The sequence below is a fragment of the Anastrepha obliqua genome, chromosome 1, assembly GCF_027943255.1.
Source record: "Anastrepha obliqua isolate idAnaObli1 chromosome 1, idAnaObli1_1.0, whole genome shotgun sequence".
NCBI lineage: Eukaryota > Metazoa > Arthropoda > Insecta > Diptera > Tephritidae > Anastrepha > Anastrepha obliqua.
In genome coordinates, this window is record NC_072892.1 from 174,058,195 (window position 1) to 174,202,373 (window position 144,179).

A 144,179-nucleotide genomic window follows, 5' to 3' on the forward strand; every position below is an offset into this window, starting at 1 on the left:
TACTTATCAGTGTGAGATTATTGTAGACATTCTTACGACTGATTGACATAAATTTTGTCTTATTGACATTGATTTTCAAACCATATATTTGGCTTTGTCTTGTCACACTATCGACCAATCGTTGGAGTCCTTCCATGCTTTCCGATATTAAAGTTGTGTCATCAGCGTATCTTATGTTGTTTATATATACGCCATTAACTTTAATACCGTCCTCAGTGTTTTTTAAGGCTTCTAGGAAAATTGCTCTGAATAGATGTTAAATAGAAGTGGAGAAAGAATACATCCTTGCCGTACTCCTTTGGAAATGGGTACACCATTCGTATTTTCACCGTCAATAACAATGTGTGCAGTTTGATTCCAATATACGTTTTGTATCACTTGTATGTCCTTTTCTTTAAGATGTAATGCCCTCAAAATGTTGAAGAGCTTTTCATGCTACACATTATCAAATGCCTTTTCGTAATCAATAAAACATTGTGACTTCTGCCGATTCGAAAAATTGCAATTGGCCATGAAAGGGAAACGTTTTGCGTCCGTAGAGGCCATCCAAAAGGCTTATACCGACATCCTGAAGGACATTCCGAATTCCGGTCAATGACCTAAAACACTCTTTCGCAAAGCTTTTAGATCGCGCGAAATAGCGTATCGAGGCCAGAGGTGACTATTTTAAATAAATAAGCTCTAAGTTATCAGAACAAAACTCCTTTTATTTCTACTTTAGCTCAGTCTTGTTTATTTTGGACTTCATCTTGTATAACGGTGGCCATCAGTGGCGTACTCGCAAGAATTCTGCCTAACATAGGTGGCCCGCAAAGGAAAAGTAGGTGGACTCTATCGTGTCATACGCAGCGGCAATATGAGCTGAAGCCAACATAACTACATATATGCGTGAGGTGGTTCATATCCACAGACGCAGCCCACTACGGTCTGCATGCGCTTATAAACGACGCAAGATGCGTTGTTGCAAAAAGGATACCTCCATGCGATGGAGCTGTATCCATGCGATGCTACAGAAACAACGACCGAATAGCAAAAAAGATGGAATAAGTCAACCAAAGGCTGGTGAATATTTAAACTCATACCAAATCTTGAAGGGTGGGTGAGTAGGAAGCATTGCGATATCGACTACTACCTAACTCAGATACTCACCAGACACGACTGCTTCTTGGAATACCTACACCGTTTCCAGCTGGCTGAGAACCCTTCTTGGCCCTAGTTTCTCGAATGTAGTGGAAGCGCAGAACACGTGGCCTTTCTCTGCAAACGTTTCATTGACGAACGAGCAATGCTGGGGAAGGCATTCGAACGTCTGCCGTCCCGCACAAGATTTGTCCTGGATATGTGCTCGTTCATGGCTAAATGGCACGCCGTTAAAACGTTCGCAGCTACAAACGTTATGAGATTCAACTACATTAACTGTAGAAGGAAAGCCCAGAAACGACAGCAGGAGTTGCAACTCCAACAGCAATAACAACGGCAGCAGAAGCTATGTCCGTTTAGGTTTAATTTTTTAGCTTTTATAAGCACCTTTGATAACAGCTTCCCAGTAGAGATTGATTGTGTTAGACAAACCGACGACAAACGCCTGAGTCAAACACCCACTACAGTATCAAACAAAAGACAAGACAATCGTTTTTAAGTATCGGACTATTGCACATTCTCCAATATTTAATTTCCTCCACAATCACTTATGAACGCAGTGGAAAGAGTGGATACTAGCGATGGCGTAAAGTCTCCATATGCCCACAGCAGTAGAACTTGGATGCAGTAACTTGTTGTGTCATAAACATAAAAGCGCCACCACCTTGAAGAAGGGCTATCGTGGTTCCAGATTGGAAATCAGCCGAAGGGAGCAATATGTAGTTGGACTATGCCCAACTTGACCGCACTATCTTTGAAACCTAAATAAGGGGTTTTCCAATAAGAGGTGTTACTTTGATATTCAAAGAAAAATGTTTTTTTTTAATATAAATGATCGGACGTTTATTTCATTATAAAGAGGAAGGTATGCCGTTAATAGTGGAAAATAACTTCAGGCAAATGAACACCACGACCTCGCCTACAGGACAATATCCTTTTCATGAAATTTTCCATAAGCGAATTGCAAAGTTGCTGACCTATGTCCTGGATAGCCTCACGAATTCCATCTTACAGCTCTTGAATCGACCCTAGGCTGTTGGCGTAGACCTTCTCTTTCACGTGGCCCCAAAGAAAAAAGTCACAAGGTATTAAATCACAAGATCTCGGTGGCCAATTGTGATCACCTCTTCGAGAGATAACACGATCCCGAAACTTTTCCCGTAAAAGATCAATGGTTGCGTTGTTTGTGTGGCACGTAGCACCGTCTTATTGAAAATAAACGTTGTCCAGATCAATACCATCCGATTCCGGCCATAAAAAATCGTTAATCATCTCTCGATAGCGATAGATAACGACAGTTATTGGAAAACCCTTTAGTACTATTTTGGCTTCATATAAAGAAGGTTCTGGTCCACTGAATGAAGAGCTTAAAAGAAATAATAAGTAAACGAAAAAGTGTTAAGTCGCCACTGTGAAAAATAAATCGAATATGGTCCAATATTTTTATCATTGCTGCAGCCGAATTAAATTAGTTTCTAAGCACTTTAGTAGTTATGTCACCCTGTGAGCAGAATTTAATATTTGCTATGTAATAAAATTCGTATATCAAAGCGTTGACTTCTGTTCTAATTTTAGTATTATTCAAGAGGAGCCCACATTTTCGAGAGTTTGTATTTGCTTTCACATTTTGAAATTCATCTGCTTCACTTTGAAGGCAATGCGCAATCTTTAATCCGAAATAATTCGCATAATTTATGGTGATTAAGAACTCATTATTCGCGCCAGTGACAGTTGTTTCATTTTCGAAATGTATGCAATCCATCAAAGTCAGCTGAAGAGTAAATAGCTATAAATAACTGCACGCACATACCTACACACCTACATTCCTATATGGACAGTAGCGACTGGATTAGTGCGACTTGTGCGATCTGTGCGACTCCTAAATTTTTAACATAATTTGCAATAGAAAAACAAATAAAAAAAAAAATGTCCATTTGTATAACTTTTAGAATGTACAGTTTAAATCTCTCTTTTTTGCAAGAGAAGAAATTAGAAATAATATTTGCAAAAAAATGGTTTTTAAGAATAAAGAGAATGAAACAAATAATATTTATAAAAAAATGTTTTTTTAGGCCTTGGTTGCTAGCACTCCTGTTAGTTATTAAGTATAATAATTGTATTATTGTACCTAATCATAATAAATAAAAAAATTTTTAATATTTTTTTTTTTTGTACACATTATATTTATTTTTTTAATAAAATAATAAGACTAAAAGAAGTAACATTTATAATAGAAAATTGAGTTACAAAAAAAATAAAAAAAAAGTTTGTTTTAAATATTATTTCTATTTTTTAATAACATTTATAATAAAATAATACTTACAAAACAAATTATGAAATAATATTCTATCTCCAAAAAAATTGTTGCTTAAATATTATATTATTTATATATTTTTAATAAAATAATAAAAACAAAAAAATAACATTTCTAATAGAAATAAGTTTTACCAAAAAAAAAAAATAGAAGTAAAAAAGTTAAAAAAAAAACAAATCAAAAAAGTTTGTTTTAAATTTTTTTCTAATTTTTAAATAAAAAAAATAAGAATAAAAGAATAACATTTATAATAAAGTAATACTTACAAAAAAAACACAAATAAAACAATAAAAAAAAAAAACAAATTAAAAAAAAGTGTTTTAAATTTATTTCTAATTTTTTAATAAAATAATAAGAATAAAAGAAATAACATTTATAATAAAGTAATACTTACAAAAAAAAAAATACAAATAAAAAAATTAAGAAAAAATATTCTATTTCCAAACATACAAAAAAAAAATTTGTTAAATATTATTTCCATTTTTTTAATAATTTTTGTTTTTCGACTAAAAGAAATAACAATTTTAATAGAAATAATATTTACCAAAAACAAAAATTTAGAAATAATATTTACAAAACACAAAAATAAAAGTAATTTTGTTTGCAAATATTATTTCCATTTTTTTATTTTTTTTAGACTAGGTTAGGTTAGGTTAAATGGCTGCCCTAGCTAAGGGCTCACTTGGACAAATATTAAGAAATTCGTCCGTTGTGGTGCCATACATGGGAGAGGAGAAAGGAGTTGGGAAGGAAGAAGGAGCCTTGGGATTAGAGACGATGATGACCATACATTTTACGACGACGCCGACGGGGGCTAATTTGCGTTCGTAGTTAGCTGTAACAAGCTACTAATGAACTTCACCAAATTTATGATACTTACGCCGGCTATATCCGCAGGCGTAGCGAAAAAGTGAGAGCCCAGATGTCTAAGTCTTTGCCAGACGAGAGCAGGGCAACTGAGAAGAAGGTGTTGAGATGATTCCACCTCGTCCTCCAGACAGTTTCTGTAGAACGGACTTGAGGCAATCCCAAGTCTCACGGCGTGAACACCTAACGGACACTGTCCGGTAAGGATGCCCACCAAATTTGAGAGCTGGGGCTTTGTTAGCCTTAGGAGTTCCCTTGAGCGTCCCCGATCTACCCGTAGCCAGAAGGATCTCGTGACCTTGCACTTTTGCGCACTAGCCCAGCGCTCGCTGAGTTCGAGTCAACTCATCTTTCCAGGAGCAGACCACAGGTTCTCAGGGGAACCCCTATTCTCTCATTTCGTGACGAAACCGTCTCCAAAGTTCCATGTCTAGCCAGCTCATCAGCCCAGCAGTTTCCATCTATGCCGCTGTGCCCGGGACCCCAAATGAGCCTAATGATGAAGTATTCGGATGCAATCGAGAGAGAAGCCAGACATTCTCCGACCAATCTCGAATGCACAAACAGCGAGCCCAAGGCCCTAATTGCCGATTGGCTATCGGAGTAAATATTTACTTCTTTAACGATAATTACCGAATTAAGCAGCCAGTCCACCGCTTCCTTAATTGCGGATACCTCCGCTTGGAAAACACACATACAGTGGTCCGGGAGCCTAAATTTAAGTTTGATGGGAGGCTCCTTACAGAATACTCCCCCACCAACCCTTCCGACCAACTTCGAGCCATCCGTGAACATGTTTACCATGCCTTGCTGCCGAATGTTGCACCCCGCCTACTCATCCCTTGAGGGAATGTGAGTAGAAAAAGGTCCGCTCGGACCTAGCGTGGGTGTACAGTGATCCAGCACCATAGGGATGAACTCAAAGTTTTTAAGAACGCTACAGTGTCCGTAACTTAAGTCTAGCCTATGGCCCGAATCAAATCTCTGTATTCGTGCGTTTAAGGATCGGCCACTCGAAACTAACCCATGAACACCTTCTTCTTCTTTTTGTAAGAATTTTGTTTTTTACTTTTTATTGTCTATTTTATTTACAGCTAAGCTGTAAAATATAATAAGCTTCTGGCTGTGGCTACTGCTTTATACCAAAAAAAAATTTGAATCCCCCTAAAAACCGCCAGCACGAATTTTTGTCATAGAAAAACTGTATTAACAAAGTTTTCAGATACAAAGTTGTAACTACATACATAATATATAGTTGAATTTGCCGTTGAGTCCATCAATCGCTCACATCGCTGTTTGGAAATCTTCTTTAACAATTTCCCAAAATGTTTGATTCTTACTCGGTCTGGCATTGTGTATGTTTAACCTCTCCGTTTAATCCCTTTCACAGATCTTCTATAGAATTGAGGTCGTGAGACTGAGCTGGCCATTCCAGTGTCAATTTTATTTGCTCTAAATCAATCCTTGGCCTTGCGAGTCGTATGTTTCGGTTCATTATTCTGCTATTATTATTATTATACTCCTTTAGGACCTTAAGGATTCAACAAAAGTTTTCCACAAATTTCTATTTCTGAACATAAGTCTCAGTTCATTAGACATATTTCCAGTTTAGTTGCGGATAGACCTTTGCCAAGTCATCAATGGTCTGCCTCTTCTGCGGTATTTCCTCATATTTTCTTTTCTTTATTTCACTGTTCACGCTATTTTGGTGTGTAATTCTCCAGAGCTCTTCGTTCGTTATAAATCTTGGCGACCATATCTTAAGTATATTACGCAGACACCTGTTTATAAACGCTTGCACCTTTGCGTTCATTGTCGAAGTTACCAACCAAGTTTGGGATCCGTACAGCAACACGGACTTAACGCAAGCGCTAAAAATGTTAACCTTTGTGCAAGTAGTGATGTTGTTGGAGCGCCACATATATTTCGAAGCCTAGCGAATGCATTATGTTCCTTATTTACCTATTCGGTTGTAAATGTCACTTTTTGCACCACCGTCTATGGATCTCGTCATACTTCTTACTATGGGGTGTAAAGAACATTGATGCATCATATAAAGCCGCTCATGTTTAACCGACAACCTTTACCTTCCCGTGGTGCACCCTGTTTCTACTAAGAAGGCAATGTCGACCGAGTGCGAATATCTTGCTGTATTAGGAAATGACTACAACGCGAGCAAACTGCGAAGCAGACTTGGGGGCTTCACATCCAACTACACAACGCCCGAGGTAGCAGCTCTGCACCAAGCTTTGGAGTTAAAGGTTGATAGCTTATGAGATAGCTTCCGAGAATTTATTATCATAATTTCAACAAGATTCTGCAGTTAGGCCCATTTTATTTGAATTTTCTCTTTGCAATGCGGCAACATAAAATTCTGCATTATTTCCACATAAATATTGGTGTGAATTATGCCATCAATTTTGTGTATTGGACTCTGCGATAATATGAGAAACATTCCCATTATTTTTGAGTCCCCCTGTTTGATGCTTCTAAGAGCGTATTGTGGCGGATTTTCTGCGACGGATGGGCGTCTAACCGGGCCGCTATACAAAACTATCTACTTTCCTACTAGCATGTTTTCTTGCGGAAGTTTGGCCTTATGATTGGGCCTTATGCTTGGGCCTTCTTCAGGAGTAGCTTTTTTCGTGCCCTACGGGCTGCTAATCCAGCTTTCAGTAGTCTTCTACGTACAGTCATGTCAGAAACATTTAAATTCAACTTTTTCGAATTTGCATGGCTTATTTTATGGGACTCTCTTTGGAGCACCATAGAATACTACTATCGTCTTAGAGGGAAGTTTTTCGTTTTCCACCTCTTTTTTCCGTCTTTTCCCCAAATTTGATTTCATTTGAAATCATTTTTAATGAACTTGGAACAATTTTTTATATTTCTGTGTAAGATCTTTCATCTGCTCTCAATTTCAGAATCTTTCGTTGTTCTGTGGTTCATATTTCGCTCGACTCATTTATTCAGAATAGTTCTACACATCTTGAATCCCTTAATCCTTCGTAAATATTTGGTATTGAACTTTTTTATAATTTATAGAAAAGATTGAATCGCTTCAAAATACGAGTAATATAAACGCTTTTTAAGGGCACTGCTATTTTCATATTCACAGCTGTACATTTTCTTCTGAAGTGTTATGTACCGATGGCATATTTCAATAGTGAAGACTTGTACTCAAAGTTATACCCTCTTAAAAAAATTAAGTAGCACTTAATTTCTTGTTTATATATTTAATTGAAAATTCTTAGGCCCAGGATACAACGACTTTTGGAAAGCCTAAATTTTTGGCAAAAAAATAAAAATTTATTTAGGGGGTTTCCCCTCATAGTCAACTCCAATCAAAACAGTCTTACGCCTTAAATGATTTTTTTTTAATTCGATTCGCCCTCAATCCCGATTTCTATTAGTTCCACTAATCCAACAACAACGACAGCCACATCGTACATTTACCCCACTAAAAGGTGCGCGATATGGAAATTACAGATTTTGTGAATTTTAATGCAATCTCAAGTTGCGAGAGAGCTAAAAGCTAATGAGGTCTAAACGATTGCCGCACCCCGCTATTTTACATAATGAGGCAATAAAAAAGTTCCCACACATCTACAGAAGTATTTGCTCCTAAGTATTTGTGTATGTACTCACACAGATGTCTGCGCCCACACTTTTGTCTGTGGCTGACAAGCGCGGCAACGAACTTCAATTACTTAATGCCGTTGCTACTCAATTTGCGACACTGTCATTTTTACAATAAATTAAAGAAATGCGAAAACAACAAACGGAATGTGGTGGATGAATGAACCGCAGTGCTAACGCTTGTAGTTTATTGAATGTTACTTTGTGCCACACCTCAAAAAACGAAAAAAAAAACAACGTGGTTAGAAGCAAATGAACATATATGGTACATATTCACAAACACACACATACATACAAATAAGGCTCATTAAATAATGGCGTTGGTGTATGATGGCAATTTTGTTTGCTTAATTTCAACTAAATGCGAGTAACTGAGTGAAATTTCAATTAATTTCGAGCGAACAAAAAGTGAACTTACAAATTTATATGCAAACTTAAATTTAACAAAGTATCTGGAATATATACAAGGTGGCACAAAATTAATCATCTAATTTCGTGTTTGAATAACTTTTTTATTGAATAAAAAAAATTTGTTTTGGGTGATGGAAATCTTTATTTTGACCTCTTTAGGCGCTCCATTGCTTGTACATTAAGCAGAGGGAAGTGCAGACGGCTGGTTGGACTGATGACGGGCCACTTTCTGTGGGCGAAGCACATGGAAAGGTTGGGCATCTCAGACAATGTACTCTGCCCAGCTTGTGAAAAGGAGGATGAGACGGCGGACAACTTCTTCCTGTGCGTCTGCCCTGCCTTCGCTCGAATCAGGTTTGAAATCTTTGGCACTGATGTGTTAAGAAAAAAAAGAATTTTTTACGAATGTCTCCGCACCTTTTTAGTAATGAAACTTTCTTATATTAATTTCTTTGTTCATACTTTTTTTAAATCAAGGGTATATTTATTTTTATTATATAATCTATTAATATAAATATTTTTATTATTTATATAATATTTGATTTTTAAGTATATATTTGTATATTTTCAGGGTGAGGTTCTAAAAGTAAATAACTAATTTATATTTTTGCATCGAAATGTTTCCCAATTACATTCCAATTACCTAATTTCCGGTATCTTTCAATTGCTACCCATTTCTTAATATGCATTTAAAATTTTCAAATAGATAATTAATTGTAGTAGATAATAAGGGTTTGTTAGGAACTAGAGGGCAACCCTATTGGAACATATTCATGAATTAGAGCTATATAACATGTTTCTCTTCTATTGACATATTCACTATATTATATTAGGTGGGTATTTTTATTTTCAATTATTAATATTTTTTATATTTATAGTACTCTCAGAGGTTACTCCTAGCCAGTTAAAGTTTTTAACATCTTTTATTTGCTGTCCAACTCCCTAGTATCGAATTTTAACATTTTAAATGCTTAACTAGTGAAATAAAAATTCTATATAAAAATGTTAGGGGCAACCCTAACAAATATTTATTATTCGGAACTAACTAAAATAGTTAAATAAAAATACTACATACAAACTATGAAATAAAATTTTTATATAAAAATTAGGTGACAACCCTAAAAAATATTTTTTATTTGGAACTGTCTAAAATAATTAAATAAAAATGTTATATGAAAATTAGGTGGCAGCCCTAAAAAAATATTTATTGTTTCAACTGTCTAAAATAATGATATAAACATGTTATATAAATATTAGGTGGCAACCCTAAAAATTATTTACTGCTTGGAACTGTCTGAAATAATTAAATAAAAATGTTATACAAAACTAAGCTGACAACCCTAAAATATATTTATTGTTTTGTCTAAAATAAATAAAAATAAATAAATAATAATGAAATAAAAATGATTATTAATTTTATGTGGCAACCCTAAAAGTTTATTGTTTGGAACTGTCTAAAATAATGAAATAAAAATTGTATATAAAAATTAGGTGGCAACCCTAAAAATATTTATTGTTTGGAACTAAATCAAATAATGAAATGCAAATTGTATATAAAAAATAGGTGGCAAGCCTGAAAAATATTTATTGTTTGGAACTGGAATAAAAATGTTATATAAAAAATTTGGTGGCAACCCTAAAAATATTTATTGTTTGGAAGTGTCTAAAATAATGAAAAACTTGTATATAAAAAATTAGGAGGCAACCCTAAAAAATATTTATTGCTTGGAACTGTCAAAATTCCTCTTTGATATACATATTTGCATCCTTTTTTATTTGTAAATAACTTAAAAGGATCTTAACCTAATACGAATATTCTAAGAAATGATCTCCTAATCTTTAGAATAATAATCTAGATAATTCCTTTTTATCAACTTTTGCTTATTTAATCACTTAATCTTAATGTAAGTACATATTTCATGATTTAAGCAAACTCGTGAGACTCACTGATGGCACAACTGGGCACGCTCATTTCACATGTATTCACAGTTTTTATCGACTTTTGTTGTAAACAAACCGCTTTCATAATGGTAATGGCAATGATTGTGCGGGTTAGACCAAGGCCTTTATGCACTGCGACCAAAAAGATCTATTGCGCGCCCCTAATTACTTAATTATAATTATTTAGTATACCGAGGAATTGAATTAACGCCTTAGGAGAGAGTAATTGTAGGTCTTCCTCCTCTAGTAGGTACGAGCCCAAGATTCTGTGTCTCCAGTAGCCTAATGCCTCACAGTTGGTGATTAAGTGTTCCATAGCCTCCTCTTCATCACAGCAGAACTTGTGTTTATTACAGGCAAAGCGACCTGTAAGTGCTCCACAGAGTAATCTGAGGCCCTTTTTATCTAGGGTTAGAGCAGATTTTGTCATGTTGGCATTGAAGTTCAACAACTTTTTTCCATCGCTCCCTGATTTTAGTTTGGATCCATTTTTTGGTTTCCTGTTTTATATTATTTTTGTTAAAGCCGAAAAATGGGGTTGGACCAATAAATAGCCATTCCGACCGTTTTTTGACATAAAAGTCTGCCTTCTCGCTTTCATATTACGTCTGAAAATCAGCTGATTCCAGCCGGTTAAGGGTTTGATATTGTTCACACCTTTACATTTTGTACATCGTGTGACAAAGCGACTCTATTAAAGGTGATTGCAGTAGAACAGCTGATTTTTACCCTTGTACATTAGGATATCAGTATAAAAAGAACAGGCGAAAGATTCAAATCTTATTATCAAAGTGAGAATTGGGCAAGTAAATATATTAGTTGACACCCCGAACAAATTACCAACAACATGCGCACACACCCGCAAACAACCCGAAAAACTAGTCGAAAAAAAGAACTTAAGCTATAACATTTTTCAAATAAATTCTGAAAATAAATTTAGAAAAATTCAGAAAAATTTAAGTAGTGAACAAAAAGTTTGAGTAAAATGTGAATTAAAAAATTAAAAAAGTGGTTTTATTTAATAACTTAAAAATCAAGACACAAACATAAGAAGATCAAGGATTTGGCTTGATATTGACTTGCATGAAATTGAGTTTTTGACGAAATTTTGTAAGAAGTTTAAATTCAAAGGACTTTTAATGAATAAATAAAGAAAATGGGAATGCGTGGGTTTGGTTTAAAAAACGGCGAGGGTATAAAAGTACAATTTTTAAAACTTCCAACCAAGTAATCAGAATGGTTTTGAGGTCCAGATACTTTGCATATAACACCTACCAACACACATCAGTTTAAACCTTATCAACGGATAACTGCATATTTGAATATTTACAAATTTCTCAAGAACATTTTAAAATATTTCGAACACGGGAAATAAATGGAATCCTCTTTTTCTATTTTTTATTCTTCTTCACAAAATCTTGCGATTGACCTACTACCACCACCTTTAATGAATTGGACTTGGCTGTGGGTGTGACACCAGTACACTACTATGTTACACTTTGATCCTAGCCCAAAGCGAAGAGATGCCACATTAGGGCAATTTATTCGTGTGTGGTTTGCGTGCACGAGTGTGCTGTCAGTGCACCTCTCTGATAGGCCCAATCTTCGATTCTATCATTCCTGCCCACCTTCTGCATTCGCTCCCCCGTGACTTACACACTACATTCGACATTATCGAGTAATGTGATAAGAGCAACACAAATGCGATTTATTTGTGGTCAGGTATACAAAGTTCGGTATGGCACGAAATTACTTGTATGGTACATTCCTCTATTGTTACTTGTTTGTCCATTTGTATTTAGGTTTGAAGATTTTCATTTGCGAATTTATTATCTGTAAATATTTCATAGCTATTGCTAAATAATTCCAAACATTCGAATCTTTAAGCTGCCTAAACGCCCACATCAAGAGGCAAAGTACCGAAAATTCAAACAAACAGACATTTCGCATTATTCGTACTTTACTCAAACTTCAGTAGAACAAGGGCGCGCAGACAAAGCAGGAATAAAACCCTCGGCGGTAATTCACTTAGCCTTGTACGGTAGCTGAATGAATTTACCATAAGAAGCGCGAAAATTTAGATTACGCACACTACGACGAGATGTTGTGCATCTGCTTGCCAGAGAGCCATTTGTCTGCTACTTTCAGCGGAAATTCGCAATGCTTTTAACCCTTCGACAACTCTTTAGGGCATATGTAGGTGTATATTTCTGTTCTAAGCGCTTCCCAGAAGTGCGTCTTAACTTGTGACGTCTTTGGATTAGTGCAAGGTAACTAAATGTAAATATTTTAAAACTCATTGCAGCTAAAGTGAAGAACACCAAAGAAATATAAATATAATTTTTAATACGTTGATTTACAGTTATTTATAATAGCAATATGGCCATAGTAAAATTATGATTATTTCTAAGAAAAAAATATGACGTATTGAAGATTTTGGGTGCACAGCGGGACGACTGGTGGTAAACTATGATATTCAAGTGGAAATTTAATTTTCTGAAACTCCATTTGGCAGGTTCTTAAGGCATTCTTTCGATGTCAGGTTTTCGATATCATAAATTTTTATTTGAAAAAACAACAAAGCACTCCAATTTGTTAGCTTCTAATTTTTAACCACTTAAATTTTCTGTTCACGTATTTAACTTTAAAAAAAGGTCCATAGTTAAAGTTTTTGAAACCTGCAAGTCCGCTGTAAGAATTTCTATTTCAATCCAACTTTTTCTTTTCTAAGATAATGAAAATATTTTTTTTGTGTCTTATTCAATCGTAAACCACATTGAAGTCATAGAATAACTTTTGTGGTAATTGAGGTTTGCATATTTTACGGGAAATTTTGTCGGTTTTCCGGCGTGAGGATTAAACCAACTCTGCACTTCAAAAGAACCACAAAATGGTTTTACGAAGAAAAATAAGTGAGTAAATATTAATTACAGGTATGGTAAACTCCATCTACAGTAGGTACGAGTAAATATCAGTTGGAAATCGACCATCCCGCGTTGACAAAAGCTCCGCAAAGGTTTTTACGCGCCTTGCAAAGTGCTGCAGAGCAGTGCCATTATTTCTACCTGCCAGTATAGAGAGAGAGTTGAGAGAGAATGCCTGCACTAAATCTCGCGCTTAGACTCAAAAGTATGGCGCTATGGAAAGAACGGCGGTTTGGTCACGCCTGTATTTTGCACACTCTGAGCAGTCACAAACAAGAAATAGACTATTCTACTCCTAGACTTACCTTCGAAAAGCTCTTCAAGACAAGTATACCGTCAAGAAGGGATTGGCAAACACCAAGGCCATGGAGAAGAGGGGAATTAAATTTTTATACCGATGGTTCCAAGCTGGACGATAAAGTTGAGTATTTTCGAAAGAATTAGGACTAGAACTATCCGTTCGACTACCAGACTACTGCAGCATCTATCAGGTAGAGGTTCTAGCCATAAAAGAAGTGGCTACATACCTAAATATGCATGCCGTAACAAAAACGACTATAAATATATTCCCGGGTAGCCAGGCGGCCATTAAATCAATGAAAACGGCTATATTCAGATCGAAGGTTGCACAGGAATGCCGAGCAGCTCTAAATGATATTAGCGTCGTATTCAAGGCCAACCTTATTTGGGTTCCGGGACACAGAAATATTGGGGGAAACTGTAGAGCTGATCAGCTAGCCAGAAAAGGTACTGCTCTTCAACTGTTCCGTGATAAAAGTACCATAGGAATACCTTTGGCCACGAGTAAATTAATAATAAAAAACCCTATTATCCAAGTGGCCAATAGGTCATGGGAAGATGAAGATAAATGCGTAACAGCCAGGCTACTATGGCCGCAAATAAACACGAAAGGACAAAGAAATTGCTTAGCCTCTCAAGAGAAGATATCTCGAAGGTCGTGGCTTGTGTCACCGGCCACTGGCTATTTGGCAGGCATTCCTTGAGACTAAAAGTATTCTCCCATGAATATTGTAGCAGCTGTAGAGATGAGGAGGAGGAAGAAACAGTAGAGCACTTCCTTTGCAATTGTCCAGCCTTAGCTAAGATCAGAGCAGGTTGTCTAGGTAAACACTTTTCCAATTCTCTTACAGAACTATCCGACGCGGGGATTATACCAATCCTGCGCTTCATAAGAGCCTCAAAATGGTTTCATGAAAGTAAATAAACAAGGTTCCCGTGTCGCACAGTGGTATCACAACGAACCTGTGAGGTCTAAGTGAGTTGGTCATACGGACCGACTACCACCATAACCTCACCTAATCATAGCTTTCCTAATGTCTGCATTGCATTTCCTTTCTCTGCCCTACCATTCTTAGGCATTTTTGCACTGTCTGCCATTTTAGCCGCCTTTCCTATGCATACCAAGAAGTATCAAGAGTGATAGAATACAAGATTTGTTCAGCCGAAGCAAAATTGTAGGCAAATACTCACAGCGCACAATAAAAGTCAACTAGGCAATGCACCCTTTTCTTACAATTGACACAATGCATGGACCGTAAGAAACAAAACTAAACATGATTTCTTAATATTCTGAGAACGCCAAACTGGCTGGCTTCATTTTCTTATTTCAGTGTGTGTAGTTTTCGAAATTGTAGTACACTGTACTCGGACATTCCTATGGCACAATACCTGCGATTACTCTCCCTGTAAATTCTCATTTCTGACTAAAAGATATTATTTTAACACATTGCGTCAAATTTTTTGAAATCTCTGGTTGAATGGAAATTCATCCAATGCAACTGATCACTTCGCCGTGATATCTAAAAAGTATTTTTTTTTTGATAGTACTTACTATGTATTTACATCCGTTGAACTTAAGAACGATACCAGTTCGCTGTACTCGTATGTAAGACTTTTTTCAATAAAATCACTTAAATGTTTTGCATATTAAGTTTTATTTTATATATTCCAAATATTTTCCCTTTGTATGTCTTCTTATTTATCCAAGAAATATATAAATTCTTTTACCACAATAGGAATGGACTCCCTCGGCATTTCAAATAGCTGATCCAACTTTGTGATACTCTGCATTTTTTAGGTCGTTCCAAAGATGTTCTATTGGACGACTAAAAGGGTTAGGGGTAGGCAGAGGCCCGAAAAAATGATGATTTTCAATAATTTATTTTTTTGCTAGTCAATTACTTTATTTTACAAAAATAAAAACATAGCATTAATACATCATACATATTTCGACTTGTCTTTAGCAAAATATCAAAAAAAAAAAAAAAAAATTACTAATTGTAAAAATTATCGCTGTTTGTGTGGAACCCGTTTCTCCACAAGCCCCTTACGGTGATCATCACAATTGGATTAATCTAAAATCAATCGGACAAGAGAAATTAGTTTTATTAATAAATAATAATAAAATATGGTCCAAATTGGAAAATGGTAGAACAGGGGCAAGAATCAATGGGCCTAAATTCAAAAAATCGATTCCGATGGGATTCTACCCAACAACATTCCAGGCAGAAATACATGCCATCGAAATATGTGTGAGAGAATGCCTTAGCAGGAAAATGAGAGGTACTCACATCTACATACTTTCAGATAGCCAAGCGGCTCTAAAAGCTCTTCTATCAACAACTATCACCTCTAAATTGGTAAATGATTGCCTAAACCTTCTCAACACGTTAGGGAACCTCAACATAGTAACACTCGGCTGGATTCCGGGACATGAAGGACGTGAGGGAAATAAAATGGCTGATGACCCTGCAAAACAAGGAACAAATATGCAACTTAGTCGTCCTGAGCCTTTCTGTGGCCTGACAAAAGGCCACATTAATGAATTCCTTAGGAAATAGGAAGAAAGAAAATTTGCTGCACACTAGCTAAACTGTGCCGGTCAGCGTCAAGCCAAACTATTTCTAAGTCCCAACAAAGGAATATATGACAAGATTCTCTCACTAAGCAGAGTAGATCTGCGTCTTTTAACAGGATAACTTGCAGGTCGCTGCAGCCTGAGATATCATCTAAATAATCTTGGTCTATCTGAGACCAATGTCTGTCGCTTTTGCGAAATGGACATAGAAAGCTCAGAACATGTGCTTTGTGAATGTCCTGCGTTGGGCAGACAGAGACTTCACCACCTCGGTGGTATCGTAGTATCTCCATGCAGTCTTTGGAACAACAAACCCAAAATTGTGCTAAAATTTTTAAAAAGCCTAAAACTCTAGGGTTACAAAATTGGTCTTTCGCAATAGATCAGCTCTGGTCGCAGTGCGTAATGGCCCTCTAATAATAATAATAATAACTATATACTATACTATAACTGTAGATTATAAGTAAGTAAATGAAGTAAACTACATTAAAATTGTGCTGAAAAACTGCAGGCGGAATTCAAACGACAATCAAAGTTCAACTAGCATTGGAAAACTGGTACTGGAACTAGTATGCGCTTGCTGTGTACTAAAGCACAGTCATTTGTTTCTTTCTTTTCAGCAATGCAAGTCATTCTGTAATTTCTGTGGTCACCAGTGGAAACCGCATGTTTCGACTTTAGAACTAATTGACTTATCTATGCTGGCGTATTAGAAGTACTAACGAAAATAAGTAAATGGAATAAATAGCACAGATATATTTTCCTTCTATCAGTTGGAACTAAATACCTATAGAATCTGTGGATACGCTCGACTTGTCTGATTTAAACTCCATTTCCGATTTTTCAACTTAGTCACGGCGATCAACTGACACATGCCAATACCAGCCTGCAGCCTGCGCAAGGATAAGGCACGACAAAACTGTGTTCGAGCTCTTTCAAAAAAAGCGCAAAACCGCATTTGACTATTTTATGCCATGCCAGCCGCACTGCGTCGAATGATAATTGCGGTGATGTCAATTAAGCGCAGACTACCTAAAAACTATTTGGGTAAATGTGTGCATGCGTCTATTCAGAGCTCAAAGGTTATTGGGTGGATCATTTGTCACGCCCTTGAACGCGTGCAGGTACCGTTCTGACGGTAGCAACAGTTTTTGGTCGGCTACAAAACAAATGAATGCAAATCCATTTACACGCCCACCATTCGCTGTTTGGCGGTCATTGCCGTGGTTATCGCCTTTAAGTACGCATATAAGTGTGTGCGCTTCAGGATATGGAAATATGTGTGTGTGTGTGTATTTGAAATATTGATTAGCATGCAAGCGTATCTTGTGCGCTAGCGCACGTTTCTATGTTTAACAATATTTTGCTACGGCAAACGAAAGGATTAACTCGTACTTAGCGCGATCGCAGTGCTAAGCGGCGCGGACAATGGGGTTATATTGGTAAAATCCAGAATTTCTGCTCGCAATTTAATGGAAAACCTCATCAGGCGCGTTGATGGCGCGTGAATCCCTTCTTCAATTGTTTTAGGGTCACTTTGACTACGCTCGGGCTTTTGTTGTTTTTAATGTAGTTTCTTTGCTTTATTTGTTTAATGCGAATTGCAGGCTAATGCCTGATGAATTGTAAAATATTTTCAACTGAAATCCTTTATGCGACAACAACTTCAATGTTTATTAACAGCTAACAAGGCTGCTTAGCGGCGGAATGCGGAGAGGTTGCCGGTGGGTTCTGGCAAACGCTGCTCAAGGTGCTATAGAATTTTTGAATTTTATTTCATTTCTTTGTTTTTGTTATTGTTGCTTTATTTGGGCTTCAGCAATCGATTGAGCGCTGCTCGTCGATTTGCCATTTCAGCACGGTCGCAGCGTAAATACAGTAAAAACTCAATTATTGTACACCTCGATATTTGCGACACAATTTTTTTTTTTCATTGCGTACTCAGTACTTGCCACATTAGAAAATTTTTACATCTACACTTGCGACATTTTTTGTTTTGTTTTTCTCTTTTGCTCTTTTTACACTGTATTTTTGAAAATAAAGCTCGGGGAAGTGCCATCGATGTGATTTTGGTAGTGACATTTTTGAATGGAATCAGCTGAATGAATTTAGGAGAAGTACTGTTAATTTATTTCCCGACAGTTTTGGGTTAACTTTGGCATGTTGTGGTCGCCTAATGGCAAATTGAAATTTTACGCTACTTGCAATAAAAGAAAAAGCTGACATTTTGAACAAATTAAATGCGGTAATTTCCATTAATGTACACTCTGCCAAAAAAATGGGGATTGTCCATTTAAAAAGCGCGCGTTACACATACGAGGTGTGTTCAAAAAGTATCGCGAATTTTGAATTTTCGCAGGTTACGTATATTCGAATTTAGATTTTTTTGTGGCGATATGTTGGTACTCATCTCTCTCACTCATGCCGACGAGTTCGGCCATTTTGAATGTTCAGTTAATTGTTGACAGCTGCTTTGCTTGCATGTGTTTCGGCTCGTCTTGGATTTTTACCAATTCAAAGAGATGGATGAAAGAACCTGCATAAAATTTTGTGTGAAAAACGAAATTAAGTGCGCGGATGCATTCCGAATGTTGACTGTGTCATACAGAGAAGCTACTTTGAACCAAAGCAACGTTTATCCGTGGTACAAAATTTTCTCAGAAGGCCGAGAAGATGTAAACGACGAAAAGCGTCGCCGAAAGCCCGACGCCCACGCACTTCAAGAACAGACGAAAAAATTGATGAAGTGAAGAAAATGGTCTTGGCCAATCGTCGGCCATCGAATCATCGTTAGAGAAGTTGATGAGGATCTTTAGATTTTTTTCAATGATTTGGGCATGAGACGGGTCGCCGCAAAATTCGTACCAAAACTGCTCAATTTCGACCAAAAGCAGCATCGCATGAACATTGCTGATGAGATGTTGGACTCTGTCCGCGCTGACCCAAACTTGCTCTAGAGGGTCATAACTGGTGACGAATCGTGGGTTTATGGTTATGACGTGGAAACCAAAGCTCAATAATCTCAATGGAAGCTGCCGCACGAACCAAGACCGAAAAAAGCGCGTGGAGTTCGGTCGAATGTAAAACTTTTGCCTACCGTTTTCTTCGATTGCAGGAGCGTTGTGCATCATGAGTTCTTGCCACAGGGTAAAGCGGTCAATAAGGAATATTACCTGCAAGTTATGTGCAATTTGCGCGAAGCAATCCACCAGAACGCCCGGATTTGTGGAAGAACAAAAAGCGATTCTTGCATCACGATAACGCTTCTGCTCACACATCGTTGCTCGTGCGCGACTTTTTGGCCAAAAACAACACACTAATGATGCCACAGTCAGCGTATTCCCCAGAGCTGGCCCCCTGTGACTTTTTCTTGCTCCCGAAACTGAAGAGGCCCATGAAAGGACGACGCTACGCTACGATTGACGAGATAAAGTCGGCATCGAAGGAGGAGCTGAACGAGAAAAAAAATGATTTTTTGAAGTGCTTCGAAGATTGGAAAAAACGTTGGCACAAATGCATAATATCTCATGGGTATTACTTTGAAGGGGACAAAATAGATATTAATGAATAAATAAATAATTTTTGAAAAAACACAAAATTCGCGATATTTTTTGAACGCACCTCGTATGTCTACATTTTCTTTGCTGGAATGTTGGTACAACTGTCCGCTATAGTCTCGCAGAGTTTGAGCGTCTGATTTGTCAATTAGCTTGTTTTTAGCATTTAATTATATCAGTCAACCGCAGGAGTGTTCTGCGATTTTCACTATGGATAAAAATATCGAACAAAGAATTTGTCTTAAATTTTGTGTTTTCAACGGGATTTCATGTGCCGAATCGTTGAAAATGTTGCAGAAAGCCTATGGCGAGTGTGCTTTATCAAAAACACGGGTTTACGAGTGGTATAAGGCTTTTGCAGAGGGCCGAGAAGTCGTAGAAGAATTGCACCGATCTGGGCGCCCAACAATGTCTTCAACGGATGAAAACGTCGGTTACGTGGTTATATGAGTTCAACCCGCAAACCAGTCAACAGCCACATGAGCCGAAACCCAAAGAACCACGTCAAAGTCATTCAAAAATGAAAGTCATGTAACTCGTTTTCTTTGATTATGATGGAGTTGTGCACTCGGAATTCGTTCCAAATGGTTTCACGGTAAATAAAGAATATTATTTGGACGGTAACGGCCCAATTTGTGGAAAGAAGACTCAAGGATCTTGCATCATGATAGCGCACCGTCTCGCAAGGCTCATATTATGAACACTGTTTTGACCAAAAACTCCACAAATATCATCGAACAGTCACTGTATTCACCGGATTTAGCCCCTATGACTTTTTCATTTTCCCAAAACTTAAATTGCCACTCCGCGTGCGCCGCTTTGCGTCGATAGAGGCCATTAAGGAGCTGAAGAAGATCTCTTCATACGCGTTTAAAAGGTGCTTTCATGGCTGGACTAAACGTTGGCGTTGGTGTATTGCCTCGAATGGAGCCTATTTTGAAGGCGACAAAATAAATTTTGATGATTAAACAATTATTTCGCGTTTTATTGAACGATTCCCGGTACTTTTTTGACAGAATGTATTAACTAAAAACTTGCACGTGCACAAAGCAATAATAACTCGTACTAAAAAAGTCCATAAAGAAGTTTATTACGCGATCTGAATCCGGTTCAGGTAAAAGGAAAACTCTTAAGATTTCCGAGTTTCAAAAACTGGAAAAGGCATTGTTCGATTGGCTTGCAGATCAAAGGGCCAAAAACTTGCGAATTACGAGTGGTAGTTAAAAAGAAAGAAAGCCAAGTTATTACACGCCAAAATTCTGGAAAAGCCTGGAGACTTCCACGCTAGCAATGGTTGGGTTGCAAACTTTGAAAAGAAGCATGGAATACGATGGCTAAAAAGTGGCGAAGAAAAATTATCAAATAACAGTGCACCAAGACGTTGAATACTTTCCATAGGTGTTTTGTGTGTAGTTTTTCTCAATGCAGTGAACCAGTGTTTCATTCACAATTTTCCACCGCCGCACGTTTAGCTTTCTGAAACGTCCCTTTCTTCGGCCTCCAAAAGAGCGTAATTCAACTGCGTTTCGAGTTGTTCTCTCCTTGGGCATTCTAAACACGTGACCGAGCCATCTTATCCTCTGAGATTTTATAAATTTTATCACAGCTTGGTTTTTTGCTAATAGTTCCAGCTCATGATTATATCTAATTCGATAGGTACCATCTGGCAGTCTACAGGTCCATATATTTTACGCAATTTTTTCTTTCCAATACCCTTAAGCTGAATAATGCCAGTAGTTTTTAGCGTCCTTAGTTCGCAAGATAGACTTAAGCAGCTTCAAATTAGAAAAGTAAGACTTATTTGCTGCTAAAACTCTATAATTTATTGTCAATGATGTATCCTTATTGGCTGATAGTTTGATATCCAGATATATAAATTTTTGAACACTCTCGAATTCATAGTCTCCGATCACTAGGTCATCATGCCTTAAACCGGCGCTGGATCGGACCAGCACTCTCCGTGTGGTGCGAGAAGTGCACCAGTAGAACCATTGCAGCAATTCCCCCAATCTTAAATCGAGCAATGGATTGTTGAACCTCATGCGGAACCCACAGCTTGAAATGAAGAATACTGTAATGAGGACGACAAAGTAGTTGGTGAAGGAACTAACGTCGTGATGCTAAATACGAATTACATCGGAGGATACAATATCAGCATTCAATATTTGCTTGGATTGGGCAGGGCAAACAAAGCAAAGCCCATTATATTTAAAGCTCTGGAAAGTAAAAAAGTAGATAGTCAAGAAGGAAAGAAGAGAAGTAACAGAAGGAAAAAAGATAGGATAGAATAAAGAAATAGAGGTGGTTAGATCTGTGCAAATTTTCCAGATTCCTTGATAAATCTGAAAATATCCTCCAATTTGGAAGAACGAATTTTACTTGTTCTAAAGGCATCGGAAACCAAAATACGCAGCCTCGTGTTCACTACACACACAGAGAAAATCCTCTGAGCAAGACAGGCAATTCAGGTCCTCAATGATGCCAATGGTGGTCATATGCTGACCCCATGGATTGTGTCCTCTAATAATATCGACCATCAACAGAACGTCTTACCTTCCAAGTATTAGAAGCAAGTTCAACAGTTTTTTGTGTGGATTTGTCACGAATACTTTGCAGCGATCTAGATTGGACCATCGCTCTTAATGTAAATTGCATATATAATAGCTGATCCACTTCGTGATCCGCAGAACTGATTGCGATTATTGGTTATGGTCCCTGTGGGGTAACTGCTGATCTTCAGCTGGCCAATTAAGCTTCTTTTTACATTCTTGAACAATCATTGAGGTTTTTCTTTTTATTCTGAAGGGAATTCAGTGCAGCCTGACTGTCACTAAAGACTCCAATCTGTTTCCCGCTCCGTCTTTTCTCAATTATCCATTCTGCTACTTTCATAAAGGCAAAAATTTCCGTTTGAAAAACAGTTGCCATTCCTTCTATAGCGTAAAGATACTTATTACTATCGTTTAAGTACCATCCGACTCCAGAATAAAATTCTTGGACTCAGTGGTAAAAAAAATATTCGTCAAACCTCTTTGAATGCACTCTGGACTACTCCATTTGACATCAAATTTCCTTCCAATGGATTGCTATCAGTAAAAAAACTAATTTAACTTGTATGGAAAAAATACAACCTTGAAGCTTGCACCGAGCCCGCCTTTCATTATGCGCAGAAATCGAGTTGCTACTGTAACAGCAATTTTACGCGTCCGCTTCCACGTCCTTGCGCAGCGACGCACGGTCATATCGTTTATCAGCATAGCTGCGTGCAAACAAATTTTAATTAAATCAGCGCAACTACCCACCAAAATGCACAATTTGATAAAACAAATAATGCCAATTAGTTGGGTCAACAGTTGGGGTAACGAACTTGAGCGAAGGGTAAGGCCATTGGAGAGCGAGGCTAACGCACTAGCCAACGTTGGTAGGTGGGATGTAGATGGCGCTCATTATGACAATGTGAGGGTGTCTGTTACTTTTAATTTGCAACCCTTTTGTGTGGGTAGCCCAACTCCATTCCCTCCGTCGCCACTAGTAGTCACTACTACGTCTGATGCACATTCACTATCTTCCTCTCTGTCGCTCGCTCCTTCTCCACACTCAACTCCTACTTCCTCTCTCTCTCACTCTCACCTTATTTAATCGCCCATCCTTTATGTTAACGCGCTACATCAGCCAATTATTTTGCGAAACGTTCAATGATTCGATGAGACGCGTTGTAATGTGTTGTCAACCGCTCGACTTAGCGTCTGGCTGGTGATGCGTTGTCGACAAAATCGCACTTAATTGACGCTCACCAACAGCGACAACCACCATCAGCTACACCAATGAAAGCTGCTGTCGTCGCTGTCATCATCATCATTCTCGCTGCCAACATCAGCCGCCATCAACATCAACATCGCCAGCAAATGCAACATCAACACCAGCGGCGGCACTATCGCTTTAACAACTCGCACACGCACACACACACACATACATGGAAGTGTATGTATTCTTAAAAGTAGGCACATAGATAAGTTTACCAACATTGGCCCATCTGCCCAGCACTGCCATCATCACATGTTAGCACGTCCGCGTCAGCTACGCGTCGTCTGGCGGCGGCACACATCAACACCACCAATCAAAGAAATCACTTGCAGTTTTGGTATTTTTGCTCTTATTGTAGGATTTTAAATTGATGCCAACAAAGTGTTGGCGGTAGCCAGCACACTTGCTTCATTAAATCTACAGTCAAACATAAAGCAAAACTTTGACACAGGAAGCGTCAGATGCGGATGATGATGGCAATGCCAATATGTATGGTGGGCTGTCGTTTATGTTGAAATGTTGTATATGAAAATGAAAATGATTCAGTTAAAGAAATAAATATTTTTTAATAGTTATTAAAAAGCTATAGTAGTGATGAACATAATAGCAGCAAGTAAATTTGTTGTCTCACAAATGGAGCGCCTCACAGGTTTTGGCGCCTTGAGCGTCACTTCTTCTACTGAAGCACCAACGTATTGGCCAACAGATCCATAAAAGATTGCTGCTCTTTCATAACCAGAACTTTTTCTTTAGCATATATGCGCGCATAGAAAGCAAACTAGATTTAATCTCCGATCATTCCCCAAAATACCAAAAGGGACCACAATTTACACTATCGAATAAATTCACTGTCCAGGATTGCTTTGGAGAGACGTTGTCGGATGATACACACAGATGTAATGAGCTAAAACCGCTAACAAATGAGCCCAGCACCGATTACTCACTTTGGAAACGCGCGAAAAGATATTCACAACCAGTTACACAACATCCTTCTTCTTCTTAATTGCCGCGATAACCGCTTTCGCGATTTTGGACGAGTTTAACAAAGCCAGTCGTCTCTTTCTTGTGCTAACCGGCACCAGTTGGACACACCAAGTGAAGTCAAGTCCTTTTCCACCTGATCGTTCCAACGCAAAGGAGGCCTTCCTCTCCCTCTGCTACCACCACCTGGTACCGCATCGATTACTTTCGGAGCCGGAGCATTTGTATTCATTCGGACGACATGACCCAGCCAACGTAGCCGCTGGATCTTTATTCGCTGCGCTATGTCTATGTCGTCGTAAAGCTCATACAGCTCATCGTTCCACCGCCTGCGATATTCGCCGTTGCCAACGTGCAAAGGTCCAAAAATCTTACGCACTTCTCTTCCTCTCAAACACTCCAAGCGTCGCTTCATCGGATCGTTAAGGACGATCTAAGATGGTAGCGGATCGGGATGGCACTAAGGCGAAGACACTAAGTACTCCTAAGCTACAGGACAGAACTTTTTTGAATTTTATTTTTGCGTGCTATAGTTTTCGCGAACACTGTATGTGCATGCATATATAAGTCAAGTGGCGTTCACATACCGAAAGCTATTGCTGCGGCAAACTAATGTGCGTGACAGACGATTGAAATGTGCCAGACAAGGCGAATTAGCGAAGATTTTCGTAGCGAACCTATAAATTGATTTGCAATTAAAATTATTACAATTACAAGGTCGCTCATGCCAACGTCTATTTATTCACTAATTTTTATTGTTTGAGATGTCAAAAGCGTCGGAATATGTTTTTAATTTATGCACAACCATTTTCGCTGGAATAGCGCAAAATATGTATGTAAAGACGGAGAAATTTTATTTTTAAAAGTTTATCGATACTGCTTAATGAACTACTTATGAAGCGGCTTGCATATCTCATTTACGCAAAAAATTTTGAAACAAAAACAATTTTTTTTTTTGTAAATAGCGCTTAGTTTGTGCGTTAACATCGTGTAAACTGTTGGAAAAGTTTGCATAATTCGCTTGAATGTATTGCACTTGAGGAACTCAAAAATTTAGGTCTTAGCAGAGATTAAAACATACTTAGTCCTGCCATAAGTTCTGTTACAAGTCAAGTGCGTTATAGATAAACAACTAGAATACCTTTTTTAATGAAGCTAGTTCTGTTTAATCATGTAAATATTAAAACAAAACAATGTTTAATTTTCATGCGAATGGTCACCAGGGGTAGTCAGAATTTTCAAAAAACTAGATTTTTTTACATTTTCTTAAAGTAAAATATCTTGAAAATATGTAGGTTATTTGTGTGTCTAAAACGCTTCTTGTGTGTTAGTCTAAAAAACGCTTCTTGGTCGAGGACCATTTTTGGTGCAAACTAGTGTAATTTATAAAAAAAAATTATAAAAAAAAAATTAAAAAAAAAAAAATAAATATATTTTTAAACTAAAAATTTTTAGCGAAAATTTCATCTGCAAGCGAATTCAAAATTTATTAAGTAGTAACGTGAAAAGCACAAGTGTAAAAATAAATATTTTAATTTATATACTAATATATGAGACTTTTAAAGCTGCACAAAAATCGATTAATAAATTAATTCAAAACGAGCGTGAAAATTAAGTACCAGCATATTTTTTCTCCAATTGGGAACTTTTAATAATGCAGTTATTAATAATAAATCAAATTCTTGCAAGTTTTGTTTTATTGTTTGATTTGGCGCTTTAGTGCTACTTGAGAAGTGCCAAACTGGCACTTCAACCATTTCTCCTACCTTGATTTGGAAATAAACACACACAAAAATTGCGCTTATAACGATTTTTTTCTAAAATTTTGCATTTTTCGTTTTATTGCGGCGTGGATTTTCCATAAATATTACAAAATTCGCTAGCATCAAACGGTCCAACTGTTGGCGGTAGAAATCTAAATTTAGTGTTTGGCCATAAGGCAGCAACTCATAATAAAAGATTCCTTTCCAGTCCCACCAAATACATATAATAGTATATCCTTCCTGGTTGTTGTTGTTGTCGTTGTAGCAGCATAAGCATTCCCCATATCTGTACGGATAATGCTGCTGGAGTGGCAGTCCTTGGCCGGTTGTAAATCCGGATCGTTTCGGTGGCGTAGAACTGACTGCCGTGAGAACGAACCTTCCTGGTCGTTAGTACTGATTAGACCACCGTTTGAGCTGCTTCATCACGCTTGGACCACGATCGTTTTCGCAAAATATTCTCGTATGTGACCCCCATTTCTCATTCCCAGTCACCATCCGTTTAAGAAATGGGTCGATTTCATGCCGTGCGGCCAAGGCTGCGCAGTTGGAAATTCAATTCATCATATTTTTTGGTGTTAATTGGTGTGGCACCCAAACATCGAGCTTCTTTTTGAATCCAGATTTGCGCAAATGGTTTAAGGTCTAAGTGAGTTGGCTACTCTTAACCGATTGCTACAGATACCTAACCTAAGTTAAATGGTTTACAACCGTTTTATGGTAGATCTTTAGCTACTGGGCGATGCTACGACTACTAACATGCCGGGCACCTTCGATTATTTCTGTGATTTTAGCGATGTTTTCAAAATTTTCGGCATTATGGACATATTCTTTAAAATCAAAAATGCCTGAACAGAATCGACGAAACCAAGACTACAGGTAATTAGCTGTTAAAGTATCGGCACCATTCACAATTTCAGCGGCCTTGCTTGCATTCTCGCCTTTATCAAAGAATGGGATAAAAAGTATCCTATGTCCGTCTCCTAGTTCTAGGCTACCTTTCCACCAATTTTCAGCCAAATCGGTTCAGCCGTTCTAACATGACTTTCTTTTATATATATAGATATAATAATATAATAGAAAAAAAAACACAAACAAATTAATTTGCAATTAGAGTTGCCACGCGCCCTTCACTAAGAAAATTTCATCGAACTAAATCTGTGCACGCGGCATTTGCTTTTATCTTGCAGCGCAAATTAATTTAATTTGTATTTATTTAATTGTTCCGCCTTAAAAACTCCTAAAAATGCTTACTTCTCTGCCGCTACAGTGGCTTAATCCCTCAATGCCATTGCTGCACAATCGAACTTACTTTGCAACTGCGAAACCACTGTCTCAAAAGTGGAAAAAGAGCATGCGTTTGCTTATGACGCTTAAAATTATATTTATCAAAAATTTATTTATGCATTAACGCTACATATGACCTTTAACAACAAACTTGAAGCAAACTCAAACAAAACGCAAATTATCACTTCCTAATTTTCCTCCCTATAAACTACTTAAAATACGCCACCCCAGATATTTACTTTTTGAAAAACAAATTTTCTCACATAGCTACAATATTTCCTGCTTACACTTTCCCCCACATACATATGTATGTATATGAGTACTTTATTAGAATTCTTAGCAAACGTTTAACAAACTCACACAAGAATAGCTATTGCACTCCATCTAATTTTTCTCCTACTTCGTCCTCTTTCACCTAGCACCCACACTTGCCTCGGCAAACTAATTTAAACTGCGTGCACACACATACATGCATACATACAAAATACAAATACATAAAATTTTATAAAGCTTTACATGACTGCCTGTGTATATATATACATATATATATATATATATATATATATATATGTATGTGTGTATGTCTGTAAATAAGATATGTGTGCACATATTCCCTATTTCAACTCCATGCTTGCATACAGCATATCACGCCTCTTCCTCCCCCGCCTAAGCGCTTAAGTGCGCAAAAACAACAACATTTCCATCAACTCTAATGAGCCTCCATCTCGTTGGCAATTATTAAATGAATTGGATTTATATGCTGCTCCAAGCATTTTGCCATTTAATTGTGTTGTTCTGTTGTCTCTCACCCAACCACCACTACCACCTATAATTGTTGTTGCATGCTGCGCTCTGCTTTGTTATGGCACTCTCATGGCTCTTTTTTCCCATTTTCACAACCTTGTATGTACTCAAATTTGTTAATACGCTCGCGCCATCTCTTTTTCTTTCATTCACAGCGCTATGCTACCATTCACACTGCAGTCGACTTGCTAGTGAATGAAAATGTATCTCTCTAGTAGGCATACACAGAGTGGCGCATATTGTTGTTGCGTTGTTATGCAGCGCACCTAGAGGTATTTCCTTCTCGCTCGCATTTGTTGAATTGAGTACATGTGTTGAAAGGGTGTCTCTAGCCAATGGGTGTGCTTTCCGTTTAGATGGCGCAGAAATTTATCTTTTGTGGATCGTGGAAGTGTGCTCGTATTAAATGGTGGGCTTGTGGAATACAATTTGAAAGTCGTGTGCTATGTGTGAGTGTAGGTAAATAGTAGATTGTATGGCAATTGTGGAGGCACCACCCTTTTGCTTTAGCTGCGTGTAGACATACATACATGCATAAGTAAATGGGTATATATAGGGGTTTGTATTAAGTTTTTTCAGTTTTTTGTTGTTGTTGTAATTTTGAAGCATTTAATAATGTAATTAAACAGTTGGTATTAATGTTGAATAAAAATGATTGTCTACCTACGTGTGAGCGCAGTTTTACGCTTGTATTTGTACAAAATGCTGTTAATATTGACAAATGATGAAATTACCTACTTAATTCGCAACACACTGGGCTTAGTTTCCGACGGCATTGATTAGGCCGAAGATTTTTTCGAACTGAAATTTAATCTTAAGTACCAGTAGGTTAAGTAATACCATCTACATAAAAATAATACTGATGTAAATCGTACAGTCGGAAAATCCATTTGAAACGAAGCTGAGACAAATTCGTTAACTTCTGAGTCTACCTCCGCACTTTGACTCTTGGAAATAATCTGCGAGTCGAACAAAAACTACCATATCTAATACCGATAGCATTAGGAATTAGGCAAGATGACAGCCTGAATCCAAAATTATTTAACATTATAATGGACGAAATAATAGAACAAATCAAAATGGCTGTACCTGAATTCCGAATGATAACTGGCGAATTCAAAATAATTAGTTACGTAAACGACGCAGTTCTTATTGCTGTGAATGAAGACGACCTACAGAGACTGCTCTTCAAATTGGATCAAGTTTCCGAAGTATACAGTATGCAAATTTCTGTTGAAAAACCAAAATGCTTGGTTGTATCCAAAATACCCAGAACATGCAAATTTGCAGTCAACATCCAAGCCGATAGAGCGGGTTCTTGAATCTATTTATCTCGAATCAAGAATCACCAGCATAGAGACCTAAGAATAGAAACAAAACAAGCGGTAAACAAAGCAGCATCGCTATCTGGCTGACTGAGAACTGCTGATGGAGGGACTAGCATATGAGGACGGAAAGCAAAGCGAATCTATAAGACATGCATTCGACCAATTCTCACGAACGCTGCGGAGACAAGGGCGGACAAGGCTGTAACGCAAAAAGACATGGCAATAGTTGAAATGAAAGCACTGCACGCAATAGCTGGATACACCATGTACGACCCAAAGCCAAACGAAGAAATAAGTAAATTTTTAACATAGCTGAAATTAAGAGAAAGGCATAGAGAGATCACGTCCGATGAATACTGAATGGATGCTTGGTGAAGATAGCAATAGACGGCAAAGTTAATAGACGCATACCACCCAGACGACCGCATGAGTGCTGGGCGTCGGGATCTGCTGAGGTCGAAATTAAACAGTAATCGGACGCATGAGTATTTCAAGGCGAGCCCAATCGCCTAAAAGTTGACTGACAGTGAGTGTCCGCTCAAGGGAAATTTCACTGTACGAGGTGTGTTCAAAGAGTATTACGAATTTAGAATTTTTGCAGGTTACGTATATTCGAATTTCGATTTTTTTGTGGCGATATTTTGGTACTCATCTCTCTCACTCATGCCGACGAGTTCGGCCATATTGAATGTTCAGTTAATTGTTGACAGCTGCTTTGCTTGCACTTGTTTCGGCTCGTCTTCGATTTTTACCTATTCTAAAAGATGGATCAAAGAACCTGTGTCAAATTTTTTGTGAAAAACGAAATTAAGTGCGCGGATGCATTCCGAATGTTGACTGTGTCATACGGTGAAGCTACTTTGGACCAAAGCAAAGTTTATCGGTGGTACAAAATGTTCTCCGAAGACCGAGAAGATGTGAACGATGAAAAGCTTGCCGGCGTGCCGGACGCCCGAGCACTTCAACAGCAGACGAAAAAATTGTTGAAGTGAAGAAAATGGTATTGGCCAATCGTCGGCCATCGAATCATCGTTAGAGAAGTTGCTGAGGACCTAGACATATCGATTGGCTCGTGCCATTCGATTTTTTCAATGATTTGGGCATGAGACGGGTCGCCGCAAAATTCGTACCAAAACTGCTGAATTTCGACCAAAAGCAGCATCGCGTGAACATTGCTGATGAGATGTTGGACTCTGTCCGCGACGACCCAAATTTGCTCCAGAGGGTCATAACTGGTGACGTATCCTGAGTTTATGGTTATGACATGGAAACCAAAGCTCAATCATCTCAATGGAAGCTGCCGCACGAACGAAGACCGAAAAAAGCGCGTCGAGTTCGGTCGAATGTAAAAGTTTTGCTTACCGTTTTCTTCGATTGCAGGAGCGTTGTGCATCATGAGTTCTGGCCACAGGGTAAAACGGTCAATAAGGAATATTACCTGCAGGATATGCGCAATTTGCGCGAAGTAATCCGCCAGAAACGCCCGGATTTGTGGAAGAACAAAAATTTGCTCTTACATCACGATAACGCCCCTCCTCACACATCGTTGCTTGTGCGCGACTTTTTGGCCAAAAACAACACACTAAAGATGCCACAGTCACCGTATTCCTCAGATCTGGCCCCTTGTGACTTTTTCTTATTCCCGAAACTGAAAGCTGAACAAAATAAAAAAAATGATTTTTGAAGTGCTTCGAATTGGAAAAAACGTTGGCGCAAATGCATAATATCTCATGGGTATTACTTTGAAGGGAACAAAATAGATATTAATGAATAAATAAATAATTTTTGAAAAAACACAAAACTCGCGATACTTTTTGAACACACCTCATATATGCATTTATTAGTAAAAAGGCCCAAATTATAGGGCCTTGGTTAGTTCGGACAACTTCATACAAATTCCTTTCCTTTTCTCTAAAGTCAATAAAACTATTTGTTCCTCTTGATGGATGTGCAGCGAGTAGAAAAATCCTCATTCTGAAGTAACTGCACCAATTTTTTAAATAAAAATATATGAGCGCATGCACACACAAACATACATGTATGTATGTGTGTATGTTTGCCCTCCGTCACCTTTTGAACCGCATAGCGCACAGAGAAAATTTCGCATTCACACTCGGCTAATTGAATAATTTATGCCTAACAAAAAGAAATGGCCAAAGCTGAAGAAGGTGTGGAATCAACTATCACCTATCCTTGGAGTCATGAAGCATGCGACGTGCAACACTACAAGATCACATCTACCGCACCCGCAAAGGTGCCGTGAACAACAAAATCAGTTAAGTGTGCACGGAACAGCAGCAGCATTTCGCACAAGTTTGTAATACATACATGGAGAAATGAAAGAATAATTAAAATATTTGCAAATCAAAAATAAATGGGGAATGAATTGGAGAGAGAGATGAAGAGAGCATTGCTATTTACTGATAGTAAATCAGATTGCATATATTAGGGCGGGTAAATTTTTTTGCTTCGTTTCTGGCATATAAGGATTGTATAAGTACTATACAAGAATGATAGAAAGAAGATTGCGTCCATCAGAGAGTGTGTGACGTCACATTAGCTGAGTTGTGCAGTGTTGCCAACCATTTGCTCTTCCCAATAAAGCTAGTGTTTTTTATACCCAAAATACGAAAATTTTTAATTTTGGTGATTGTTTCTTTTTTTTAGTTTAAAGTTACCGAAACTGTAGGTTAAGAAAATGTATAATATTATTAAAGAAAAGAATGTTAAAAGGTCTGAGAAGATTTTAGTGTTAATGAAAAATGTTGGTTCTTATAAAATTTGACATTTTGCAAGTTTAAATTTAATTTTTTGCTCCTTTATGCAAGAATATTAAATCTTCTTCTCTCATTTTTAAAAGCGTTTGAATTTACTGAGTGCGAACTAAACCCTCATTCTTTAGTGGGACATAGGGAATCAAGAGGTGTATTCATAGTAATAAATAACACCAGAAAATACTGAAGAAACCATAACGACATTTTTACAAAAAGATTACCTTACCTCATAAAGTAAATTGCACATAACCATCACACATTTTTTAAAAAACAAAGCGCACATTTTGAAGGCAATTTGTCACGCATACAAAGTTCTTTAAGTAATTCAATAAAAATTTGGTATTTCATTTTCTTTAAATGGGCATTTTAGTGCATTTTTGTATCCAAAGTTAGGCAACACTGCAGCAGCGAGAGAGAGATTTGACTGCTGAAAGCAGAAGAACACCAACTGCAATCGCGGGCAATGCTGCCAGATGTTAAAAAAAGTAAAGCTAAATAAAACTGAGTGAATTATTGAGCTAATTTTTAAATAATGTATATTTGACTACCGCCTTAGCCGAAAGGGTTGGTGTGCGACTACCATTCGGAATTCACAGAGAGAACGTCGGTTCGAATCTCGGCGAAAACACCAAAATTAAGAAAAACATTTTTCTAATAGCGGTCGCCCCTCGGCAGGCAATGGCAAACCTCCGAGTGTATTTCTGTCATGAAAAAGCTCCTCCATTTGTGGAACAACATCAAAGCGCACACCACAAATAGGAGGAGGAGCTCGGCCAAACAACCAAAAATGGTTTACGCGCCAATTATATATATATATTACAAATATATATATATTACAAAATTATAAACATTACTTTTAATTATATTAGAACAAGCTAGAAAAATATTATGGAAAAAGAACTAAAACTCCGAGACTAAATAACAAAAAAAAAATGCCAAATCAAGTTACGAAAATGGTAATCTGGCCACACTGGTGCTAATTCGACGTCACGCATTGTAAAGTTTGCTAAGAGCAAAGTAGCGGTACCACGGTAGGCGCCATCTCGTTATTCTTTCCGTCATGAAAGCATTTAAAAATCGTTTCACTATGCACGCGACTTAGCATTAGGTACAACTTGGCTTAAAAAATGGAACTTATTCAAAGATAGAAAAAAATTAATTACCAAATTACCTATCCCAAAATGTAAAATACTACACGTATGTAAAAAGAAGAATTGTAACGTTTCTCAAATAATTTTTGATAATAATATTATAAAAAGGGTAAATTATTTAAACATTTTATGTGTTTACTTTGATAAAAACTTCACTTTTTGGGATCAATGTATTAATTTAAGAAGACAGCTTTTGTCAAGATTAAATATAATTAAGTATCTCTCATGTATGCATTCTTTTATTCATACCAACACGCTAGTTAAGGTTACAAAAGCCTTTGGTTGGTTTAAGTGGTGATTCTTCCAGAATCCAACTAGCGCTTCCGCACCATTTTGTTGCACAAAAGCCTTAATTCTCTCAAAAATTCTCACCCTGTCCGTTTTTGGTTGGTGTCCAAACTCCAATATTAAACTACTGGAAGCTCCATATCATGCAGCAGTTCGTCGCAGCATTAATGCGATTCCAATATCTCCAATATTATGCATCCTGGGTGAAAGCGGATTCCCTGCAATAAAAGAGAGGATATACGAATCTACTATGCAGTTCATTCCAAAATTATTTATATTAATTCAACCAAGAGGGATATTCACAAAAACCTGGCTGCAGCTTCTCGCCACAAACGTTCTTTTAAACTCAACTCTACTCTGCGACGATGTGTGGCATACGCAAAAAAGCTTAGAATTTTTCCTCCTAAAAGAAGTACCTCATAAATAAATACAAATTCCTTAATTACACAGCGATATATACAGACGGCTCAAAATAAAATAGCCGATCAGATTAGTATGAGCGGAGCATTTCCTCAATGAATGTTTAATTTTTGAGTGATTAAAAAACAAACACAAACAGCGTCTACTCTAAAATCTGTAACATCACGAAATGTAAGTAATGTATGTAATTTATATTATGTTTAATAAATAATAATAATAAAAAAATTACCGAAGAATAGTGAGCACCCTAATATTCTTATTTAGTACGCATGTACATGCCTATGCATGTGTGCACATTGCCAATTGCATATTTTTCAGGATGTACGGGAAGCTCGCAAGAGAACGATCTGCTGTTGAAGGATTGAGTGAAAAAATTTGAACTGCGACTGAGGTGGAAAACATTGCTGGGAGAGGTTAAAGATGTTGCGCTGAAAAAGTGAATAAGTAAAACGTGAAAGAATGCAGGAAACAGGCAACTAATAAGCGGCCGAAGTCTTCGCAATGCATAAAATAAGGGCAAAGAGATGCGTAGGGAAAAGCTTAAAAACGAATTTTTTCAGCGAAAACGTTGCTTAATTTTATAAATAAATTGCATTACACTTCCAACAACAAATACAGCAACATTCACATACTTCCTTTTGCTACCACTCTCGCGCACTTAATCCTCTACATCTGCTGCTGCAAATAATCGTGAGCAATTGGAGTCTGTGATGTGCCACCAGCATAAGCTGCCGCGCCACTCTTAACGCAAAAGATTTCACATCTCCACGTAGCATACACCCATACACCTATAGGTTCATATATACATATATACATATATAGGTACAAGCAAAATGACGACAACGGCGGTGGAAAACTGTTGCCGCCCATTTTTACACACCAATTCAGTGATGCCTTAGCAGTGGAGCTGATTTGGAGCTTTGCAGCGCGCAGTAATCGCGTTGGGGTGGTGGATGAGGAAAAAACCACAAACACTTTTAATGATGCTGTTTGCCACTCAATGGCCTACACCAGACTTGCAGTTGGTGTTGCTACTTTTCTTGTTGTAGAAAAAATTGCGCCACCACCGCTTTTGTGCAGCTACTCAGCCGCTTCGGCGCTGCTTTTAAGCCTTGAAATGTTTTCTCATTTTTTTCTTTTCTCTCTTAATCTACCTCACGTTTATTGTTGCTTTGGTGTTGTTTTGTATTTGCTATTGCACTTTCATGTTTGCTGCTGTTGCCTAGCTGCTATTAAGCAAATTGTTCGTGCTGCTATTGTTACAGCTGTTGTTGCTGCACCTCGCCTACAGTTACAGTGTAATGGTGATTGGTGGGCAGCCGCTCTCTCTCGCGCGTTCTCACCGCACTTTGAATTTTGGCATGTATTTGGTTTGGGCGTGTATGCATGTATGCATGGGAATGAATCTTATTGCCTTTGGAAATGTCGATTGTATGTCAGATCTGACGAATTTTTGAGTAAAAAATATAGAGTTGGTAGCTTTTTTATTATTAAAAAATTTCTATAATTTCATGACTTTGAAACAATCTGTGTTAAAGTTATTTAAAGTTATTTCCTATTAACGTAGATGGCCGACTCGACTTATACCCATAGAAACTCATCCATGTAGATGAAAGGAAAAGATCTACGCATTAGTGTTCAAGGCAAATATATTTCTAAAAACAAAAGGACTGAATATGAGAAGAGAATAGAAAAAAAAAGAAAACTATTTTTTTCCTATTCAAAATTAATTAAAGAGTCCTGAAAATATATATGCAGATTTGTAAGTTTAATAGATAAAAACATACAGTCTGTCTAATAGAAGCGTGACCGCCATAACATGGAAACTGTTTGACCAATTCGATTCCAATAAACTACATTTTATGGACTTAGGAGGCAAAAATCAACATTTTCGATATCTGCTCTTCTTTGCTTTTCATTGAGCTACCGAAAGCAACCCGGGACATTTGCAATGTGTATGGAGAAGGTGTCATAGGCGAGTCTACAGTACGGAAACGGTTTTCAAAGTTCAAAAATAGTGACTCTGACATCGATGACACATCCCGAAGCGGAAGCCCTTCTGAATTCGATGAAGAACGTCTCAAATCACTTTTGAAGGAAAACGGTCGTCAAACCAGTCGTGAATTGGCGGAAAAAATGAGCTGCGATCATTAAACGATTCTCAATCACCTTCATTCAATCTGATTCACCGAAAAATTGGGAGCCTGGGTGCCTCACGAGCTCAACGAAAAAAACAATGAAAGTCACCTTCAAATTGCTCCTCGGCATCTCGTCCGTCATCGAGCAACACGCGGTCATAAACAACGCTTTTTGTGCCGAATCGTCACGGGAGATGAGAAGTGGTGCCTCTACATCAATTTGAAGCAAAGAAAGGTGTAGGTGGCTCCAGGACATGCTTCAAACACAGAGAGTCAAGTCGGATCTTCAACCAAAGAATATCATGATATGTGTTTGGTGGGACTGGGAGGGCATGGTGCACTGGGAAATGCTCGAAAAGCATGTAACGGTCAAGAAGGATCTCTACATTGCCCAGCTACACCGCGTGAATGAGGCTATTCGACTGAAGAGGCCTGATTGTCTTGGTCGAACCCATTCCCATGGCAGCCGGTTTTACGTTACCGGAATGACTCGGGGTTTTCCCCGACCGAGGGCTGCCGCCCAGTAATCTAGCCCTGTCTAGTGAACAGTTCATCGCATGGTCGAACCATACTCCTGCACGACAACGCCCCATGTTGCACAAGTCGTCAAAGCCGCACTCCAAGAGCTCGAATAAGATATCCTTTAACAGCTGACCAATTACCATCTTTTCCGCTCCCTGTCGAACCATATGAAGGGCGTTACCGTCTATAACAAAGAGATGCTTAAAAACTGGCTCAACAACTTCTTTGACACCAGACCAGGCAATTTTTTGCGGAACGGCATCAACAAATTAGTCGAGAGCTGGAAAGAGGTTGTGAACAGCAACGGCGAATATATAATTGATTAGCTTATGGATATAATTATTGTGTTTAAATAAAAGGTCTTCGGTAAAAACGCTACGAACTTATTCCCCAGCGATTGTTAAGGGCAGTCCAACATTTCAATCCCTTTTTGCTGTTTCCACTCTACACACCTTCGGCTTCCATGCTTGGAATCTCTGCCTTCTTGTAAAATGCAAGGGTAAATCAAACGTCCATCCAGCTCGAAGGACCAGATGTTCTACATTACCGAAATGATTCGGATTTATATCCGGTCAGGGATTTGTCATTCCCGCATAGTCGGTTCAACGTTTCTGAAGTGACTCAGATTTATATCCGTCCAGGGACTTCTCACTTCAGTACTATTCCACTATTTCTCGTGTATGGGGAATGCTTATGCTGCTACAATAACCACACCACCAACAACAGCAACAAGCAGATGTTGTCCTTCCTTATAAATAAAACCCCGCTTGGGTATGTTCGGTTAAAGTTTTATTTATTATTAACTTGAACTCTTTTTACTATACGACCGTTTCCTTCGACTCTTCAATCGCTACTCACTCAACTCGCTCGAACACCAAGGTTGGCTAGTTCCTCCAAACATCCCCGCAACTGACGATAATAATGCTTTTTGGTAAATTGTATGCATTAAAACTGTATTCAAATTGGTAGTCAACACAAATAAACTGCCAAATTATTTTTCGAAGAAGCAGCTCCAAACATGAACCATAACTGGATTAACTGGATAGTTCGTTGAAATTATTGATTATCAGCAGTAAGCTAGAAGCGACATATGCAACTATTCGCCCAAAGGAAAGATTCATCCGTGAATATTATTTTTGCCCAATACCATTCTGAATTTGCCTTAACCTATGCAAATCTTTTTTCAATGTGTGCTAATGAGAGTAGCGGTTTTTTTCAATATGCTACGGAGTTTTAATTTGAAGTCTTCTGCACGCAAACGTCCTCGAATCGTGTCTTTGCATACATTAACACGGCTTTTTCCCTAAAACTGTTTCAGTTTCACGCGACAATAAGTTCGGGGTTGGCATAAACAAATCAATCATCTTCTGGTCTGGGAGCGGTATCTTTTTGGGGCCGGGAAGTCGCCAGCGTTTAAATTTTCGGTATACCATTGCACCCACTTATTTATGAAGATTCGTGTAGAAAAAGGTGGGTGGAGTTGTGGAAGAAAACTGGGTAGAAGGTGTACAATAGCGAACTTTGTAAATTAAAATTAAAAGCAGGTTAAATTAATGTAAACAAGGATAATATCGATAGAAAAGGATTTTTTTGATAATAAAACTTTAATACAAGATAACAGTTATTTTTTTGGAAATTTTATTACATATAAATTTACATATAGTACATATTCTTCTATATTATGCCTTTTTGATTTCGAATTATAAGCGATCATACAAATTCTACTTTTTAAGGGGGGAAAAAGTGAATTTTCCAGATTTTTTTTCCGAGAAAACTTTTAAATTTATTGACCTAAACATTTGTACACATATTATGTTATATTTTAACTGTATTTTAAGACTTAGTATTAGTAAAAATATTTATTTGGAAAGGAGCTACAGCTGATCTCCGGGAGCTCCCATGTTCCCACGACAGTCGGTTCTACGTTACCGGAACGACCCGGATTATTTCCGGCCAAGGACTGTCACTTCAGCAGCATTCCCCATATATGTATGGGGAATGTTTATGCTGCTACAACAACAACAACAACAGCTCCTCTCAAAAACGACGTTTTGCGGTGACCACTATATCTTTGAACTGGATCCTCTAAAATTAAAAAAAAACCAAACAGATTACGTTAAGGCAATTTTAATCTAGTAATTAATCGCAGGAATAAGCAAAATAAATTTTTTGAGAAAATCGCGGTTTCTCAAAAAAAGAAATCGATTTTTGACCAAAATTTCGGCCTTAATTGTTTATAAAAAAAATATTTATCGATAAGAAAAAATCTTAGATTAATTACTAAAAAGAACTAGACTAGAACAGCAAAAAAAGTGATATCAAGCCATCAATTCGGATTTAGACGGCAACACTCAACAGTCCAACAAATCCACATGGTGACTAACAAAATACTTAACGATATGAATGGCATAAAATATTGTGTAGCTGTATAGCTGGACATTGCAAAAGCCTTTGATAAAGTTTGGCATAAAGGACTTTTGCATAAGTCCACAAAACTACTTTGAACTTTTGAAGAGCTACATAACTGATCGAAAATTTTATATAAGATATGAAGACGAATATTCCGATATCCTACCAATGACAGCTGGAGTACCGCAAGGCAGTATATTAGGTCCTCTTTTATATCTAATATACACCGCAGATGTGCCAACTCCGACAACAGATAATGCAATGATAGCAACGTTCGCGGATGATACTGTATTAATGGCATCAAACAATGACGAAAAACTGGCGACCTTTACACTTCAAAAATTGATAAACAATACAGTTAACTGGTTTGACAAATGGGGTATAGAAGTTAACAAAGACAAAACTATAAAAGTTATATATACAAACAAAAAGACATCAAAATATAATCTTCCTGAAAAAACAACAAAATAAAAATCTGCCCAGCAGCAAAATATCTTGGAATAACTATTGACGAAAAACTAACATGGAAACGGCATATCATTAATAAAAGAAATCAAATTAAGAATAAGTACCGGCAATTAAGTTAGCTAATCGGACGAGCATCAAAACTATCACTGTATAATAAGGTGACTGAATACAAAACAATTATTACTCCTATCTGGAAATACGGAATAGAAATATGGGGAGCGGCTAAAAACACAAATATTCAGCTCATACAGCGAACACAATCCAAAATATTACGAAATACAACAAATGCTGGTTGGTTTATTTCCAATGAAGTCATACATCGTGACTTAAACATAGACACTATCCAAGATATAATCACAAAATGTAGCACTAAGCATATACAGCGACTGTCAGTCCACCAAAACGAACAAATGCGTAAAATAGTACCGGCAGAAAATATCAAACGAAGATTAAAGCGACTCACACCGACTGATCTAACTATAAGATTTACAGTGTAATTACAAAAAACAAACAAAAAAAAATAATAATAATAATAATAACAGATTCTTCTTACATTGGTAAAAGAACATAAGTCAAATTGCACAAAAATTACATATTGTTAATATATAACAGACTGTAATAAATAAAGGGGATATAAAATAAAAAAAATTACTAAACCATATATTTAAGAAGCTCGTATTAAAATTAGAGACTAAGGGTTTAGCCGTTTCCGAGTAATGTTGGTCACCGACTTTGAGAGCAACATTTTAAGAAAAACGCGTTTAAAGTTTGAAAAGCACTTTAATTCACTCTGAAACGCCTTTTCAAATTTGCGTGTAACTTCGAAAATATTCACCAGAACAACATAACATTTTCTGCGTGCATTTTTAAATACATGTATATTAAGAAAAAATATTAAAAAAAATTTTTTTTTGGAAATTCTAACTGCATATAACCCCTTAAATATATAAATATAAATTTCAGCTTAGAAGACATAACCTATTCTATATTATTTACAAAGATTTTATGTATACACATCTCTTTGACTTGCAGCATTGTATGGCTCTCCAAATCCTCCGATACCAGTCCAAGGCATTTTTTTTTTCTCCAATGCCACGTTTACCTTCTATTTTTCCTTCTAAAATACATAAGTTGCATTACAGGCTTGCCCATATTCGACGGACCCATCTGGCAATCCAAGCAGATTTTTACCATGGAACAGTACACGCCACGCGAGCGCTCCCAAATTGTTGAAATTTACATTCGACAAAAGAAGTCAAATCAAGAAGAAGAATCAGGAGCGTTATCGCGATATGATAACCACTTTTGTGATGCCAATTATTCGTCGAAAGCGTATGACGCAGTTCTGGTTTCAATAAGACGGCGCTCCACCACACACAGCTCGCACCACAATCGATTTTTTCAAGAAATTGATTTCTCGTCGTTTGATGTCGAAAAATGGCGATTTTGACTGGCCACCGCGTTCGCCCGATTTAACGCCACCTGACTTCTTCTTGTGGGGATATTTAAAATCAAAGGTTTATATTAATAAGCCAAAGGCCATAGAAGAGCTCAAGAACAACATCCGTGAGGAAATAGCCGCTATTCCAGCCGAAATGTTAGCTAAAACTATGGAAAATGCTGCAAAACAGGCACAATACGCCGTACAGGCTCAAGGCGGCCATTTGAGAGATATCATATTCAAAAAGTGATGTCAACAAATCTACTTGAACCAAATAAAATTATTATTATCGTCAACATCAAAACAATTGTGTTTTTCTTTGATTTAAAAAAAAACACATGGGTCCGTCGAATATGGGCAACCCAGTAGGTGATATTTCGGATTTCTCATAATATAGCCGAGTTATGCTCTCTTTCTCTGTTTAATAGTTTTTAAAAGTTCTCATTGTTAGAAGCTTAATCAGTCCAGTGAATTTTCAATATTCCTCTGACAAAACCCGTTTTAAGTCATGACTGATGAAGACTTTTTTGTACTTGCAAAACGATTGCCCGTCTATTTCTATCCTCATTTTTAACCTCTGAGGAGAAATTCTAGTATTATATATAATATTTCAGTATTAAATGAATTTATTTTACTAATACAGGCAATTGAAAATTAACAATTATTTACGGTAATTGCATCTGGAAGAATCAGGTCCGTTATACAGGTTCAAAGAAATTAATCTAATTAATGTAAAGTAAATAGCATCGCAGAACTATGGGTAATATGTAGTAGTTATTTTATATTTTTGGATTTTGCAGTGACGTCACTCAATTTTAAAATTTGCCATAAACAAAATAACGGTGTGGGGATGCCGCCACCTTCTGAGTTATCTAACTGCAACTGATGAAGCCTTTACCATACACACATCACACATATAAATGTAGGTTAACGGAATAGCCATAGATTTCGAACTCATTTACAATAAAAATCTTCGTTGTGCTTTACCATAAACACTGGAAATTATGAATTCCGAAAGTACACATTTGATTCCACCTTCCATAACTAGAACAAGAATAAGTAATTATCTGCTCGCGAATCTACATACATTCACATCTAATAGTCGCTAATAATGACAACAAACTGCTTTCTACGTTGACTTTTGCTAGGCCAGATTTACCTACATATTTTAATTATTGTTTTTATTATATTAATATTTTTTCTTTGTTCACTCCTCTTATATAGGGTCCCGACAACACTCAGTCTTGCGTTGGTTTCGTTAATCTATTTTGATTTATGACAGGGTAGGTGATTAGCCCGCTGCTACAAATAATATTATCAAATATACTTATATTAAAATAAATCTAAATATATAATAAACACCTTTAGTATAACGCCAATCAAACGATCATTAACTACAAAAAAACCCAGCATTTAAAAACAATCACACAGCTAAAAATGTACTACTGAGCACCGTCTACTTGCTGTATACTATTTACTCACTACATTTATGTTTGCTCCTGTATATAGTGTAATAACAACTAACACACAGACATGACCAGCAGAGAAGGAGAGAACACCTACACAGTATGCTATCCTAGCATCGGCGCAAAAAGAACACCAACACCACTGAGAAAAGTTTAGTGTATGCTCTGAAAAAGCTACACTCTAATAAAACGCTGCCCCTACCCCAATCTCTCTCTTCAACACATTTTCACACAAAGTAGAATTGCAAGTTTTGCCGCGTGCGCACGAATGATGTTGGACTCCATTAGCACGGCATGCCGCCTTTTGGCAGGCAAGAGAGTGAGACAACTATTTCACACAATTAAACGGCCACTCAGCGAGCGCTGCTTCACCTTCTTTGTTTTGCTACGTTATGAGAAGCACTGGCGCTGGTGGTGGTGGTGGTGGTAGTGGCGGCAGCTTATGTGTGGCGACAAGCTCTCGCACTGCAGCGTCATTACAGTACGACGCGACACGACCGAAGGCGGGCGTTTACGTTTTATTAAATCGCAATCTCGAAAGTTTCAAGCGTACGCGTGTTTCGCACAAATTGCCGTCGCGATATTTGCAAAGTAAAACAACAAATGCCATACTTGCAAACGCACTAACTGTGAGTAATAATTTGATGTTTAAATGAAAAAAGGCCGCCTTTGAGTGTTTGAGCGCGTAAATTATCGAACGCGTCTAATTAAAATTAGCACTAATTACTGCAAGCGCGCTTAGCGTTGTGTGTGTGCGTGTGTGTGATATTTAATGGTGTTGTCGCGTGGGCTGTAACGCAACAAAAGCGCGCGTCCGCTGCACAACGTCATTTACTGGTATGTTTATATTGAGCGCTGCTGCTGTGCGTCTGTGTATGCGTGTGCGTGCAATTAAACGCTTTTAACCACATTATGGCGTTGACAGCTTGTCAATTCAAGCGCAACCGTTACGCTACACCGATGCTCATATCGCCAGCGCTGCTGCTGCTACTGTTACAACTTTCCCAATTACAATTGCGGTCTCGTTTGTCAATGTCACTACTCAACTGAATCGCTGAATCGCAGTACAACGGATGTATTGTGCTTGTACTCCAACGGTAAGCGCCGGCAATCGTAGGGTGTGTGTTAGTGCAAATGTACGCTACATCGCCACTGAAGCGTTGTAACTTGTTCATTGTGTTGTTGTTATTATTGTGCTCGTTGTAGTTAGTGCTCTAAGCACTTTGTCAATTCGTCGAGTTTTCAATTAACCAACAATCCGTGGAGCGCATTTGTGCCATTTGCCATTTGCCGTTTGTTTTCCAAACAATTGTGGTGCACTTTTCATTTTGAAAGTGGCGTCGCCGCTCTATGAACGATCGAATAATTGCTATTAAGTGGCAGCAGTTGAATTCTACCAATTTCCCGTCAGCCGTCCGGTCGAATTTCGCCATTGTGTCGCGCGCGCGCCTTGTCCATCAGTTTGTGATATATTGTGTTGACCACAATTTCGCAAATGGTCACGTGCGGCCGTCAACCGTTCAATATGCTGCCCATGGCGCCGATTAATCCTTTTGTCGTCGGTCTAACAACATCATCGGTGGCAGCAGCTGCAGCGGCGGCGGCTGCCGTTGTAGACACAACGACGCGGACCATAGGCCAAACAACAACAGCAACAACAACTACAACTGTGGCAACTGCTACGGTGACGACTGCATCCATTAAACCAAAGTTGGCGTTCAGCATCGATTCGATTGTTGGTAGCAACAATAAAAACCGTGATGATGGCGGTCCAGCGCATCCACCGGATTGTCGACCTATGCGTCCGTTGACACTCATCTCACCACCACTCGCCTCCCCGCAACGCAGCGAAAGTCCCGATGAACGCGCCAATGGCGAACGGGACCGCGACCGCGACCAACGCTTAATGCTCGCCTACGAACGTCCGCCCAGCCGTGTTAGCCTCAGTTTTAGCGAGGACTCTCATCATTGCCAACAACCATTAGAATTAAGGAATAGCTTTACTGTGAATTATCGGTCAGTTGGTGCGGCGGCCGACTTGCACCCTACTGCACCTATCGCACGTCCGCCAATGGGCCTCATCTACTGTCGGCGTCGTTCGATATTGGATCACTCGCCTGAACGTGATTGCATCAGTCCGCCGTTGGTTGGTAGGTGCCGATCGCGTTCACGTTCACGCTCACCCGCTCGCCATTTAGTAAAATCTACCCGTGAACACAATGTTACTGTGAATCGCAGTCGAACACCTTCGCTCTCACCTACAACGGCGCACAGCCGCACCACACCACAATCGCCTCAAACACCTGGTAGCGCCAGTGGTAGCATTGGTGAACTCAACAAGCGACCTATTCACGTGCCCGGCATACCGGCCGGCTTGATACGTCCACTACCACTCCAAGCACCACAAAGTTTATCGATACTACAATCTGGCAGCGGTAGCGGTGGCATAGGTCCGGCTGGAGCCCCCAATCCACTAGATGGTGGAAATGCACCTACGAATCCCACTGCTGTGCACGCATTAGCGCCAACGATACAAGGTTCGGTGCCGCCAGGACCACCACCACCGCCATCTGCATCGGGTGTTGTGGCGCCCCCTCCTCCGCCACCCAATCCACACTTTTTGGCGGCGCAATTTCAAATGGCTGCCGCTTTGGCGCATCATCACCATCAGCAGCAACAACAACAGCAGCATCATCATCCAGCGGCGCATTTACCACCCGGCCATCCAATGGCGTTATTTCCTCCCGGACCGCATCATGCTCACTTCGGTGGGCCACATTTGATACGCGATAGTTATCCGCTCTACCCGTGGCTGCTAAGTCGACATGGACGGATATTCCCACATCGATTCCCCGGTAGTAAGTTTAGAAAGATTTTAATACTTTGATAAAATAGTACATAAGCAGCTAAGTTAAAAGCAATGAGTTTAGGTTCTAAATTTTTAGAGATAAGTAAATGTAATAATCCGCTATTTCGAAGTTAGCTTTAGAAATGATTCCAAGTTTACATAATTCTCCCAACTAAGTTAACTAATATGAGCTTAAAAACTAATAAAGAGAGACAAAATGAAAATTGTTGTTGTTATGTAAGAAAGAGAAATAGATTGGTTTAGATAATGTCATTAAAGAAAAGATCAGTTAGTAAGGGGGCAAATTGAGAAACGTGAAGAAGAGTTGTGGGAATATATGTAAGTAGGTGAGGTGAGGAGAGAATAAGTAAGGAAGTATGTGTTGTTGGTAGTGGGAGCTTGGTTATGTGACTATATCGTATTGATTCTAGCCGAGCAAGGAAACACTGCGATTTAAAATATGTACTCTTAGTATTCCAGAAAAACCTCACTAATCTGATCAGTTAATTTGGCTTTCGTTTTCATATCATCTGCGCTTTATTTAGTGCCGCTTGTACGATTTTTTAGCTGAATAAAGTGCTAAAAGGTGTAACGCTTAAAACGTGGAGCATGGAGCTCTTACAATCTTATTTACTTTTGCCAACTCAATGCTTTTATTTAAATGTTTGTTCATGTAAAAATCATCCAGTAACTTAATTTTCGAGAATTAGCTCTCAAAAAGAAAAAGATGAACAAAAAGTGCATGAACGCAAAACCAGTAATAATTTTAAGTTTTACGAACAGCTGATTAAATTGTTGATGGGTAAAATCACAAAAATTAGAACATTTTTTGGTTGAGCTACCTTGTATTAACCCTTAACGCCCGAGAGCTTTTTTTTGTAATACTCGCCCATAAGATGACGAAAAATTAGGTGAAATTCTAAAACGTTTGTAAGGATGACAACTTAATCTAGGCATTTAAATTGATTTATTTAGATATGAATTCAATATATTTACTTGATTTATAATTTTATATGATTAACAAAGCAGGGATGTACAAGGTTGCAATATTTGTTAAAGAAAACTTCAGCGATGATAAATAAATGAAATGAAAACTGAATTATTTTTATGTCCCCTTATTGGAGTCTTTCGTTTTCTATCGCATAAGTCCTATGACCCCGTAGCGGGGCCTTTCGGCCGTTAAAGGTTATATTAAAAAAAAAGCAAATAAAATGCAAAATAATTCCTTACATCACATCATTTTATTTTGTCCACGATAATTTGTTTCATTTCATCATCGCTCTCAGATAAAGAACATTCCATTAGCAATTGTATTGTGGCAATCACAAATCACAGCTTTCTTCATATTTTCGTTGCTAAATTAGTTAATAACCAAGAAGTACCAGCATAAAATACAAAATATTCAATGCTTGCGATTTTTATTTTGGAGACTGCAGCAACGATGACTTTGAGGCCGTGGTTCAGCAGTACATACCCCCATATCATTGACCGATTTAACACTAAACTTACCGATACTTTATGTATTCCGATTCCTACCAAAGTGGGTCAAATGACCCGTCTTTATAATTTTATATATGTATATTAATAGGTTAGGTTATGGTGGTAGTCGGTCCGTATGACCAACTCACTTAGACCTCACAGGTCCATTGTGATACCACTATGTGACACGGGAACCTTGTTTATTTACTTTCATAAAACCGTTTTGAGGCTCTTATGAAGCGCAGGTCCAATCCCCGCGCCAGATAGTTCTGTAAAAGAATTGAAATTGTTTACCTAAACAACCTGCTCTGATCTTAGCTAAGGCTGGACAATTGCAAAGGAAGTGCTCTACTGTTTCTTCCTCCTCCTCATTTCTACAGCTTCTACAATATTCATGGGAGAATACTCCTAGTCTCAAGGGATGCCTTCCAAATAGCCAGTGGCCGGTGACACAAGCCACGACCTTCGAGATATCTTCTCTTGAGAGGCTAAGCAGTTCCTTTGTCATTTTCTTGTTTATTTGCGGCCATAGTAGTCTGGCTGTTACGCATTTATCTTCTTGTTCCCATGACCTATTGGCCACTTGGATAATAGGGTTTTTTATTATTAATTTACTCGTGGCCAAAGGTATTCCAATGGTACTTTTATCACGGAACAGTTGAAGAGCAGTACCTTTTCTGGCTAGCTGATCAGCTCTACAGTTTCCCTCAATATCTCTGTGACCCGGAACCTAAATAAGGCTGACCTTGAATACGACGCTAATATCATTTAGAGCTGCTCGGCATTCCTGCAGCCTTTGATCTTAGTATAGCCGCATTCATTGATGGCCGCTTGGCTATCCGAGAATATATTTATAGACGTTTTTGTTACGGCATGCAGCCACTTCTTTTATAGCTAGAACCTCTGCCTGATAGACGCTGCAGTAGTCTGGTAGTCGAAGGGATAGTTCCAGTCCTAATTCCTTCTAGAAAACTCGAGAAAAATGTAAAAATAAAAAATAATAATACTAGAAATAAAAAAGAAATAAAATAATAATAGAAAAAAAAAATAGAAAAAATAATAATAAAAAAAAATAATGATAGAAAAAAAATAATAGAAAAAAATAATAATAAAAAAAAAATAATGATAGAAAAAAATAATAATAGCAAAAAATAACAATAAAAAAATAATAAAAAAAATGTATATTCTTGAAGTCACACATCCATTTCGTATTGAAGAACAGGTGTGAAAAATTTTCAAAAATCACTTTAAGCTTGAAAGCTGAAAGTTTTGATAAAATTTAGATATTTGTTAAAAGTTGTATACAAAAAACTGTATATTTATTAGAATAATAGTCCTGCGTTTATCATTTTCCAACGCAATAGACCATGAATTAATAGAATTAATGATTATAATATTTAGTTAAGGAACGTATCAGGTGCTTTTGCAAGACCTTGAGCACTTAAAGGGGTAATAGGGAACAAAAATATTGTTGGAATGAATTTTTTTTTATTATAATCTGGTAGATAATTTCATGGCATTTATTTTACTTTTTTGAATATGAAAATGGTCCATATGAGTTACATGGTCCATTCGATCAGTCCAATTTTTGACTGCTTTTTCCAATAAATCTGAATAATAAATCTAAATAAGGGCAATCAGTAAACATGGGTCATTTGGCTTGAATTCTTGCAAGAGGAGTGCCTTTTATATGTCGGGATTAGAGAACAAAAACAAATTTTAATCATCGAAAATCACTTTATTGTTTTTCAAAATATTCTCCATGCAGATCTATACACTTTTGCATGCGTTTGAACCAATTGTCGAAGCACTTTTGCCACTCTGAATGAGGTACCTCCAAAACATGCATTCTGAATGGCGCAACCGCTTCTTCAGGTGTCGAAAAACGTTGACCTCTCGGTTTGTTTTTTACGTACGGGAATAAAAAGAAGTCATTCGGTGCCAAGGCAGGACTATACGGCGGTTGACACATTAATTCGATGTTTTGGGTGCTCAAAAATGCAGTTGTTTGAGCCGATGTGTGAGAGCTCGCATTGTCCTGGTGAAGAGTGATCCGTCTTTGGCGATTGGTTTTCCTAATTTCTTGGAAGACAACTGGCAAACAAATGGTTGTGTACCACTCAGAATTTACTGTTCTGCGTTGTTCTAGTGGTAAGGTTGCGACATGCCCAGTTTTTCCGAAAAAACAGGCGACCATTTGCTTGGAAGTGCTTCGTGCGTGAACAACTTTTGTTGGATTTGGCTCATCTCGAAACACCCATACAGTCGACTGCTGTTTGCTTTAGGGCTCATATGCGTAAATCCATGATTCATCACCTGTTACGTTGTCATAGACGTGTTTCGAAGCCTCGCGATCGTATTTTTTGAGCATTTCCTTCGACCAATCGACACGAGCCTTTTTTTGAGCGATTGACAAATTGTGTGGGATCCAACGCGAACAAATTGTTTTGACAGTCAAATGTTTATGCAATATTGAATGTATGCTGGTCCCACTAATGCCTAAGATTGTCTCAATCTCACGATAGGTCACATGACGATCTTGCAATATCAGTTCGCGCACAGCATCAATGGTTTTCGGAACAACAACTGATTTTGGACGACCTTCACGAAATTCGTCTTGGAATGAACTTCCACCACGATTGAGTTCACCATGCCATCGATAAATACTGGTCCTTGATGGAACTTCATCGCTAAAAAATGAATTAAGTTCATCCATGCAATGTTGCTGAGTTAATCCACGTCGAAAGTTGTAAAAAATAATCGCACGAAAATGTTTACGATTTAATTCCATTTTTGGACCGAAATTAATCTTTTAAGTTACTGTAAACAACACAAATAGCGCTGGTATTTCAAAACGTTCTGAGTACGTAATAGCCAAAACATGTCAAACTTTGCGATACAGCTGTCAGTTGCCAGATTGCAACACCAGGGTTGCCAAATCCCGACATATAAAAGGCACCCCGTACTACATTCCAGCGTCTTCTTCCACACTTCGCTCTACAGACTTCGCGAAAATGTTCCTTTTTTTCTTTGTTTCAAAGTAAATTTCCACCAAATTGAAGAATACGTAGAAGATACTAAATGTGAATACGCCACATTAATAATGGCAAACCAAACATTATGAAAATGGAAAAATATTTTTTTATTTACAGTTAATTTTACGCAAGTGATGAGTAAACACAATCGACTAGTTTTTTTCGTGTCCTTTGTTTATTTTAAAAATATATTAAAATCATCGAATTTAGGAAATTTTCGGGAATTGGTTTGCGAAACCAAAGGTTGGCATATATAATAATTTTTATGTTTTATTTTTAAGCAAATACTTATTTCGAAGTAAATAATAATAACTTAATATCTTATACCGTTTCTTAAATTTATGGGCTCTCAAAAAATATGACAGACAAAACAATTTGTTCCTTCCAGTGGCATAGGAATTGGGGCGCACAAAATCCGCCAAATAACTTAGCGCACACAAGCTGCATTTCATGTTTCCCAAGAACCCAAATATTCGTATAATAACAGCTTTTTCTCGCATATTCATCATCTTCATTAGAAACATTATAATTATACGAAATGTTTGAAAACGCCCACTCCACCACAAAAAACCAAAAAAAAAAGGTTAACTGCTCCATTTATTACAAGTTAATTAGTGCGCACTTCGCTACGGTACGGACTTGGCTTACAACGTTGCAAACACAACTTGAGAACAACGAGCATTGCAAGCAACATAAAAACAACAATTCAGCCAACATAGAAACAACAATTCAACCAAAGGACTAAATGCCAGCCAATCCCCAAAAATGTATTTTTCTTCTTCTACATTTGTGTGTTTGTATGTATGTGTGTGTGTATAACAATTTGAAATAAATTACATTTTAATTAAATTGTTTGAACAACATTGCACACATCGTTAATTTGAGTGGAAACATGTTAATGCCGTGCAAAACAGAAAAGAAAAAAAAACAAACAAAAAATCGAAAATTAAAAGGCAAGCCTAGTGTGCAGGTATGCGTGTTTCCATAAATTTATGTGCGTGTATGTGTACATATCTAAATACGTGCAACATTGCCCCAAATAATGGCGTTTGTTGCAGCAACAATCGGATCGTTGTCCGGCGTACGGCGCACGGCGCCCGCTCTAAAATGCGGCCGTTGCTTTTTCCACGTTGTTATTTTATGCTTTCTTTGTTTTCTAGTTATTTTTTTAACTTTCAACAACCAACACACACACACACACAAGTATGCTTTATGTGTGTGTGTGTGTGCAGCTGCGCGCTTGATATCAATGTGTGAATGCGTAGCTGAAACGCTGAAGTTAATGCGTTTTTAATTGAGGTTTTTTGGACATTCAAATGTTCAACATTTGTTCGCTTGTTTCTGCCACACAAACGTTGCCCGTTGCCGTTTAACTCTGCTCATTTTCAAATTAAAGTTTTTGCGTATATTTTCTACCTTTTCATCTCCCTAAAATGCATGCGACTGTCATCTGAGTTCTCACAAAATACTTCATTTATTATCGTCCAATTACTTTATTTGAAGCGCCTTTCACTCCATATACAAAAACCTGCACCAAAGTATGAGTAAATTTTAGCGTTTATTTACTTGCGTTCACATTGTTTGTGCTTTTGTTGTTTTGTTGTTATTTTTTGTAATATTTGTTTTTGGTCTTGTTCGCATAATTAAATTGTAAATTGCTGTTAGTATCTGTGGCATGTTGTTGATTTATGATCGTTAAACGACAACAATCTAAGTATGTACATGCGTGTGTATGTATGTATGTATATGTGTATGTGTATGTATATATATATGTATGCGTATGTTTGTATGTTTGGATGTATGCGTTTGTGTAACTGCACTTATTTGTACGGTAAATTTTTGGTAGTGACAACAACTTAATTTGGCATTGAGTGTCGCACACACAAATAAACACACACATAAGCGCATAGCTCGCATAGCCAGTGCACTTTAAATTCTCCTGATGAAGTGACAATGCGAGTGGATGGAAGTCCATATTTGTAAAAATTGTGATTGTATTTATCCTGACTTTTTGGCCGAAAATATGAGAAATTTCCAAAGCTCATTGGCGTAATGTGTGTATGTATGTATGTATGTTATTGGGGGGTGTATAGGATAACCGTTAGTTTTACGGTTTAGGAATTTCACGAAATCAAACTAAAATTCAATGATTTTCGGTAAGGAAAAATGAAAGGATCAGAAAGTCACGCGCAGACTTAAAATCAGCACAATTTAGTATGACACGAAATGTACGAAGGCGAAAAATGTTGGTGACTGCGTTTTAAGCTGCAATTAGTGGTGCCGTATCATAGCCATAACCAGCAGTCAGCTGTTCAAATCAAACATATGGGCATCACTGTAAACGATAATAGGTGCCGTTACCATAACCGCAGCCGTATGTATTATTATTATTATTAGAAGGCCATTACGCACTGCAACCAGAGCTGATCTATTGTGAAAGGCCTATTTTTGTAACCCTAGAGTTTTAGGCTTTTTAAAAATTTTAGCACAATTTTGGGTTTGTTGTTCCAAAGATTGCATGGAGATACTACGATACCACCAAGGTGATGAAGTTTCTGTCTGCCCAACGCAGGACATTCACAAAGCACATGTTCTGAGTTTTCTATGTCCACTTCGCATAAGCGGCAGACATCAGTCTCAGGTAGACCAATATTATTTAGATGATAGCTCAGGCTGCAGTGACCTGTAAGATATCCTGTTAAAAGACGCAGATCTACTCTGCTTAGTGAGAGAAGCTTGCCAGATATTCCTTTGTTGGGACTTAGGAATAGTTTCGCTTGACGCTGACCGGCACAGTTTAGCCAGTGTGCAGCAAGTTTTCTTTCTTCCCATTTCCTAAGGAATTCATTAATGTGGCCTTTTGTGAGTTCACAGAGAGGCTCAGGACTAGTAAGTTGCATATTTGCTCCTTGTTTTGCAAGGTCATCAGCCATTTCATTTCCCTTATGTCCTTCATGTCCCGGAATCCAACCTAGTGTTACTATGTTGAGGTTTCCTAACATGTTGAGAAGGTTTAGGCAATCATTTACCAATTTAGAGGTGATAGTTGTTGATAGAAGGGCTATCTGGCTCTCATTTTCCTGCTAAGGCATTCTCTCACACATATTTCAATGGCATGTTTTCTGCCTGGAATATTGTTGGGTAGAGTCCCATCGGAATCGATTTTTTGAATTTAGGCCCATTGATTCCTGCCCCTGTTCTACCATTTTCCAATTTGGACCCATCACTAAACCAAACTTGAGAGCCAGGTTTGAAAGTGATAGAATTAGTTCTCCAGTCTGTGCGTTCTTTAATTATAACTTGGAAGTTCCTGAAGAGTATTGGTTTGGGTGATGGTATATCATCCCTATGAAGAATGGGACTATGTAGGAAGCCTTCTAAGACCTTTAAATGTCCTTTCATATCCCCACTTTTAAGTTCAGATATACCTTTTAATCTTAAGGCACTCGAGCGAGCTTCCCTTTCAATCAAGATTGGAAGCGGTGGTATGTTCAGGAGCACACCCAATGCATCCGTGGGACATGTTTTCATAGCCCCTGTAATACCAACACATACCAGGCGATGCAGTTTACTTAATTCGTTTGACCTTGGGCCACCATGCTAAGGATGCATAAGTGACTATGGGTTTTACAACTGTGGTGAATGTCCAGAAGGTCATTCTAGGGCTTAGTCCCCATGTCTTACCAAAAAGCCTTGTACAGGCAAAGAATGCCCTTGTGGCTTTTGAAGTAACTCTCTCAATATGGGAGTTCCACGTAAGCGTTTTGTCAAGACTGACGCCAAGATAGTTCGCTTCTGTCGAGAGTTGAAGTGTTGTTCCATTAAGGGTCGGACATTTGAGATTTATGTTCCTTCTCCTAGTAAACGGTACAAGTGCTGTTTTGGATTGGTTAATGGAAAGCCCTTTTTCCGTGCACCATTTGTTTATTATTGCTTGCTGCATGCGCTCCGAAATGGTTTCCTCATGCCAGCCTAATCATCTATGACTAGAGTCCACAAAAGAGGAGAAAGTACGCCACATTGAGGGCAACCTCTTGTGGCTTTAATAAATTTGATTGTTCCTCCTAGTTCGGTGCTAATCGTCCTAGATTTCAGCATAAATATTATCCATCTAGTGATGCGTTCAGGTACCTCCTTTAGATATAGGGCATTATAGATTGCCTCATAGGAAGTGTTGTCAAAAGCCCCTGATATGTCAATAAATGCATATAGAGCTATCTGTGTGGACTCAATAGCCTTTTCAATAACTGTTACCAGGCTGAGTATTGCAGTCTCAGTGGATTTTCCCTGTTGATAGGCAAATTGAAGTCGATGCAGTGGGAAGTTAGCTAGATTGTTTTCCCTAATATAGTAATCAACTATCTTTTCCATTGTTTTAAGGAAAAATGAGCTGAGACTAATTGGTCTGTATGATTTAGGCAATTGTTCGGGGTTTTTCCCTACCTTTGGAATAAATATAACCTTAACCTCAGCCCATTTTGTAGGTAAATATCCTAGCAGTAAGCTTGCTTTGTATAGTCTGGTCAAATTAGGGATAATATGATGTGCACCCTGCTATAAAAGACAGGGGAATATCCTATCCGGACCAGGAGATTTGTATGGGCTGAATGTTGATATCGCCCATTGTACCCGCTTTTCATGGAATAACTTGTTTGCTAGTTTTAAGTTCTCAGCACTCGCAGATGTAGTAGTTTCACAGAGATCTCGTCTAGCACAAGTGATCCAGGGAAGTGTCCAGCAGAAGTTGACTGATTTCCTCTGGATTCTTTGTGTAGTTTCCATCTGGCTTTTTCAGGGTACTAATGCCGTTTGACCGATCTTTTAGTAGGGCTTTTTGGATACGAATAGCATTCGGAAGACTACAAATCTTTTCAAGTTTCCAAGTAGACCTTTTAGATTTCCTCAATTCTTTATTGTAGTTGGTTAGGGCTGTTGAGTAGGAAGACCAGTCCCCCGTTGCTTTAGCTCTATTCCATAAGGTTCTTGTTTCTTTACGTAGGTCGGAAAGTGTACTATTCCACCAAGGAACATTTCTTTGTGGCTTTTTCACTTTTACTGGACAACTTTCGTGAAACGCAGATGTTATATTTGAATGTAGTTGGTTCAATTCGAACTAAACCTCAGAGCCGTATGTATCTATTGAAGTTAAGTTTTTCTCGTAACCGTAAGAAGCTGTGAACGACTTTGCATTTATTTTGAACTTTGCGATAAAAAATCGAATACTAGAAATGAACGAGGAAAAATTAAATGACTTAGTGGGAAAGTATCCGTGTTTTTATTGCAAAATGCAAATGTGGGGTATATTCAGAAACGCATTCGAATGCGCAGTAAATGCAGTGTTGGCAGCACCGCCAATATGACAATTCATGCAATTGATAGATTTGCTGATGTTTTGCAAATAAATTTGCTGCATTTAAGAACGCGCTCTACAGTAAAATGGAATTACTACTAAGTTTAGTAGCTGACGATGCATGTGAGTCAAAAACTGATAACTTTTTATTAAATTTAAGAAAAAAAACCGCGTAAAGCTTAAAAGAAGGACATATTTTGTAAGAAGTTTAATATTAAAACGAAAAATACCGAAAAACAAATATTTTTTTGAAACCATAAAATCATTTCCCGAGGATATATATTTTTCTCAGTTTCGAATGAATTGGTCCACTTTTGAGGTAAGTTTTCGATATCCAGTGGAATCGATTTTTAATAAAATCATTTTATGAAGTTTTTAAAAGCCGCCCCAACTCCATTTTGCTTAACTGCAAGGACCGTTCATTAGAAAAATGTTTATACATTACATTATGGAAGTTATGTAATAGCAGGGCCACTTTCCGGCGGCTTACGGATCGCTTTGATATTGCTTAGGCAACTGCGCATTATCTTTTCAGCAAAGAAATTTCACTTCGGAAGTACTAAAATAATCGTTCAAACAAAAAAAAAATAAAGGATGGTTAAGTTTCAAGGGCCGGTGTTGATTTTGAATAAAATACAATTTTTGTAGGAAATTATTGTCATTTCTCTTCATTATGATAATATTGGTATGGCTCAATTATGTGTGGAACAAAATATCGGCCAAATGGACGCCGCGGCCTCGGCGGCACACCTCCATCTGGTGGTCCAAATTTTCGATGACGCTGAGGCATAATTGAGGTTCTATGCCGTTAATGTGCCGAATAATCTCATCCCTTAGCTCTTGAATTGTTGCTGGCTTATCGACGTACACCTTTTCTTTCAAATAACCCCAAAGAAAGAAGTCCAATGGTGTCGTTGACGTTTAGGTGTGGTTGACACTCAACATCGGCCCTTGAAATTGAAGCACCCTTTATAATGAAATGTAGTTTGACTATCGTGTTTTCAATATATTTTTTCATAAAAAGCTAAAAAAATTACTATAATACTTACTTTTCATCAGACATCGTTAAATGCAGTCTTAATTTTTTTCCTTCAAATTGCGCGACTTTTTGTGCAGAAATGACATTTAAGAACACGTTGCATTTGCAGTGCTGCCATATTTGCGTTTTTGAACGCTACTGCAAAAGTATGTTGCGCATAAAAATGCGTTTCTGAATATAGCCGTTGTCACTAATTCTACTGCAGTATCAGCTGTTTACGGTTACGGCATGACTAATCGACAAATGCTGTAATGTTGCAGCTATGGTTATGGCTACGGCTATGCCGTTATTGCTACGGCATCACTAACTGCAGCTTTAGAGTCCATTACTGTATAGCGTCTTTGTAGTTCGAGCTTATCTTTTTAGCTGTCACAATTGGAGGGTGTTAAGATATGAAGTGGAAAATCTGCAATTCAAGATGTTAGGTTAGGTTGGTTTCACCCCCTGGGAGAGAGCGCTCGTTTGGTCCAGAATTAAATTCGCCCATTGTGTTCCTCTTCGAAATTATGTATTGATGTTGATTTCTTTGGGAATCATGCCATGTCTATTAGCACTAGATTTACGGATTGAGCCTATTTGACTCATAAAATAATTTAAATGTTAATTGCTTTAAGGAAATGAAAATTATGGCCTACGTAAAGAAAATTCTTATCAGAATTCTAAAGAAATCTAATATCTATACTAAATATAATATAAAGGTGAATGTCTGTACGTTGTGCGCGCATCACTACGAAACGACAACACCAAATGACGTAAAACTTTTTATACATTCATATTTTCACCCAATGAAGGTTATAGGCATGTTTTTATGATAGAACTCTCTTCCCACAGCCCCCAGGCCGCGCCCGCACTCTCATTCGTCACTAATAATCGAATATTTGCTTAAATTTAATCTAAAAAATCCTAGTTTTTCCTATCCCCCACTATTTATAGCACACTCTAGACTTCATAATCCGCATAAGCTGTTCAACTATGACCCAAATGCAAAGTTCAAAAACGGTTTGAGATAGAAAATTATTAAAAATAATTTTGCTTGATATTTTTCTGATTGGTTGTTTCGATTTTATTGAAAAGGTATTTCATTGATATATATTTTACATCTAATGAATTAGATGCTATTGATACATCCTGCAATAAAGAAATTTCCACCGAAAAAGTTGCTGATGGGACTTTATAGAAAACATTGAAAGAAGGTCGAGATGTAAGTAGATTACCAGGTTATAACGTATTCAAAAAGATCTCGGGTGCAACTGCGTATGCCATATTACGCTTGGTTCGGTAAGTACAGGGTGTGGCACTCGAAGGGTAACCTATTAAAAAGGCCATACATTTAGTTCGGAAAATTGTTTTTATTCAATTCAAAGAAAAAAATAGGGGAAAATAATACAAAACTAAGCATCAATTTACTTTTGCTCGATATGACCACAGTTTGCCTTGACTATGAGCTTGAGACGGACCAGACACGAATCGCAAGCTGCCCGAATGTGACTTGCAGGTATTTTGGCCCAATCGCGGAAAATGGCTTTTTTCAGCGTCTCGAGACTGGTAAATCTTTTAGTTCGGACCTTGCCCTCGAAAATAAAGCCAAAAGATATTAATCCTTCGGATTTGCGTCTGGTGAATTTGAAAGCGATTGTGCGGACTTAATGAAGTTCGGAACGTTGTTTTTTAGCCATCCTGTTGAAAGGTCCATAGCTTGCCACCGAAATATTTGTCTGTCCACGGTTTTAAAGCAACCTCAAGAATACTTTGCCGTTAATATTTCGCATTTACCCTGACACCAGACTTGAAGAAATCGATTTGAGAGCGCCCATATGTGGTTACAGCGGCCCAACACATTACCTGTGGCGGGTGCTGTCTTCTGGTAGCCAATCGATGACTCAAATTCTCGTATGAACGTTCGGTCAATTAAACCCTGTCGTTTTGGGAGTTTACGAATTGCTCAATTTGAAAAATTGTATCGTCAGAAAATACAATGTTCGGAAATTTCAAGCTTTCGGCCAAGGGAAACAACTCTTTCGCTCTCTCATGTCTGACTTTTTCCCGCTTTAGTGTGAGATAATGCGCATGACTTTGAGATAATTTTTCAGTATGCGGCGGATGCTACCGACAGATATTTTCAGTTCTTGATTGGCACTTCGTCGGGGGACGGGGACTTCGTTCAAGTCGATTCTTCACTTTTTGAACTATTTCACGTGACGTTGCAGCCTTTTGATGACCACCTCAATGACGTTTCGCGATGCTACCAGTATCATTGTAATGAGTAATGGTGCGATACCGAAAAACTTTATTTACTTTAAGGTGATCGGGCTCACGAACAATCGCTGGTTGTGATTTTCGAGCCAAATATAATGCAATCACAGAATTACGTTTGAAATCCATTACTGAGTTTCTTTTTTCGCATTTACTCTCGGAAAAATGTTTCGCGCGCTTATAAACAATACTCTGGACTGCCATTTAGCCAACTAACAGACAGCCCATGCATCAGCTGCGCGATCGGTCTGAAGTTGGTTACACTTCGAGTGCCGGACCTTGTAGAAAATAAACTCTCATTTCACTTCCACTCACTAATGGAGTGCGACTACAAGTTTTAAGCGTGCGGCTCCATACAAAAAGTGGGCAAAAATCGGAAAATGGATGTTTTTTATTGCTAAAAATACCTTCCTTAATAAATTCGAGTGCGCAGAGGCCGAAAATCAAATTTGGTTTTGCTTGTTTTTATATTTAAAGATTCCCTTTAAACTTTAGTATTTTTTTATTTTCAAGGAAACAAATTTGCATTTAAAATATAGCGCATCTAAACTATAAGTAAATTTTCTGAGGTTGTAAGGAACCATAAATAAAAAAAAATGGAAAATCTCAACCAATTTCGCATAAGTTGTATTTTTGATAATTTATTCCGTAAGGCTTAAAACTGATGAGGCTCTGACTAAAATATTTGGCTTGAAATGTGTCACCTTCAAGGGCTATTTTGCTGCTTATTATTAATTTTATAAAAGAATTAAGACTTTAGCCTAATGAATAAATCGGATAAATCAGCTTTAAAACAATATCAGATACCTCTATACTATATTCCAGACAACCAAATTTTTGATTTTTACCCGCAATGCGCACCGCCGCCAAAACTTAGTGTGCAGTTCCACTGCAGTTTTTCATAGAACTAGATAATTTCTATCTTATTTTTCACAAATATTTTATCTAACCTTGGAGCTGTTCCTATCAAAGGCGAAAAATTCGAATGTCGGAAGGTTTTTTTAAACTGTCAAAAATCAATTTACGGAAATATTAATCTTGCCAATGAAATACCGCTGGTGATACCAAGCCTTTATACTGTTAGTAGACGATGACGATCGGTGACCACACCGTACTGAAAGATCCTAGTGAACATTGAATGTGAATGCGATTAATAGGGCTACAAAGAAAACTTTAACAATAAAAATGTGAAAAAAAACGAACACGAAAGTGTTCTTATGATAGTACTTAACCCCACTTGGAAAAATTATTGTACAAAAAAATTTTGCAATATATGTACAGAAATGCACATATAAGTACATGCATACATACACACATACGTAAATAAAAATAAAACACATATTTGATTGTATTAATAAAAAATCCCCCTATCTCCTTACCAATAGGGGTAGGGGTGTCACGAGAACACAAAACATGCTACTACAACAATTCGCAATTAATAAAAAAAAGAAATTGTTTTGCAGCACAAATGGCAAGCAGTTCCCAAAAACTGTCATTCAAGTGTAGTTAGCCATTCTCACCTTTTGGTCTGTTCATTGTTTGGTTGTTTGGCTTGCAGCTCAGCTTGTCAGTTTGACACTTTAAATGGTATTGTGCACATGTGCGGAAACATCCAAGTGCACGCCGTGTGTGTGTGCGTGTGTAGCCCACAGTTGACTGTGATCGCTCGCGAAGCGTTAAACAAAGTTGGATTAATGTACACTCCTCATTTTTCGTTCTAATTTGTTGATGTTTATTTTTTATGCTTCCTTTTTTGGCGCAAAAAATTCGAAAGCGAGTTTATTATGTTAAAAATATTAATAGACTGCGAAGTGGCAACTGTTGTTTGTATGGATAAAAATGAATTATCCGACAGATGCGTTTTGTGTCGGATGATTTGATTTCTATTTTTTTATAAAAAAATGTACGAATGCTTAAGGGTGTTTTAATTCAGGGCAACATTTGTTATGAACATCTTTGTATGTATGTTGTTATGTAATTTCTCTGATTAGAGGATTCAATTTTCGCATGTCTTTTTAGAGTTAGAGTAAAGATGAGTAAGTGAGCCTTTGAGCGTGAACTGAAGCAAAGTTGAACTATTTTATTCAGAAAAATTACTAAAATTTTAATAAATTTGTATTTGTATTTGTATTTTTGTTATTTTTTTATTTAAATTTATTTTATTAATATTTTTTACTTACTTTATTTTAATTTTTATCTTTTCTTTATTTTACTTTTATTTTACTTTTATTTTTATTTTTGTTATTTTTATTATGGTTATTTTTTAATTTAGTTTATTTATTTTTGTTTTATCTTAATTTTCTTTGAATTTTAATTTTTAAGTTTGTTTTCTTTAATTTTTGTTTTTAAACTCCTTTTTATTGTAATTTTGGTTTTTTCTTTATTTTCCTTTTTTTTTAATTTTATTGTTTTTTATTTAAATTTTTTTTATTTTTTATAAAACGTAATTGTAATTTTAGTTTTAATTTTTTTACAACTTTTATCATTTATTTTAATTAAAACTGTTTTATCTAAATTTGTTTGTTTAAATTTTTTTTATTTTTGTTTTTATTATATTTATTTATTATAGTTTTTTTAATTTTTGGTTTTATTGTAATTTTAATTTTATTTTTTTTATAATTTTTATTTTTTATTATAATTAAAACTTTTTATTTAAATTTTTTTGTTTACATTTTTTTATTTTTGTTTTTAATTAATATATTATTATTTTTTTTTTTTTAATTTTAATTGTTTTTACACATTTTGTTTTTTTAATATTTGTATTCTAGTTTTTTATTAAAATTTAAAAATTTTTTTGTTTTATATTTATTTTTATTTATATTTTTAAATATTTTTTTTTTTAATATTTGTTTTTTTTAATATTGGTTTAAATTTTTTTGTTTACATTTTTTTATTTTTGTTTTTTATTATTATTATTATTTTTTTGAATTTTAATTGTTTTTACACATTTTGCTTTTTTAATTTTAATATTTGTATTTTAGTTTTTTATTTAAATTTAAAAAAATTTTTTTATATATTTATATTTTTAAATTGTTTTTTTTTTTTAATATATATTGTTTTTTTATTTTGATTTTTATTTATTTTATTTATTTTATTTATATTTTTTATTTAATATATTTTAATTTTTGGTTTTTCTTAATTTTAATTTTTTTTAATTAAAATTTTTTAATTTTTAATTTTTTTTATGGTTTTAATTTCTTTTATTTATATTTTAATGTAATTTTAGTTCTTTTTTTATTTTTGTTAATTTTAGTTTTTTTTAACTTCATTTTTTTTAATTTTAATTTTAATTTTTTTATTAGTATTTGTTTTTTTTAATTTTAATATTTTTTAATTTTCAACTCTTTGCACTCGATGCCGTTTCCGCGCAGTCTAACCAGTCACTATTCTATTTTATTGAATACTTTTTTTGTAATTTTTGTTCTTTTGTTTTTGTTGTTTTCTTGTTAGTCTTGCGTCGGTTTTATCGCTATGACCCAAAAAACTGTCAAAAAAAGCCCCTATTTTTTGGAAGAGTTTTTAAAGTTGTCGTTGTTATTGTTATGAATATTGTTGTTGGTGTTTTTGTTGTTGTTGTGTTTTGTGGTTGTTGTTATTTTTTCTTGCCTTTGCTTTTGTTGTTGTTTGATTTGTTGTTGTTTGTGTTTTTGATGCAGCATCATAAACATTCCCTTTACATGTGCGTGGAATGCCGCGGAGTGCGGTTTGGCAATATACTTATAAAGACGGGTCCTTTCGGTAACGTAGAACCGACAGTCGTGGGAGCGTATACATACATCTTATTTTTTTCCAATTTTTTTACAGGCCTTAGGGGAGAGGCTTCACCACATGTCTCCAACTTTAAGGTGTTTTTTATGTTTTCAGATCGGATGTTCAGGAAAAAGTTTAGATATCTACGGATTAACCGATTTTTGCTTCTACTTGATTTTGGCCACCAACGGTCGTAAGAAAAAGAAGAAACTAACTATGCTTCTTTCCATATCGTCAGTGATATTATAAACAAAAAGAATTATTTATAAAATCCTACCAGAGAGAAAAAATTGTTTGTGTCAAAACGTTTTTACTGCTTACAACCTAAATTGAATATTTCTCATTTTAAATAATAATTGGATTACATAGTTATTTGTAATTAGCCATTGCGGAAGGAAATGTAAAAGCAGGTTGTTTTTTTTGAAACAAAAAATTGTAACAGAAAGGCAAGTCTTAACAACTGGAAGCCCGCTTAATTAGTCAAAGAATGCCAGTAAATACATCTATAAATAACAGACATTTGTGAATGCACAAAAACTTGTGTCCATAAACATGCAAATATTCGCATAAAAGTGTGAATGATTGAGCCAGCAAATAACCTGTTTAATTGATCGAGTCCAAAGCAGAAAGCAGCCATTGGCGAGCAAAAGCAATGGCACGCATGCGCGAAACAGACAAACCCACCACCAAGAGCAGCAGACTTAGGTACAACGCAATGCAATGTTGGTACTACAAACACACACACACACACACATGTATACAAAAACAGCTATGTGAAAAAGTGACCAGCAGCAGTTAACTTAACTGTACTCATGGCAGGCTGATAGCTTTGATGATGATGATGACGATTTCTGTAATGGCGGCTACGTCAAAAGGAAGTGGTGTATGTAAGTGGGAATGTGTGTGTGCGTGAAATAGATTGTAATGCAATTGCACCCTCCTCACTTACAAACATACATACATCGAATGGTTATACCAGTAATAAGTAGAGTGGCGCATAAATTCTAGTTTCACTCCCCTCAAAGCGAATCTCTTTGTGCGTATGTAAGTGTGAGAATACACAACGCAGCTTGACAAAACTTGTCAAAAAGTAGTTGACTTTTCAAGAAACTTCGCGGAGCCTCTGAAGTGAAGTGAATTTTGAGTTCCAAGAACAAGGTGAAATTTCCATACAAAGGTACTTAAAAGTTAATTAAAAATCTACATATATGAATACCAAATTACAACAACGTTTCACCCTTTCTTTCCACCGCAACACGATCACTTAATCCACTACTACTAGCGCGCGCCTCTTATGCATTTGTTGGAATGCGTGTAAGCGCTGCCCAATTTCTTAGAAATTTATGCATGCGTCTACAACTTATTAAAATCATATTAACAGGCCTTCCAATCATTCAACGCACATTTATTATGAAAAGAAAAAATCTATATTAATTAAAATTTCAAGAAATACGGAGCAAAAATATTTCATCCCTCGAGGTTGCCAGTTGATTAACAAAACAAAAAAAGGTATTTACCTAAAGAAAACAAAGTCAAGAGAGGGAACCCCTTCTGATTGCATTTCTTCGAAAAGCCATACTCCAGCTCAGGCTCAGACTCAGCCTCAGCAGACAGGCAAACGTTTATTGCGGAACGCGCACGCATGCACGCACAGCAGCGCCTTTCTAATATCCTCTTTAGTGCTGTTACCGCCGCCACGCCTTCTTTTGCCATACAACACAGTTTGCTTTCGTACCTTCATTGTATTGTTGTACCTTTGCTGCCTTTTCTCTATGTATGCATGTATTAGCCGTGCACGAGTGTGTCGAGTAGAAGAAGGCTAACTTGCCCATTGGATTTGTACTTACTTGCCACGACGCGGGGTATCGCCACAAAGTCCCTGGTGTAAATCGTCCAGCGATCGTCCATCAAACATGCTAGACGCAGGGATGCGTATTATCATTTCTCTCCTTCACATATATGTTCATGTGTACATACATGTGTGTGCGTGTGTGTGTGTGTGTGTTTGAGGATGGTATACTATTAGTGCCACCTTAATAATACACTGTTAAATTATGAATTTTTAATATGTTGCAGGTAATTCATCAAAGTAACACTTGACTTGCGTTGAACCTTTTCCGTTGGCTTTATTGTTGCTAACACTTCGTAATTAAGATAAAAATATTATCAAAATGCCTTTGATCTTTCTTTATCACAAAGCAAGTAGAAATTGTTTCTAGTTAATATTAATATTCAAATATTCTGAAGGTACCAACGGTTGGGACGACCGAGCTTTGCTTGACGTTTGGTATTCAAATTACTTAGAAATTACAATATGAGAGTCAAATGAGCTGTGTTTTATACAGCATGAACCAAGAAATATTTTAGAGTAAACTTGAAAACTATTTTCGATGTAAAATATTTTATTATAGGTTTTTAAATTCAAATTAAAGTTGTTTAATTTCAAACAAAATTTTTAAAAGCAAATTGAAGTCCATATATTTCAAATTGACTTTTTTTTTTAATTCAAATTTTAATTTCAAATTAAAGTTTATTAATGTAATACTAAAATCTTGGAAAAGACCCATGAAAGGAGAATCGACACCCATCATTTTTTCGTCGATTTCAAAGCTGCATTCGACAGTAGGAAAGGAGTTTCTTGTATGCCGCGATGTCTGAATTTGGTATCCCCACAAAACTAATACGGCTATGTAAGATGACGTTGCTCAACACCAGCAGCGCCGTCAGAGTTGCGAAGGACCGCTCCGAGCCGTTTGATACCAAACGAGGCTTCAGACAGGGTGACTCGCTGTCGTGTGACTTCTTTAACCTGATGTTGGAGAGGATCGTGCGAGCCGCAGAACTTAATCGCTCAGGCACAATATTTTATAAGAGCGTATAATTGTTGGCGTATGCCGATGATATTGACATCATCGGCCTTAACAAGCGCGCTGTTAGTTCTGCCTTTTTCAAACTGGATAAAGAGGCAAATCGAATGGGTCTGGTGGTGAACGAGGACAAAACGAAGTACCTCCTGCCATCAAACAAACAGTCGGCGCACTCGCGTATCGGCACCCACGTCACTGTTGACAGTTATAATTTCGAGGTTGTAAAAGACTCCGTGTATTTAGGAACCAGCATTAACACCGATAACAATGTCAGCCTTGAAATCCAACGTAGTTTGGACTAAGTAGGCAATTGAGTAGTAAAGTCCTCTCTCGATGAATAAAACGAACACTCTATAAGACTCTTATCATGGCCGTCCTAACGTATGGCGCAGAAGCTTGGACGATGACAACATCCGATGAAGCGACGCTTGGAGTATTTGAGAGAAAGATTATGCGTAAAATTTTTGGACCTTTGCACGTTGGCAACGGCGTATATCGCAGACGATGGAACGATGAGCTGTATGAGCCTTACGACGACATAGACATAGCCCAGCCAATAAAGATCCAGCGGCGACGTTGGCTGGGTCATGTCGTTCGAATGGATAAAAACCCTCCGGCTCTGAAAGTGTTCGATGCGGTACCAGCAGGTGGTAGCAGAGGAAGAGGAAGGACTCCTCTGCGTTGGAAAAATCAGGTGCGGAAGGACTTGGCTTCACTTGCTGTGTCCAATTGGCGCCGGTTAGCACGAGAAAGAAATGACTGGCGCGCTTTGTTAAACTCGGCCAAAATCGCGTAAGCGGTTATTGCGCCAATTAAGAAGAAGAAGAGATTGTAATATTGAATATTTACAATAAAAAATGAATACTAACAAGAATATGCTTCAAAAAAAGTTAAATAAAGCAATTTGGATAAAGCATTTAATGGAACGGTTGCTCTGCTACAGCCAGCGGTAGTTTCCTGGACATGTCAACGTAATAATTGTTGCAATCAGTAGAAATAACAGTGGTCATTCATTCTTCAATAATTTGTACCAAATTTTGATTATTTTGTGGATCGACCAGCAATTTTCGGGAAATATGGTGATAGAAAAATTAACGTATGATTAGTCTTACTAATCTTTTCGCGTGCTTACTTAAATTCATGGCTAAAATTAACGAAACCTTTCTTCCTCTTGCTGTTGAAACTATTACATGGGCTGAAGTATTTATCCTCGATCGAGCTTTATTTCAGTGAAGATGGTAGTTGAAACCGGATTCATCAATAAAAATTATTTTCTCATTGGTTTGTGAAGCATTTTGTGAATAATTTAGTGCATAATGCAAAAGTTTATTTATATGATACCATCATTAACAAATGGTTAGTTTCCAGTCATTCAGAATATTCAGAAATCGTAGACTTTACTTCGTCATTAAATGTAAATGTTTTTCTCGAAGTTCTTTTATCATTTTTGAAAGTAAATAATAACTCGAAGAGGCTAAATCTCAACTATAAAAAGGGTAGGTACGAGTTTCAGAATGAGTTCATCAAGCCGGTACTGCGTTTCACGCCACCTTTTAAAACTGGATAATGTTTTTAGTGCCAGGAAGCAAACGTAGTAGAATAAAGCATAGTCAAGCATATTGACCAACGAGCCTTTCGTGATGAAAGTTAAGATCTTGTGGTCTCTCTCTTCCCCTTTTTCTTTCTTGTTGGTATTTGTAGCACTTCGATCTCTTCCTGTTCATAAGTGACTCACTTTGCTCTTCCTTTTCTCGAAATAGACACCACCGAGAGCAGGTAATTTATAGGCCTTTCGGCGCTGCAAACGGAGTTGGCGAGTATTTGGTTGCTTGCTCCATTTGCTTTTGAGTGAAACGTACTACATTTTTAAGGCGGCCATAAGATTTATTTTTTAACTCATAAACAAGGTAATGAGCATTTTCAGTAGTTTTAGTCTTTGTTGAAGACTGATCCATAATTATCAAGAAGTCAGACCTGAGGTAATGCGCCCTTTCTGTATTTTTGTTTTTGACGTGATAAAGTCTTATAATTCGAATTAACAGGCTGCACGCACGAAAAAATGTGTCGTTACCTTGCTCATTAGTGTTACCTTGCTCATTTGTCGTTACCTTGTTCATCGCCGTTACCTTGAATGAACTGCAAGCGAAAGCGCGGAACGAACGACAAAGCAAAGAAAGCAAACGAACGGCAACGTTCGACATCTTGCTCTCTCCTACTTAAGTGAGCGTATATATGTATGTATATGCGCATATGTACATATATAAATTCACGTATTTGTATTTGCATATGCTTTCTTATTGATTATTATTAATTTGATTTACTTGAAGAATTTCAAATAAAACCAAGTTTGTTAATAATACCTGTTGTTTTAATGTTATTATTATTAATTTTTTTATTATATATGAAGGAAAAAATGTATGGTAATATTTACCATATACCTTATAAGATATGTTGTATACTAATATATGTATATAAACATGCTTATACATATACAATTTCGCGCAATTTTCAAAAAGAACAAATCTATATGTAAAGATGCATACAAATCATATGGACATATCAAATATACGAATCTATTCCGTACGCAAGCAAATGGAAGCTAATGTGCTTGAACTGCAAGCGAGAGCGCGGAACGAACGAGAAAGAGCACAATCGGCCCCCGCGTTCGGCAACGTTCGACATCTGGCTCTGTCCTACTTGAGTGAGCATATATATGTATGTATATGTATGTATATGCGCATTTATATATAAATTCACATACTTGTATTTGCATATGCCTCCTTCCTGTGTGCATGGTAATGAACCATTTCTCTGTTGAGAATAGGACGATGATAGAAAAAGTAGGAAATGAAAGGGAGTGTTTCGTGTGTAAAGTGTCTTGAAAAAGGCAAATCGATGATGGTGCCTCTTAGTGTTGTTGACTTATTAACGTCTGATGCACAATCGAAATTGAAGATATCTTTCATGAATTTGATAAGTGTTTCGTCATTTTTCACGTTTGTGTAAATGTAACTTGACCTATTCCATTGCAATTCCATTTACCTCCTCCTCTATATCAATACAAAATATCTATCAAACAAATAAAATTAAAATTTTCTTTTGCAAATTGCTACCATTCCATCAATATTTTCTAATGACGTTGTCACGTTAAACTATCGTCAGTAAACCGACTCTACAGACAACCTCTTTTTTTTAATTCAAAAAGTAAGTCTCCAGCTAGTTTTTCGAGGAGGTATAGGAGTAACAAATTCCATAATCTATTGAAATGCCAGTTGGTTAATATGGTGACCGCAAAATGGCAGGAGAAAACTACCGACCCCGACATACTAAACAAATGTCCGGCATGTAAAGACACCCCGCACGACACTAACCACCTTTTCATTTGCCCCATCAAACCCACTCATCTAACACCCCTCTCCCTCTGTACCCAACCTGTCGAAACAACAAGATTCCTGGGCCTACCTTTAGATGAGCTAGACGAAGACGACCGGTAAGTTACACTACACTGACGGGGCTTGTATTGCTGTTACAACAACAACAACAAGAAAAAACTATCCTATTTATTGCATCATGGATTTCACTATTACTCCGAGAGTGTACCTAAATAATTTTCACTTGGCTTAAAGAGGTATCGTAACCTTTATGGCTAATTTTGTATAGTTAAATAAAAATATTTGAATCTTATAGTTCAAAAGCATATTTTGCATTATAGTACATCGAAAATTGTTCTGAAAATGAAACTTACAAAGTTTGAATTATTTTAGTTTACTTCCGAGAATTTTCTTAAACGGCGTACAATTTAAACTTAATAGCGCAGCAAAAATTCAAAGCGTTCACAATCCACACACAACCGCACTAAGCTGCCACAAAAGTGTGATCATTAAAAAACAATAAACAAATTTTCGAACACATTTCACACACGCCAACAGAAAGAACAATCGGCCCCGATGCATGTGGGATTGCGCAGGCGAAATAAAAATAATACCTTCCAACAGCTGCACGGACGAAAGCCACACCGTTTAACAAGACAGTAAACAAATTTCCCAACGGTCGCCACCGCCGCCCCGGCAGTGCCGCAAAGTTGGCAGTGGCCACGGTGGAGTGACGGTGTTGCATTGATGCTGCCTGCCACCTTTACATGTTGCAGCAATCAGTGATAACATGCAGGTCAGCAGCAATGTATGTATTTCTTTACTTTGTGCCAGATCGCAGTTGAACGCAAAATAAGCAAATAGAGTCTTAAGCTGATTTTTGCAGGCCCTTTGTGTGTTGCGGCGCGTCTGGACGACGCTATTGTGGTTGCGCATGCGCAGATGGTGCGCTATTGTTTCGGTGTCTGCAAACAATCGCTTCATTTGCTTTCAATTGACGGTACGTTGTAATGTTTGCAGTTGTTTGTTGTTTTTTCATGCGCTTAGTTTAACGTGATACGCTCCTGTTGGTACGGCGCGAGGAGCCCAATTTGCATGATCGCTTCGAAAATCCGGTGGTTACGTGCAGTATTATTTTGCATACATACATACATACATACATATATATGTATATTAATTTCTGTGTGCACAAATTTATATGTAAAATTCGAAATTGCATTGAGCTACCGTGTGTTTTTGTGTTAAGGAATTACGCCACCACAGAAATTTCAACAAATCGATTTTCTTTTTATTAAAATATACCGCAATAATTTAAAAATTACATATTTTATGAATGGAAAAAGCGGAAAAATATATAAATAGTACCGTAAACTAAATAACTTGGGTAATTTTCCATGCATCTTTCATTTGTCTATGTGCAGAGATTCACTTAGACAAGTACTTCTGGAATGAGCGAATTGCCTTCCTGAGTAGCAGTCAGGCGGCACTCAAGGCTCTGTTATCCTCTGAGATTAATTTCCCACTGGTTCTTGAGTGTGTTGAAGAACTGAATCTGTTTGAAACGCACAATCGCATCCGGTTAATTTGGGTCCCAGCCATAACTGGGAACGAAGTAGCGGACGGATCGGCTAAAGAGGCTGCGACTTCGTTAGTAATAGAACATCATCCTTGCTATTTGACAATACACCATCAAGGAAGAGCGTAGGAGTGAAGAGCTAAGGGCAAGCTGGCACCAAGCGAAATTCTTTCTAGAGAGAGTGCAACCAAAAGAGGTTTAGAGAACTCGTAACACTCCCCAATGATAATCTAAGAATGCTCTCGGGCATTCTCAAAGGCCATTGCAGACTGCGCAGTCCACTGACTCATGCCGTTTCTGCGACCAATCCCCGGAGACTTCAACGCACCTTCTTCTTGAATGCCGCGCCATAGAGCGGAGAAGATTGAGAAATCTCGGGCAATTTCAGCCAGAAGAATGCACTTCCGCTCAGTCAAACCCTGCTCTATTTTAAGTTTAACCCATTGCCGTGCTTGTGGCTCGTGATGAAAATTTTGGTCCAAACATGAATGTGACGAGCCAGGCTCGGGAATGGATAATTGAGCCAAACGTAAATATCACGAGCCTTGGTCGTGTACAGATAGTCAGATCAAACATAAACATGACGACCCTGGGTCGTGATTGATTGTTAATTTCTATCTGTACGCCACCAGAGTTAATCACGAGTCTCGTAATTGCTGTTACAAAGTAGTTTATATTATTCTGATCTGTTTACCATGCGTTGATGCGTAACACTTGGCCCCGAGTTTCGTCGAGCTAATTAAATGACACATCAAGGGGTTAATAGTGGATCTGAGTTTTAATGAGGTGCTGTGATAAGTAGAGGGCACAACAGACCATGAGGTCGAAGTGCAAACCTCAAATCTATCAAATCTAATTTAAATAATAACGAAATCTGTAAAACAATTTTTTTCGACACTACATTTTTCAGGTCAAAACTTGACTGATTGACTGGAATTTGTAATTATATTTATATTCAGTAACATATGAATAAATTTCGAACATTTTTTTTTGTTAATTTTTTTCCCAAAATCGTATAGTATATCCCCAATCGTATAAGTATATTCCCATATTTAATCGAAATCAAATTTGTTGTTAATCGTCCCCTGTGCCCAGTTACTGTGTCTAAAAAGAACATGTTGTTGTTGTGGTTGGTGGTGTTATTCTTTTTGGCTTGTGGTTTTGTCATTGTTGTTGTTGTATTATTATTGGTGTTGTTGTATTGTATTGTCGATGTCGTTGTATTGTTGTTTTGTCATTGTTGTTGTTGTTGCTGTTGTATTGTTGTTGTTGTTGTTGCCATTGTATTGTTTTTGTATTGCTGTTGTTGTTGTTATTGTTGTTGTATTGTTTTTGTTTCATTGTTTTATTGTTGTTATTGTTTTTGTTGTTTTACTATTGTTTTGGTTTTGTTGTAACAGCTCACTACGTCCTGCCAGTGCGGTGTAGTCACCGATCGTCATCGTCCAACGATAGGCCCAGAAAACGTGCTGTTTCGACAGGTTCGGGTCATAGGGCATGTGAATAGGTGGATAGTATCGTGCGGGATACCTTCACAAGCCGGACATAAATGGAGTAGGTATGTCGCTGTGGATCCTGGGCAAGTAGGAGTTTAACGTGCTGCAATATCCTAAACGCATCCTCGCGGGTCTTACGAAGCAGCTGAAGCCCTTCGGCAGCGATGGGTGGTGATTGGTCTCCGCCTACGCCATTCAGGGATCAAGAGCTTAGAAAGGTGGTGGGCGTCTCGCGACGCATGTCGTTTAATGCCTGTCTATATACTGTCCGGTCCAGTAGTTGCAATCCTGTTTGTCCCTGGATCTGGTTCGGTGTAGTCGAAGAGATACCACCTGATTCGCCTGGGAGGTGGCTCAGGCGTATAAGAAGCGCGTGTTGCTGTTTTTGTAGCAGCATAAACATTCTCCATTCCCCATCTTGGGCGGGTATATATCCGGGTCAGTCCCTACTGTCGTGGGAACGCATCGTTCAAGAGAATTACCAGGAAAGTCGTCTTAGATTCTTAAAGACGTTATTATTCATGCCAGTTGTGATTAATTTCGTTACACGACGTAATGTGCAAAACTTAACCGCTTTTGAGATATTCAATTTTGAAAATCATTTGAAAAGAATATTTTTTTTTTTTGCGTACGCCCACTTGTTTTTATGTTCGGGTCCGATTTTTGTTCTATTTTTCAGGGGTATGTTGAAGGTTATGTTAGTAAATTAAAATCATCAATAAAATTTGAACCAAGCCCTGACAATTAAAATAATAAAATTTTGCATTTCCGATTTTCCACGTACCTATGTGAAAAAAATATATTATAATTATTATATAGGTATATTTTACTAACTAACGAGTTTAGAATTTAGAAAATAAGGTATATACAACAATTAGCGCTAAGGTGTGGTTAGTACATTAAGTCCTTGGGCTTTTTGCGTTTCAGTTTTCTTCTCCAATTAGCTGGACTAGCAAGAATAGAGGCCTTCGTATTAACGTGGTTTTTTAATCTTTCATCGTGGGCTTTTGCTATCTTTTATATTGTGTCTGGCACCGAGTCAATATTTAGGTCGCGTTCAAGATCGGAGCTACGGATATACCACGGAGCACCGACTGCACATTTAATAATTTTATTTTGGAGCCTTTGTATAGATTGAATGTTACTTTGGCTGGAGAAGCCCCGTAACTGTGCGCCGTAGGACCATACAGGCTTCAGAATTTGTTTGTATACAATCATTTTATTATTGGTGGACAGTGCTGATTCCTTTCCCATAAGCCAATACACATTTATGTATTTTAATTCCATTTATTCTTTCTTTTTCTTACATGGGCTTTCCATCTTAGCTTGGCGTCTAGAGTCATGCCCAGATACTTTGCAGTATTTGAGTATGGAACCTGTCTACCATTTAAATATATTGGAACATATTTGATTTGATATTTGTTTTGGGTGAAATTTATATGCACAGACTTGCATTCATTTAATTTAATATGTCATTTATTGGCCCAGTCATATATTTCATTTATGGCTAATTGTAATTGTGATGTCGATGTGTTTTCCGTGTTTCCTATCGAAAGAATAGCTGTATCGTCGGCAAAAGTAGCTGTTACGCAGTTTGAATTGCATGGCAGATCGCATGTAAAGAGCAAATACAATAAAGGGCCAAGTACGCTTCCCTGGGGAACCCCTGATTTGATTGGTTTGAGATATGAATATGAATATTCTTGTTTTACTCTGAAGTAACGGTCGGATAAATACGAATGTAGGATGGGGAAGTACTGCTTGGGTAGCAACACATTTATTTTCTTCGGTAGCCCATAGTGGCATATTTTGTCGAACGCCTTGGATATATCAAGGAATACCGTAGAGCAGGTTTTTAATTCTTCAAAAGCATTTTCTATTATTTGCACTATCCTATGTACTTGATCGATAGTCGAATGCTTCGTGCGGAATCCAAATTGGTGCGTCGGTATAAGTTTCTTGTTTTCTATTATTATGTTGATCCTTTTGATTAAAATTTTACCACCATTTTCGATAGTATTGGAAGCAGCGAGATAGGCCTGTATGATGTTACATCGTGAGTATCTTTACCTGGCTTATTGAACATAACGACTTTCGCTGTTTTCCAATATATTGGAAAATATTTTAGCTTAAATGTGGTGTTGACGATATGCTGTTTCAATATTTCAGCAGTAATAAGGTCGTAGCCTGGCGATTTTTATATCTTTAGATATGAAAATTCTTGTATTATTTCGTTCTATTATTTCGTCGCCGGAGGGATCTCATTTATAGCATTGCTATCGCCGTCGTGATCCATATCATCAGCCATTACCGATCCTTATGGTGTGAACATCTCCTCGAGGTAGTTTGCGAATGTATCTGCTTTTTGTTTATTTGTTTTGGCCCACTTATTGCCATGTATCTTGATGGGTGCGTTCTGAGATAACGGTTGTTTTAATTTTTTGGTACACTTCCACAGTGAATAATTTGTCTTCCGTTCATTTGTTAATTCTTGCAGGTATTTTGTGAATCAACTGTTTTTGTACGCTTTAATTTCGTCGCTAAGTTTTTTACTGATTTTATTTAGCTGAGCTTTGTCAAGAGGTGTTTGTTTGATGCCATCTTCTTCGTATGTTCCGTTTCTTCAATACCATTTCCTTTATTTCTTTGGTATACTTGTGACCTGAGATAGTTTTCCTTATAGTTGGTGTACTCTGCCAAGCTGCGCGTTGGATGTTATTTGTCAATCGAAGTACTTCGTCATCGAGTTGATCCTAATTACATTATCCCGCTAAAAAAATTCTCCCAAACTATGCCTACTTTTCCACCGCTTCAGTGCGCTAACCCTTTATGGTGCAACAGGAAGTATTTTTACACAAAAATTGTTAAACTTTTGCAGCAATGGTTTAATGATTTTTACCAATTTAAATACTCGGGCTCCATAAAACAATTTAATGAACGGTTGTACAAATTATAGTACTAAATATATTAAAAAAAACAAAAAAAAAAAGAATACCACTCATTCATAGCTCCACACGGTTTGGCATAAGCTTTCTCCCAATTAACAGTATATACACAGATATTTTGGCAATGTTCAATTTTCGCATTTCCACATTTACTGCCAATTTTTTCAATTATCACGAAAATTACTTCGTTAGTATAATCAAGTGGAAAGTACACACACACACATACATATGCACCCAACAACAGTCTTCCATACCACAATCATTTCCACGCCTTGCCATATTTGTGCAGCAAATTTTCACTAATGACAAGCGCGATTGCATAGCGCCAAAATGAAGATACTTTTCCATACAAGTACTTTCATGTAATCACCGAAGTTAGGTTTTTTGCAATTTTCCACTTTTCAAACTCCTCAAAATTAGGTACGAAAGACACCATAAGACACAGTCCATGCTTCTTCAGGCACAAATTTGGAAGTTATTGTACTTTGTGGCTGGGAAAACATGTGATTAACTCGCTCCACATGCATCTGCGCTAACACATACATACAAGTGTTTATATGTATTCCGCAGCTACCTCGTTAAATTGCTTTGTATTTGACGTTGGCAGAGGAAAATTAGCTACCAAAAATACAAATTTATTTATATAAGGATATCTGCATTTATTTATTTATGTACACTTGAAGCGTTGATAGCGGTAAATGGGCATTGATGAAGATGCCACAACGGCCATCAGTCAATTGTCAACGGGGCTTACATTGACATTAGATGCCGGTGCGTGGCCCAATGGCAGCGGAAAAGTGCATGAAGAAGCGGCGCTCATATGGGAGCTTGAAGCATTAGCGATACTTCTCTTGTAATTACGACTAGTATTCCCATTTGTGCCACAAAATCTGTAAAATACTGCTGAATTGTGAGAAAATATTTTTTTTTATAAAGGGTGGTTAAATTTTAAGGGCCGATGTTGAATGTGAATCACACCTAAACGTCAAGTTTTTTCTGCATTTCATTTGACACTTTTCAATTTCAGACTAACTCAATTTGAACCATGGAAAGATACATAATAGAGCAACGCGTTAAAGTTATTCAGGCTTATTATGAAAACGGCCGTTCAAATCAAAATGATTATCGCGCACTTCGTGATTTTTTCGGTCAATTTAATCGTCCAAATGTGCGTACAATGGGAAAAATTGTGTAAAAGTTTGAGTAAACCGGGTCTCTAGGAGATGTGAAAACACCAGTGCATGCTCGTACAGCTCATACTGCAGAAAATATTGCTGCTGTTCCCGATAGTGTGGTTGAAGAGCCGTCCACCTCAACTCGTCGTCGTGCCCAACAGTTGCACCTCTCACACTCATCGTTGCTGAGCACTATGCATAAAGACTTGCATTTACACGCTTACAAGGTGCAATTGACTCAAGAACTAAAGCCTCTTGACCATTTCAAGCGTCGTCAATGGTCAGGATGGAGGCAGGAAATGGCAGCAGTGAATGACCAATTTTCGAAGAAAATCATCTTCAGTGATTCGTCAATAAACTGAATTGCCGCATTTGGGCGAATGATAATCCAAGAGTGATTGTGGAAAAACCAATGGACCCACAAAGAGTGACTGTTTGGGGCGATTTATGGGCCGGCGGCATCATTGGGCCGTTTTATTTCCAAAATGAGGCCGGTCAGGCAGTTACTGTGAGTAGCGTTCGCTATCGTCAGATGATAACGAACTTTTTATGGCCCAAATTAGAAGATATGGATGTGGACGATATGTGGTTTGAACAGGACGGTGCCACTTGTCACACAGCTAACGAAGCAAGGGCTTTTTTGCGCGAAAAATTTGATGACCGAATAATATCACAACGCGGCGATGTCAATTGGCCGCCAAGATCATGTGATTTGACACGATTGTACTTCTTTCTTTGGAGTTATTTGAAAGAAAAGGTATACGTCGATAAGTCAGCAACAATTCAAGAGCTAAACGATGAGATAATTCGGTACATTAACGGCATAGAACCTCAGTTATGCCTCAGCGTCATCGAAAATTTGGACCATTGGATGGATGGACTGGATAGATGGAAATGTGCTACCGAGGCCGCGGCGGTCATTTGGCTGATATTTTGTTCCACACTTAATTGAGCCATACCAATATTATTATAATAAAGAGAAATGATAATAATTTTCTAAGAAAATGGTATTTTATTCAAAATCAACACCGGCTCTTAAAACTTAACCACCCTTTACTTAGCAGTTTTCCCCGTCAAGCCTAAAATTGTTAGGCGCTAATGCCAGCTGTAGCTTAAAAACCTATTGAATAAAAATTTGAATACAAAATGTTTTTCTTAAATTATGAAAAATCAGTATTTATTAATAAACAACTAGGACTATGAATAAGTTCGTGCGGTTTTACAACAGATGGCGTAACTTGATTATTATTCCATCGATCCACATTTCCAAACATTCATTGGAGAGCTACTGTCGTAAGGCACAAACGTCAGTATAAGTTTTTTATTTGAAGCGTAAACAACAATATTTTTACCACACTTGAAAATGTCGAATTTCGTGCCAAATAATGTGTTTTTGCGGGGAATTCTTCTTCATTATTTTAATATGAAGAAAAAAGCAGCCGAAAGTCATCGTATCTTGGTGGAAGTTTATGGTGAGCATGCTCTAGCTGAGCGAACGTGCCAGAAGTGGTTTGCACGCTTTAAAAGTGGTGATTTTGGCTTGGAAGACGAAGAACGCGAGGGTGCGCCGCCAAAGTTCATGGATACCGAATTGGAGGAATTGCTCGATCAAGATCCGGCTCAAACGCAAGAAGAGATTGCAAAAACTTTGGGAGTTGATCAATCAACCATTTCCAAACGTTTAAAAGCCATGGGAATGATCCGAAAGGTAGGCCATTGGGTGCCGTATGAATTGAAGCCAAGAGACGTTGAACGCCGTTTTATGGCATGCGAACAACTGCTTCAACGGCACAAAAGAAAGGGTTTTTTGCATCGAATTGTGACTGGCGATGAAAAGTGGGTCCATTACGACAATCCAAAACGTCGGGCAACGTATGGATACCCTGGCCATGCTTCAACATCGACGTCGGCGCAGAATATTCATGGCCTGAAGGTTATGCTGTGTATCTGGTGGGACCGGCTGGGTGTTGTGTATTATGAGCTACTAAAACCGAATGAAACGATTACGGGGGATGTCTACCGACGACAATTGATGCGTTTGAGCCGAGCACTGCGAGAAAAACGGCCGCAATACGCCGATAGACACGACAAAGTTATTTTGCAACATGACAATGCTCGGCCACATGTTGCACAAGTGGTCAAAACATACTTAGAAACGCTCAAATGGGATGTCCTACCCCACCCGCCGTATAGTCCAGACCTTGCGCCATCCGATTACTATCTCTTCCGATCGATGCAACATGGCCTGGCTGACCAGCACTTCCGTAATTACGATGAAGTCAAAAAATGGATCGATTCGTGGATTGCGGCAAAACCGACCGAATTTTTCACAAAGGGAATCCGTGAATTGCCAGAAAGATGGGAAAAAGTAGTAGTAAGCGATGGACAATACTTTGAATATTAAATTTGTAACCATTTTACGTCAATAAAGTTTCAAATTTCGAAAAAAAACCGCACGAACTTATTCATAGTCCTATTAAAACAACAAAAACTGCTAAAGCCAAATCATTTTATTGTAAAAAAATTATATTAGATATACGAGGCATTCTGTAATTCACTTTCGAATGAATTTCATTGAATTCATTTCCGAGTGAATTTCATTGAAATTTCATTTTCGAGTGAATTTTATTGAAATTTTCTGGCAATCGCATTGAAATTTCACTTTCGAGTGAATTTCATTGAAATTTTCTGGCAATCGCATTGAAATTCATTTCGGACTGAATTTCATTGAAATTTCACTTTCGAGTGAATTTCATTGAAATTTTCTGGCAATCGCATTGAAATTCATTTCGGACTGAATTTCATTGAAATTTAACTTTCGAGTGAATTTCATTGAAATTTACTGGCAATCGCATTGAAATTCATTTCGGACTAAATTTCATTGAAATTTAACTTTCGAGTGAATTTCATTGCAATTTTCTGGCAATCGCATTGAAATTCATTTCGGACTGAATTTCATTGAAATTTAACTTTCGAGTGAATTTCATTGAAATTTTCTGGCAATCGCATTGAAATTCATTTCGGACTGAATTTCATTGAAATTTAACTTTCGAGTGAATTTCATTGAAATTTCACTTTTGAGTGAATTTCATTCAAATTTTCTGGCAATCGCATTGAAATTTCCTCAAAAGTGAATTACATAATCCGTTTAACTATTCATGAAACTATCATTTAATTATTGCCATTCCTAAAATCACTGCTATTCGATAATTCTAAATCTCTTTCATTTTCAGATTTCCTGCTACAACCATTTCGCAAGCCGAAACGTGTGCGCACCGCTTTTTCGCCCACGCAGCTGTTGAAGCTAGAGCACGCGTTCGAGAGTAACCACTATGTGGTGGGTGCCGAACGGAAGCAACTGGCGCAAGGACTGAGTCTCACGGAAACACAGGTAAATATTTTTTTCTTTTTTCTTGTTATTTTTCTATTGTTGAAATAAACAGTAACCAGGTGTGGGCATTTCGACTCATTGCGGACGTATAGAAAATCATGAACATTTTTTAGTAAGAAATTTTACTTTGAGTGTAGTCGCAATATTTGTCGATCAAATCTGTTGAATGATAACCGAAAAAAATCATTTATGAAGAAATACAGTGCTATGTAATTAAAAGCAATAACCGACTAATTCAGCTTAATATAGCATTGAGTTACATCTGCTAATCTGTAAGTCAGTTCAAATTTTTAAAGTTATTAAATAAAATCACTGTTTTTAATTCACATTTTATTCAAACCGGATATACAGCCGGATCGTTACGGTTATGCGTGTTTTTGGTGGTTTATTAGGGATGTCACCACCTACTTAGTCCTGCTATAAATTCTGTTACAAGTTAAGTTCGTTATGGATATGAAATTATAATGTTTTTTTTTTAATGCAGTTAGTTTTATTTAGTTATGCAAATATTAAATAAAAAACTCTCAATTTTCATTCGAAACGATCACCATTTGCTTTCACAAAAGCCTTCATACGATTAGACCATTCAGCTATTGCAGCACGCACGATTTCCAAGGATACTGACGTCGGTACTCGAACCAAAGATTGTTTGAGACTCTCTAAATTTCTATGAGGCCTTCGACAGGCCATGTTCTCCAATTTTTACCACACAAAATGTAGTCCAATGGATTCAGAAATGGACTTAAAGATCTTGACCAATCTTCTGCAGCTGTGAACCTAGGAATATTGTTTTTCAGTCTCTGCTGGGTGGTTTTTGCCTTATGGGCTGGATCAGAATCTTTCTGGGTGATCCAACGCTGTCCATTGAAGAGAGTACTGCCCAACTGCTGGATTGCTGAGGCTGAACACGCTGAACATTTGAAACAACATTTTTTGTGTCTTTAGAAATTTTAGCATAGATTTTGTCGTTTGGCTTATTAAAAACATTTTTTCATCTGTGAAGAGAATATTTTTATTGCCTCGTGCCACCAAAAAAGCTGCTTGCATCTGTCGCGTTTAATTTTCTTCATGCGCATTGTCCAAAGATGACCAGTTCAGTTGAGCGACGGAAGGATTTCATGTGGAGTTCATCTCTAATTAGTCTTGACATGAATCTGGTCGATACATCCATTTCCCTGAACATATTTTCTGCTCTTTAGAGGGGTTTCTGAGATTTTTTTCACGAACGGCTTCTATAGCTACACTGGTTCGAAGCTTGCGAAAACGACCACTTCTTTTTCTGTCTGTCACTTCAGACGTTTGGGAAAAAGGATTGATCGTGCGGTAAACAAATGTTCTCGAAATTTTAAATTTTTTTCAGCAATTCGTAAATCTCACTCGCACCTTTACCACACTTTTGTAACGCAATCACTACAATGTGATTTTCCTTAGCTCTCCACTCCATTGTTAAGAAGCGAAATTTGCCACGAAAGTGAGTATAGTTTATGAGTAGACAATGCATACGAACAAAAGCAAAAATACCGAACTTTTTCTGCGAATTCGTTCACGCCGGCAGCGATTTTTCTTTTAGTTGTTGTTTCTTTGATTTCAAACTTCCAGAACATGGGTACTTAAAACACTTTCAGAAAAGCCAACTGCAGGATAAACTGCGTCGACCAGGTTCGCTAACTATGAAAACGAAATATCAAATGGTAGAGCAAATTTCTTCCGCCTTGCAGGTAGTAGCAAGCCTCCGAATGAATTTTTCAGCAGGGTATCCTAAGGTAGAAAATTTAAAAATCTACTAAGGAGAATGTAATATCAAATGTTAGTGATTCGGGCGAAAATTTCTTATCAAATGAAAGGTCGTCCAAAACACGAATTTATCGATATATGCAGCTTGAACCTTTGAGATATTTGTTATTTTTCTTACTTTTCCACAAAAAAAAAATAGTAGAACAGAAACATTTAAAATTACATTTAGGCTGATAGCCCCAGATACTAGCTGCCTGTAATTATGATTATATTTCATATAAGCAAATAAATTTAGCAACATCTAATTAATCACCGAAAGCTGCTGAAAGGTTGGAAAGACAAGTGTCAGCTTCAAATTGAAGAACTGTCAACCATTCGATATGCAGAGTAGTTGATTGAACTGCTTGAAGATCTTTTTAATTTTGGTGCCTATCGAAATTCTATTCTGTTTTCTTTTTGCTTAAAGATATGTATCTAATATAAAATATTTCAAGTTCATAGAGACTGTCGTACTAAGCAAATTTTTTGAAGTGAGGCATTAAGGACGCAACATATGCATGAATTTCAGTGGGAGTCTTCAACCGTTTACACTCTTTCAAAGTCAAATAAAAAATCAAGCACGTGTCACCACTTGCAAGTCTCGAAGGGCACAAAAGTGCTGTAAAGGAGCGGTTCAGCGAATTCTAACCTCGACAGCTCCACCTACGAACAAATGCGATACTTATCGCAAAATATTTATTGGGTTAAATAAAGGGCATCAAATTCAATAAATGGTTTCATATATTAATCACGCCTACACCACCTCCAAACATAGCTGAAACGATTGTACGAAAGCCGTAACCCCTTTTTTCGAATAAAGCAATCCGAGAAGTAAGAGCAACCCCTGCGGCTTAATATTCAACAGCAACAATTTACTTAACATTTGTGTGCATTGCTTTAAAAACACTCCAACACATCCACACATTCGTACTGTGTGTGTGTGAGCACACCGACCGTTAAGTGATTGCATGTCAACTGATCGTTAACAGCCTAACTACTTGAGTTATTAGCTGTAAAACAACCCCATATGATAAGTATTGCCATTGTGGCGGATAAAGCGTAAATACCAGCCAGCTACACCACTCGCAGTCAATAAATTCAGGCAGTTGGTGAAGCAGCACGGCATTTGCCGTTTGGTCAGTAATTGTAAGAAGTGAGGGTTGGAAAATTATAGGAAGGGGTGGGAAAATTGCGCACAACCCAATTGACTTTCTGACACCCTTTTGTGTTGTGTGCCTGGCGGGTAAATAACGGTCCTAGCAATAAGGTGGCTAATAGCAACTGTTGTAGTTAACGGCATATCAGGAAGAATGTGCTGAAAATCAAGGAGTACAATTAAAATGTTGGCTAAATTTATTTATTGGGTCATGCAAAGCAAAGTTGTTTGGGAATTTTCGCTGTGAGGGCGGATAGCGAAGTAAGGGAGTTTCGCAAAAACAAAAAAAAGAACAAACAAAAAAAAAACAAAAAATAAAGGTTAGTAATTTCAAGGAGTATAAATTCGAAATTGTTAAAATTGGTTAGGGCAGATAGGCAAGTAATTTCTTTTAGATTATTTTTATAAAAGGGCATAACTCGAATTTCATTTCTTTAATATTTATGTATCAAATTTGTAATCTAGAAAATAAAAACTTCTTGCAGATTATTCTGATAAAACTAAGGCAAGAATTGAAGTTACTTAAACTAATTTAAATCTAGTTTCTCGTATATTGAAATTAAGTAAATTAAGATTTTATTATAATCTTTCAAAGTTCTAAAATAGGTCAATTAAAGTCATGTATTGTTTTAGCTGGCACCAAATTATGGGGCTACGCCAGGCGAGGTCCTTACTGGGGGGTGTATAATCAAAGGAGGTTCAGGCAACTCATAGCCCTACCTAAGGACAAACTGAGAAAGCTCGCGAGAAGTCTCCTAGGTTGTTGTTGCGGTTGTTGTTGGTGTTACTGTGGTTGTTGATGGTGTTACTGTTGTTGTTGATGGTGTTACTGTTGTTGTTGATGGTGTTGCTGTTGTTGTTGATGCTCTTACTGTTGTTGTTGTTGCTGCTGTTGGTATTACTGTTGTTGATGGTGCTACTGTTGTTGTTGATGGTGTTACTTATGGTGTTGCTGTTGTTGATGTTACTGTTGTTGTTGATGGTGTTACTGTTGTTGTTGATGGTGTTACTGTTGTTGTTGATTCTCTTACTGTTGTTGTTGTTGCTGCTGTTGGTATTACTGTTGTTGATGGTGCTACTGTTGTTGTTGATGGTGTTGCTGTTGTTGATGTTACTGTTGTTGTTGATGGTGTTACTGTTGTTGTTGATGGTGTTACGGCTGTTATTGGCGTTGTTGTTGTTGTTGTTGTTGTAGTTGGTGTTGCGGCTGGTATTGGTGTTGTTGCTGTTCTTGTTAGTGGTGTTACTGTTGTTGTTGTTCGCGTTACTGTTGTTGTGGTTGTTTGTGTTGCTTTTGTTGTCTTGTATTTGTTGCTGTTGTTTTTGTAGCCGCATAAGCATTCCTCATACATAATTTATTTTTTGTTTCAATATCCTGCCATCTAGATTGTTATTGAAAGTATAAGGACTAGTCAGTCCTCTTAGAATCTGAGACATCACAACATTTTTGAACATTGAGATCTAAATTATTCACTGTGCACTAGGCGTGCAAAGTCTCAAGGTCAATTTGAAGATTACTGCATTTACGACTTCTCAAAAACAACTTCACGTTTTAAGCAAACATTAAGCATTTCACTTTAAGAAAATGAATTTGCAAATCATTAATAAAAATGAGAAACCGCAGTGAACCTCAGTGTATTCCGTAAGGTATGTCAGACCACGCGTTTACTATTAAGGACGATTTCACGGCATCTATTTTTACAAAAAGCTTCCTCCCTGTTAAAAAACTGCTGAACATTTTTGAAAGTGTTCCTTTAATTCCAAAGACAGAGAGTTTATTCATAACAATAGTGTGATCAACCTTGTTGCTATTGTTGTAGCAGTAACTTTGCCCTGTCAGTGTAGTGTAATCACCAGTCGTCTCCGTCTAGCTCCTCTAACGGTAGGCCCAGGAAACTAGCTGTTTCGACGGGTTGGGTTCAGAGGGGGAGGGGCGTTAAATGAGTGGGTTTGATGGGGCAATTGGAAAGGTGGTTAGTGTCGTGCGGGGTGCCTTCACATGCCGGACATATCGCACCCTAAATACAAAAGGGTCACAACTCAAAATTTTCCACACTCGAGCTTGACTTGTTTACAGTAGCACAGAATACAAACTATGTGACATATCACGCTGAAATTTGCCACGTAAGCTTATAACAGTCCTACCAAAAAACAAAAAATTTATTTTTGCCATATGTCATCCATGGACCGTTTTATTGATAACGTCTCGTTCATATTTGAGCAGAAGGGACATTTTGAGTTGTGACCTTTTTGTATTTAGGGTACGATATGTTTAGTATGTCGGGGTTGATTCTGAATAAGTAGGAACTTAACCTGCTACAGTATCCAGAACGTAATTGTGCCAAGTTTACGCGGGACTCTTGGAGAAGTTGGAGCTTTTCGTCTGCGATTGGTGGTGGTTGGACTCCGATAACGGCATTCGGGGGTCGGGAGCTTAAGAAGGTGGTAAGGGTCTCCCGATGAATGTCGTTTATGGCCCGTCTGTACACTGTCCGATCCAGTAGCTGTCTGTCTGTTTTGTCTTGGATCTCGTCCGCGTAGTTGAGGAAATGCCTTCTGATGTGTCTGGGAGGTGGCTCAGGCTTAAGCAGGTGTCTGCATGGGAGAGGCCTGCGGTAACACCCTAACAGAAACTGCTTGCTGAGCATTTTGTTATGCTCCTTCTCAGGTAGCATATGGGCCTCATCGTGTAGGTGTTGTATCGGGGACATCATAAGACATCCTGTCGCGGTCCTAATTGCAGCGTTTTGGCAGGTCTAGAGCTTCGTCCACTGCGAATCTCTGGTTCCAGGCGACCAGGCAGGCGCAGCATAGTTTAGAACCGGCCGGCCTATTGCCTTGAAAGTCGACAGCAGCATTTCCTTGTTTTTGCCCCAAGTGCTGCCGGCAAGTGACTTGAGGACCTTGTTGCGATTCTGTACTTTAGTTGCAATAGCGGTTGCATGCGCTGAGAAGGAGAGCAAGCTGTCAAAGGTAACTCCCAGTATTTTGGGGTTGTTAACCGTCGGAATTGGTGTGCCATCGACTTTTACCTTAAGTTGTAGCTTGACCTCGTTGGGATACGATACACTAGACAGGGCTAGTTTACTGGGGCGGCAGCCCTTGGGAAAAACACGAGTCATTCCGGTAACGTAGAACCGGCTGCCATGGGAATGTTTGACCAACCTTATCGAAGGCTATTGAAAAATCTTTATAAATAACACCAAGTTGAGCTTGATCTTCAAATACATTGACAATTTTATTTGAAATTAAGATAAGATTGGTGTGGGTAGATTTTAGTGGCACAAAAGCCATGCTGGCATTTCGATATTGAGGAATATACCTGATTAAAAAGTTTTGTCACTTGGCTATACTTAAAAGGAGGAATTCAATTTTAGCTTCATGGGTTGCCAAGAAAGAAGTGATCAAACATACAAAAGAAAACAGCAGATTTGCTACACAAACCAAGAGCAGTCGTTTCTAGAATTGTAACGACTGTTACCGGACACTGGTCACAAGAAAAGTACTAATGCTTCAGCAGTGGGGCCTTCTTTTAAGAGAACCTGGCGCAGCTGCCACCTGAATGACTGCGAGCAGACTTACTTAAGTAAATTTATTCTTCTACTTTATTTGCAATTCGGGACTGTATCAGATCCTATGCTTGAAATTTTTTAGAGAGTCGATATATGAGTCGCTCGAGAAAGCACCTCTGTAGTCGCGTGGGAAGCATTGCCACCAACCAACCACCCAAACAAACCCAAGATTAAATAAGCAGTTTTCCATTTAATCTAAGTGAAATGGTATTTCAGCTTTCGCTAATTTCACTTTTTTCTCGTTTTAGGTTAAAGTCTGGTTTCAAAACCGGCGCACCAAACACAAACGTATGCAGCAGGAGGGCGACAGTGACTCGAAAAGTCAGAAAGGCGGCAGTCAGGCGGGCGACAACGATGCGAACAAAAACGACAGCTCTGAAAATAGCTTCGAAGATCAGGAAGAGGATGATGAGGAGGATCTCATCGAAGAGGAAGAGGATGAAGTGATCGATATGGATGATTATGGGAGCGAAATGGATGCAGAAGAACACCAGCGATTGCGCGAGCAATTTCAACAACAACTACAACAGCATCACGAGCAATTGCAACAACATATGCAGCAACAGCAGCAGCAGCAGCAGCAACAACAGCAAGCACAAGCGCAAGTGCAGCAGCTGCAGCGCGAACAGCGAGAGCTTAGAGATCAGCAGCAGCAGCAACAACAGCAGCACCAACAATTCATGCAACATCAGCTGTATTTGCATCAGCAGGCACAACAGCAGAAGCAGCTGCAGTTGCAACAACAGCAAATACAACAACAACAACAGCCACAGCAATCGCAGCAGCAGCAGCAGCAACAGCCATAATTGCAGCCGCCCAAGCGTGGAGCGCTTACAATGACGGCCACTGTTCGGTTTATCTGCGGCTAATTGCCGCCACTGGGCGTGGTCGTGATCGCTGTTGTTGGCAAACTTCCATATACTCGCTGCCCCCCACTACTCTTTTCCCGCGTACTTGAGTTCCTTCGGCGTTGGCTGGCGCAATTTTCCATTCGTTCAACTCGTTTTTTCCCTTACTGTTTTTTTTTCTTTTTGTTTTTGTAAATTATTCAACAAAATTGAATTGTATTAATTAATTTGTAAATTAGACGCTTAGAAATGTAATCATACATTTACGATTAACAAATACCGTGTAATAATTAATGCACAAAGCAAATGTTATAGATAATAATTACGATAAATAAACGAAAGAATACAATTCATTTGAAAATTTTATAGCGAAGCAGAAACATTTCATTGTGAGCGCCATTGAATGTGGGCCACCAAGTCGAAAACAAAAGCCAAGCGGCGGCGGCAGCAAACGTCTTCTTTTTTTCCACTGGGCTGCGCAGAAAGGCGAATAGAAATAATAAAAAAAACAACAACAACATATGCAAAAAGGGTAAAAATAAAGGTGCCATAAATTTGCCGCTTGGCTGCTATTAGGTAATTCACACGCGCGTTGCAAGCAGCAAGCGATAAGTTTAACATACTTGCTCATATGCATTAGGCTGTGTGTGTATGTGTGTGTGTGCGGCAGTAGTCACCTCCTTCCTGCCACAATCGGCACAGCCATCGTAGCGCGCATGCAACTTCAACACCCTTTCGTGATTTTTAAGCAACTCGCATGCCATTACTGCGCTGTTCTTCTAAGCGATGTTTATGCCTCTGTGTCTGAGGCATAAAAATGCAATAAATTTAACGAATTACCGCCATCAACATCAGCGCACCACACCCACTATGCGCCATAATTATACCTTGAACTTTCATGCCACAATCGCTTCATTTATATGCAACTGCATTGTTTTTCTTATATTTTTGCTATTTTCATACCTTATTTTTCGGGCTGCATGTCAACAAATGGCGAGTAGTATTGATTCAGCGATCTGCTACCAAAACAAATGAAACCCTCCTAGCAAATCGCTTCATATGTGGGTATGTGCACAAATACATGCAAAAATAAATTTGGTAATTAACATCCCAGTAAACCTTGCAGTTAGGTGAATCTTAATGTTTGGAATACTTGTATGGTGGCCATCTAATCTAAAGGCGAGTTACGCTAAAATCATGAGTAAGGTCGAAAGAACAGCTCTTTGATGCATCCCTGATGATTTAAGGACTACCTAAACAAAGCGCTGGAAGTGCTAATCAATTTGCCTGCACTAAATCTCGTAGGGAAAAACGTGGCCGCCGCATCGGCTCTCAGACTCAAAAGTATGGCGCTATGGAAAGAACGACGGTTTGGCCAAGCCTGTATTTTGCACACTCTGAACAGCCACAAACAAGAAATAGACTATTCTACTCCTAGACTTATCTTCGACAAGCTCTTCAAGACAAGTAAACCGTCAAGAAGGGAGTGGCAGACACCAAGGCCATGAAGAAGGGGAGAATTAAACTTTTATACATATGGTGCCAAGCTAGACGATAAGGTTAGCTATGGAGTATTTTCGAAATCAGGACTGGAACTATTCGTTCGACTACCAGACTACTGCAGCGTCTATCAGGCAGAGGTTCTAGCTGTAAAAGAAGTGGCTACATACCTAAATATGCATGCCGTAACAAAAACGACTATAAATATATTCCCGGGTAGCCAGGCGGCCATTAAATCAATGAATGCGGCTATATTAAGATCGACAGTTGCACAGGAATGCCGAGCAGCTCTAAATAATATTACCGTCGTATTCCAGGTCAGCTATATTTGGGTTCCGGGACAAAGAGATATTGAGGGAAACTGTAGAGCTGATGAGAAAAGGTACTGCTCTTCAACTGTTCCCTGATAAAAGTACCATTAGAATACCGATGGCCACGAATAAACTAATAATAAATAACAACATTACCCAAGAGGCCAATAGGTCATGGAGAAATGAAGATTCGCGTCTAACAGCTAGGCTACTATGGCCGCAAATAAACAAGAAAAGAACAAAGGAATTGCTTAGCCTCTCAAGAGACAATATCTCGAAGGTCGTGGCTTGTGTCACCGGCTATTGGTTATTTGGCAGACATTCCTCGAGACTAGGAGTTTTCTCCCATGGATATTGCAGAAGTTGCAGAGATGAGGAAGAGGAAGAAACAGTCGAGCACTTCCTTTGCAATTGTCCAGCCCTAGCTATAATCAGAGCAGGTGGTCTAGGTAAATACTATTTTAATTCTCTTACAGAACTGTCTGGCGTGGGGTCTCAATACTACGCTTCATAAGAGCCACGAAAAGGTTCCACGAAGGAAGATAAATGAGGTTCCCGTGAAGCACAGTGGTATCACAATGGACCTGTAAGGTCTAAGTGAGTTGGTCGTGCAGACCGACTACCACCATAAACCTTGAAGTTTGAGATCAGTTTGAGGTTAACTTGAATATTGGAAGTATTTCAAACCACCATTTGAGAATCGAAGCATTCTTAATAAAAAGTACAAAGTTTTTTTAAAAACAGCTTGAGAAAAAGCTAGAAAAATGCAGACACTGTCAGCAGTTACAATGTCGGACAACGAAGACGATCTTCAGCGGATGCCGAATGCCTTCGGGAAAGTTGCTTCTGCACTTTATATGCAGATATCGGTAGCCAAGACGAAGAGCATGACAATATAAAAATAGCCACTCAGGTGTAAGCTAATATTTGGAAAGAGTATCGAACAGGTTATGGAATTCTGATACTTGGGCACCATATTTACACCATCGAAAGAATTGTCAGCTGAAGTAAACAACAACATGAATAAAGCGGCACGAATCTCTGGATGCTTACGCGATGTAATATGGCGAAATAAGCCTCTAAACTTAAAAAGCAAAGTCCGAATTTATAAAACATGCGTTCGACCTATGCCGTTGAAGCCCGAGCAGATACAACTGTAACACAAGATGCAGTGAACAAGGTTCAGATGCAGAGATCTTATGCGAAACGCAGAGATTAGAGAGATATGCGACAAGATGCACACCAAAGGTGGCTATAAAGAGGTTTGGCATATTATTTTTAATTACAGCATAGGAATATCTGTTGGAAAGGTACAAGCTAATCCGCATACGAATACTTCGTCAACAAAAAAAGTATCACACAAATTTGTGGCGGAGTCACTTGCACGGTCCAAAAAATGTAAGCCCAAAAAACCACAGCACGACTTGGTGGCAAAGAGAAAACGACTTTTACTACTGATAATTTAATTGTTGCCCATGCCAAGAGGGATCCTTTTAAGTCATAAAAGGCCATTGCAGCTGAAATCAACAACTTAGTATCAGCGAGAATTGTACGACGTCGATTCGACAACATGAACCTACCAGGGGAGGATAGCTCGTAAAGTTCGTTCCCATGACAGTCGGTTCTACGTAACCGGAACGACCCGGATTTATGTATATCCGGCCAAGGACTGTCACTCCAGCAGCATGTATGGGGGATGTTTATGCTGCTACAACAACAACAAGAACAGCTCGTAAAGTTCCTCTATTGAAACAAGCAAATTTAAGGAAGAGAACAAGTTTTGCTCAATATCACAATGGAATAAAAATAAATTTATTTAAAAATGATGCTGGGCGAAATGTCAGACGTCCTAAGGTACAAGAGTTCTCACCCCAATTCACAAGCAGTCAACAACACGGCAACATAATGATTTGCGGATGCTTCTCTTGGTATGGAGTAGGTCCTTTTTCTTTTTTTTTTCTTGTTCACTCCTCTCGGGAGCATAGGGCCTCGACAAGACTTGTTAATCTATTTGATTTCTGACAGGGTAGGTGATTAGCCTGCCGCTACCAGTTCTAAATAGTGTGAATGCCCCCTTGTCGTTGCTTAGGAACAACGCCTTCTTACTGCTTGGAGCGCCATCAGTAGGACCTATTCACACATTTATTTACGAAGACATATTTCACGAAGTGCTGGTACCATTTGCTGAAGAGAATATACCATTTCCGTGGCTTTTTATGTAAGGTAATGACCCAAAACACTCCTCAATGTAAGAAAGTTAATGGTTTTTACAAAATAAAATTAAAATTATGGCTTGGCCAAGCCACTCTACCCGACCTAAGCCTATGGGGAGATTTAAAGAAGCGATTCGGGATGGATATATTCAAATATTAAAAGGATTTGTGACAAAATATCAAACAACTATAGTAAGAAACCACAGAAACCTGCCGTACAATAATCTGTGAAATAAAAATCACCATAATATTGTATTATTAATTTAAAACACTTACATTTTTTATATGAACGTGAGGGGTAATTATTTTAATGACCAGAGGTTAGGTTAGGTTGGTATGGTTGCCCAAGGAATGAGCAGACTTGGACGAAGAAAAATGGACTCGTCCTTTGTGATACCATTATGAAGGGGGTGAGGTGAGAGAGAAAGACCGATGGGATGCAGGGAGAGGGCGGGGAGAGGTGGTTTTGGGATGGTTAGGAGCGTGTGGATTACGAACGATGACTATGCTGCGTTTGCGCCAACCGCTTTGTGGTGCTGATGAAATTCATAAGATTTTTAATGTCAGCGCCAGCTATATTAGCAGGCGTAGCAAAGAAGTAAGAGCCAAGATGCCTGAATCTTAGCCACGCCAGAGCAGGGCAGCTAAGGAGAAGGTGTTGAGATGATTCCACCTAATCCTCCATACATCCATCGCAAAAAGGACTTGAGGTAATTCCAAGTCTCACAGCATGCATTCCTCGCTCATAGTGACCTGTGAGAAAACCCACGAGATCCGAGAGCTGATATTTTTGTCAACCTCAACACGTGGCCAGAAGATTTCGCGACCTTACAAGTTTGTGTACTTACCCAACGCTCGCTGAGTTGGCGCGATGCCTATCATTCCAGGAGCAGACCGCATGTAATCAGGGGGATCCCAATTCTCTCCCTTTGCGGGGAGATCACCTCATATGTCCCTTGTCTGGCCAGCTTATCCGCCTCGCAGTTTCCCGCAATGTCGCTGTGACCAGGAACCCAGATGAGGCTGATGTCAAAGAATTCGGACGCAGTCGAAAGTGAGGTCAAGCATTCCTTGACCAGTTTCGAATGCACCGTCACTGACTCGAGGGCCTTTATTGCCGCTTGGCTGTCGGAGTAAATATTTTCTTTCCTGACTGTTAGTACGCATGTGAGCAGCCAATCAGCTGCCTCCTTGATTGCGGCTACCTCTGCCTGGAACACACTGCAGCGGTCCGGTAACCTGAATTTGAGTCTGATAGGGAGCTTATCTCAAAAGACTCCTCCGCCAACCTTCCTTCCGACTTCGATCCATCCATGAACAAGTTCACCAGGCCCTGTCCTCTAGTGTAGCCCCCCGTCCACTCGTTCCTTGATGGAATGACCATAAATTTAAATTTAAAAAATTCAAATTTAAAAAAATTAAAAAATTAAATTTTAAAAATTAAAATTGAAAAAATTTCTAAAATCCTAATCATAAAATAATTAAAAACTTTAAATAAAAATAAAAAACTTTAAATTAAAAAACAAAACAAATTATAATAAAATAATAAAACGAAAAAATAAATAAAAATTAAGAAAATGAATTATATTATAATAAAAAAAAATATTTTCGACCAAAAAAATGACTTAATTAACCCTTTACGGTCGTATTAAATTTATGTACATATGGATGTGCTTTGAACGGATCAAAAGTTGAAGATACATTGGAGTTTATTGTTTGACATTTGAATGAATGAGTAAATAAATAAACTTGAGAATCGTAAATTTCATAAGGATTTGTGAATACAGTTTTTAGTGTTTGTTGGGTATGTGAATTATTCAGTAATCATCGCCTTATACTGTGTTGATTTTGGGCATAGACGTATCATTGGCATTCTTGGCTTTCAACATGCAATCTATTTATGCCATTTCATATTTGTGATAGCCTAGCAGCCAAAATAATCAATATATCATAGTTTCTTCGCTTTAAGTGTGAATTGACGTTTGATTGCTTTTATGAGACCCATAAATGTATGCATTTTGGCTGAATTATTGGTTTCAATAGTGAAGGACAACTAAATGGCAGGCTTTTATTTAGGTTGATATGCAGTTGTGTTCAAATTAATAGGAATACGTTCTCCAAAGTAGGAAAGCACGACTTCTTCCAAAATAAACCAAATAAAATTTTATGAATGCAAATATACCTACTTAGAACAGAAGATTTTTTTTCTTTGAACTCACTTCAAATAAATCAAGCAAAATTCACAAGTAGCCGAAAAATCCTCCTTACAAAAATATCAGTAAAAACGAAATGAAATGAAGAAATTCAACATGACCCAAAATAATAAGTCTTTACGCAACGAACAATAAAGGCCCAGCTAATACTTAATCCTTAAACCCTTACTAAGAAAGACGGCGGCACATCTACGCTGCAGAGAGTCCACTAAACGCCTGCATCTTTCGACTGGGATATCTGAGAGGTTTAGCGCACTAGGCAGGGCTAGTTTACTGGGCTGTAGCCCTCAGTCGGGAAAAGCCGGAGTGATTCCGGCACGTAGAATCGGCTGCCATGGGATTGGGGATATCTGCCCAATCAGAGTGTACAATTTGCAACAACGCGTTTGCATTGGTGGGTTTCTATCGAAAACACTGTGTTTTATATACTTCCAGAAGAGTTTGAAGGGGTTCGGGTCAGGTGATTGCTCTGGCAACTCCATGACGTTGATGTTGTTATCGCGAAAGAAGTTCTTTGCTGTTATTGTTGTTATAGCAGCATAAACATTCTCCATACTTGTACGGGGAATGGCTCTGGAATGACAAGTCCTTGCGGCTTTCCGGTAACTTAGAGCCGACTATCGAGGGAATGAAGTTCTTTGCTCGGTTGCTCGTAGGTTTGGCGCCGTTATCGCCTCATTTCATTGACATTTCCTCTTTTGCTGATCCACGATACCATCAATTCCATATATAATGTATCTTAATTCCCCTATTAACCCCTTACTATTACTTTGGCTGCGATATTTAACGGTCCTACGCTGTATTGTGGTTGATTATTTATGACTTCCTATGTACTGATGTCGATCTTTCACCATTTTGAGAGTGGCCACTTCAAGTACTGATTCGTTAAAAGTTTTTCAGTCTTCGCACAGTCACTGCACTCACATAGAATTTTAGCTTTTTCTTAACCTTTTAGGATCTAACACTTCGCTGCTGTTTTACTAAATTATTATAAAGGGTGGTTAAATTTGAAGGGCCGATGTTGAATGTAACCCACACCTAAACGTCAAGTTTTTTTCTGCACTTCATTCCACTTTTTTCAATTTCAGACTAACTCAATTTGAACCATGGAAAGATACACAATCCAGCAACGCGATAAAGTTATTCAGGCTTATTATGAAAACGGGCGTTGAAATCAAAATGCATATCGCGCACTTCGTGAAGAAAATCATCTTCAGTCAATAAGCAGAATTGCCGCATTTGGGCGAATGATAATCCAAGAGTTGTTGCCGAAAAACCAATGCACCCACAAAGAGTGACTGTTTGGTGTGCGGTTTATGGGCCGGCGTCATCATTGGGCCGTATTTTTTCCAAACTGAGACCGGTCAGGCAGTTACTGTGAATAGTGTTCGCTGTCGTGAGATGATAACGAACTTTTATGGCCCGAATTGGAAGATATGGATGTGGACAATATGTGGTTTCAACAGGATGGTGCCACTTGTCACACAGCTAACGAAACAATGGCTCTTTTGCGCGAAAAATTTGATGACCGAATAATTTCACGTCGCGGCGATGTCAATTGGCAGCCAAGATCACATGATTTGACACCGTTGGACTTCTTTCTTTGAGGTTATTTGAAAAAAAAGGTGTACGTCGATAAGCCAGCAACAATTCAAGAGCTAAAGGATGAGATAATTCGGAACATTAACAGCTTAGAACCTCAATTATGCCCCAGCGTCATCGAAAATTTGGACCATCGGATGGAGGTGTGCCGCTGAGGCCAGGGCGGCCATTTGGCCGATATTTTGTTCCATACGTAATTGATGATCATAATTTCCTAAAAAGATTGTATTTCATTCAAAATCAACACCGGCCCTTGAAACTTAACCACCCTTTATTTCGGTCGGTGTTTCAATATGACAATCGGTTATAATAGAACCGTGATTTTCTGGACGAATCTGCAAAGCAGTGGAAAAGCAATGGACCCCATTTTCCCTAAACATCCAATTATTTTCTGTATTTTTTTATATGTATGTTTTGTTTTTCTTCAGCAATCTTTTATTTCACTGGGACAATGTTCGGAACGTCCCATATTTTTTTTTAACTTCAAAGATTTTCTTTATCTTTATCACAACTATTAAGCCCTCATCCATTGAAAGGTGAGCTAATGGCAGTAGCTCTGTATGACAAATTTTACTAGTATTTTCGAAATCACTTTGCCAAAACTAGATGGGATAACTTGAGTCTCACTTTCGAGGCGAACTACTTGGTTATTTTTCTTGATTGCAAGGTAAGTTGTAGTGAGAACGCCAGAGTGAGGGTAAAAAACGTCAAGCAGCCTACCTGCACCAAGCAAAAAGCTTTAAGAAAACTGGAAACTGTGAGCATACGTCGCACATACAAATTAATTATCATATTGATTATAATTGTTAGAGCGCAAGTCTGAAAGAATGCACTAAATATGTAGACAAGAAGCAGTCAAAGAGTAGTGACATTTGCTTCGATATGGCTGTAAGTATAGGGTGGGCCTTGTAAAATTTGCTTTTTGAATCGGTTATAAAAAAACTAATCAATATTTTTTCAAACTTTTTTTTTATTTTGAAGATTGAACATTGTCATTTATGAATGAAAAATAATATCGTTCAACTGACTGCCCCGACTGGCTTTACAGTAGGCCATTCGATCAACCCTATTTTTAAGCACATTTTCGATTGTTTGCGCTCCAATTTCATGAATGGCAACTTCGATTTCGTATTTTAAAACATCAATCGTCTCTGGATGGTTCGCATAGCATTTGTCCTTAACCCCTGCACACAAAAAATAGTCCAACGGGCTTAAATCACAGCTCCGAGGCGGCCAATTGATATCGGAATTTCGGCTGATTATTCGGTTTTCAAAAACGGTAGCCAAAAGTTCGAGTGTAACTTTGGCAGTGGGACAAGTTGCACCGTCCTGTTAAAACCAAATGTCGTCCATGTCATCCTCTTCAATTTTTGAAAACATAAACTCGTTGCGCATGTCACGGTAACGCTCGCCATTTACCGTAACCTAGGCTCCTCGCCCGATGATGCCGCCAGACCAAAAACCGCACCAAACAGTGACTCGTTGTGGATGCCTTTGCTTCTCTACCGTAACGTGTGGATTTTCTGAGCCCCAAATCTAATAATTTTGCTTATTGACGTAGCCACCGATGTGAAAATGAGCTTCATCAGAAAAGATGATTTTTCGATAAAAATGCTCATCTTCGGTCAAAATATTTTCTGCCCATTTTCCCAATTTTGTTCAAGCATTAGCGTCCCATTTTGTAAATGTCAAACCTTTAAGTAAATTATAAACACATTTGACATGTCATTTGTGCTACCATTCTCAAAAAATAGGTGGTTCAAAAAGCAAACGCTATATGGCCCACCCTGCTGAGGAAAATAGTTGCGTATATTTTTTTTTCTTTATCAAAAAAAAATCCTTTATTACATACTGAAGCTAGTGCTTGTGCGATTTTTTTGAAATTTCTCTTCTTCTTCTTAATCGGCGTATCCATGCTGGTTGTTCGCGATTACATACAAACGTCATTATGATCTTAGTCGTACGGTTGCCAGGTTATATTATTAATGATGTCATTATGTTTTTGTCTGATTCCCGCTGCCGCTGTTAGTTCGCCGATTGTTTTGAAACCTGTCCACTCTTTGATGTTGTCTAGCCATGTCATTTTCTTCCTACCAATTCCTCTTTGTCCTTCAATTTTTCCTTGCATCAGCAGGAATTAAAATATAATACTTGTCCCCTCTTGTTATGTTATGTGTCCGAAATAAGCGACTTTTCTCCGTTTTATGTTCGTAAGCATGTTCCTAGGGGTTTGCATTCTATTTAGCACTACGTCATTTGATATTTTGTCATTCCAGCTTATTCTCAACATTTTTCTATAGCACCACATTTCGAAAGATTCTAGTCGGTGTATGCTTACGGTTTTCAGTGTCCAGGCCTCGCATCCATATAAGAGTTTTGACCACACATAACATTTTAAAAATATTGTCTTTAACCCGATTGGTATGTCCCGGCGTGTCAGTATCTTTTTGATCTTCATGAAGGAAGCTCTAGCCATTTCTATTATGCCTCTTATCTCCTGATCATGGTCCTATTGGTCATTCAGGCATACACCCAGATACCTGAAACTTTTTACTCTCTCTATTGTTTTGCCCCCTATGGTTAGTCTCGCATAGGAATAGTCTCTGCTGCTTTTATTTACCATAATAAACTTGGTTTTATCAATATTTATATTTAGCCCGAAGTCTTTGCTGAGTTCTTCCACTTTGTTTACAATAGTTTGGAGATCTTGGAAATTGTTTGTTACTAACGTTGTATCGTCTGCGTAGCGAATGTTATTCATATACATATATCCCATTAACTTTAATACCTAATTCTGCGTCATTTATTGCTTCTTCAAATATTTTTTCGGCGTACACATTAAGGGGTAACACCACTGTAGAAATTTCAAAAAATTTATTTTTTTTTTATAAGCTTAAAAAATTCTTTGAACCTTTTAAAATACAGAACAAAAAGTTTTATACGTTACCGAAGTTTATTTCATAAATATTTTAAGCTTTTAACCAAGCGTTAGTGACTGCTACCTAACGATTTCTCCAAATTTCCAAACTTTAAACGCGTTTTTCTCAAAACACGTTTTCTGAAATTTGCACGCAGCATAACTCAAACAATTTTAAATATTTTTAATCAGGTTTTTCACTACGTCTGTATAATAACCTTCTTAAGAGAAGAGCGTAGGGGATTTTCGATAGATTAATTTAAACGATTGTTATAATTATTTAAGTGCCGTTTTTTTAGTCCAAAATAGAGTTTCTTCCTTCAAATGCTTGCTAATTCCATAAAAATAAATATTTTTTAAATCCCCTACGTGTTTCTCTAGCTATTCTTATATAGATTAAGAAAAAAAAATTCCTTGTTGCAGATTAAAATTTGCACCCTCTGTGCTGCGTGCCGCGGAGCTCCTTCAAGAGAAACCACATTACAAAAATGTCTCCAATGCCGCCATTTTGTAAAATTTTTCGATCAAACTTTGTAGTTTTGTATTTTAGTATATAAGTAATAACTTCCCAAATCAGAGTGATTGTTTTCCCTTTGTTTCTATACAAAAAAATTCTTTAAAAATCGTGTTTATTTTACGCGTGTAGAGTGGTGTTACCCCTTAAATAATAGTAGCGATAGAATGCAACCTTGTCTCACTCCTCTGTAGATTTTTGTCTCTCTTGTGGTGCTGTCTCCGAATCTAATTTCTGCAGTCTGATTCCAATACAAGTTTTGTATACATTTGACGTCATATTTGCTTATGTTCAAATCTTTCATTACTTTAAATAGATTGTTATGTTGTATTTTGTCAAAGGCTTTCTCGTAGTCTATAAAACACATACAGATATCTTGATTAACGTCCTGTGATTTTTGTGTAAGCATTTGAAGGCTAAATATTGCTTCTCTGGTCCTAAACACTTTCTTAAAGCCAAATTGTGTTGTTCCTATTGCGATGAAGGAAAAGAAGTAGTGATCAAATGGAGATAAGTCTATCGAATAAGCCCAAAACTTAAAGTTTGGTAACTAAACGCCTCTAATATCTATTTCCTTTACTCACTATTTCTCACTCGCGATCCGCAAGGCACTTCACGGGGGCTTTAAGACCTTTTTAGCATTTCGATCGTTACAAAACAATATTCGTGTAAAATAGTTTCGCGGAAGTACCCGAACTACTAATAAATAAACTGTCCTTTGGACTGATAAAAGATATGATGGTTTCTTTTCAAATCGCACCAGTTCGGACCAAAAAAGAACTGATAGGTGATTTTCAGGACCTTAGCTAAAATATAATATTTTTTTTTGTCCCCTCTATCAGAATCCGTTGCCCGAGCACGTGGTTTCTTATATCGATTTAACATATGAATGTGCAAGCAGAGAAACGGAGAAAACGGAAACCTGGTAACGGACGTCAAGAGCAGGCTGATGTTATGGAGGCGTCACTTTTCAAAGCTGCTAAACGGTGATGACATGGACACCCACATCCATGGAAAAATTGATCCAAGCAGTGCCGTTTCTGATGACGATGTCGACGATCTACCGCCCGACTATTACGAGGTCTGTAGAGTTATTATATATGCTCTAGGTGTTTAGTGTATCCATTTAACCTGTTTAACCGAGCTCCTCCTCTTATTTGTGGTGTGCGTCTTGTTCCACAAGTGCAGGGACTTACAGTTTTAAGCCGACTCCCAGCGGTAGATATTTTTTATGAGAAGCTTTTTCATGGCTGAAATACACTCGGAGGTTTGCCATGGCCTGCCGAGGGGCGACCGCTATAAGAAAAAACTTTTTCTTCATTTTGGTGCTTCACCGAGATTCGAACCTACGTTCTCTCCGATTTCTGAATAGTAGACACGCACCAACCCATTCGACTACGGCGGCAAGAGCTATTGCCTGGTTTAAAAACAACAGAGCTGCGGGTGCGAAGGCGAAATTAGGAGGTGATGAGCTAACCAAAAGAAGCAAATACTCATAGGCAAAATATGGTCAACGACTGGCATCTCAGCGTTCCCATGACAGTTGGTTCTACGTAACCGGAACGCCCAAGGACTGTCACTTCAGCAGCACTTAAGAACACAATAAATATGCCACCGTGAATTGTGCCAACTAACGTGGCATAAGCCTTCTCGCATGCAAGGTCCTATCAAGCGTACTTTGTGAAAGGCTGAAACCCCTCGTCAACAAATTGATTGGACCTTATAAGTGTAGTTTCAGGCGTGGTAAATCTACCATCGACCAAATCCTGGAGAAGAGCCAAGGGAAGCAGTTCGACACCCACCATCTTTTCGTCGATTACAAAGCTGCATTGGCAATATGACAAGGAATAATCTCTATGTCGCCATCTCTGAATTTGGGATTCCCGCAAAGTTCATGCGGCTGACCCTAACAAACACCACCAGCGCAGTGAGAATTGGTAAAGATCTCTCTGAGCCATTTGAAGCGAAGCTGGATTTCAGACAAGGCGATTCCATATTACGCGACTTTTTCAGCAACGTATTTTTTTACATATTAACGAAACTAAGAAGGAATTTTTTTTTCTACAACAATTAAATAATTGTCTTGCCCAACGTGTCATTCAACGCCTAAAAGCTTACTAAAAATAGCATTTGAACTTGCGAAAAAAATAAAGAGTTTTAACGAAACATGTAAATGTATTTGTATGTATAATTCACATGTGCCATTCACAACTAATAAAGATAGAATCACAATTGGCAATTAAAACATTACAAACAAGTAGCTGTGTGGTGTGGCACAGTCGAAGCAAAAAAAACAAACTACCATCGACTAGGCAAAGGTGGCAACCATCAGACAGTAGTGTCTCGCACGCCAACTGTCATTCAAAAGTGCAAAACTTAGCCAAGAATGAAGTGTGTGAATCGACTGTTAGGCCGTGTTTTGAATACCAACGACGTAGGCGCTGACAATGCCAGCGACGATGAATCGCCGGAAATAAACAGAAAATAACAAAGAGATAAACAATTTTACATACTTAAATACATAAGTGCTCGTGTATACATACACACACATGTACATACACATGTACATACTTGGGTATTTATATCTATAGCCAGTATATATGGCGTAGACACTACAATGGCTGTGATTTGCAAGTGTGCAGGAAACAATTTTACGATCCAACTCCGATTAACAGCGGAAGGCGAGTGTAGACAGCGGCTGGCAAGTGGAGGTTGGCGTTGCTGGCTGGCAGGTCGGTGACGTGCACCGAAAGGTATTGCACACACGCGCACACGGCTTGATTTGTCAGTCAATTCAATAGTTTACAAACTTTCATATTTAGGCATATTAAGGGTGTCATTAGCGCGGCAATAAATTGATAGGCGTCAACACATACGGCAATAGAGATGGCGTTGGCGATGGCGACGGCAACAGCAAACGTTGAGTATGGCGGCCAAGGCGCTGACGACCGAAGGGCGGTAACATTATAAGTCAAGTGCTTTCAGCAAAGCAAAAACAAAAAAAAAGCTCATTCGCCTGTCAGTCAGTTATTGAGTTAGTTGGCCACCAACTACAAAGTGGCGGAAGTGCGAGTAATTCGGTCTTTATGCCACGCTCGAAGCCAACAACCTTCGAATAAATTGACTATAATTCGTAGAGCAAATTCGCTCATCGCGTGCGGTAGGGCTGCACTAAATACCTACTTACTTAGACGCATACAAATGTACAAATATGTAGGCATGTATTTGTGTATGCTAGCGTACAGGCATGCATTGTTGCTGTTGCTGGGTGGTCTTCAATTGAATTATTGAATGGAAAAGATTCGCGATTAATTTCAGTTCGATTTTCTTGAGTTCTTTTGCAGCAGTACAGCAAACATCTTTCACGCACGCGTCTCATTTGTTAGCGTTTAACTGGCGGAGGCAATAATTTAATAATGTTTTTATAATTGCATTTTTATCTCTTTATTTTAGTTTATTTTTACTTTGCAAGCGGCGATGTTAACATCAAGCGGATTATTCTAAACTGTAACGCCTCCTTAGAAAGCACCAGAGTCTCTTGCCAAGAGGTGAACATGTTCATGGGCGTTAATACAGTAACTGAGCAAATTATTCTCATTCCAGGCTTGGTTGTAGGAGGAATTTTTACGTGGTGGGTGCTAAGGCCAGCGCACAACCAGATTACCTGGGTTGTTTCGCTTTCTTGCATACGCTCACTTTCGAAAGGATGTTTGGAAGCTGCCTAGCTACTTGGACCGTATACAGAAGAATCGTCCTGACCACTGCCAAATGAATGACGACCAGAGACTTTCCCCACTTGCGAAAGAATCATCCTTATGGAACCATCTTCCAACGAGGAAAAAACGAAGGCATCCACGTCACTGCTGATAGTTATGATTTAGAGTTTGCAAGATACTTTGTTTATCTAGGAACCAGCATTAACACCGATAACAATATCAGCCCAAAACCCAACAGAGAATCTCTCTTGCCAACAAGTGCTACTTTAGACTAAGTAGGCAACTGAGCAGTAAAGTCCCCTCCCGACGCACAAAACTAACACTCTACAAGGCTCTCATTATGCCCGCCCTATCGTATGGCTTAGAAACTGGGACGATGACAACATCAGATGAGAAATGCAATATTCGAGAGAAATTCCTAACCTTAATTCCAGTCAGATCAGTCAGATTGCTTGTTTATCACAAGGCACTCGCTTGCCCTAAGAGCCATTGTAATACCTGCATTTGTTTTCCTTCCCCTAACTAAGTTGCTTAAACCACGTAGATCTTTTTACGAAGGTTACTAGTCCCTCAAGTTAGACATTTTGCAAAATTTCCCAGGTCTTCAAAGAAATAATCGCCAAGATATTTTGCACGACTTCTTTGAAGTGCAGCACATTTACAAAGGAAGTGTTGTACCGACTCAATTTCTTCTCCACGGCTCCTGCAGAAGTCATTGTGAGGTACACCCATTCTGCTGGCTAGGGTGCCAATAGTGCAGTGACCCTGTGAGTAACAACTGTGAGGCTGCTGGTAGTTGTTTTGTTGAATCCAAGCAGATATTTTTTTTTCCTTTTGAGTTTTCGCCAGAGTGCTTTGATAGTTAGCCTGCAGTTGGTAGTTAGAGATCCGCTTCAATTGGTTTCTGCGATTACGCTTAAGAATTTGTATAGTTATTTCAGAGCAATGCTTATGACCTCTACCACTGGTCAAGCTCAGACCCTTTCCTTGCACACTCATTCACTCTTTCATTTCCCTCCACTCCAGTGTGGCAGATAACCCAACAAAGTGTGATGTTGTGTTGTTAGATGAGCGAGAGCGACTTGCTACATTCTTTAACGAGAGGAAAGTTCTTTGCTCGTTGGCGACGCCGAGTATCGCAGGTGATGGAACAATGAGCTGCATGAGCTATACGACGACATGGACATAGCCCAGCAAATAAAGATCCACCGGCTTCGTTGGCTGCGTCATGTCTTTCAAATGAACACAAACGCTCCGGTTCTCAAAGTATTCGATGCGGTATATTGGGCAGATCAGCGGCCTTGGCTTTACTTGATGTGACCAACTGAGAGAAAAAGATATTTGAGGTTTATGGGAAGGCCGAGCTACTTACGGCTGTTTTAGCCGCTTCATACTACTAATGGAGGTTATCAGGTGAGTGATATCTAAACCTACCAAATCCGCAAGCGAGCAAAAAATTTAGAGCCACAGCTATGGACACAGCGCTACAACTAAGCAGATGCTTCTGAGATGGTTCCATCTCACCCTACAGAACTCAAAGCAATATCAAGTTTTACCGCGCAGATACCTAGAAAACAATGTGCAGAAATGACACCCATAAAATTTGATAGCTGCGGTTTTGTTAGCCTTAGAAGTTCCCTCGAGCGTATTCGATCCCAGATGACCACAGACCAAAATGAGCATTACATCGAAATATTTGGATACCTCCGTGGAAGAATTCAGGTATTCCCAGGCTGGTTTCGAGCGCACCAATAAAGAACCCACGACTCTTATTATGGCTCTAATTACATTCAAAAAAATAAAGAAAAACCAGGCAGGTTTTACTTTAATTTGAAAAAGTTTTGCTGGAAATCGAAATAAATAAAACTCGTTATTCCGATTGCGGTAAATTTTTTTGTCGAAAAAAGTGTAGCATATGAGTACTCGGAATACAAATAATTTTTTCGAATCTTACATTGAAAGAATAACAAGAAAAAGGAGCGATGTTTCTTTATATTAGATCTTCTTTCTTGTTTGAACGAATACTTGAGAGTTCGCATTGCTCCGGTGAAGGATAATTTGTCTTTGGCGGTTGGTGTACATCGGCAAAAACAAAGCTGTGCCCTACTCAGAACTGACTGATTTAAGTTTCTATAATGGTACAGTTGCGACATGACCAGATACCAAATTTTTCGAAAAAACAGGTGACTATTTGCTTTGACCTTCGTCTTCAGCGAACAACCTTTGTTGGATTAAGCTCGTCTTCGAACACCCATACTGTCAATTGCTGTTTTATTTTCGATTTATATGCAGAAATCCAAAAATGGTCACTTGTTACTATGTCACAGACGTGCTTTGAAGTACCGCGGCTGAATTTCTGCAACATTTTTTTTATACCAATCGACACATGACCGTTTTTGGGCAACTCTCAAATTATGCGGTATCCAATGAGAACAAATATTCTTGACGACCAAATGCTCTTGCAATATTTTATGCATGATGAATGTCCCACCAGTACCCAAGGGTATCTCTATCTCGCGATATGTCATAGGACAACCTTGTGTTATCAATTAATGCACAGCATCGATTATTTTTTGCAGAACAACCGTTTTGGATGGCCTTCAAGAAATTCATCCTGCAAGGTTTGACAGACACGTTAGAACTCGTTGTATCAGCGTTCCGCAGTGACTAAGTGTGGTGCTTCAATGCCATCAAAGGTCTCCATAACTCACATCGAAAACCGTAATAAATCATTGCACGAAAATTTTCACGAATTAGTTCAATCTTTTGGGTGAGATGAAATTTTCAACTCACTGAAAAAAGAACAAATAAAGCTCGTAAGTGAAACATTTTTATATGAAGGTTTATGTCGAAGAATTCAAGTTTTCGATAAAAAAGCTCATTGCTCGGTCCGAAATGTAAAAAGCAGCTCTCGTGTAATGTTATAGAGGATTGCAGATTTTCCTGAACTTGTTTTTGAAAAGTTTTCGATTTAAGAAAATACTCTCACAAGCAGTCGACCACCTGCAAGGTAGCCATGAAATGCCGCACATCTCTTAACAAGATGTCTGAGTCATTTCACACAAAGTTAACATGGGTTCTTGGTCATTGCGACATTCAGGGCAACTGCAAAGCCGATGAACTAGCAAGACTCGGCACCAAATTGACCGATGAGTACATACACAATGATATAGGCGTACCTTTTTTTTTTTTGTTTTTTTTTTTGGTGTGTGTGGTAGGGTTCAAAATGCCTTCGCACTTACAGCTACCGTCGTCAACTGCGCCATTAAAACCATCCCTCCTCCTCTTCTGGGGAGATTACCTTCCTGGAACTACCTTGCATTACATCGGGAAGGCCCAGAACGGTGTCCATTAAATGGACCAATACTATTCACGCACGTCTGGGTCCACCATATTTGTAGCCAGCTTCATGCTGTAGGCTTGTCTTCAAATGTCTCTGTGCCGTCATATCAGTGGTATGTGTGGCATGCTCCCAGGTTCCTCTCACATGGACGTAAGGATGTTAAACGCTGTCGAGGTATCTTTTGCATATGAGGCAAAACAGAAACACCAGAAGATGTTGCGATAATATTATACCGTGAGCTCATGACTCGACAGTCCACCTCCTATCGAGGGCTGATTTGCTTTTCTCTGCGTTTGATGCTGCCACTCCGCGCGTTGCATGTGCAGCACTATCCTCTTTGCAAAACTTTTAACTGCATTCCAACAGCAACTCGATGCACACATGTTACTGATTAAGCTGCCTGGACTCAGCTTTGCACCCAAGACTAACTCAAGCGGCGTTCTTCGTGGAAACGATCACAGAAGAAGATCAACTGCTCCGCGCTTTCTATTATATTGTTGCAACTTGGACAGAACGGAGTGTACTCGGATGTACTCCAAGAAATATCCGTGACCACTCAATGCTTGGGTTAAATAGTGGTCTACGTCTCCGTGTCTTCTGGTCACCCATTGGCTAATTTTGGAGACTTATCTTATTATTGGTCCAACGTCCGTTAACAGGCGAGTCCCATCTGCATTGTCACTTTTCTAATGAATGCAGAAGTTCTGCAGCTTTCGCTTCAGTTGTCGGCTTTACTTCTTGTCTGTCATAAAGTTGTTCCATTTCTTGCACAAGTATGTATATCTATTGGGATCATTCCAGCGATGACGCAAACTGCGTCGTCTGAAACAGTCCTGTATGCGCACGCGACTCTTAGTGCATTTCGTAGGTGCACTTGAGCTACGGATCTAACAATCGAGGGCTTAACTCCTGCCCATATAGGAGCAGCATATAAGATGACTGCATCCACTCAACTTACCAGGAGCTGCCTTCTGGCGACTTGCGGTCCATCGATGTTTGGCATACCCTTACAAACATATTCTTGAGGAAATCGTAAGTACGTGAACGAAAGATGGCGCAATGAAATCACCTGGAGAATCGCTCACCAATTCTTGCCGGCTGTCAATGCTAAACACACAGAATCTCTGCGGAGTCAAAATAAGTAGTTATAACGGGACACTGCCTAATAGGCAGGTACACCCAGAGGTTGAGTGTGCAAACACATGAATTCTGCAGAAGCTGTCTGAATGAGGAAGAGGAAGAGACGATCTCGCACCATCTGTGCCATTGTCCTACTATATCCAGACATCTTCTTCTTCTTAATTGGCGCGATAACCGTTTACGCGATTTTGGCCGAGTTTAACAAAGCGCCCCAGTCGTTTCTTTCTCGTGCTAACCGGCGCCAATTAGACACACCAAGTGAAACCAAGTCCTTCTCCACCTGATCTTTCCAACGCAAAGAAGGCCGCCCTCTTCCTCTGCTACCACCAGCTGGTACCGCATCGAATACTTTCAGAGCCGGCGGGATTGTATCCATTGGGACGACATGACCTAGCCAGCGTAGCCGCTGGATCTTTATTCGGTGCGCTATGTCTATGTCGTCGTAAAGCTCATACAGCTCATCGTGCCATCGTCTGCGATATTCGCCGTTGCCAACGTGCAAAGGTCGAAAAATCTTACGCAGAATCTTTCTCTCGAACACTCCAAGCGTCGCTTCATCGGATGTTGTCATCGTCCAAGCTTCTGCGCCATACGTTAGGACGGGCATGATGAGAGCCTTGTAGAGTGTTAGTTTTGTTCGTCGAGAGAGGGCTTTACTGCTCAGTTGCCTACTTAGTCCAAAGTAGAACTTGACGGTGTGCTTCAGCCTTTCACACAATACGCTTGCTAGAACCTTATAAGTGATATTTAGAAGAGTAATCCCGCGGTAATTGGCACAAATTGCAGGATCACCCTTCTTATGGATTGGGCAGAGCACACTTAAATTCCAATCGGCAGGCATGCTTCATCCGACCATATTTTGCAAAGAAGCTGATGCATGCATCTTACCAGCTCCTCGCCGCCATGTTTGAATAGCTCAGCCGGCAGTCCATCGGCGCCCGCGGCTTTGTTGTTCTTTAGCCGCGTTATCGTTATTATCACCTCGTCATGGTCGGGTAGCGGAACGACAATTCCGTCGTCGACGATTGGGATATCGGGATCTTCACATTCTCTGTGACCTGCGCAGCTATCACTATCACATATCCAAACATAGATTCATCATTTTAGGTAGACAGTTTTTTAATGAATTGGAAATCAGTGCTGCAGAAATCAAGGATATTCTAAAATTTTTGAAGAGCACACATTGGTTTTAGGGGAGATAAGGACAAATTCCCCACGCGGCATCACAATGGGCTAAAAGACTGAGTGTGTCCTACAAGAGAATTGCTTCAACCTAACCTAACTCTTACATATCTTTCCCATAACTCAAGAAAATAGCGGGAAATGAGAGAGTTGACGAGCTTGCTAAGATAGGCACCCGCATGTCGAACACGTCGAACATATATCCCTCACTTTCAGTTTTGCAGACGAAACTAGACGAAGAACTAATTCTTGTAGCACAGTCTATATGGGAAGCCTCAACCTCCCACAGGATTGCCAATATAATACTACGAACTTGCAACACCAAAATAACCAACTTTATTTTATAACTGCCAAAGAAGGAATGTAAAATAATCATTGGAGTATTGACGGGACATTGTCGCACTCCATACGAGTATTACGCAGCATAAAATGCGATTGGTCCAGATGAGGTACGTTAGAACACCTCCTTCGCCACTGCACTGCTGTAAGCAGGACTCGTTACAACTGCCTGGAATCGATATACTTTTCTTTTCTGAAGGATATTACTGACAAAAGTTTAAACTGTTTATTAAAACGTGCCAAGACTACGGACCCTTGTGGTCTGTGGGAGATCTATTCGGATCAGTCAGATGTACCTAACCTCAACTCACCTTTCCTACAACTCATTCGCAACGCAAAAAATGTATATTTTTGTAATTACAATTCATGTAAGTAATTTTGAAGGACACCTCAGCGATTAATTTTCTAAATCATTTTATTTTTTCACTTCATCTTAGTTTTTTGCTTATTCTTTCAAGATTGAGTAAAATGAAAATGTAATTTACTCCCATCGCATGCTGGAGTGTGGGGCCATTATAAATCATTTTGGTGTGCATTTAGCGCGTCGTCAGCGCCTCAGCCCAGGGGTGCACTGGCGTGGCAGTTGTGAGGCTGTTGTAAGGCAATGCCTCCAAATGTAGTTTCGCTTCTTGCTAGTAGGTATGTCTGTATGTATGTACGTGCTGCAACTGCATGGCGCCTAATGTAATTTTTCAAAACTATTTTTACTCAAACATTAATCCTGCTATGAGCATACATACATACGTGCATAAATATGTGGCACTGCAGTATATTTCCTTAGGCACATAAATTTAATTCCAAATGTGTCGAGTCAATTTAGTCATGTAAGCACCTACATATGAACATACAAACACATACACACTTATAATTGCACCACCCCGGCTGGTGAGTCAGCCACCAATCAATAAATGAGTTATTTCGCCTTGCAACAGGTTCTGCACCCTAACGCACTCGCACTATAAATTCTCGAGAAAATGATTTGTAGTGATTATAAAATGAAATTGACTCGAATTTAAGTGAAAATTCATACCAAATTCGAATTCAATCAAATGTTTTGCCTTAATCATAGCTTAGCGCGCCTATTCGCTGCCATTTAAACTGTGTCGTACAACAACATATGATTAATTTTTATGGCGAATATTTAATGTAAACGCCAGCGCATACGAGGCATTAGTGGCGTTGTATTCTAGTACTGGTGCTGGCGCGAGTGTGCAGCTAAATTACCTGAAGGCAGACAGGTGGATCGACGATAGCGTTTGGTGTTTTTCGATGGTGCGGTGGCCAGTTGGTGGGGCGGCGGTGGATCTGCAGTTGCTTGGTAATGCAGTTTTAATTGAATTAAATAAGGAGTCACTTGTAAACGCCTCTGTGGCACACAAGCAGCTATGCGCATAGACACACACACACACATACTCGTAATGCAATGAAAATAATATGCGGCATGCCACAATTCATTCGCAATTAGAGCCTAATCGCAATTTAATGATAGACGCGCGAGGCCGCAGCAAAATGCCTGGTGCGACAAATGTGTAAAATTAAATGTTGGGTGGGTATGGCAGGAAGAGAAAAGGGGGGTCAATGCACATATGCATATATATTCTACTATGTATTTATGTACTCGTATGTACATAAAATAAAAAAACAAAAATGTTTTTGCGGAGGCTTTAATGATGTTTGAAATTATAGAAACAAAATAGGGATAGAATGAAGTGGAAAAAATGGAATGAATTAGAGGTGAGGAGCAATAGGAACTCAATAAACTTAATAAATTAGCGCTGTTGCGAATTAGTTGGAACTAAATGTAAGTAGTACCTCCCGCCACGTACCATCTGGAGACGCTCAACAGTAGCTAAAATGGACGCTCTAGGTCCTACATGGCAGGAACCGGGATACATACAAGGTGAAGTCCAAAACAGACAAGACTGGCGTCATAAAAATGTTTTTGATGGCGTCATCTTTTCAATGAGTTAGTGCGTTGGAAGTTACATCCCTAGCAGAGTTCCAGTGGAAGCTCGCTGACATTCAGTTCAGTGGAAGCGAAGTTATTGCGTCTAAAGTGTCAGAATGTTTGTGTCATCGGCACAAAAATGAGTTTCGAACAAAGAGCCAATATTAAATTTTGTTTTAAAAAAATTTTGTTCAAAAAAGTTTATGGTGATGATTGTCCGTCTCGTGCCAGAGTTCATAATTGGTTCACACGTTTCAGAGATGGTTGTGTGGACATTAATGGCAATGAACATACGGGCCCCGCCCAAAATCAGTAATCACTGAAAATTCCATCGAAATTGTCTCATAAATTTATCAAAAATGAGCCGAAATCATCGTTGAAATTCAAGGAATCGGAGTTGAATATCTCCAAAACATCGATTTATCGCATTTTAACTGATCATTTGGACTTACGAAAGGTCTCCGCACGTTTCATTCCGTAAAAGTTAACTGAGGGCCAAAAATTGCTTAGAATTCAACATTAGAAAGGCCTCATTAAAGAGGCAAGAAGAGACGAGAACTTCCTTTATAACATTGTACCGGATGATAAAAAAACGTGGTGTTTTCAACATGAACCTGAAACTAAGCTTCGAATGGAAAGCCGCAGACGAGCCACCACCCAAAAAATTACGTTTGGAGAAGTCAAAAATCAAGTCGATGCTCATTGGTTTTTCCCATTCCAAGGGATTGTCCACAAGGAGTTCGTGCCAACGGGCCAAACCGTCAATGCAATTTTATATCTTGCCATTTTGAAGCGTTTGTTGCATCGCATTCGTCGAAATCGGTCTGAATACCGCGAAGGAGGATGCGTGATAATGCACCATCTCATCGATCCACTCTTGTGACTGATTTTTGACTAGAAATCGCATTTTAACCATCAATTACTCGCCGTATTTGCCTCATATGGCCCTCTATGATTTCTGCCTATTCGGAAAATTGCATTTGGTCATGAAAGGAACACGTTTTGCATCCGTAGAGGTCATCCAAAAGGCTTGTACTGACATCCTGAAGGACATTCCTATCAATGACCTGAAATCTCTTTCGAAAAGCTTTTGGATCGCGCAAAACAGTATATCCAGGCCAGAGGGGATTATTTTGAATAAATAAACTCTTGTTTATTTTGGACTTCACCTTGTACAATATAATTTAAAGAGATTTTCATATCAGAAAAAGCTAAAAGAAATTCTTGAATGCCCGCATCTCGAAAACTGGAGCCAATGTGACAAAAACTATCAAAGTGTTATTATTTATTTACTTATTCTATCTGTACGGCGGCCGCCGTAGCCGTATGGGCCGTGCGTGACTACCATACGAAATTCAGAGAGAATGTAGGTTCGAATCTCGGTGAAACACCAAAATTAAGAAAAACATTTTTCTAATAACGGTCGCCCCTGTTTTTTTTTTTTCTTAAGTTTCTAGAAGTTATCATTTTAAAGCGTGTTAAGTTACGGCGTTCCAGACCAGCGTATCAATATTTCTTTAAACAGTCGGCAACTACTATTTTGGTGCTGACTATTTTACACAAACAAATACTGGTTAAGCAATGTAGCACTGTTTTGAATTGCGCCTGCAACCAGCTTCTGGTAGCCATATTTTGGGCATCTGATCGTTGAACCATTGCCTGAAAAGATTGTCAATGCGCTAACCGGAGATGAGGACTCCTTGTTGCCCTCAACGGAGGATTGGGGGAAGGAGTATTTTTTTATTTATTTATAAGCTGAAGTACTTACCGCCACATCTTAAGTCATGCAGCTGCACAATTCCGAAAGTCATATGGCCTGAATACCTGTACATGTTGATGTTGATTTTTTTACTCCAATAACCAGGCCATCAAATTCTTTACGAAATTGGTCGCTTTGTTCAAAAATCCCCGTTATTTTTTATGTATTACCGAAGTTTTCGAGACATCGCGAAATACTGGGTTTGTGTAGAAGAAAAAAACTTTTTGTTTTAATTTTGATATTTGGGGAATCCGTTAACCGTTTTTTTTTTTTCAAAAATATATGAGAAATTTCGATTTTCATTAAAATTATTCGTTTTCAAAATATTTAAAAAGTTAAAAAAAATATATTTTTTTTTTGGAAAAATATGAAAAATTTCGATTTATATTGTAGAGAATATATAAAAAACGATTTTCGAAATTTTTAGGTGATAAAATTTGCTATCTAAATATTTGCTATTTAAATATTTACAAAGTTAAAAAAAGATATATTTTGTTTGCAAAAATTTGAAAAACTCTGATTTTTATTAAAATTAAACGTTTCTGAGTTAGTTACAAAGTAAAAAAAACAGGTTTTTTTGGCAAAACTATGAAAAACTCCGATTTTCACTACAATTAAACTTTTTCAAGATATTTATAAAATTAAAAATACTAGTTTTTATTGCACACAATTTGAACAAAGTTAAAAAATATTCTTTTTTTTTCGCACTAATATTAAAAATATCCAGCTGTTTGCAGAAAATATATATTACAAAATTATTTTCGAAAATTTGTATTTTACTCATTCAGAGGTGATTAGATTTGCTATCTTCCGCTTACGTTTAAAGTTTTTTTTTGAAATTAAACATTTTAAAAAAATTTAGAAAGTTTAAAAAAAATTTTTTTTTTTGGAAAACATGAAAAATTCGATTTAAAAAAAAATCAAGGTTAGAAAAAATATTTGTTTTTGTTTTCTTTAAATATGAAAAAGTACGATTTTCTTTAAAATTATATGTTTTCAAGTTATTTACAAAGTTAAAAAAAAAAATTTTTCCTACTAATGTGAAAAATTTCGAATTATTTTTAGGAAAAAAAAATCATTTCTTTTCTTATTTTTATATTTGTTTTTTGTACGAAATATATATTAAAAAATTATTTTCGAAAATTTATTTTTTACTCATTTTACTCAAATCTAATTGCTATCTTCCGCTTACATCTAAATTTTGATTGAAATTAAACATTTACAAAATTAAAAAAAAAAAATGTAAATATGAAGAATCTCGACTTTCTTTAAAATTATACGTTTTCCAAATATTTACAAATTAAAAAAAATGTGTTTTTTTGGAGATATAAATAAACATTTTTCGATTCATATTGAAAGAAATATTTAAGAGAACGATTTCGAAAAATTTTCCCTCCACTTCCTATAACCTACATCTCTAGAAAAGATTAAAATACAAATAATACAAAATACAAAATTCTCAAATACATATTCGGCCACGCAAACCTTACCAACTCACTTTTTGCAGTTTCTTCTAATTACTGCGGTCCAACTTCCCAAGTCTTTTTGCAAATCAAAGCATCTTTAAAACAGAAAGTAATACTTCGTAAGTGAATATTTTTGAGTGAAAATTATTATTTTTAACTATGAAGATAATTTTTCTGTTGTATGTTGCGCGAGCGGTCTGAAGTCGGTTACATTTCGGGTGCCGGACCCTGTATATAAAAGTGCTTCGCTCGAGAATAGAAGTATCATACTTATTTTTGAAAATTGATTTTTTTTGATATGATTAGATGATTTTCTTGGGAACAAATTTCTAAGGGCGTTGCATTTAAATTTTAAAACTTTATATTAATAAAATCTTTAGAAATTTTTTCAAGGATTTCTTAATAATAATTTTTTAGTTATAAACACGTGGGCCTTCTCTAAAATTTCTTGTTATCTCAAAAGATACCCCTAGATGTTGTTTTAAAATAAAATATGCAAAATTTCAATTCTTTCACGTTTCACTATTTTTATTCAATTATTCTATCTGTTAATTTTTATCAAAACTCAGCGAATAAACCACATTTTTAGTCCTCCCATTTAAGGCATAAATAACAATTTTTCTTGGTATGAATTATTATTTTCCTTTCGCAATATTCCTTTCATAAGCCGGTAGAGAGTTGTGTACCCCTGGTAGACGAATGAAATACTAAGCAAATAGCGCGATTTGTTGTTGAGTATTGCATATTTGTAGGCGATATATATAGTTATATACATAAATACATAAGTAGGAATAAAAAATCTTTATAAATATAATTTCTATTACTTTTGGGTACCGCTTCGTACTACGAAAATTAGTACTGAAAGTGCGATGCCCTCCTTTGGCAGGCATTTATGTGTACCCTCCCATGCACCAACGTAAATATAATATTAACCAGACTCAATACATACAAACTTGCCGCAAATGAGCAGAACAAATTAGCGAAGCGGTTGCGTGTTTGTGTACACTTTTTCAGTGCTTTTCGATCATTGCACAAAGCAAACTAAACGCCTCCTTCGAAAAACTCAACGCGAAACAAATTAAAACTTGTAGGCGTGGCAAATGATGCACATCAATTATCACAAATGAGTGGAAGACTAAAAATTGGAGAAAACCAAAATTGAATAATGTAAAAAAGCGAACACTCAAAAATGGCCAATATGGATAGGGTACACACATACATACAGACATGGGTACATATGCACTCGTATGTGTCTAAAGGAAGCAACAGCAACTGTTTTGCTCTAATTTCACGTCGAAACGCGACTGTTGCGTGATTTGTTCATTCAAAGAAAAAAAAGAACATCAAAAAAACAAATCACTTCACTAAATTAATGTTAATTCTGTTCAAATTGTCCAACAGCGGAATGAGAATAAATGAGATAAATGAAAAAAAAAAAAAAATGTATATACAAAATAGAAATACTTAAAATGTGTAACACAGCTAAATAGCAGCCATAAAATTAATGAAAGCGAATGGCAGTGAGCAGCCGCTGCAGTGGCCATAATATTTTTCAAGTGGTAGCGCGTATTAATGGCAGCAAATAAATTGCTAGCAATTAATATGCAACAAAGAAAAAAAAAATAAATACGCCTTATACAAATACATATAAATATAAAATGCGGTGCGCCGAATTTATGCACGAATTAGTGGGCAGTGGCCGGGTTTTCAACGCAAGCGCTTGGCAACAATTAACTAAGTGAAACTCGTAAATACTTTGTGGTAGCGAACTCAAAAAAAAGAAGAAGAAATAAAAAATCAAGAAATATTAATTAGAAAAAAACAAAGTATATATAAGTAGTATGCATATAAACTACATGTGTATGTGTACGCATGCATGCATATCTCTGTGTGAGCATTTGTATGTCATAACCAACAATCACAGCCGCTCATTGACAAGTTTTGACGATTTATTTCTTTCTTATTTAATTGTGATAATTTTTAGTGAAAATTTCGTTCATTCTTCTACAAAAACCAAATACAGTTTAAGAATTGCGAGTTGTCTAACATACACACAACATTTTTGGTAGTCATTGTGTGAAGAAAATGCATAAAAGGGCAGCAAAAAAAAATCAAGGCTATTTTAAGCCACTTGAAACTTGCATTTTATTCTACCACAATTCAATGGACTATAAAACTGCATACTTGAAATTTTTTCAAATTCTGAGTAAAAAGTGTAATGTAATTTTCAATTTTTTTTTTTTTTTTTTTTTTGAATTTTTGTTTTCATTTTCGCAGAGTCTGGAACTTAGATTTATATGGTCTTTGTAATAGACTGGACTAAATTTTCATACAAAATTATTAAAAATCAATTAAATTTTTTAATAAGTCCTTGTCCTGGGCTTATTTAATTTGCTGATTTATGCTTTCAGTATCGAATGAGGATCTGTGTCACATTTCTTGACTTAACTTCAAAAATCGCGGACCTTGAAACCAGGCACTGTTGTGCCATGAGAAACAAGATGAGCAGGGTTGAGTTCAGACGATAAAAGATGTCATATGCGAACTGTTGGATTTTGGAAACGCGATTGACCACAAATACTGTTGCCGTTGTAACAGCATAAACATTTATTTGTATATGTACGGGGGATACGCCTGGAGCGACAGTCTTGAGGCGCATAGAAATCCGCTTCGTTCCGGTCGCGTAGAACTGACTGTTATCGGAACGCCGCAAATACTCTCGGCTGATTAACTTCCCTTCGAAGCCAACACAATGCAATAATTGAATCGGTTCAGTTGTGAATGTTGTTCAAGTTAGGTGAAAGCTAGGTTTACCATTTCATCCCCATTGCAGAACCTGTGGGAATCCTTCAGAGAAGCATACTGTTGAGCACTGTCTTTGTAAATGTCTGGGTTAGGCAACTTTGTAGACCATTAAGGTCACTAGGTGCTCCTTTCTTCGAAAGTCTGGCAGTGCGCCAATCTAAATCCCATCAATCTTCTCCATTATATCAAGAGCTCTGGCTGTCTGTAGATATCTGCCTGTTGGAGATCTCAAAATGGTATCTGAGCCAGAGTGGTGCCTTAACCATTTCACCTACCTGCCTACCTATCTTTTTTGTAAAAGTCCAAACTATTTTTTTCTTCTCAATTGAGCAGTGACGTCGTCTTTCATTGTTCAACGCAAAAGTATGCATTTTAAATGAAATGTGGTAAAATAAAAATTAAGCAAGTGAGCAGAACTTATTGACCGATATTAGAGAGAAGTGACTCATAGCATAACATTGTCACAAAAAGTTGTACGAATATCAGGTAATTTTCTAAGAAATAGCAATTCATTGAGAAAACACCATAAGCGCGATATTTCTCTTGCTGTAGTTGCAGATTCATTTTCATTTTGATCTTCTTCTTCTTAATTGGCGCTATAACCGCTTACGCGATTTTGGCCGAGTTTAACAAAGCGCGCCAGTCGTTTCTTTCTCGTGCTAACCGGCGCCAGTTGGACACACCAAGTGAAGCCAAGTCCTTCTCCACCTGATCTTTCCAACGCAGAGGAGGCCTTCCTCTTCCTCTGCTACCACCAGCTGGTACCGCATCGAATACTTTCAAAGCCGGAGCGTTTGTATCCATTCGGATGACATGACCCAGCCAAAGTAACCGCTGGATCTTTATTCGCTGCACTATGTCTATGTCGTCGTAAAGCTCATACAGCTCATCGTTCCATCGTCTGCGATATTCGCCGTTGCCAACGTGCAAAGGTTCAAAAATCTTAGGCAGAATCTTTCTCTCAAACACTCCAAGCGTCGCTTCATCGGATGTTGTCATCGTCCAAGCTTCTGCGCCATACGTTAGGACGGGCATGATGAGAGTCTTGTAAAGTGTTAGTTTTATTCGTCGAGAGAGGACTTTACTGCTCAGTTGCCTACTTATTCCAAAGGAGCACTTGTTGGCAAGAGAGATTCTACGTTGGATTTCAAGGCTGACATTGTTATCGGTGTTAATGCTGGTTCCTAAATAAACGAAATCTTTTACAACCTCGAAATCATAACTGTCAACAGTGACGTGGGTGCCGATACGCGTGTGTGCCGACTGTTTGTTTGAAGACAGGAGGTACTTCGTTTTGTCCTCGTTCACCACCAGACCCATTCGCTTTGCCTCTTTATCCAGTTTGGAGAAGGCAGAACTAACAGCGCGGTTGTTAAGGCCGATGATGTCAATATCATCGGCATACGCCAACAATTGTACGCTCTTATAAAATATTGTGCCTGAGCGATTAAGTTCTGCGGCTCGTACGATGCCCTCCAACATCAGGTTAAAGAAGTCGCACGATAGCGAGTCACCCTGTCTGAAACCTCGTTTGGTATCAAACGGCTCGGAGAGGTCCTTCCCAATTCTGACGGCGCTGCTGGTGTTGAGCAACGTCATCTTACATAGCCGTATTAGTTTTGCGGGGATACCAAATTCAGACATCGCGGCATACAAGTAACTCCGAAACTTTTCCTGTCGAATGCAGCTTTGAAGTCGACGAAAAGATGGTGTGTGTCGATTCTCCTTTCATGGGTCTTTTCCAAGATTTGGCGTATTGTGAATATTTGGTCGATGGTAGACTTTCCAAGTCTGAAGCCACACTGATAAGGTCCAATCAGTTGGTTGACGGTGGGCTTCAGCCTTTCACACAATACGCTAGCTAGAACCTTATAGGCGATATTTAGAAGACTAATCCCGCGGTAATTGGCACAAATTGCAGGATCGCCCTTCTTATGGATTGGACAGAGCACACTTAAATTCCAATCGGCAGGCATGCTTTCATCCGACCATATTTTGCATAGGTGCTGATGCATGCACCTTACCAGCTCCTCGCCGCCATGTTTGTATAGCTCAGCCGGCAGTTCGTCGGCGCCCGTGGCTTTCTTGTTCTTTAGCCGCGTTATCGCTATTCTCACCTCGTCATGATCGGATAACGGAACGACAATTTCGTCGTCAACGATTGGGGTATCGGGATCTTCACTTTCTCGGTGACATGCGCAGCTGTCGCTGTTTAATAGGTTCGTGAAGAGTTCCCTCCATAATTTAAGATTGCTCTGGATGTCAGTAACCAGATCGCTGTCTTTGTTCTACTTCTTCTTATTTGGAGCTGCAACCGCTGTAATTTTTTGGCCGAGAAGAGAAAACTATGCCAATCGCATCTGTCCTTCGAGAAGACGATTCGCTAGGAACTTAAACTCGAATAAGTGGATTGCTAGCCCGCCTATCCTAGCTTGGTGATAGATTAAAACTAACTACACCTCCAAGGAGATGTTGCCCGTTTTGATCTGCGAGTGGTATTTTAGTTCCCACTTGCTCTGAATAGCTGCCGAGCGTTTTCCTTATGAGCTACCAGGAGACGTGACCGATGGGAGACAGACAACGTCACACGGTTTTGACGCTCTATGCTCCACCAGACACCTTAGCTGCTGCAGGGTGACTCGTTTGACTATGCCAATAACTCCGTAGAGCTCATACAGCTCGTGGTTCATTCGAATGAAGTAACCGTCATGTACGCATGCAAGTCCAAAAGAGAAGGATGGTTCTGTCTCTGATTGCCTTTCACTTGGGAGGGGCCAGCACGATTCTTCTAAATGATCGGTTGTTTATTTCATTATAAAGAGGAAGGTATGCCGTTAATAATGGAAAATAACATCAGGCAAATTACCACCACGACCACGCTTACAGGACAATATCCTTTTCATGAAATTTTCCGTAACCGAATTGCAAAGGGGCTGCCCCATGTCCTCTATAGCCTCACGAATTCCATCTTACAGCTCTTGAATCGACCCTAGGCTGTTGGCGTAGACCTTCTCTTTCACGTGGCCCCAAAGAAAAAAGTCACAAGATCTCGGTGGCCAGTTGTGATCACCTCTTCGAGAGATAACACGGTCCGGAAACTTTTCCCGTAAATTATCAATGGTTTCGTTGCTTGTGTGGCACGTAGCGCCGTCTTGTTGAAAATAAACGTTATCCAGATCAATGCCATCTAATTCCGGCCATAAAAAATAGTTAATCATCTCTCGATAGCGCAACCATTCACATCTAACACCCTTGAAATACTCCAACTTCCGCGCTTTACCCAAGTATCCTCTGTGTAGCTTCCGAACATTCTTTTAAAGGCGAGCTAAGGAGAGAAGGCGCAACACTCCACAATATCTGGTTGTGCGCTGGGTGTTGGACCCGCCATATAAAAACACCAACCAATGAAAACGCGAGCAACTGCCTTCTTTCAAATATATTCCTCACTTAAACTGGAGTTCCGAATCAAAAGCTTTAATCAAATCAACTAACGAAAATTCTTCATCCCTAGTATGAGGCTCCCTCGCTCACTTTTGCCTATGTACACCTGAATATGTAGAAGTATATATTTCGCCATAATTGCCCTCACCGCCACTTCAGTGAGTGGGAGGCGACCGCACCCATCATCACCACTACTACTTACACATACACATACACACACACACTCACATAACCAGCATTAGCTTAATTCATAAATCTAGACTTATTGGCCGTACGATCGTTTGTTTGCTTTCAATATTCACTTGTGTTGTTGTAATTTGCTTTTGTTGTAGCTGCTGACGCGTGCAACGCTTACGGCTTATTTACAATTAATTGACTAGCAATTTGCCCGTTTTGTTTTGCCTGCAAATGCCATTATAAATTGTTGCCTGCCATAAACAACAAATTTAAATGCGATTTCAATCGCATTGGCAATCGACCGTGGCCGACCGGACAACAATTTGCAACTACACCAACTACAATTTGCAAATATTTTGTACTTGCTTTTTCTGCCTTTTACGTTTCTTATTGCTGAGTACCCATGGTTTTTTTTGTTTTTGTTTTTATTTTTGCATCTATTGCGGCATTTAATTGATTTTTGTTTTGTTTTTAGAAAAACTTTGTTTGCATATTAATTTGCGGTCAATATCAGTTATTAGTAAATCTGCCGGTGCGCATTATTGAAAGGTGTACGAATTTGAATTCACTTTGAGAATGCAACAACACGTTGCATGTCGCTAAATTCACGCTAATGGGTCGTAAATGAAAATGCAAGCTAGGGATGGGCATGGGAATTCGAGGTACACGGGACTGGTGTTGCAAATTTAAGAGAGTTTGGAATGAGTGAAAATGCGAAAACGCCACTTTGATGTCAACCAAATATTTAAATTAAAAATATGACTTATTGGCGATACTGGGTACTTTTTAAGAAAGCTGATGATCCTTTCGGCTTTTCCTCCCTTCCCACTTTGGGTATTGTTGTTATTTGCTGTGGTGCCTCCTTCAGTGGTTTCTGTATTAAGGCATGCTTCCGGTTTGGTGGACTGCTTGTTATAAATGTTGAGCAGATCTCGGCTTCCTTCCACCAGTTCTTCTTTTCCATGCCTGCAATCTTCTTGAAATTGTAAACATCTAGCTTCACTACTTGGAATCCAGTTACTCCTCTTCCAAAGAAGACTGCGTTCCTTGATACAGATTCCCTCTAAAATTTTCAAAACGTTTATTATTTTGAACATAAATGTCTTCTCCCACAAAAGTTCTATTAACTCTAGTATACTGATTAAGTGAATCAACCCACTCTCTTGTAAAGTTGATCGTGGATCCTCCTTCAGTAGATTCTGGTCGCAGCACAGTTCCGCCAAACTATCTTGTGTTTCTGGAATGTCCACTGGATGATCCTGAATTTTCTCTGTGATTTCCATGCCTATAAATAGTTTATAAAAATAAGGATTATAAAATAAACTAATTTCCATACCTTCTTCTATCTTTCACTTGTTCGTAATCGCTTACGGTCTCCACCAGCTGCTTGCTAGGAGTAGGAATAAGTAAGAGCACTCCGAACTACTGATGACTTCACTTAGCTGATCGCTAGACATTGAATTGTAGTTAGAATCAAATTCTGGTATTTATACACCCTCATCACGTAAATATCGAGTGGTAAAGAATATCATAACACAACACCAGCCCAACCCGGTGATTGGTGCGTTTGTATGTTTGGCATGCCACGCGCACTAACTCATAGCAAAGGCAAAAGCTATAGCATAAACATGGGCTTCGTCTGTTGCTAGCGTGTGAAACCGAATAGTCAGAAAAAGGCGTCACAAATATCGCGATCTGCATGGAGTCCTCAGAATTTTCTGTAAATTGTTAAATTATAGGGTTAGGTGATATATTTTGAGAGTCAGTTTTTAAGCAGTTTGCCAGTTTGATAGTCGGCTATAGAGAATGAGTTGGAAAACATCGAACTGCAAGGCAGAGATAGGTAAAAATAGCATAGAAAATTTAGGTCTCAAATTTTGATTTTTGATCTTAAATTTGGCAACTAACAAATATCGTCCGAAAAAATATCGGATATTCCAGGGAAAAAAGATCAAAGTCGACTTTCGAAACTGCAATAGCCTAATAATAATTTGGACTTCATTGCGTTCTAGAGGCATACTGCAAAAAGTCATCAGCATTATCAAAGCACATTGTGAAGGTTCTGAATAGAAATTTTACACAACAAACAACTCCCAGATGCGATACTTCCAAAACCTGGTGTGAAATAAGGATGCCTCATGTCGCCATTATTACGAGGTGTGTTCAAAAAGTATCGCGAATTTTGTGTTTTTTAAAAAATTATTTATTTATTCATTAATATTTATTTTGTCCCCTTCAAACTAGTCCCCACGAGATATTATGCACTTGTGCCAATGTTTTTTTCAATCTTAGAAGCATTTCAAAAAATCATTTTTTATCTTGTTCAGCTCCTCCTTCGTTGCCGTCTTTATCTCGTCAGCCGTGTCGTAGCGTCGTCCTTGCATGAGCCTCTTCAGTTTCGGGAACAGTTTCACAGGGGGTCAGATCTGGGGAATACGGCAGCTGTGGCATCATTAGTGTGTTGTTTTTGACCAAAAAGTCGCGCACAAGCATCGATGTGTGAGCAGGGGCGTTATCGGGTTGCAAGAGCCAATTTTTGTTCTTCCAGAAATCCAGGCGTTTCTGGCGGATTGCTTCGCGCACATTGCGTATAACTTGCAGGTAATATTCCTTATTGACCGTTTCACCCTGTAGCAAGAACTCATGATGCACAACGCCTCTGCAATCGAAGAAAACGGTAAGCAAAACTTTTACATTCCACCGAACCTGGAGCGCTTTTTTCGGTCTTGGTTCGTGCGGCAGCTTCCATTGAGATGATTGAGCTTTGGTTTCCACGTAATAACCAGTTATGACCCTCTGGAGCAAATTTGGGTCGTCGTGGGCAGAGTCCAACATCTCATTAGCAATGTTGACGCGATGCTGCTTTTGGTCGAAATTGAGCAGTTTCGGTATGAATTTTGCGCTGACTCGTCTCATGCCCAAATCATTGAAAAAAATCAAATGGCACGAGTCAATCGATATGTCTAGATACTCAGCAACTTCTCTAACGGTGATTCGACAATTGGTCAATACCATTTTCTTTACTTCATCAATTTTTTCGTCTATAGTTGAAGTGCTCGGGCGTTCGGCACGCTTTTCGTCGTTGACATCTTCTCAGCCTTGTGGGAACATTTCGTACCACCGATAAACCTTGCTTTGGTCCAAAGCAGCTTCTCCGTACGACACAGTCAACATTCGGAATGCATCCGCGTACTTAATTTCGTTTTTCACACAAAATTTGATACAGGTTCTTTGATCTAATATTTTTGAGTAGCTAAAAATCGAAGACGACCCGAAAGGCGTGCAAGCAAAGCAGCTGTCAACAATTAACTGAACATTCAAAATGGCCGCACTCGTCGGCATGAGTGAGAGAGATGAGTACCAACATATCGCCACAAAAAAATCGAAATTCGAATATACGTAACCTGCAAAAATTCAAAATTCCCGATACTTATTGAACACACCTCGTATTTCTTATAGTCCTCGACGATGTGCTCAACAAAGTGCCAAAAAGTAAACGTGGCGAGCCCTGGATTATCTACGAATACTTAGAAGAGCTAAGGTACGCATATGACATAGCGCCTCTGTCCATTAAAGGTCAGATCTGCAAACCAATTTGGACCAGCTCAATGCTGGGCTGCAGTACAACCGAAGTTGGCCTTAGAATAAATATTAGAAAAACGGAATTCATTTCAAATGGAAAAGAGATCGGTCGTAAGATGGAATTTTGCTACCTCGAGAGTAAAATAACACCAGCAGGAGGGGCGATAGAAGGCATCGGCTCTATTCAGTCGGTTCGCAAACCGCGCAGCTGAACAAAGCTCATGCAGCGTTTTCCCTATTGTAAAACATATGGGTTTCAAATTCCATATCAGTGAAAATTAAGCAACGAATTTTTAATTCCAATATGAAATCGGTGTTGCTATACAGCTATGAGAGTAGCGGCAGGCTTATCACCTACTCTGCCAGAAAGCAAAATAGATTAACGAAACCAACGCAAAACTGAGTCTTGTCGGGGCCTTACTCCACTCCCGAGTGGAGTCAACAAGGAAAAAAAAATACAGCTATGAATCCTGGGCGCTTGCATCTGTGCTCCTCCGAACATTCGTCAAAGCCTGCTGGCGCAAAATTTTTAAAATCCGGCGGCCTCGTGTCTATTTCAAATCAGGAGTTGCTTAATTCGACCAACAAACTCCAAATGGAACGCAGACGATTTGGCTGGATAGAGTACATTTTGCGCAAAGATGACGGGCTGCTGTGTATTGGAATTCGCATGGTGGTAGAAACCATGGGACACAACAAACCTCCTGGCGACACGAGGTGGATGCGGACTTATCAAACTCAATTCTGAATTCAAGCCAGGAATTCTTTAAAAAAAAAACTTGCTCACAATCGAAAAGATGTAAGTACTTTTGCTCTGGCCCTACGTTCCAACCAGAGTTAAAGGAAATTATAACATATGTAAATATATACAGGAAGATCTCGATGGCCTTTAGATTGCGTGTAACACAAACCGGTTATTCGTTAATCTTAAGAAATGAGCTAAAATCACTCTTTTGAAACTTCGGTCTCATTTTTTGTTCGTCTCATTTTTTCCCATTTTGGAAACTATGTTTTTTTAGCATTGATGGAGTCTTGGATTTGGGTGCTGTTTTTGATTCCCATTTCACATTCATTGGCCTTTAAGCTACATTAAATCTAAGGCTTATTTACTTCTGGTTCTTGTTAAATGTAACAGCGAGGAATTAACTGACCCCTGAACTCGGATATCATCATGGCAGAAATTATTTTTTTATATTTTACCCGAATTGTATGCTAGTCTCTATGGATGCAATGCAATATTCTATTGGCTTGAAATAAAAAATAAATATCTTCTCAATCAGATGCTAAATTTTCTTTATAGCTTCTTTACTTTTATAATCAAGTCACGCTGAAATCGCATTATTCACATCGGGATTGGTACCGAATACTCGCACTCTGCGAATATGCCATCTCTAATGTCACCTGTGCGACGTCTCATGAAGAAACATGCGTAGGTTATGTGGAAAATTAGCAAGAATTTTTTTACCTTAAAGGAAGCGAATGCGCGGCTTCTCTGGCGGTGTGACTGAAGATTACAACGAATAGGCTTATCACAAACATTAATCACGAAATTCTTTATAAAAGTGCGATTGAGAAAAAATGTGCGAATATTAATTGACCATTAAACGGCGCTAGTATTGATTGAACTCTGACTCTGTGAAGTTGGCTGAGTAATCAAATTTTTTACTTCGTTGGTGTTTATACGAGTTAATTACATACTCGTACTTACATACTTAATGCCATTTGGAGATACGAAAATTTGGAAAAGTCTTTGCTTAAGGAAAGAAGTAAGCTGTGCTTTAATGTTGAGGTCATCAGGGCCCTTCCTGGCACACTTTTCATAAAATTTTTTTCCGCAAAGTGGCATGAAACTTGAAAAGTCTAATTAAACCTTGTTGTGACACATCATTCGGAGAGTCGTATCAGATTCTTTTTATTCAGCATGCAGCCAGGGTATTACCACTGACGGTCAGACAATTTCTTAGCGTAATGACCATTTTACAAAATTACAAGTAAAAACACTCTTCTTCCCTTCTTTTTGGACAGGCACATAGGTGCGAGTGTGACAGTCACGTAGGAAGTGCTGGTATGTGTGCTTAGTCCGTTCGCTAGAACGTATCGGCGCGGTTTCTATGCCAAATTAAAAAATTTGATGGTAACACTAAAAACAATAGAATAGAATAGAATAGAAAAAAATTTAAAATAATATATTGGACTTGGAAAATTTACAATAACAAATATTGTTATAATAATATATTTCCTAGCTATAATAATGCTTTTTTATTGAGAAATATCTAAATTTGTACGACTTTTTTTAGACTTTTCGAAACGATTTTCTATGAAATTTAATAATTTTTTAGCAACTACGTACAATAACATAAAAGAGCGTTTTAGGATCAGGTGATCTCAGTTGTTGCCTTGCCAACAAGTGCTACTTTGGACTAAGTAGGCAATTGAGTAGTAAAGACCTCTCTCGACGAACAAAACTAACACTCTACAAGACTCTCATCATGCCCGTCCTAACGTATGGCGCAGAAGCTTGGACGATGCCAACATCCGATGAAGCGACGCTTGGAGTGTTCGAGAGAAAGATTCTGCGTAAGATTTTTGGACCTTTGCACGTTGGCAGCGACGAATATCGCATGCGATGGAACGATGAGCTGCATGAGCTTTACGACGACATAGACATAGCGCAGCGAATAAAGATCCATCGGCTACGTTGGCTGGGTCATGTCATCCGAATGGATACAAACGCTCCGGCTTTGAAAGTATTCGATGCGGTGCCAACTGGTGATAGTAGAGGAAGAGAAAGGTCTCCTCTGCGTTGGAAAGATCAGCTGGAGAAGGACTTGGCTTCACTTGGTGTGTCCAATTGGCGCCGGTTAGCACGAGAAAGAAACGACTGGCGCGTTTTGTTAAACTCGGCCAAAATCGCGTAAGCGGTTATCACGCCAATTAAGAAGAAGAAGAAGATCTCAGTTGTGGGTATTTTTTGATGACCAGCTGAGACTGTTCTTCCTTATGGATCTGTACAAAAGTAATGACTGAGTCAAGGCGAACCCATACAAGTTGGTGGCGCTAGAGCAACAATAACATTTGCATGCACGTTTTTGCAATTTGAATTTCACATTTTGAGTGTCAGACTTTTAGAGAGTAGGTAAACAAACAAACAAAGCCACAGCAAAAAAGAGCATAACTTTGACATTCAAAATACCAAATCGCTGGAAAAGGACAAACCAGCTGTTCTTATAATGCCATCATTAACAATGTGCCTCAGAATAGTGGACTTACAAGAATTTTGGCTGGTGAAAAGGCGTCTTTGAGTTAAGTGGCATTAGAGTCCAGATATTTACATAAACATTTCCGGTCCGGAATTGAGCCCCTACCCCTGTGTCCGATATTCGTGTAGGTAGGTGAAATGGTGGAAGTACCAGTTTGGTACTCCCCAAGCAGCACTAAAGCACCGTTTGATACCATTTTGAAACCAACAGGCAGATATCTACAGCCAGATCTGTTGATGTAACGAAGAGGATTGAAGGGATTTAGGTTGGCGCACTGCCCCAAACTGTCGATGAAAGGAGCACTCAGTGACCTTAATCGTTTAGCTGCCAAGTGCATCTTGGAATCAGAAGGGTGTCACCTATTATGAACTCCTTAAATCATCTGAAATCATGACTGGCGGCGAAGGAACGTTACCGACTGCAGCTAATGCGTTTGAATCGAGCTCTTAAAGAGGAGGAGCGGGCGGAGTGGGACGTTAGACATGACAAGCCTATTTTGCTGCATGACAACGCCAAGCCACACGATACTAAATCGGTCCAGAAATATTTATAGGGACTGAATCTAAATATTGTCCCATTGCACCTTCGGATTACCATATGTTCCGATCAGTGCAGTCAGCTCTTATTGGAGAGCGGTTCACTTCTTACGAGAGCATCGCAAACTGGCGCATTTTATGTAGCCAGAGGAGTCGTGGTGGACATTTAAAGGATTTTGTGTTTCATACTTAAATGCCATTAATTAAATACATAGCCATAAATAAAACACATCGAAAATTTTTGGTGTGTGGCTACCAATCGGGAGTGCGTAGGTTCCAATCTCCGTGCACGAAACACCAAAAATTAAAACGTTTTTTTAATAGCGGTCACCCTTCGATAGGCAATCACAACTCTCTGCACCTCATAAAAATCATCTGCCGTTCGGATTTGTTTAAAACTGTAGGACCGTCCATTTATGGAACAACATCAAGACGCACGCCACAAATAGAAAGAGGAGCTCGGCTAAACACCCAACAGAAGTGTGCACACCACAGAAAATCTGCGGTCTTATTGAATCACCCTGTATATAAGCCACATGTCGCATTGATATATCGCACTCAATATGATGCCATATAAATTTTCCAGAGTACAGCTAAATACCATATATTTTTATGAAAATGTTCCACTTAAAAAATAGTTGAAGAAAAAAAATCAGGTAATCAAATGGTAATGGAGTGGAAGGAAAAAGTAAAGAGCGAAGAAGCATTGCGTGATTACGACGTTGTGTTTGTTCGCAGCGGGCGCTCAGCAAGGTACTAATGTCTTGCGTCATTGTCGTTGTTGTAGTGGTTGTTGGCATACAACCTGCTGTGCCGTTTACACTTGCCACAATCCCAAGATCAGGCAAGCAATGAATGCGCAAAATGAGTTTCAAAATGGGTGTAGAGTTAGTTAATGTAATAGAGTGTAGAGAATAGAGTTGTTGTAGTGACAATTAAGCAACAAATATATTTACGCTTACTTTACATGCAATTTGATATGCATGCAGATATATGAAAATATTGAAACTAATGCAATAATATTTAATTCCAGTCAAACGCGACACGTAAATGCTTTTGAAATGCCAAGTGGAGGTGAATGAAGATGTGACCTTGTCGTAGCATCATCACCATGCAATTTTTGTGGATTTCTTCTTCTCCTTTTTCATCTTTTTTAGGTGGCAACCACTTGGCCGTGTATCTACTTACGAATATTTGCTTACAACGCATTCGCCGAGAACAAATTCGTAGATAAAAGTTCCGTTATTTTTGCTTTTATTCATATGCATTTTCTACTCTTAAACCATACTCAGTTTCGTGACAATTTTCGTTTCTTAACATTGGAATGGGGAGCTAAGGAAAATCGCACTGCAGTAATTGCATTACAAAAGTGTGGTAAAGGTGCAAGTGAGACTTACGAATTGCTGAAAAAAATTTAAAATTTCGAAAATATTTGTTTACCGCACGATCAATCGTTTTTCTTAAACGTCTGAAGTAGCAGGCATAAAAAGAATTAGTCGTCTTCGCAAGGTTCGGACCAGTGCAGCTATAAAAGCCATTCGAGAAAGCATTCGCAGAACAAATACGAAAGCAAACAGGCAGCTATGTCCAGGAAAAAGAGGTTATCGACCAGATCCATGTCAAGACTAATTAGAGATGATCTTCACATGAAAGCCTTCCGTCGCTCAACCGGTCCTCTTTTGACAACGCGCTTGAAGAAAATTAGACTCAACAGATGCAACCAGCCTCCCCACGCGGTCAGATGAGAAAATGTTCACTATTGAACAAGTTTTTAATAAGCAAAACGACAAAATCTATGCTAAAACTTCTGAAGACACAAAAAATGTTGTTCCAAGTGTTCAGCGTGGCCACCATCCAGCCTCAGTAATGATTTGGTAGGGCGTGTCTTGTAAAGGCATTACATCTCTTCATTTCTGCGAAAAAGGGGATAAGACCGAGGCAAAAGTGTACCAGGAGGATATCTTAGAAGGCGTGGTGAAGCAGTTGAGCAGTACTCTTTTCAATGGAAAGCGTTGGATCTACCAGCAAGATTCCGCTCCAGACCATAAGGTAAAAACAACCCAGCAGTGGCTAAAAAACAATATCCCTGGATTCATAGCCGCAGACGATTGGACGTCTGAAAGTCCATATCTGAATCCAATGGACTACAGTTTGTGGTCAAAATTAGAAAAGATGGCCCGTCGAAGGCTCACAGAAATTTGGAGGGTCTCAAACAATCTTTGGTTCGAGCAGCGACGTCAGTATCTTTGGAAACCGTGCGTGCTGCAATAGCTGAATGGTCCAATCGTTTGAAGGCTTGTGTGAAAGCAAATGGTGACCATTTCGAATGAAAATTAATCTTACTTTGTTTTAATATTTATATGAGTAAATAAAACTAACTTCATTAAAAAAGGTATATGATTTCATATCCATAACGGAGTTAACTTGTAACAGAACTTATAACAGGACTAAGTAAAGCGAAAAATTATGGAAATACCGCAAAGGCACTTTCTTCTCTGAACAAAAAAATTAGAAAAAAAATATGAAGGGGGTATTTTTTAAAAATGACAAGGAAAATTAAAAAACAAATGATTCTCCCCGAAAACTTCAACAAAAAAATTTATTAAATTAAATTAAAAAAACCGAAATGAATTTAAAGAACAATTTTTAATATTATTTTACTTTAAAAATTTTTTTAATATATTTCGTTTAAAAAAAATAGTTAATGTTTCTAATTTAAAAAAAACTAAATTTTTCTAATTTTTTTTTTTACTTTTTCTAATTTTTTTGCTTTTACACTACATGGTCCATAAGTTCATAAGGTGAGGCATAGATGGCGGCGTCAATATCAAAAGCATATAGTATTTAGTGAGAACCGCCCTTTAGGAGCTACTTGTCAAATTTTCATGACATTTTGCCGATTAGTTTGTGAGTTACAGTCGTTTAAGTGAAGATACTTTTGGTTTTGTGAAAAAAATGGATTCAAAAGAATTTCGTGTATTGATAAAACACTGTTTTTAATTAAAAAAAAAACACTGTGGAAACACACCAATGGCTACGGAAGTATTATTCGGACTCCGCTCCGTCGATCGGAACCGTTGAACGATGGTTTCGTGGATTTAGATGCGGTCGTACGGGCACTGAGGACGCAGCGCGTTCAGGACGTCCAAATGAAGCAGTTGTTCCAGAAAACATCAAAAAAATCCATCGTATCATTCTGAATGATCGTAAAGTGAAAGTGCGCGAGGCCGTAAGCATATCGAAAGGGTCAGTAGGAACGATTTTGCATGAACATTTGGGTGTGAAAAAGCTAGTCGGAAGATGAGTGCCGCGTTTTCTCACTATCAACCAAAAACAACAACGAATAATGGATTCTGAGCATTGTTTGGAGCTGTTTCGCCGCAATCCAAGCGAGTTTTTGCGTCGATTCATAACAATGGACGAAACATGGATCCACCACTACACTCCACAGTCGAATAAACAGTCGGCAGAGTGGTTCATCGACTATCTTGAAAAGGGTAAAACGGTCATCGGCGGGTATTATGCCAGCTTGTTGGACCGTTTGAACGACGAAACCAAGAAAAAGCGGCCTCATTTAGGAAAGAAAAAAGTGTTGTTCCACCAAGACAATGCACCGGCTCACAAATCAACGATTGTCATGGCAAAATTGCACGAATTACACTACGAATTGCTTCCCCATCCACCGTATTCTCCAGATTTGACCCCCAGCGACTATTGGCTGTTTCCAAACTTGAAGAGATGGCTTCAGGGAAAGAGATTTCGATCAAATGAAGAAGTTGAATGGGAAACAGACGCGTATTTTGAAGGACTTTCTATCGGTCATTTTTCGAAAGGCATCAAAATGTTAGAAGATCGTTGCGAAAAGTGTATCGCCCTAGAAGGGACCTATATTATGTTGAAGAATAAAATGAATTTTGGTTGAAAAAATTGTTTTTAACCTCTCGCCTTATGAACTTATTGGACCATATTATTTTAATTTTTCAAATTTTTTCTTTAAGATATTTTATCATGAAAACTTGTAAACAGAATGTTTTTTCCTTATAAATTTTTAACAAACAAATATTACTTTATTGTTTTAAAAAAAAAAAAATAAATAAAAAACAAATTTGGAAATTATAAAATTTATTATTATTTATTATTATTATTAATTTTTTCATCTTTTCTAATTTTTTTAAAGATATTTTATCCTGAAAACATGTATTTTTTCGTCATAAATTTTTAACTAAAAATTTTTAATTTTGTTTTTTTTTTTCAAAATAAAAAAAAGAATTTGGAAATATTAAAGTTAATGCCCGCCAATTTTTAGCAAAAAAATTTTTTTCATCAAAAATTTTTTACGAAAAAAAAATTGTATACTTCGCAAAAAAATTTTTAAGAAAAAAATTTAATTTAATAAAAAAAAATTTGTTTAAGATAATTTCTAACCTAAAAAACATCGATTTTCAGAAAAATTACGACAATATCCAAAATACATAATTAGATCACTTGACATAGAATCGGTGCTGTGTCTCCTTATTCTTAGGTATATTTATGTTTAAGTATATTTAAGTTGAATAGATTCATTTAAGTTGGCGATGAAGAGTTTCACTACACAAATATTAATCAAGCACCATTTTGATGCCATGCCCAACGTCTTAGTCACTATCTTAGAACCAAACGCGTAGTAAATAAAGTTGTTCGGTGTTCGGACAAATACTGCAGAGATATATAGAGTATTCCAGGAATGCAGAGATCTGCTAATGGCAAACCTCCGAACTAAATTCGGCCATGAAAAATCTTCTCATAAAAAACCCATTTACCATTCGAAGTCGGCTTAAAACTGTAGGACCCTCCATATGTGAAAACGCATGCCACAAATAGGAAGAGGAGCCAAACACCAAAAACGGATAATAAAATTGTAAATAAATTAACAGAAATTTATTAAGAATATGAAGTTTTGTGCTAATTTCATACGAAAAATCTGTAATTGACTTAGATCATTTTAAAAATTAACTGAGTTTCCTAAAGCACGATAAAAAATTAAGTTAATTTGATGTCACAGTGAATATTAGTAAACACACAACTATTTTTTATTACAGTCAAAATATCAAATTACGTTCCAACAAAACAGTATTTGCGGGGAGGTTTGCTTTTGTTCTTCAATTTAAAGAAAAGTGCAACAGAAGGACATCGTTTACTCTCAGAAGCCTATCCTAAATATGCTTCAGAGATTAGAGTATGTATGTCAGCAGTGGTTTGCACGATTTAAAAGTGGTGATTTCGCCACAGAAGACAAAGAGCGATCAGGTCCATCAAAGAATGGGTGGCCAGACACGAGAAATTGATATTCCATCATGACAATGCTCGGCCACATGTTGCAGTACCGGTCAAAAATTATTTGGAAAATGCCGGATGGGAAATTCAATCTCAACCGCCTTATAGGCCAGACATAGCTCCTTCTGATTACCACTAGTTTCGGTCGATGCAGAATAACCTTTCTGGAATACGGTTCACCAATGTTGAAGGTATTAAAAAATGGCTTAAAGACTTTCTCGGCGCAAAAGATGAGAAATTTTTTTGGGATGGAATCCATAAATTGCCTGAAAGATGGGAAAAAGTTGCCGCTTCCGTTGGACAATATTTTGAATAAAATATTTTTTCACTTTTATACTTACAAAAATGTTTTTTTAACAAAAAAATACGAAATTAATTAGTTGTACAGCCAATAATTTGATTTTTTTTTATTTTTATTTCTATCAACCTAAAATTATGCTTATCCGATAGCAAACATTTGAGATCGAGTTTTATATTGTTTGTGCATTCCGATACCTTTATTTAAAATTCTCTTGAGGAATGTCAAATTGATATAAAATTGTCCTGTTAAAATGATATAAAATTGCTTTAAATGGTGAATTTAAAGGTGCCACAAAAAATTAAACAAAAATATATACATATATAGTTTTGTAATGAATTTACTTAGATACCCTGTGTGATTTAAATAAGACTTCCAAGCTAAATGTTACATAAAATAATTCAGTTATCATTATTTCCTACTGCTCATGGCTTCAAATAAATACAAAAAACGTTTCACAAATACATGTCTGAATAGGGGAAAGGGAGTGTAAATGAAGTTATCTATTTGTAGCATTTCCCTCTCTAAGCCAGCGCAAGCTCCTAAACTACCACTCCCACCACCTACTCTTTGAACTTAGTGCAAATAAATATTAGTTTAAAATTTTTAATTTATTTTCAACAATACAAAGCTACATATACACACACACACATGCATGTACGTTTGTATGTTTATTTATATATTTTGCTCAAACTTCATTACCTTCAGTACGCGTCGTGGATTCGTCTGTCTGCTCGCCTGTCATGGTGCTGACTGAAATTGAAACTGAAAAATGACTTAAAGCCACATTTAAACTTCAAAATTCAGATGCAGTAACACCTTAATAGTAGGTTGCACGTCGTCATGCCATCATGTTGTTGGCCAGACTTACAGCCGCAGATGGGGTTAGAGCAGGCAATGAGAGAGCAATGGCTGCACAGCCTACAAATGCCCAGCAAGAGCTGCAGTTGCAGCCGTCGCAATGGAAGACGTATTCATAGCTGGCTAATGCAAGCACCTACATACAGACATGTATTTGCGTGTGTACGTGTGTATATTAATATATTTTTGGCTTGAGTTAAAGCTTATACAAAGATATATAGACTCCTGCACTTACATTTTTGTTTCGTAAAAAGTGTGGCTCAACTTCGCTGGGTAATACAAAATTTATTGAAGGAATGGGCAGCAACGCACAGTGATTAAAATGCTGATTATTATGGGCAAAAATGTCAATTAAGATGTTTACTTATTGTTTGAGTAAATATTTTTAATTGATGTGTAGTTGTTGTTGTCTACGAAATTTGTATGCATTTAGAGAAAAAAATAATCTTTTAGTGATTGAGCTCATAATTTTAATTAAATCAATGGAGAGTTTTGAAAAATGCTCAGCTCAGAGCCAAGGCAAAGCTTGATAATTTTGTTATACTTTTTTTAGCCCTCCGAGTCTGGCCAGACCTTTTTCGACTTTGGACGTAAATTTATCATATTTCTATTATATGTAACGACTTCATCTTCCAGGTTTAGCTCGAGCTTCCGATTGAATTTTCAATCGATTTATGGATATAACCTTTTAAAAAGGATCATCCAACAGGGCGAAAAAAAATGATTAAAAAAGTGTGTGCCACCTCGGGTTTGGCTATGGAATCATTTTTCAAGAAACCAAATACTATCCCTGGAAATATTTTAGCCAACCAACCAACCGGAGCCGATACACTTACAGTGAAGAGAGATTGTCGCCTCTGTCTACAAGGAGACGAGAAGCTTCGTCGAAAAACTCTTTTCTATTGTATTTTAAGCAAGAATCAAGTATGTCAACAGCACTCAAAAATATCTTACAGATGTTTTGGTTGCCTTCCACCGAATCCACAAGTAAATATCATTTGATATTTCACCATAAATTGCATTGTAATCAACTTTTTTCTTCAACCTTCTTCGAAATAAATCAAAATAAAGAACAAAATAAAAAAATCCTCTTTTTTCACAAACCAAAATAGGTATTTTCAGCGCTTATTTTCGCTTCTGTAGGTAGCTCAATGCATGCCAAAACCTATGAAAAAGGTGAGAAACTAAAAATATATACCGGCGAAACTTAAAAATGAATTACAAATGGGCCGTATATTTCAGATATTCCCATACTAATGCGTGTAAATTCATAGGGTCAGACACTGATAATTGTAATGAAACCACTAGAATCTGGAACAAGCAGTGCAGTATTAGGAGGAGGACGAATAAACTCGATCAAGACCACACGAGCTTGCCTGTAAGCTACTCCGTACAAGCTACCCAAGTGAAATTGAAATTTGAAATGGTCGAGCCAAGGAGCACCAGGAGATTTGGTGGCTCCTGAAACACTTAGGCCAAAAAGCCCATTGTATTTAAAGCTTTGGAAAGAGGGTAGATAGTCAAGGAGGGAAGGAGAAACGTGTCAGAGACAAAGATAGAGACAGAGACAGAGACAGATACAGAGACAGAGATGGAGGTAGTTAGTCCTGTGAGAATTTTCCAGATTCTTAGGCAAATCTGTAAATATCCTCCAGTTTTAGAGAACAAATATTATTCATTCTCATGACATCGGCCCAAAACTAGTAGCCGTGCTCTAGCAAAGGCAGACACTCACAGAGAAAGCGCTCAGTGCTATCCGCCTCCTCCAAGCATGACAGGCACATTGGGTCCTCAATGATTCCAATGGTGGTCATATGCCCGGACCATCGCTCTTTATGTAGATTGCCTACATAATCGCTGATCCAATTCATGATTCCTGCGGAACTGATTCCGATTATTGGCTCTGGCCCTTGTGAGGAAACCGCTGATCCACGGTTGGCCAATTCATCAGCAATTTCGTTTCCTTGAACACCGGAGTGTCCCGGAACCCATATAAGTACAAGCCTGTTTTGTCTTGCGACAGAATTAAGCTTCTTCTTACTTTCTTGAACAATCTTTGAGGTTTGCTTCGCGTTCTCCAGGGCCTTCAGTGCAGCCTGACTGTCACTGAAAACTCCAATCTGTTTGCCGCTCCATCTCCTCTCGATTATCCATTCGGCTACTTTCAGGATGGCAAAAACTTATGTTTGGAGAACAGTTGCCATATGCCCCATAGCATAATGATACTTATTACTATCGTTTAAGTACCATCCGGCTCCAGACCCTATTTTATTCTTGGACCCATCGGTAAAGAAAATATCTGTCAAACCTCCCTGAATGCATTCTGGATTGCTTCATTACTCACGCAATGGAAATCTGACATCAAATTTCCTTCCAAATGAAACTGTGGGTATCAGGTCGTCTTTAGGTGCCAAAAGTTACTCACATACTCCCCACTCTCTCCTCTTTTGTGGACTTTAGTAATATATGAACTTCTCCGTAAACTCAAAAATCTAGGTTTCCACATTCAAGGTTCTGCTGATAACCTGGTAGTATACTCGTACACAGTAGGCTGGCAAGAGGAAAGCATTTCTAGCCGCACGCAACAAGCCCTTAATAATAAATATAATAAAAAAACGATGCACCGACAAAGGCTCTTTATTAACCCATCAAATACTGCGCTAATGTTACTCAATAGAATAAAAGGAGCATGAACCTCAAATGTCCTGTCCTAAATGAATCAACTCTTCAACTCTCTACAGAAGCAAACTACTTTGGCATCAATCTTGATAAAACACTCACTTGGAACTCTCATTTTGAGAAAGTTACTGCAAAAGCCACTAGAGTATTCTTTGCCTGCACAAGGCTTTTTGGAAAAATATGTGGTCTGAGCCCAGAATGACTTAGTGGAAATTTCCTACAGCTCTTAAACCCATAGCCACTTACACTTCCTTCGCATGGTGGCCCAAAGTTAAGTAACGAAAGGCGGTAACTCAAAAAACTGTACCACCTCGTTTGTGTCCGTATAACAGAAGCAGTGACGCATTAGGTGTGTTCTTATGCACACCACCGCCTCCCATTTTAATTGAAACACAACCTTGTTTGAGCGGCTTAAGATTAAAAGGTGTCTTTGATCTAAAAAGTAATATTATGAAAGGGCATGAAAGATCTTAGAAGTCATATGGCATACTCCTATTCTTTATAGGGTTGATACATTATCACCCAAAACCATTCTCATCAGAAACTTTCAAGTTCTTATTAATGAACATACAGCCTAGAATAATAATTCCATCACCTTCAAACTTGGCTCCCAGATATTATTTACTGATGGGTCAAAATCAGAAGATGATAGAACAGGGACGGGAACCAATGCGCCTAATTTCTAAAAATTAATTCCAATGGGTTTTTACCCAATAATCTTGCAGGTAGAAACACATGCCATCGAGATATGTGTGAGAGAATGTCTCCGTAGGAAAATGAGAAGAACCTCATATTCATATTTTTTGATAGTCAGGCGACTTCTAAAGCTCTTCTATCAACTGTAATCACACCAAAAATGGTAAATGACTGCCTGAAGCTTCTTAACACGTTAAGGAACCTCAAGACATTACTATTAGGTTGAGTTTCTGGACATGAGCGATATGAGGGAATTGACATGGCTGATCATCTAGCTGAAAAAGGGACAAACATGCCTGGTCCTTAGGTTTTCTATGAACTTAAAAATGGCCACGTTAAAGAATTTCTCAGAAAGTGCGAGGAGAAGAAGTTCGTTGAAAACTGTGGAAGCAACAAGTGAAACAATTCCTAACGCCGGACAGAGGATTTCTGATAAGCTACTTTCGCTCAGCAGAGTAGACTTCAGACTTTTAACTGGTTACTTTACAGTCCGCTGGCGCGATAACCGCTTACACGATTTTGGCCGAGTTTAACGAAGCGCGCCAGTCGTTTTTTTTCTCGTGCTAACCGGCGCCAGTTGGACACACCAAGTGAAGCCAAGTCCTTCTCCACCTGATCTTTTCAACGCAGAGGAGGCCTCCCTCTTCCTATGCTACCAGCAGCTGTTACCGCATCGAATACTTTCAGAGCCGGAGCGTTTATGTCCATCATTCGGACGACATGACTCAGAAAACGAAGCCGCTGGATCTTTATTCGTTGCGCAAAGTGTATGTCATCGTAGAGCTCATACAGCTCATCGTTCCATTGCCTGCAATACTTGCCGTTGCTAACGTGTAAAGGTCCAAAAATCTTTCCCAACAACCGTTTTCTCAAGCACTTCAAGTAACGTCTCATGGGATATTCTCATCGTACAAGTTTCTGCGCCATACGTTAGGACAAGCATGATTAGAACCTTGTAGAGTGTTTTTACTACTAGAGTGACTTTACTACTCAGTTGCGTACTTAGTACAAAGTAGCCTTTGTTGACAAGAGATTCTTCGTTGGATTTCAAGGCTTGGACTAGTACTCGGATTTAGTATGTGAATAACCTTCGAAAAGTGCACTTTCGATCTTGTCTGAGAATTTGTGCCTGCCTACGAAATCGATCGTTAAAGAAAAGCTGGAAAATCTTGCCATTAAGTATGTTGGTCTTAAATGGAACTTAAAACTGTTAGATTGTTTTATGTGATGTGCTGTCCAATATTGATGCCTTTTCGAAAATCCAGAAGTAGCCGAGACACTTAAAAAAATTGTTTAAATAGAAACAAAAATAAAATTAGGTTAACAGAAGAAGCTACTGCAGGGCTAAACCAAAAAGATATAATGTATGCTAAGAATAATGAAATTGAATCGAACATAATGGAACATCAATGCTAAACACTACCTGTTTAGTGCCTGCCATACATTAAATAATGAAAATAAATTTAAGGAAAAGAATGGGAATATGTAACAGTCAACAATCGTTGCCAATCCCATGGCTTCCATTCTCCTTTCTCCTCTCCCCTGTATGGGATCCCAACGGACGAATTTTCAATATTTGTCCAAGTTTACCCTAAACTAGGGCAGCCATTTAACCTTACCTAACCTAACCTAACAGTAAACAAAGAGAAAATTCAGTACATTTTCCGATTTTTCTTTAATAAAGGTGAAAATGCAAGCCAGGCTGTAAGCCGCTAAAATTGTGAATGGTGTAACATCTAACTTCGTGCAATTTTAGTTTCGTCGATTCCGTTAAGGCATTTTAGATGTTAAAAAATGTCGATAAAATCAAAGAAATAATCGAAGTTGACCGACTAGCCGTAGCACCACCCAGGAGCTAAAGATCGACCATCAAACAGTTTTAAAACATTTGCGCAAAAATAATGGATTTCTTTTTTCCCAAACTAATATTTTTTTAAATCTATTTTACAAATATTTTCTAATATTTTTTTCAATATTTTCTTAAATATATTTCTTTTTAATGTTTAATAATATTTTTTAATAATTTTTTAAATATTTTTAAAAACTATATTTATATAAATCCAATTTTTATCTTTTTTAATTATATTTTATAAAAATGTATTTTAATATTTAAATATATTTTTAAAAAAATTTTATTTTATTTATACATTAAAAAAAAACTCTTTCGATATTCTTTAAAATCGAAAATCTCGAAAACGGGTATGTTCCGGATACATGTTATATAACGAAATTAATTAGAAATTACCTAAATAATAACGTTCGGCCTTCTTGGAAACCCTATATAATAGTTTTTTTATTGCAATAAATAACTGTTAACATCTAAAACAAGCCTTAAACTTATTCTACAAAACACTATTTTCGATTTACATTACAATTTGATTTTTTTTATTATTCACATTTTAATCGAACACTTCATGCGTCACTGTGCAGAGCCTGTTAAAGCTGCTCCTATGTTTGTTAACAGAGTAACCCAAGAAAAGAGGAGGATAGTATATCAACATAAATATTTTTTTTGTTTCACTTTTCTCTAGGCACGACAAAGAAAACATGAAGTAAAACATATCGGCTGTCCAAGATGAATGTTGTGCTAATTTGAATTTAATTATAGACTCAACTACGAGCCAATCCATTAACACATAACGTAACGCATTCATCTACCAGCACAAGTAGTAATACTGTAGATATGTACGTATATTTATGCGCATAGTGGCTTTACCAATTCATGTTATATGCTATGTGTGTGTATATGTAATATGCACATACCCATGCACTTGGGTATTTGGGCGTATATTTATTTGCTAACGAACACGTACTACAAATAAGCGCCAGCCAGTCGGCCATTCGGAAGTAGGCGCTACGCGATGGTGCAGTACACCACTTGCATTCACACACACATACTCGAGTATGTACATATGGATGTGTGCTAGCTTTTTGTATTTATGTATGCAGTTAAGAAGTCAGTGGAGTTATTTACAGTTGGGGAATTGTTTAGAGTGCGACACATACAAGAATGCAAGCATGCGTAAATATGAAAAATTATGTTACGAATTGAATTTTTAAGAGAGTAGAGTTTCGAATGCTTACTTGCCAGCACTACTGACTGAGTCAACGTTCTTTAGTCAGTCCGTGGAATACGTTATTGAGCCATGATCAGGGACTTTTTATACGAAAATAAGAACCTTGAGACAAACGAAATGAATCGGGTGTTTTTTTAGAGCTGGAAAAAATAGAGAGAACTTAAGATAATAATACAGATTTAATGTTGGAATGCATTTTTTACTTATAACTATGTATAATCTGGTAGATAATTTCATGACTTTTATTTTTGGAAAATCATGTGCGGAATATGTCCGCCGCGGCTATGAGTTACATGGTTCATTCGATCAGTACAATTTTTGACTACTTTTTCCAATAAATCTAGCGGTATGGCAACAATGGTGGCTTGAGTATTGCAATAAATTGATTGTTAGGCGTACTGTATGGCAATTAGCGCCATTTGTTGGAACCAAATGTTTTCGCTGCTTAGCGAATTGATTTTTGGAAATAAAAACTCAGTCTGCACGGCTCGATAGCGCTTGTCATTCACCGTAATGGCAGCTGCTTCCTGATTCTGAATGAAATATGGTCAATGATGCCGCCAGAGCTGATCTGATTAATTTCAAACATTCATGTGGTACATTGAATGGTTCATGACGAGTTGCTAAATCTTACTGAACAGCAATGTCAATACGGTGTGCCATGATCAGATGACAAGCCATCGTTATTATATCGATAGAATGGCCCTACGATCCGTGACTATGTTGTCTATTTCCACAGATTTCGATTGAAAATTTTGACTAATGCTTTTGGTAGATGGGCTGAGGGCGAAAAAGCTCCTCATAAAAATAACTGTCATTCGGAGTCGGTTTAAAACAGTTGGCCCCCTCCATTTGTGGAACAACAACAAGACGTCCACCACAAAAAGGAGAAGGATCTCGACCAAACACACTAAAATGGGTGTAAATTTTTAAGTATATATATAAGGTTGTCAAAAAAGTCTTGCGGTATTTTTATTGAATTTTCAATTGTTCATAAAATTGGTTATAATAATGCGATTTAAGTCAAATATGCGCCGTTTTGTTCGATGACGAGTTCCCAACGAGATGCCAACTTCATAATGAACCTCTTATAGAAGCTCGCTTCCCTATTGTCAAAAAACTCGGAGAGCCAATTTTCACAGGACTCTCTTGAGGACAACTTCCGACCAAGCTCGTTCGCCATGGACAGAAATAGGTGGTAATCACTTGGTGCGAGATCCGGACTATACGGTGGATGCAAAAGAACCTCCCATCCGAGCTCCCGGAGCTTCTGGCGCGTCACCAAAGATGTGTGTGGCCTGGCGTTGTCCTGATGGAAGACAATTCGGCCTCTGTTGATCAAAGATGGCCTCTTCTGCATGAGTGCTGCATTCAAGCGGTCCAGTTTTTGGCAGTACAGGTCCGAATTGAGCGTTTGGCCATAGGGGAGCAGCTCATAGTGGATGATTCCCTGTCAATCCCACCAAACACACAGAAGAACCTTCCTGGCCGTCAATCCAGGCTTGGCCACCGTCTGGGCAGCTTCACCGCTTTTCGACCACGACCGTTTGCGCTTCACGTTGTCGTAAGTGACCCACTTTTCATCGCCAGTCACCATCCGCTTCAAAAACGGGTCGATTTTGTTGCGATTCAGAAGCGATTCGCATGCATCCATACGGGCAAAAATGTTTTTTTGCGTCAAGTCGTGTGGCACCCATACATCGAGCTTTTTTTTGAATCCAAGCTTCTTCAAATGGTTTATAACGGTTTGATGACTCATGCCCAGCTCTTGGCCGATGCTACGGCTTCTACTATGCCGGTCTCTTTCGATCAATTCAGCGATTTTATCGCAATTTTCGACGACAGGCCTTCCGGACTGTGGCGAATCTTCGATCACCTCTGCACCAGAACGAAAACGTTGAAACCATCGTTGTGCGGTGGAAATGGAAACTGTATCGGGTCCATAAACTGCACAAATTTTATTGGCAGCATGAGATGCATTTTTGCCTTTATCGTAGTAGTACTGTAAAATATGCCGTATTTTCTCTTTATTTTGCTCCATGTTTGCGACGCTATAACTCACGAACGAATAAAAGCAAACAACAATTAATCAAACACGTGTTAGCACGTGAAAAGAGCTTTCCAAAAAGCTCTAGCGTGAACCGATGCGACGAATACAACTAGAACTACGCGCTTGCAAAGACAAGCTTGCGGAAATACCGCAAGACTTTTTTGACAACCTTATGTAACATGGCTACTAGAATCTATCAAAAAAACAAAAAAATTGTAAAAATACAATTCTGTTTATTAAACTCATGCTGAGAGGCACCATAAAAAATTGTTTGATACTTCTAAAAGCCGTGTAAACAGCTTTCTCGATGTTATTTTAGCCATTATTTTAGCTATACCATAAAAGAAAGTCAAAAAAATTTCGAACTTGAAAATGTATGAAAAATCAAAGCGGTGTTTGAGCCACTTCAAACTTGTACTTGACTATACCAAAATATGTTATAATGGACTGTGAATATATACTGAATTTCCGGCCGCTGTAGCCGAATGGGTTGGTGCGTGTCTACCATTCGGATTCGAAACCTCAAATGATAGAAGAAGGGCGGCAGCTACCCTTCGGCAGGCAATGGCAAGCCTCAGAGTGTATTTCTGCCATAAAAAAAGCTCTTCATAAGGAAACCATCTTTCTTTCGGAGATGTAGGTCCTTCCTCCAAATAGGAGGAAGAGCTCTTCCAAACTCTCAAACAAAGTGTTATCCGATATTTTCCAAGAGACAACATTTTTATTAGCTATAGTCATAATATAGTGTGTAGTAATAGTTTTGGGTCATATTGTTTTGGAGAAAATGGTAATGATCATTTGATACGGTTTTTAGAGGATTTTTTCTTAAGGGGTTATATTCAGTTAGAAGGTCAAAAACGCGAATTTTCCAGAATTTTTCTGAGAAAACTTTTAAATTTATTGGTCTAAAAATTTGTACGCATATTATGTTATCTTTTAACTGTATTCTAAGACTTAGTATTCAAAAAAATATTTATTTGGAAAGGAGCTACAGCTGATCTCCGGGAGCTACTCTCAAAAAAGACGTTTTGCAGTGACCACTATATCTCTAAACTGGATCCTCTGAAATTAAAAAACAAAACAGATTTCATTAAAGTAATGTTAAATTTAGTAATTAATCGAAGGAATAAGCAAAATAATTTTTTTTGGCAAAATGGCGGCTTCTCAAAAACAAAAATCGATTTTTGACCAAAATTTCGGCCTTAAATTGTTTATAAAAATTTATCGGTGAAAAAAATCTTCGATTAATTACTAAAAAATAAATTTCAGAAGCTCGTGTTAAAAGCTCGACTAATGTTCAGCCGTTTTCGAGTAATGTTGGTCACACCATTTTGAGAAAAATGCGTTTAAAGCTTGAAAAGCACTTTCAAGCACTCTGAAACGCCTTTTCAAATTTGCGTGTAACTTCGAAAATATTCGCCGGAGCGATATTAAATTTATTCTTATTTATATTAAATGTATTCTTAAATACAAGTACATTAAGAAAAAAAATTAAATAAAATCGATTTTTTGAAAATTCTAATTTTTATATATTTTTTTTTAATAGAAATTCGTCGAAAATTTTTTTTTTAATGCTGTGTAGTTGCAGCAAGAAAGGCTTGTTATAGCAGAGAAGTTGCAAAAATTTCATGAAAAAAATTTATTTCAGGCAACTTCACATTTTGTAGGCCAACCGGTCTTCAGGACTGCATGCAGCAGATTACTTTTTGTGAGGCTGCCGTTCGGAGTCGTCTTAAAACTGTAGATCCCTGCAGGTGGAAAATAGGAAGTTAGAAAACAAATTGAAATGATTTAAAGGCTCAATTTTATTACAACACTATCTAACGGTGTTTACTCAACACGAACAAAAGCTAATAGTTGTGAAAGGGGATATCTTCCAGATCAACTTCGACGAACACACCATTTGCGCAGAGAATAGGAGTTTTTATTATTGGCGTTGTTTAGTGAAAAGTAACATTTTTGAAAAATTAATGTTGAGGGTCATTTCAAAAGTCTGTGCAAAGTCAGAGAGATGGCACTACTGGCGCATATCGAGGTTATGTTTAGTTGGTAGCATCCCTTGGAAGAACACACAACAAGTTTCCGACAGATCGGTATATTTCTTTGCGTCTGGCATTAGTTTGAGGAAGTTGATTGATTTTCACAAACATTTTCGAAAACAAAAAACGACTCAGCAGTTTTAGTCGCAAAATTAATGGAGATAGGGTTCCAACTCGTCTCACATCCCTACTATTCTCCAGGCTTGGCTTCCTCAGACTACTATTTGGTTCCCAATTTGATGAAATGGCTGGTGGAAAAAAGATTTTATTCAAACGAGGAAGTGAATGTAGAAACGAATGACTATTTTTCAGACTTGGACAAATCCTATTATTCGGAAGTGAGCAACAAACTAGGACAGCGTTAGACGAAGTGTATAAGTCTAAAAGGAGACTGTGTCGAAAAATAAAAAAGGTATACCCCAAACGATTCAATAGTTTTTAATTTTGCACGGACTTGAAAAAACGACCCTCGTACAGTGTAATTGAAACCTCTACAGGCAGTGATGAATCATTTTGTGATAAGAGCAGCCTATTTTAATATTATAATTTTGAAAACTTAAAGA

The 144,179-nt window shown here is 38.0% G+C and overlaps 1 protein-coding gene across 2 annotated transcripts; it reads left to right on the forward strand.

Moving 5' to 3' along the window:
* The first annotated feature begins 43,192 nt into the window (after nucleotides 1-43,192).
* LOC129241445 (homeotic protein empty spiracles) lies at nucleotides 43,193-86,962 on the forward strand. Of its 2 annotated transcripts, none has more exons than XM_054877765.1 (3): nucleotides 43,193-45,570; nucleotides 79,133-79,290; nucleotides 86,040-86,962. In XM_054877765.1, the coding sequence occupies exons 1-3, from the start codon at nucleotides 44,211-44,213 to the stop codon at nucleotides 86,595-86,597; spliced, it is 2,076 nt and encodes a 691-aa protein (XP_054733740.1). In that variant the 5' UTR covers nucleotides 43,193-44,210; the 3' UTR covers nucleotides 86,598-86,962. The 2 variants fall into 2 exon arrangements, with proteins under 2 accessions (XP_054733740.1, XP_054733729.1); XM_054877754.1 differs by having other exon boundaries at nucleotides 43,193-45,573; nucleotides 86,040-86,961.
* The last annotated feature ends 57,217 nt before the right edge of the window (nucleotides 86,963-144,179 follow it).

What these genes read in the sequence shown, in the direction of transcription:
- LOC129241445 (XM_054877754.1), top strand. Translation starts at nt 44,211, where the DNA reads ATGGTCACGTGCGGCCGTCAACCGTTCAATATGCTGCCCATGGCGCCG. An exon ending in CCCACATCGATTCCCCGGTA is followed by an intron (nt 45,574 to 79,132) that starts GTAAGTTTAGAA and finishes TTTCATTTTCAG; the next exon opens with ATTTCCTGCTACAACCATTT. An exon ending in TGAGTCTCACGGAAACACAG is followed by an intron (nt 79,291 to 86,039) that starts GTAAATATTTTT and finishes TTCTCGTTTTAG; the next exon opens with GTTAAAGTCTGGTTTCAAAA.